Source organism: Anomalospiza imberbis, chromosome 5 (assembly GCF_031753505.1).
Source record: "Anomalospiza imberbis isolate Cuckoo-Finch-1a 21T00152 chromosome 5, ASM3175350v1, whole genome shotgun sequence".
NCBI lineage: Eukaryota > Metazoa > Chordata > Aves > Passeriformes > Viduidae > Anomalospiza > Anomalospiza imberbis.
The window spans coordinates 20916804-21060982 of NC_089685.1; the positions used below are offsets into that span (position 1 = coordinate 20916804).

At 37.5% G+C, this 144179-nt stretch overlaps 2 protein-coding genes across 4 annotated transcripts; both read left to right on the plus strand.

The window, feature by feature from the left end:
- The first annotated feature begins 857 nt into the window (after positions 1–857).
- POT1 (protection of telomeres 1) lies at positions 858–60694 on the plus strand. Of its 3 annotated transcripts, XM_068189835.1 has the most exons (21): positions 858–1260; positions 1896–1981; positions 5495–5628; positions 9799–9871; positions 11204–11295; positions 15083–15193; positions 17018–17065; positions 18229–18343; positions 25183–25313; positions 34083–34373; positions 38339–38494; positions 44166–44326; positions 46648–46736; positions 47905–47949; positions 48391–48547; positions 49840–50045; positions 51321–51456; positions 53973–54067; positions 55636–55727; positions 57829–57934; positions 58955–60694. In XM_068189835.1, the coding sequence occupies exons 3-21, from the start codon at positions 5506–5508 to the stop codon at positions 59065–59067; spliced, it is 2340 nt and encodes a 779-aa protein (XP_068045936.1). In that variant the 5' UTR covers positions 858–1260; positions 1896–1981; positions 5495–5505; the 3' UTR covers positions 59068–60694. The 3 variants fall into 3 exon arrangements, with proteins under 3 accessions (XP_068045936.1, XP_068045937.1, XP_068045938.1); XM_068189836.1 differs by lacking the exons at positions 858–1260; positions 1896–1981 and adding an exon at positions 3311–3330; XM_068189837.1 differs by lacking the exons at positions 858–1260; positions 1896–1981 and adding an exon at positions 7670–7944 and having other exon boundaries at positions 5530–5628.
- Positions 60695–96213: 35519 nt separating this feature from the next.
- Positions 96214–109220, plus strand: GPR37 (G protein-coupled receptor 37). Its single transcript, XM_068189838.1, has 2 exons — positions 96214–97050; positions 107415–109220. The coding sequence occupies exons 1-2, from the start codon at positions 96340–96342 to the stop codon at positions 108231–108233; spliced, it is 1530 nt and encodes a 509-aa protein (XP_068045939.1). The 5' UTR covers positions 96214–96339; the 3' UTR covers positions 108234–109220.
- The last annotated feature ends 34959 nt before the right edge of the window (positions 109221–144179 follow it).

Here is a 144179-nt window from a genome sequence, read left to right on the forward strand (position 1 = left end):
GGACACGGGGATACGGGGACACCGGGACACGGGGACACCGGGGACACAGGGACACGGGGACACCGGGACACGGGGATACGGGGACACCGGGGGCACCGGGACACGGGGACACCGGGGACACCGGGGACACCGGGACACGGGGACACGGCCAGCCCGCGCTTTGCCGGCACCGCCCGTCCCTGGCCCTGGCCCGGGCCATCCTCCTGGAAAGGAATGTGACTACCGTTAAAAAACAAAACCCGGTCCAATTAAAAATTAAACAAAAACAGGCTTGCGGCTAGATTTCTGCCACACCCAATTGTTTTGTTGACACATAAAACTGGGGCATTCTTTTATCAAAATTCTGCGCTTTTTTTTCCTCTTTTGATTTTATATAGGACAGGGCACAAGAATCTCCAATTCTTCTAGGCTTAAGATTACTTTATCTAAGAATCTAATAGTAAATTTTATGAAAAAGTAACTGGAAAAAGAAACAGCAAATAAGGAGAGAAGAGGAGAAGACCGTTTAAATTAATCTGCAGTGCAAACTGATGTTCCCAAATAATTTTAATTCACCTATAATGTATAAGCTTTCCATGATTTCACTTCACCGTAATTTTAACTGCTAAACAGATCTTTTACAGACATGAAAAAACAGAACCAGAAGAGAAACAGAACAGCACCCGTGGGTTCCAGCCCGTCCCTGCCCCCCTTCCCAGCCCTGTCCCTATCCCAGTCCCCGTCCCCATCCACGCAGGCCGGGTATGCCCACAGCGCCGGTGCGCATGCGCGCGCCGCCCCAACATGCGCAGTGCGCGGCCGGAGCGGGGGTCGGGCGGAAGTGGCGCAGGCGGCGAGGCGGGACAGGGACAAACGGGACAAACGGGACAAACGGGACAAACGGGACCGGGACAAACGGGACCGGCGGGTCTCTGGGCCCGGCTTTGCTTCCCTCGGGCCCGCAGCTGCCCTGCACACGGGCTCTGCTCCGGGAACTGAGTCCCCGCACAGTGCTCCACGGCTTTGGAAGTTTCTTTCCGGGCACTGAGCAAACCGAAAGGGGAGTTTAGTTGATAATTATGTTGATGGTCTTGGTTCTAAAGGTCTCGGCTTCTTGTAACTGGTGGATTGGCTTTTGAAGCGATTCGTTCATATCGTGTGAAGTGTGGGATCTGCAGGGTAGCCCTCTCCTGTGGCCGCTACTTTGCAGCGGATTGGTGCTTTCTGGAGCTGAAGTACTGTTGAGATAATAATGGCTGTGTAAGAATCCCTTTTCCACAGGTAATGATTGATTGTTGTCTCTTTTGCAGTAAAAGTAAAGTAAATTAAAAGTAAATTTTAATCTGAAATAAAGGAAATTCTGTTTGCTTAAGAAACCTTGTTGTATTCTAAGGAAACTAAGTATCACCTTGTTCTTAAGAGTAAGAGCAGCCGAGGACATAGCTCCCAAAAAAGTTAAGTGGTCTTCAGCAAGAGCAAGCTGAAGCCTTGCAGCTGAGGGAGTAAGATGTGTCATGCTACTTACTCGATTCCTCCTACTATTTTAGTTAATCTGACATGATGTTTTCACTTCTTGAGAATTCTCAAGGAACTAATATATTAGAAAATTAGACTTTTGAAAAAATTCTAGTCGACTACACACTTTGTTCACTGATGGTCTTCTTGATTTCATTAAGACTGCTGTATGACAAAAGCTTTGTCTTGTGATGGCAGATTGGGTTTGTGGTAGTTCTGTACTGTCTATTCTGTTCAAGCTGCAGATGTTCATTTTTATGACAAAGTATTGCATAAAATATACTAGGAATGTGTGTCTGGTCTACACAGGTGTGTGCTTTTATAATGAAGCATGACTTATTTCATAATCATTTTGACTTTTGCACAATTAGCCTGAATATTGATAGTATTTGTGTTTACAGGGGCTTCAGGTGTCTACTGCTGTGACTGATCACATCAATAAGATGCTGATGCTCTTGGCTATTCCTTCATTCTTCATGAGACTTTGGTGAGGTTTCCTTCAGACGTCCACTTAGTCACGTGTTTTATACTCTTCTGTTTCCCAAAATGACATTATTCTCTTCATGTAATTTTTGTGTGTGACTGAAGTATTTCTTGGTAGTAGGGAAAGGACTAAATTTTCTAGTTAGTAGGCAGAATGTCAAGGATAGGGCAGAGCAGCACATAAGAGTTAAGACCACAGCCATCGTCAGTGTTATATTTCACTTGACTGTTGCATATCACATTCTCTCTGGCGGTGTTAAATTGTAGGTTACATCCTATATACAGTATATAGTCTACTTTAAACAGTCTACATCCTTTCATATAATTCTTTGTTAAAGTTGTGAAGCTCTTTGTTTGCTCACTTTCCAAATTTTTGTCACTTTAATTACTGGAAGGCAAAAGGTATTTGTAGTTCACAGTCTTCTTCTTTCTGCTTTGTGTATGTGTTGTATCTCACTCCTCTTCAAGGAGTGTCCTATGCAGCCGTCTGCCTTTCTTGCAGTCTCTGTTGGTTTTGTTTGGGGATTTTTTTCAATATCCATTGTAGCATCCCATGAACCCAACCTGCTTTTCTACAGGAGAGTTTTGTTGGGAGCAGATATTAGGCAGCAGCACTCACCATCCATCTCCCGCATTTTCTATCCATCCTTCTTTATAGCTCTGTTGACACCATTTTCGGGCTTCTTAGGCTCAAGTTGGAATGATTCCTGTCAGTGTTAGTCAGGCTTTTGAGAGCAACAAAGGTGCTTGACAGACTTACTTACCTGCACTTAGTTGCTCTCCAGAAGAGTTGGGAACAGCAAGGACAGCACTAACAATATCTTCATGTGGATTTTGAAAGCCAACGCTCTTACCGGTTTGTTTTGTTATAACTCTTAGAACTTGATATTCATATCTTTGATTTTAATTGCTGGGAACAAGAATCTGAAAGGTTCAGAGATTAGCAGTCAGAACACATGTCCTTAGTTTTATATATATAGGAGTTTAAGATCTGTAGAAACATCCCACTTGTTTTCTGTTGGAATGTTATTTACAATGTTATGTGTTGTTAAGACATCTTCATGGGAAAATAGAAAAAAACCAAACAGAAAAATCTATTTTTAATTGCTCAAGTAGTGTAACAGAGAGAAACAGGATAAAAAATAGTTAATCTGTTATGTTGTATGTCTCCCTGGCTCATTATACAGTTGCTGGGTGAAGATCAATATTGCTGATTAACTTTGAAGTTGATTCTTTCTAGGTGGAATAGATCAGCTTCTCAATCTGCTAGAATAAAGTGGGAAGTAGATACTTTGAACTGAAAGACTGTGTAAATCTTCCAGCTGCTGTTTTCACTGGAGACTTGAAATCCTAGTAAGCTAATGACAGTGCTGTTGTGGTGTGTGTTTGAAAACATACGGATAAAGGCATTGTTTTTAGCCTCATTTAGTATCATCTTACAGAAACTTTAACTTATAATACCTCTCTAGTCAAAAGCAGGAACAGCATCTGCACCTTTGTAGCAGGCTTTTACTTCTGCTTCAGCTCAAGCAGAAATTTAAACCTGTCTGGTACTGCACCTCCCAGCTCTGTGCTGTTGACCGTGGCTGGAAGCCAGGTACCTGCCAAAGCCGCTCTTATTATTCCCCTCAGGAGGACAGGGAAGAGAAAATATGACTAAAAGCTTGCAGGTTAAGACAGGGAGATCACTCACCATTTACATGGACAAAAGAGACTCAAACCAAGTAATTTAACTTACTGGTCATCAAACCTAGGTGGGATAATGACAAATAAGAAAAAAATCTGAAGCCCTTTCCCTCACCTCTCCCATTTTCTGGGCTTAGCTCCACTCCAATTTCTCTGCCAGTTTCTCCCCCTGAGCAGTGCAAGGGACAGAGAATGGAGTTTGTGGTCAGTTCATAATGCTTCATTTCTGCCTCCTTCCTCCTCATGTAAATTGGAAGCTAGGAAAAAACAAAAGTTAGTCACCCTATATGTGCCATTGCATCTGAGACATCCTCATACCAAAGTATTTTACTGATATGTCATGAGTGACTGTGACTTCTTGCTTATATCTATTAGACGAGAATAACAGCAGTGGGGAGTTTCCTGGAAAATGGGGAAGGAGAAAGAAGGGTTGCTCACAACAAGAGAAATAGTCATGAGTTATTAGTGAAGTCTGATATCTTTGGTTATTAGAGTAATAATAAGGTGGAATTTTGATTTTTCTGAAGAATAAGTTACTGTTTAAAAGAATGTGTATAATTTTGCTCTCTGCATCTGTATGTGTTGACTTATGTTTGTAGCTTATGATTCACTGGTCATTCCATTTTGCAATGGTTTCCCAATTCCATTTAATTATAATTGAATATTTTGATGGAATTCAGTCTGCATAGCACTGCAAAAACTCTTTTGAACTGTAACTGAAATGTAGTGTAAGCTTTTACTGAGTAGATTACCAAGTTTTTTTTGTCCATTCAGAACTATAGGAAATACTTTCTTTCCTGTTCTTTACTATCATATAAAAACTGCTAAAACTGTTTGAAATTAGGGCTGTGGCTATAATACTGCCATTTGGATTTTCAGAAAACAGAATTAGTTTTTTGCTTATTTTATTGAAACATACTGCAAACAGAAGATTGATAATGTTGTGGCTTTTTTTAGATACCCACTTGAAATAAAAATTATACTGCAAAGATAAAGATACCCCCGGAAGAAATGAGATGACAATGTAATGAGAAAATACAGCAATAGCTCTCTATTGCTAGATCACTTTTTTCTATTTCTCTTATGTGTAACTTCACTGCAATAGACTACTCTTCCTCTCCCCTATTCTCAGCAATAGAACACTGTCACTAGTAATTTATTTCATAGACTTTTGTTACAGTGAGGGCCATAGATGACACAGTCATACATTTCTTACCTTGTTCCAAGTGCCTTCCATGCTTACCATCTGTAGATACTCATTTTCTTTCTTATTTTTTCCTTAATTAATTGATGAAGAATTTTCAATCTGTACATAAGCATGTGTTGTTGATTTTAAGTTAAAATGAAAAATGTTTTAATTTCTTGCAGTCAAATTTTCTTATAGAGAAAAAACTGAATATGGGCTGTTTGTCCATGACCTTGTGCTGGGAAAGGAGTCATTCAAAGTCTTTGTGTGGTTTTTATCTGTATTTCTGTACATAAAATATCTGTACATAAAATATTAACACTGTTTACATTACCGTTTGCATTTATATGTATTTCTGTTTATATGTAAAGTAATATTTTATTGCCATTTATGGTGTTTTGGAATGTTTGAAAAATCAAGTAATTTGGATGGTTGTCTCTTGCCAAGGAAATGTTACTTTCTAGTTGCTGTGTGTGATACTAAGAGATGAGGCTAATCCCTCTGAAAATTCTTAGTTTTAAAAAATTAAACTGTCTTGTTGAGAAATAGGTAAATATTCCCCTTCTGAGTAAGGTGCAAATTCTAGTAACTCTTAATTTGAACAAAATGAGGATCTTCAGGACTCTTTTCATGATTTTTGTTTAGATAAAGCAGCTATGCCTGTTCAGTTGCTGAAGATCATTGAAGGACAATCTGAGATTCCACTACCAAGCCATTTGCAGAAGGAGAATTTAAAACATTTGCAAGAAGGGTGTGATCATACCAACAAATACATTCAGGTAAACTGACCAGTAAAAAAATTTTGTCTTGCTTTGAAATAGCTCCTGCTGCATTAGCAAGGAACTTTCGTATTCCATCTCACTTGGTGACTTTCTGCAACTGTGTGTCTTTGTGTTCATCTGTTGCATATCTTTAAGCAGTGAAAAATTATGACCTTCTTGAACTTCATTGCATGTTGCTATTACCTTTATTGATTCACAGTCCTATCCCTCTCTCTTATCAGACTAAAATTTTGTTGGGGTTTCTCTTTTCAGAGATTGTAAGCTGTGGACCAATTTAAAAACACATTAATATGCAGAATGTTCTGAAAATGAAGGGATTGGGGGAGGTTAAGTGGTATTTTGTTTAAAAGAAATAGTAATAAGCACCCCAATCCTGTTAAAGATCAGATTTCAGAGTAACAAAAACTTCTAAAGTAGTTCTCCTTTTGTATCAAATTATGCAATATCCAGTTTTATGAAAAGTGTTGCTTGTAGCAACTACCAGCATCAAGATACAATTAATCTTTTTTATCATTATCAAGTGTGCACTTATGTTTGACAGTAATCCCAAATATATTTCAGATTTGAAGTACAATCTTGCTATACTAGTGAAATGCAGAAATAACTTTTTCATGCCAAAAACAAGTATTCTCTGTAAAATTCAGTGTCAATTCTTGAGTGTGTTCTTTTTCTGTCCTGTTTAACTTTTTTTGTCTGTGGGTCTGAGAATCATTTTAGGCATCCCTGATGCTTATGTATCAGGAAACCAGCATTAACCCAGGCTTTCTTTCAATCTGTTAAAGGGGGAAAAAATTAAGGAAATTTGGTTCTGTAGAAAACCTAAGTTGTCTTGAATCCTTAAAAAAAATGGCACAAACATTTTAAAAATACAAACTGAACGGATCTAATGTTCTTCTGTATCCGAAAGAAACATTTTTGCTACCACAGCTGTATATTCTCAGTTCCAAATGTAGTGCTTATATGACCCTGTGATTGAGTCCATTTATGGGAAGGAAACTGGCAGAAGACCATCCATATTGCTAGGGAGAGGATAATTTTCTGCTGCTGTCACTCTGCACTGGATCGTTGTGGTGTGAAATTGATGCCAGGAGTGGTGCACTTCGGTATACTGAAGGAACAGAACTGCCCTGTTTGGAAGCAGGCAGCAGTTGAGTGGTGTAGGAGGTGATTTGATTGAGAATGATTCAGCCTCCCTCAGGTCTTGTAAAGGAACAAATGGAAACGTCAATAGCCACTGCTGCTAGCAAACGAGGTTTATTCCTCAGGGGGTAGTTTCCTGCCCCTGTTCACCTGCACAAAACATAGACATTCCTGCTTTGAGAGCTATGTCTGCAAGCAGCCCTGACATGGAAGAACAGGGATTCTTGTTCAGAAGAAAGTGGTGAAAGAGACAAAAATGCATTGTAAATTAAAAAATGTTTCTGCTGAAATATATGTTTCCATTTGGAAAGCAGAGCAATTGCTACCAAACTATGATTTAAAGCTACATGCAGTGCTATAGCTGAATCTGAAAGGGAAAGTGTGTAGAAACTCTTTCTCAGACTTCTGCCTTATGTTAAGAGAACTTCATGCTGCTGCTGACATGAATTAGTAGGTGACTAAAACATCTTGGCATAAGCAGCCCAAGTGGAGAGCTGATAAAGCTGGTGCTAATGCACCATTAAATGTGAAGGAAAATCCTGTTCTGCAGGCTGAGCTTGAAGTGAACCTTAGAATGCACTGATGTTAAGGTTATCTTAGTGGTGGCACACTGTCACTCTAGACCTGCCAAAATAGGGATCAGGTCCTGCTTTGACAAGGAGGGAAGAGCAGAAGAGGATTTTTATGAAATGTGTTCTGGGAAAAGCAATAAAAAACATTTGGGATGCTTCTGTCTGACTTGTGTGTCTCAGTCCTTTCGTTCTTCTGCATGGTTTTATCTTCCTGGCACCTCTTTGAAAACTGCAAGTTTCAAATTTGTGGAGAAACAGCTCATGCAATGTTTGTACCTCCTCAGTCATGCTGTCTGTTAACTAAACATGATGACTTCTCCTATTAGTTCATAATTATCTGCATTTTGCTGTGGCAAATCTGAACCAAACCTTAAAATCAGCCGCCAAATCATCTATAGAACCAAACTGAGGGAGCAAGGCCTTATAAGGACAGAGACACATGCGGCCGAAAAATTGTCCATAGTGGGTTTGAGAGTGTGTCTGGTGGCATATGGAATGTCGAGGGTTTTGGAAAAACCCTTTAGGAAAACGTTTGCTTCTGAGCTTAATAAGCAGTGTAGGATTTGTGAGGGAAGAGCCAATTTGAGCAGGTTTTGCTAAGGTAGCTTCTTTTGAAGTTTGGAGCTCAGGAGTTTCAGGACTGTGGAGAAGGCAATGGGGCAGTATGAGGAAATGGGTAGTAGGTGGGGAAGAGAACTATACTAACACCTGCTATGGTGTAGGTATTTGGGATACAAAGGAAAGTGGAGGGGCCGGTACATTATAGCAAAGAACATGATCCCAGAATTTGAAAACTCTTTGGAAAATACTGGGATTTAAAGGGAAAAAATAAAAAATAAAGATGGTGAAAAAGCAGCCACTATCGCATCAATGAACTTCACTTTTAAATAATGTGCTGGTGCAGATCGAAATTTCTTACTAAGAAAGAAATATATCTGTGAATGTTGAGTGTTCCTGAGGTGACTGTTTCATTGCAAAGACTTTACTACAAGAAAAATTAAGTAGTCTTTTTTTTACCTGTGAGTACAATTCAAGACAATCTCAGTAAGAACAATTATTTATATAATGAGTATATGTGTGTGTATATATATAGTGACATTTTTTAAAAGGCTGTAATTTTGAAAACAAGTGAGAAACCTTTCTGTTTTTAACAGGTAAGTCCCTGCTTTTCACAGAGAAAACTAATGAGTTTTGTTAAAGAGATTAAATTATCGAATTATTTTGGAAATCAGCATTTGTAAATAATGTTGAGGTTTTGTGGAGTGGTATTATTTCTTTATAAAACAGATAGTAAAATCTTGTTGAATTTGTTTTGGATTACTCCTCCAATTACTACAATGTCCAAGTTAGGACATTGTAGGACAAATTTTACTCTGGAAGACCTCTGGAGTAGCAATTCCCTGCTGCATGTTTTATCCTGGTTTGGTTTAAGAAGCATTTGCTAGCATTTAAGTTAAGCTTCCCACTGAATATATGTACTGTAAAATCACTGTGATTTACCTGACTGTCCTCTTAATGTTGCATTTATAGACATATTACTATGCTCTCTTTTTACAAGAAAACTTTTAGTCTGTTTTTGTGCTGTTTGTGTAGTTTTTTAAGCATTTTACAGAGTCTGTTTTCAATAATTTTATTTTTCTTTATTGAACCAATTTTTGTGGTTTTATCCTTGAGAAGGTTACAGTGCTTTATCTGCCATACTGTGAAAGAATACACTTGACTGACATTTTTGGTACTGTTGATGGTACCATCTTTCTAACTAGATATGATGATTCCAAAGAGATGTTAACATCACTGAAGTTGCTGATTTTTGCTTCATTGTAATTTCAGCATCATAATAAAAAGAGTATTTTGAATAAATTTTTAAATAATAGGATCTTTTAGAACATTGGTATTATTGACAAATAATTAGGACATGACAGTTTCAAAACTTTGTAATGCTCTTCTTACAGCTGTATTTTTTTCACAGAAGATTATTTTATCTTCATATGTGTCTATTATATCTTGACTGTGATTTTGTTTTGATATTTAGGTAGTAATCCTTTGCCAATATTTTTGGAGGAGTTGTATCTCTTAAGATTTTGATCACTACCTCTTCAGATGCCTTTCAGCTTTTGTGCTAAAACTCTAGTCCTTTTTGCTAATTTTGTAACTTATAAAAGTTACATGTATAGTTCCATAGCTACTGTTTTATTGTTTATCATCTAGTTGGTGGTATCTAAATAGTATTGGCATGTAATACTTCCTTTGTTATATCTCAAGAATGTTGCTTTTTATTGCTTTCTATAGCAGCTGATTTTTCCTTTTTTGTTAAGAATGTAAATGGTAATTTGTGCTTCTTCCATAAATTCTGCCTTTTTTATCTTATAAATGTTTCAGCTGTTATCAGTACTGCAGTAACTTGGAGGCATACAGTCTTAGTTCACAACATTTTATTTTATTTTTTGCTTTGTAGGGAGTAGTTACTCTTTCCTACCCATTAACAAAACTCGGAGATGGAACAGACTTTTTCAAGATTGTTGTTCAAGGTAGTATATTATTTATGCATTTTAAATTTATGGTACTACAGTAAAATCAGTAGTTCCTGCTTTTGTAGAGTGTTCAGTAGAGTGTTAGATTTAGAATACTCTCTTAAACTGTTCATTTTCTAAAAAAAAATGTTTATCTTAAACTTATGCCAGGTAAGTTAATGGAAACAATGGAAACTAGTCTTTATATTTCAGTAGACTTTTTGTTGCATAACTTTTTAGAAGACTGTCCTTGGAAGATATTAGCTATATATATAGCTTTAATAGTATATTTTCAAACTGCTTATCGTAAGAAGGACCAAGAAAATTGCACACGTTACCACATGTTAATAGTTACCACGTAATATATATAGCATATACTATGTAAGAGCACCTTTAATGTCAGTTAGTATTTTGAATAGCAGCAAAATATTTATGTTTCATTCTGTTTTAATTTAAGCATTTAAGAAAAGGAAATTTCACCTGACTACTCAAGTATTTGAATACCAGTAGCTAGATTAGCAGTTTGAAAGACCCAAGTTGTTCATTATGATATTAAATTATATGAAAAATTAATATGTTCCTTTTAAGTCTTAAGTTTATCATCCCCTCCAGTCAGGAGGGTGGAGGAGGTAATTTGAACTTTCCATTTCCTTCCATTTCATTCTCAGCTTATTCCTTACAGTGGCTAGAGAATCACATGTGCTCCCTCTGAGCCTGCTGAGTCCTGAGCAGCAGGCCTGGAGTGTGCAGATGCTGCCTGGTGCCGCTGCCTGTGCCTGGTGTTAGCAGAGGTGAATGGAGTTGTTGGGACCTCAGTCAGTGTCGCTGCTGGCTCCAGGTTTCTCAAAGGGATGGTTAACTTCCCTGAGTCTTGCTGATTTCAGTGACTGTTCAGAAGAGAGTTCATGCATATTCTCCATAGAAACATAAGTTTGCACATCTAAATCATTGAAACAGTAAAAAGTAGAAAACTCTAAAAATAACAACATGATTTCTGCTTTAGTCTTCCTGGAAGGCTATTAATATTTCTATGACCTAGAATATATTCAGTTTATAATACAATAGGAGCTATGTAAATGTGACTGTTAATCTAACACTATACATTGAATTATCCAAGTGGAAATCTTTTTAATTTCTGTTTAATTGTACACTGGTGTACAACAGGCTTATTTTAATCCTCTTATGAAGAATATTCTAAGCAATATACCTGTAGTTAGCACATTTCCTGTTTGTACATTAATTGAAAAATGTTAGACTGTAGATCAACTTGTTTTGTAAATCTCATTCCACTGCTGTTTTGTTTTGGAGAAGGTACAGTGATTGGAATAACTTTCGCTTTTTTTCCTCTAGATTCGGATAACTTGTGTTCCCAGATCAACAGCATCAATGTTTTCATATATGGAAAAATGGCAGAGGATTGTGCAAAAATTATACACCATGGGGTAAGAAAACCACCAAAACATATGTACATATAAATTCTTGTTTTAGGAATTGTTTTTCACAGATGTTGTTGATTTCTTTTCTTGTCTTGGTCTACCTAGCCCTAAAATTGGAAATAGTCTGTTCAGTCCCTTCAAATCTATAATATTTGCGTATGTAAATTCTTTCTCACACTGATATTGAAATAAAGCAATTCTTTTTATCAGTGCTGTTTACCTAGCAAGCAAAGGATCATGAATATGGACAATAGAGAAGTCACCCATTTATAGTCATACTTTGAATGTTTTGCCATTTGATAAGATAATATTTTATAATTAAATTCACTTAAAAGACAGTTGCACTAAAAGATTTTTAAAAAAATTCAAAACTGTGCATACAGGGTTTTTTTATTAACTTGGTGCTGATGTCTTGCTTTGTCAGAGGTAGAAGTTTGTTTTGATTAGCTCCAGGTAAAAGACTTAGACAAGTCAGCCTGTGAGTTTGTGAGACAATGTGTTACCACTAAAGAAGGAAAACAAGATAGAAACAATTACCTCAGTGTGTTTATAAGACTGCTTATCAGTTTACTGACATTTCAATATTAGCCAAATATGAAATTAAAATTAGTATAAGATTCATTATGAGCTCATGTTAGTGCTTTTTCATTTGTGATATGAATTCACACTAAATCATAGAATAGTTTGGGCTGGAAGGCACCTTTAAAGATCAGCCAGTTACAACACTCCTGCCATGGGGAGGGACATATGGGCAGGGACATATTTCACCTCATTAGATTGCTCCAAAGCCCTGTCCAACCTTACTTTGAACACTTCCAAGGATGGGGCATCCACAACTTCTCTGGGCAAATTACAGTCTTTATACAGACATCTCAATTCCATGTAATTTTCAATTTTAATGGGGAAGCCAGTGTGCAAAGTTCTTGAACTAATTTGCTAAATATGCAAGCTGCAAAATCTTTTTAAATTCAATGAACAAGTCCGTTTTGTACTGATAAAAATACAAATGTTGAACAGGGCACTGTGCAGCAATTAAAACATAAAGAGATCATTATTAAACAGCTGGGTTGGAAACTACAACCCACAGGCAACAACCTTTAGACAGCCAAGGTGTACTAGAACCACAGTTTGTTCTTCTCCAGTGAACTGAACCTTCATGGTGCTTCCCTCATGTCTCAAGTGAGATTTTAATTTGGGAAGAATATGAATATGAGGAAACAGTGATTTCTGAAGCTAGCAGAGTTTGAAATAAAGCCCCTCTTTTTTAGCTGTTAAAGAATTAACTTCAGTATGGTCCAGAAAGTAGTGTTTATTTGCTGCATACCTGTTCAGATTTTAGTGTTTTTTAATTTCCATATCATTCTTGGGATACTGTAAGAACTTTAGCTAAGTAGCTAAGGGGAGGAGCTGGCGATTTCAAAAAATGTGAGTAACCATGTTGTCTCCGGAGAGTCTTCTCTATCTGTAACAGAATAACCATCAGGAAAAATATTCTATTTCCTGTATTTCACACTTCCTGAATGAGTGTAATAGAATTTGTTTTTACCATTTAAAATGTTGTTTGAATCTCATAATTTATTTATGCAATATACTTCTGTTGGCATCAAAATCCACCAATTTATGTAAATAGCTTTGATTCCTAAGGCAATTACAAGATCTTCTTAGCTAAACGTGAAATGGAAACTAATCTATTTTGAAAACTAATATAACATTTAATTTCAAAGCACCATGCAAATATTAGGAAATTTTTTTTTTCCTATTTAGAAACTGCAAGTCACAACCTGTCAAGGTTGACTGTGAATTTGTAAAAAAATCTGAGAATGTATCTGTTCTTTCTGCCTATTGAACTAGATTTTGAGGTTAGTGTTGTCTTTTTCTCATGGAAATTACACAGTCCTTTCACAGTTTGAGAGGTTTTTTTTTTTTTTTAATGTGGTGCTATGTATGGCTTATATATTACGAGAGAGTAATCACTAGTGACCTAATACTACTCCAAAATTTTTTCACTTATTATCAGCTTGTTAAAAGGCTGAGTCCATGTAATTCTGAAGTTCCTTCTGACACAGGAGAGCAAGAAAAGAGAAGTTACCTGAAGAAGTCCCAGCAGTCCTATCCCAGAATCTTGTGCAGTCTACATTCTAATAAAATGCTGAAATGGAAATAATGTTTAAGCAAGACATAGCTTTTTAGATAAAGGCTGATTTTACTGTTGAAGGAACATTCTGGGTAGCACCAGCTAACAGTGAAAGGAAACACACGTACTAACACCTGATTTTGGCAAAACTCATGGAGCTTCCTGAAGTTTGTATTTGTGTCTTTCTGTATCTGGAAAGAATGAAACAACTTTCATGTATGTTAGTAGGACAGCGTGTTAGAGGTGCAGAGAATACTGAGTGTTCTAATTGTTTTGACATGTTTTAACTTAGCTTTGAGTATGGCTTACTTCCAGGTTTATATATTACTTTTCAGTCAAAGTGTGCATTCTGTCACTACCTGAAAATCACCATGCCCTTAGTAGTTTCATTTTGAATTAAACTGTCTGATTAAATGTATATTTTCTGCAGAATTTTTTCCCCCAATATTTTAATAACTGCATATATCACTGTCACTTAATCTAGGAGCCTTTCTTTTTTCTTGTACAAAATATTAAGGTTTTGGATCTTAAATCATTTAGCGTAGCATTGTCAGATTGCTGAAATAGCAAAAAAAGCGCTGTCATAGTGCACTATTTGCTAAAACTGTCAACTTCAATCAGAAAACTCTTTTATTTGTTGTAATCAAATAAATACATGAAGAAAGGTTATTCAGTAAAAGTTTATGGAAGGGCTTTTGGTAGAAGCTTGAATAGAAATAGGATTCCAAGTCTAACATGTTTATTGGAATGGAGCACACTGGCACAGCGCTGCTAAGCAGTTCTGATAGCAAGGGAATTGACTGTAAAGGAGCTTTACATTGTATCAGATGGCTTTTTTAATCACCTCTCATTACCTAAAGATATTTAATGTATTCTCTATCTTCTCCTCCTTTTTAATTTTTACTTTTTTTTTCTTTTTGATTTGGTTGAGGTTGCTACTAAAAACATGTGCTGCTGCTGGAACTTGAATCATGTGCCCTTTAAATCTTCTTTTTCTTGTTCATTTTGATGTGTCTGAGGAGCTTTGTACCAAAGTGAAAATAGAGTTAAAATTGCTTTCTGTGCCAGAATCTCAGGAGTGATGCCAGAGACATTTTTAAGGTCTCTGTTGCCACCAGAAACTTACCTGTTGATTGACCTACCTATTTAACCCTTTAAGGAAGCTGTTGATCCAGCCAAAACAGAGTTTATAGGAGAGTTTCTTAAAAGTACAGCTGTAATTCAATGGGAAAGAAGCTCTAAGAAAAAATATTTTATCGCTGCAGGTCTGATGTGTGATTTCTTTTCTACCTTAGTTAAGCTAACCAGAAAGGAGGCAGTCTTTATTTCATTCAAAAAGGAATGATTCTTTTGCTTTATTCAGTGTGAATCTTCTTCCCTAGGCTTTGTCAAAAGTAGTACTCCATTACAGTAGCATCACGAGTGTGAAAATTTTAGCAGAATTAAAAAAAAAAAGTTTTCTGGCATTTGTTGTAAATATAAGTTTCATGGGTAGAAGGACTAAATTGGGAAACTTAAAGACAGTTTTTACAGTTTGTTCAGGATTTTTGTTTCTTCAGTGTCTTGAGACTTTAGGGTGAAATTTCACGTTATATAGTCTTAAAATAGAGCATGTGTTAGAGTCTGTGAAATTTTCTGTTTATTGCTCTGTCTCCATAGGAAACCTTCATAGTTGCAGGATTTAAGGTGATAAAATTGCCTGCAGCGAGAGAGGATGGTAGACATGATTGTCACCTGGAAGTGTCTGAAGAAGCTGGATCAGCCATTTATGTACGTGGTTGCCCGATTTTTTTTTTTCTTTTCTTTTACATTTCCAAAATGCTTACATTAACATTTGCTTTATAATAGAAAAAAAATCAGTAAAATCTATTAGAAACTGAAATGGTACAGGTTACTTTACCATGTTCATCAGTAAACATTACATGTATCCTCTGTCTGTGTGCGCACATGTAATTTTATAATAGCCCTAACCAAATTATTTTCCAGGTAAATTTCTACTTGTTGAGTGCAAGAATTTGACTATGGTTGGCTTTTGATAGATTCCTAGAGCTGATTAAACTACTGTTGTGCATAACACATTTCAGTAATTCAGACGAGGTAGAGTGCAAGAGTGATTTCAGGTCTATAATTTTTAGTTTTCTCTGGTCTATGGGTTTATACTGTTTTAACCCAAATCAGTAGTTTTTGCCTTTCAAATACATGGATTGCTATAATCTAATTTTATACAGAGAATTGTACCCTTTTGTCCTGAGTAAAATATTTGTTCTTTTGTAGTATTCTCACATCAGTTCTGCTTAGTTTTAGCTATATAGTTGTTGTCTAATTAAATCCTAAATTTAAGAAAAAAATACTTTTTCTTTTAAATTTCAGAAAGGCACTTTTGTTTTGGAATTGACCTCTATAGGTAATTAAAACTTGGCACACAGCTCAGTGAGAAACAAAACTGTTTAAAATGATAGTGCAGACTGTTTCATGACATTCATTATCTGTTGATGATGATGATGATACATAGGTAGAAAAAATATTTTTCATTGAAGATTATGGATAGCAAAACTGCCCTGAGTCTGAATAGGTGTGTGTAAAACTAAAAGTGTCTAAATTTTAGAAACTATACTAGGCCTTCAACTGAGTATTAGCAAGACCTCGTGACATACAGCCTAATCCCAAAGACACTGCAGCTCCCTGAGTGCCTGGGTTGTGCTGACGCATTTATCTCATCACTGAGCACAGAATGGAGCTTGTGGCACTTTGTTTGGTTACACACACATATTGGATGCTTAACATTAATTCAAATGAGCAGACTTTGTGTGTGCTTCACTTCCCCAGTCATAACTTTTCACTTGGCTGTTGAAAAGTGAGATCAGCTTCAGGAATGCAGCTGAAGTGGAGTGCAAAAGCAGATCCCTGGCAGGAGTGGGCAGTGCTGAGGCAGGGTACAGCTGGGGCTGTGTGTCTGGCAGCCAGGCTGGGCTGTGGCATCGGGATGGTGGCTGAGCCCTATGTTCCTCACGGAGAGTGGGGAGTGTTGGCTTTTCATCAAATCTCCATGATTAGTTCTTTAAAAGATCTTACATTGAAGGTAAGTCTGGCTTATGAGTAAGATTCAAAAAGCTGAGGAACTATCTTTAAATAAAATTTATCCCATTCTGGTGAACTTTTTCCCCCAAAGGAAAATAACAAGTCACTGAGAATAGATCTGCTCTAAGCATTGACATGTACATACGTCTTTATGTACAAAACCTTAAACCCATTTAAGGTATATGTTAAGCAAATGCAGTTTTAAATTTGCGGCTTCCAGCTTTCAAGTGCTACTCTGTTAATGTGACCTAACATATTCAACTGGATGACTTTAGAAAATGTGTGTATTTTTTTGAAGAACCTTTTGTATGAGTGTAAGTGCAGTAAATACTGCTTTCTTTTCTTCTGCAGCTCAAATTTTACTAGATTCGGATGTGATTCAGATACGGTAAAAATGTCTGTAGGGCTGGTTTATATTTCTATATAGTGTTGTATTTGCTTTAAAGTTATCAAATGTTGTTATATTTTCAGTACTTCAATTTTGTAATCAGAAAGTTTTTTATTTTTTCTCCACAGATTTACACTAAACCAAGAACAACTGCTGCTTCAGAAACTGCATCTGTGGTAAGTTTGTGTTTGGGATATTTTTAAATCACATGGGATTAACTGCATGTTAATAAGAAGGTGTGGAATTCATTTTTGTTCCTGTTTAATTTGCTTCCATACACTTATCCCAGCAGTAATTTAGCTTTTACTTTTCTGATAATATATCTGGAACACAAAATAAAATACAGAAAAAGTACTACATTTTCTATACTTGTACTATAGTTCCCATCTCAGTCTCCAAATGGATTTCTTGTTGGTTTAGGAAATTTGAATTAGAAAGGTAACTGTTGATCTAAATAAGATTGTATGCTTGTATTGTAAAAATTAAAAAGGAAATATGAAACTTCCTTTGATTTAAAATCAGACTTAGGATACTGGTCTTAATATTTGTTTTGGTTTCTGTTTGGAACAAGCCCTTATGTGTCTGACTTAAAATTCTACAAGAAATAGTATTTTAAAGGCAGAGGAACTGGTTTATGAAATTTTAATGCTCTTTATCATGGTGTTAAAGATTCAGTACCAATGGTGATAGAGCTTGTTTTCAATTTTTATTTACAATTTCATTTTTTCAGTATAGTACTTGAAAACCTAAGCTGTCAATTTCAGAGAACTCATATTCTTTAAAAGAGTCTAATCAGTAACCTTAAGATGAGAGGAGAATAGTCCTTAAACTGTAGAAAGTAGCCTTTAATTTCTTTAATCCTCCAGCAGCTGTGGTATTTTAATCAGAAGATGTGTGCAGTGGCTGTGAAAGGAACCCCCCCCCCCCCACCAGCCCAAGACAAGGATTCTGTGCAGTGACACTGCCAAGCAGAAATAAAAAGCTATTTATTTATGTGCTTTAAAAAGTCCTCTGGATGGACATGTAAAAATGAATCAGTAAAAAATTGTCTTTCACTGTTCTTTATTGTAATGACTTTTACTCACCTGGTTCATGTATTGAAACTTACTTCAATTAGCTGGTTGGTTTATTGTAAGAAAGGTGCAATCACAGAAAGAAATTAAAAGTCTTGTGTGCTTTCTGAGTCTCAAGTGAATAAGATACAATGAAATGGATAATCTTTATTTATTTTTTTAATAAATAAATATGTCTGAGGATAAATGATGTTAAAAGACAAAATTCCGTGTGAATGTTTGAATAATTTTTTCTTCTGTTCCCTCACTGTATCATGCCTTTTCAGTCTGTTGCTCCACAATATGTGTATACTCCTCTGAATCATCTTAAAGATGGAACTGTAGTGAATGTGTATGGTGTTGTGAAATTCTTCAAGCCTCCATATATTAGCAAAGGAACTGGTATGTACTATATTAATGAGATTTGAGATGTCCTCCAGCCAGAACTGTTCTTACTATGTTTGTTCAAAATCAACCAGAACAACAAATTTACATGATCCTTTGACCATAGCTTTGACCAGGTAATACCAAGGAAGCAGAAAAACAAATAGATAAGAGATATCAGTCAGTTTAGGCAGTCTGGTGGAGGTAGCAAATGAAGAAAGTTCTTAAAGGAGATTTATCATTTGTCCAGCAACTTGTAACAAGACTTCAGGGAATTGAGGACTTGAAACATTTTAATTGGACAAGCACTGATTGCTGGAAATCATTAGGGCAGCATTCTTTCCAGATACGTAAAAACGGGAAGTTAAATGCACCAACTTTTGAAGTAGCATGTCTCTGAAGCAGCTAGGAGACATTTTTTTCAGCTGAGTTATTTGTCAAGTTAATCACTTCAATTTCTGTAGTAGAAATTTAATAGGGAAAATGATTATTTGTTTAGCAACTAGTCCTTGCTAAAATGTCATTAATAACTTCCTGATACATCTTCCCTGTATATTTTCAGTTGAAATTATTAAAATAATGTTAGTATCAGTGAAGAACAGGGACATAATCTGATATTTCTTATTTATGAAGATAGTTGTAATTCACTTGCTACTTTATAATGAAAATCTCTAGTACAGTTCTAATTAGTCTGGGGTTTTTAGTAAAAATGTTCACTAGCCAGTCAAATATTTCAATGTTGGTTTTTGATTTTTTGTACGATTCAGAGTGTTGTTTGCTTGAGAGGGTACAAAATGGTCAGTGATTGTCCTGCATTGTCAGGGCATGAAGTGGCTCTTGTCAGAAAATTCTGTAGCTGCTTTAGATCTGGCCCAATTCTGCACCAGTACATTCTCTGTCTGACACTGTAATAATAGAATCATGTAGCTTCAAGCTGATGCCCCCTGGAAGCATGGAAAGTGAGGCCACTGTACTTTATACACATGGGTGTTTATTCACTATATAGATATGCCCTGAAGTATAAGATGCTGCTCTTTCTCACACATATTAAGGCATAAGGCTGAGGTTTTGCACTGTGTTCCCACTGAAGATGGGTGCCACTGGACTGGTACCTAATTTAGTCTTGTTGGTTTATAAAATCTATAATTAAAAGTTCATCATTTTCATTGCCATTATTGCATTAGGTGAGTGTTAAAACACTGATGAATTAAATGAGTTTTCAGTATGTTCATAAATCATTTATTGCAGAGAAAGTTGTTTTAGCTGAGCATGCTTTTGCTCGGGGCATATAGTTTGACACCTCTATATATGAGAACTTCATGAGTTCTGAAAACTGTCCAAGAAAGTGCTTTGGGTCTTGCTTCATACGAGAGACAGATGGGATTTTGTCTGCTAGAAGATCTGTTGGAAGTGTTCAAAACTATATTCTAACTTTCCTTCCCCAAGAGTTTAAGATATTTTAAATTTTTAACAAATATTATATTCTCCTCTCTCCCCTCCCTTAACCTTAAGGATATCTCAAGTACTTAACCTTGAGATTTAAAAGAAAAGAGAAGTAAATAGAAGAAAAAAGAGCCTCTGTCTTTGTAGTGTCTAATTACAGAGATTATGTGCTTGACTATGAAAGTTTTTGGACATTACAATGTGACACCTACTGCTTCCCCAGCCCTCTTTTTTTCCTGTAGATATTGGTGTGTGTTTTCCACACTGACTATTTCCACTTTTTTCCTGGGGAAACCTCCATCTAGCATTTTATCATAGATACATGAAGTATATTTGTATGTCACATGTTCAGTTTAAATCTCATTTTATCCTACCTAGAGATTCATTTAGATTGTAACTATTTTATTTTTATGAAATATTTCTTAGGATCAAAATTAATAAAGAATAGCAGTTTTGGAAAAGACACTTCTAAAAAGCTTGACCACTTCCAGGTCAACAGTTCTACATGTCCAAAATGCAGATTAAGAATCAAATCAGATTCTTAAAGAATTTTTGAAGCCCTAAGTTTTATTTTTATTCTCTATTTTTATTTGATCTTGAGCCAAGTTCATCAAACAGCCCAGAATTTGTTTAAGATTAAATAGCTAAAAGAACAAACTCCTAATTTAAACTATACCATTTGGTCAACTTGAATAACAATAGTCAATATTTAGCAAGTAATAGCAAACCAACTTTATAGTGCAAAGCAAACCCATCACAGAATGTTGTGGTATCCGTTTGTGAAGAAGCACTCAGTTATATCTGCAGTAGTTTTTCCTTCAAAGTATTGTGTTCCATTTTGGTTTTTCTGAATCAAAATGTTGAGGATTTATATAAGTTTTGGAGAACAGAATAAAAACTGTTGCAGAGGTAAAGACAGCAATTTAATTTCTGGACCCCTAGAGATTAGAATAATGTTTTCCCTTCTGTTCACAGTGGTTTATATGCATTTCTTTTTAAAATAACCATTCTTTCTTATCTTAAAATATAGAAGATAAATAAAAGATTTAAAAAATTAAATGAATTAATAATAATTAGTTGAATAAATAATTAATAGAAATGTCATGACAATTAGTTTGATCTACAGATTAGAAATGATGGCACTGAAACATCTGTTTAGCCAGATGCTTCTGGTAGTTTACCAAATTGTATCTCTAAAGTGTATCACCATGTTAGAAATAATAAGCTCTATCAAACAGTTTGATTCTTCAGAGGTTTTGTTTTGGACTTCTGCAATATATTTTTGTATGTGCATATATATACACACACATAGGAGTGTATTATTTGTATTATTTTTTCCTGTCTTGTTGAAATATAAATGGTAAATTAGCTGGGTCAGCTGTTTGGTGTTAGGGCAGACACTTGTGTATTGAATGACCTCAGTAATTTTTCAAAACAGTATTAAATGTTTCATTTAGTTTTGAAGAGAGAATAATTTGCTACAATAATCTGTCTTTTTTGTGTGTATTGAAATAAAAGAAACAGAAGGCAATCTTTAATTAGAGTCCCTGGCTGCTAACAACATTGCCCAAAACCTTTCTTATCTCTTGGAAGGGAGAAGTTATTAGTTCAGGGTAGTGGGTTCTCCCCTAAATGTTATTGAAGAATAAATATGTGATTGCCCAAAGGGGGATGTGTAATTAGATCGATGGTTTCCACCTTAACAATTTATACAAGCATATTTGTCAGGAGTTGCTGGAGTCCTCAGTAGAACTCCAATAAATTTTTAATCAGTAAATACTAAGCAACTTGTTGGTCCTGCAATATCAATAACTACTAATCTGGAAAGATTTTTTAGCAATTCTGGTTTTCTTAGGATGACTGAAAAATGAGTTTGTATGTGAAGCTGTGGTATATGGGGTTTTTGTGGGTTTTTTACCTATATGTACACACTGTGGAGAAATGCTGGCTTTCTGCTCATGCTAATAGCCAGTATAACAGAGATTTCATAAAAAGAGTGGAAACACTATGGCATTATGAAGGGAACGTTGTAACTTGAAGAATAAACCTAAGCTATCATGATAGTGGAGGCAACTTTAGATTTTCAGTAACTTTTACTGAGCTACAAGAGATTCCTATTTTAAACTATTTAAAGGACCTAAAAGCTTGACAATCAGCGTTTTCCATGCAGACAGTGCAACCTTCTACTGATTACCAAATAGTTGTGGATATTTTTGTGAAATGAAATTAAATAACTTGTTAACAAGTTATAGCAATTGTATTTTTAAAGAACAATAAAGACTTACCTGAAAGAGTATAAAAAGTGTGTAAGATGCATGCAGACTATCACTCTGTACTTTCATTTAAATTAAACATGAGCTATGTTTCCTTGTTTTCATAACACCAATTCTGGGGTGTCACCAGCATAGGTAGCTCTCCATGGCAGATGGTTCCTCACATGATGTTAAGCCTAAGTGAGAATACCTCTTCATAATAATTAAATATATTAAAAAAAAAAGGTAGGTACACTTTGAAGTTCTGTGTAGCACTGTGAAGCACTGGAATTCAGTGCTTTTACTGAGACAATCTAGTATGAAAGTAGAAAGCTTTCTTCTGTAGCATATAAATTTGCTGAACTGCACATCCATTGTATCATATTTTTAAGACAGGTTATTGCAAGTAAAATCTACCAGTGGTAAAAAATCTCTTTTAAAGAAAATCAGTGGATTTTTTTTAATCAGTTGAGTGAATTTCTCTAGTAAGGGAAAATTGACTCCTATATGTAAACTTCCATTATTTATTTATTTATTAGCTTCATAATGAAGGAATTTTGCTTTTTTGGGTTGTATATTGAGAAAAATCAAAAGTATGACCAATGACATTATATTGTTTTGTTTAAGACATTATGTAAATTCAGCAATTCTATGTAGAGTTTGACTCACTGTTTTTTCAGAAAAGTGAATTCATTGGCTGATCTATAATGCTACTGTGGAAAATAAGAAACAGTTTTCACATTTCAGCTGAAAAAGACAGGTGGCTTTTTATATTTAACCTTCAGAAAGGACATCGCTGAATGAGGATTTCATTAATGAAATCAGTATTTATGCTTTGTTCTCAGAGACCTCTATTGTAATTAGGTTTGTAGAAGTGATGTTTTGAGATGATAGTAAGGAATGGAAGACTAAAGTCACAGAGACAGAGAACTTATATTATGTAGAAAGTGTTCCCTGGCTATGTAAAGCAAGTGTACTATTTTATACTGCTTTGACTAGGATGATTATCAGTCTTATATGATTATGCTAATTACACAGAAAATTGAGGTAGTGTGTTTAACTTCTACCATTAAATAGGCAGCTGCACATGTATGAAGCTGACTAGGTTGCATAATCACAGCATCAAAGACTAACCACAATTTTAATGTGGAATGTTTTTGCTATTTCCCCTTGATTGTGATGTTGGATTATATGAGTGCACTGTAGCATGTTATTCTGTTTCCCCAAAGGATTGTAAATCTATGAACCATATGGGCTTTTCTTCTTAATTGCTCATTTTGCTCATATTTGCAACAGATCTTTTAAGTTAACCTCTAGAATTCATACCCAAAGAAGTACATCAGTCTTTGGATTACAATAGTAAATACTTGCAGTTTTGTCAGGCAGTGACTGGAATTTATCCTTGACATTCCTAGCATAGAATGTTAAAATAGACTATGTGGACCTTGGTATGTGGACTTTGTGCCTTTGGTGGGAGTAGAAAAGAGGGATCTCAGCAACTTCTGAATGCAATAGGTGATGATTTATCATTATTGAGTCTGTATAAAATCTTGGGAACGAAGAAGAGTACTAGTTTTGTAGAAATACAGAAGGTTTTTTTTATCTGTAGGAAAAGTTTTATCTTTTGGCAAGCCTTCATTGGCTTTCTTTCACACTTCACTCAAATCATTAGGTTTAGTTTAAATGATAGCAAAATTTAAGGGTATATGTGCTGGAAACGGAAGAATATTTCTTTTGAAGTGTTTTAATCCAGTCTTACATACCTGCCTTTGTGCTTAGGGAATGTATTCACAGAGTTTACATATAACAATCATCTTTTTATGACTGCCTTCCTGTAGCTTTTTTATATAAGGCAAATCTGTCAGTTTTATTAGACTGATAGCATTCTCTTTCAAAGCTGTCTAGCAGCAACTTCTGTGTCTGCATCTTTATAATGTGCATAATGGAGACTTTACTTTGTTTTAGACCTACGACACCTTTGTTCAGTTCCTAGCTGTATAAACTGGCATAGTGTCATTATCACTAGGTCCCTCATAGAATTACAGCTAAGAGAAATTGGGGCTTTGATAATTTAGGTCTTTTTCTCTTCTGTTCGGGTTTTTCTTTTTAAGAGATGAGAAAGTGTCTGTCAGGGCAAAACAGATTTGATTTTGGGAATTTAATTAATTGCCAGTTAACATAAGCATCTAATAACTTATTCAGATATTGAGAAACAAATAAATATTTGAACAATTAGGGAGAAGACCATTCCTACACCTTTCCCAAGTTCAACTTCACTGCAGGCATCCCTCCTTCCTCCTTCCTAGTCTCTGTTCCTCTGGCTATGGTTACAGGTGTCGCTTGGAGGGACAATAGGAGGTACATGAGATCAGGGCTAGGATGTAGCCTTTCTTTCTGCTGCTACTTGGTTTCTCAGGTAGGTTACCAGCTGCCATGTTGCAAAAGAGCAAATATACTTTTACTCTGTTTTACATTTATAAGGTATCAGAGCACACATGTTCTGTAAGCTGAAACGGAAAATACAGGTTTTGTTTATGTCATCCACAAATACTGCTCTGTTCTGGGCTGGTCTGCATTGTCATCTTTGTATCTTGTTTTGATTTTACTTTTTAGATCACTATTAGAAGTGACATTCTATGAAGTTTAACTTGAAAAAGGCATACTTCATATTTTTACTCTACTTTCTAGCTACCACTGTGTGACTCTATTCTTGTGGTTTATATATCTATCTTGCATATTTTGTTGAAATCAAGGAAATGTAATTTATGCTTTAATTTGCTTTTAGAACTAATTACCTTTTCAGAAAGCTGTGCAAAATAAATCTTAGAAAATGATTTTATTAAATAGTAGATATGCACCTAATTTTGTAGGAGTAATTGAAACGTGAAAGAATAGCATGCCTGTTGCAGACAGAAGAAAAAGGTTTGTGTATTCTTGGACACAGAGCTGTGCTTAATCACACATTTAATTTTCAGTTATTTAGGCCAGCTAGATAGGCCACAGTGCAGTTATTATGGTACTGTAAAAAAATTAACTTTTAAAAAGTTAAACAGATCATAGCAGAAAAAGATTTGCCATAGGGATTTCCTCCCAAGTTTACTATCTGTCTATTAATAATTCTATAATGCCCATTACTCGTCCAGACACTTTTATATTTTACAGATTATTGCTCAATTGTAACACTTGTGGACCCATCAAATGTGAAGTTAACATGCAGTCTTTTTAGTGGAAACCTAGATTCTCTACCAAAAATTTACAAAGTTGGAGATATTGTTCGATTTCATAGAATAAAGGTATGTACTAGGATGGGGGGGGGGGTTTATGTGCTTGCTTTTCTGCAGTGAGAAGACCATAGGAATAATTTCATTCTATATGTACAAAAATTAACTCTTGGAGACATTGGTTAAAGCAGCTGATTGTTAAAACAGCTATGGTTGTAGTGTGGACCAAAACTGAAAGTAAACTATGGCATTTTTTCAACAACAACAATATTTATTAAACTACTTGACAAAAAATCATGTCGTACTTCTAAATGGGTAGAATTTAACTGACATAAATCAGCACAATTTATTCCTCTTCCAGCTGACAGAACTGAGGAGTTTCTTTAGGACTTCTGTTGTGGAGCAGTTTAGGTCAGCTGGAGAATCACTCCAGTAGAGGGAATCTGTCTGGGTTTGTTAGTGTGCAGTGTGCTCCTGCTGCTGCTTCAGTGTTATCCTGCATTACTCCTTACTTATCTTTATCAAAGGGCATGCAGGAAACTGTTTAGAGCTTTGATACTGCTTCTGCTGGATATTTTTCTTATGCCTACTGCAACTGTATAGGGAAGAGGAACCACCGTACAGGAACTGACTGAATGGAAATCTTGTAATGCTGGACCATACTTAAAGAGGTGCATAATAGGACCAAAGATGCTACCATTAATTTGCAACATAGCCATACATAATTTTGTATTTGCTTTTTGTGTAAAATAATTATAGCAGTAATTGAATGTAATGAAAGAAGGCAGTAAAAAAATAAATAAAACCAAGAACAAAACAACAACAAAAAAACCCCTAGTTTGCATATCTGAACACTCTTGATTGTGTCCTAGGAAATTTGAGAGATCTAGGAAATTTAGGATTGTACGAAAGGATGATAAAAGGGATAAATATCTGTAGTAATAGGCATGTACGTTTTGATATGCTGTAGCAGGAGAACAAGGAAGAAAACTCCATGACAATAAATGTAAAAAGTGGTAAGATTTATCCAGTATTTGAGTTTCATACTACTGAGATTGTTAAGAAAGAACTTGTTAAGATTCACAAACAGTCTTAAGTTACTCCTCTATATTATAATTATTTATAGTTGAGAGAGAAATTAGCTAACCTATTCTGGATTAGTATAACGTTTCTCTAAGGTCATCTATAAAATGTAATAAGAGTGGAATTAAATTGTACTTACATTTTGAAGTTTGTGTGCTGATCAGTACTTGAGATGTATTATCAGTCTTGGAAGTTCATGAATTTGACTTCAGATGGGAAAGTCTTATGCTAAATTTTAATATTTTCTCTGAATCCATCAGGGTAAATGTTGTACAGATAAATTCATTTCAGAAATTCAGTGGAGATTACTTGTTTATTGCTTCTGAAAACAGAGTATGTATTTTGTCTGTGTGAGGAAGGAGAAAGTAGAAAGGGACTGGTAAAAATACTAGAATTGAAAAGTGAAAAGTTGTATGGTTGTGGTAGGTCAGTAGTGGATTTCCAAGTACACATTAAGAAAATAAACAAGACCACTGTCAGGAAATTTCTGTATTCACCCTCTTTTATGCAAACTCAGTATTGTCTAACTTCTACTATTTATTATTATCACAAACTTACTAAGGAAACCTACTGATGTAGCATAGGTGAGGGACCTCACTGTTCTGATTTGGCATCACTTTTTTGAGGAGATCTAGAATTCTAGAATCCTTGTCAGTTGGTACTTTATTTTTCTCCAAGATGATGTTCCAGTATTTAAAGAGAGGGTCTATCAATTTGCTTCTCATATACACTTTATTTTTTCATCACAGTTGAGCTGTTCTGTCGTTTCCAGTCCTAACACTCTTCCAGCTGCTCACAATCTGTGTCTCTTCAGATGCATGAGCTGAGAGCTTGTTTAATTACTTTCTAAGTGAAAATTATCTAGAGTGACTAAGATGTCTTTTTCTGGATGGGAATGTTCTGACTACACCAGACTAAGAAACAGGTACTTCGCAAGTTTTCATATCTCATCTGAGCAGGTAGGAATCTGATGCAAAAGCCTGGTGCCAGCTTCTGGGAATGAACTGGGAAGGGGAATGAACTGTCCCAGCTTCTGGGAATGAACTGTCTTCCTCTTTCAGACACGAGCAGCATAGTAGGTATGACTTCTAATTACACTTTCTGCAGTTCCTCCTTCATTTTTTCCTGCTTTTGTCTTCAGGCCTTAATCACCTTTTCTTAGCTTGCTGAATGGAAAGCAAGCCAGGGTAGGAGAGGCCACAGTCTGTCAAAGCTGTGCTTACCAATGACGACATTTAGATATATACAGCCTTTGGAGTGGATGCTCACGTTCTGTCTGCCCCAGATATGCTTTCAAGGGACTTCCAGGAAGTTGATATTGATAACAAACACATTTTAAAAATTACTCCTCCCACTTACACTATTGGCTTCTAATGGATAGCTTCTCCTCATAGTAACAGAGGTGTTGGCAAGATCTGATGGTCACAGCTAATAAGAATTTAATGAAGAGGATTTTGTTGAATTTACTTTGGATAGAGGGTAATTTAATTTGCTTAGTATTTGTTGCAGAGAAGGAAAATTTTAAGTGTGTTAGTAATAGAACTGGAAAATTGTCTAGTTTTAATTACATTTCTGTTAATATTTCTTGAAGTGCATCTTTATGAATGTCATCCTATGATGATTTCTCATGAATTATAGAATTTAGAGATTTACAATACTGTACCCGGGCTTTCAGCCACAATCAGTGCTCTGCAGAGATTGTAGAAGGCAAGCCCCCCATCTCCCAGTATAAAAGCCAGGCCTGTGATCTATTTGTCTAGTCTTCTCCTTCTATCTTCATGGCAAAGAAGGAGTTTTCTTAGGTGGATTTTTCTTGGACCTTCTGGTTTATTGTTCACCATGAATGCTCTTAATATCTTAGAAATAATGCCTAATGGTACGCTGTTGGAGAGTGGGAAGGGGCAATCTGCTGGTACTGGCTAAGCCTGCGGTATTTTATTCTCCCTTGACTTAAGAGTTTTGGCTGGTATTCTGCCTTTCTTAAAATGCCTCAAACCCTGCCATGATAATAGAATGGTTAATTTCCTCATTGCCTTTACTCTGGTATTGCTTATTGCCTCTGAGTGTTTCACAAACAAGAACTTATTTCCTCACTTCCAGTGAAGAGAATTGGTATTTGATTTCCATTCTAATGTTTGAGTATTGGAAAAAGTGAAGCACATTGTTATTTTGGCATTCAGTGTACTCTAGTTGTTTAATGCACTCAGAATGTCCAGGATGTCTTCTGGTGGGTCTTTCTCCTGAATGCACAGCATTGCAGAGCTGTGTGATTCATGTGCAACACTTGGAGAATGAAGACAAAGACACTGACCTCTGATTATAAACTTCACTTGTATGGCTTCCTTGGCATAATGCAAACTCTGTAGCAATTACAAAGCCTTAATTCTCTAGCTTTTTGTCATAGTAATCCTGAGGCTGTTCTTCTCTCTTACTTTCACTAACCTTAACTTCTTCTGTACATAGGTGCCAGTTGCTGTAACAAATGAATTAAGAATTGTAAAGTTGTCACCGTCTTTCTTAGACAGTACTATTGCATCACCACTGCACTTCTCAAGTCATGCACCATGTCAGAAAATGTTCTGTAGAAAAATAGGGTCATAGAGGTTATGGGACATGGTATCATAACATAAATGCACCATGAACTGAACTGAGTTTGCACAGACATCAGTAACTGTCATCTACTAACTTTGGGATAATTATGGATTATAATCCTATTGTTTTAGTTTTGTGGTTAGATGACAGAATCAGAGAATCATTAAGATTGGAAGTTACCTTCAAAATCATCAAATCCAATCTTTGACCAAATACCATTATGCCCAATGCAGCATCCTAGATCTCTAGAATAAATGGAGAAAAACACCAGGAAAATCAAATTCCTTGCATGCTATTAATTGCATATTCATCTGATTCAAACTCTTTAGATTTACAATTTAAAAGTACAGTCTCTTTGGGCAAAAGGATTTAATAGCCACGATATAGATGGTTATTCCTTTCATAGATCAGTAGATTGACAATTGTAAGATGTGTGTTTTGCTAGTGGGTTTCTAAGGTGTTTATCCACAGAGGAGGAGTAATCTGAATGTCAAATATATGGAGCATAGCTTCATAACAACATAGAAGTATCACACTCCCTGTTTTGTTATCCTTACTAGTTTTGTTCTGTCTCTCTTCTTGTGCATCACTCTCCTAAATCTAGTCATACTTAACATAGCATTCATTCCACTGTGTTACTTAGTTTGATCTTTAAACAATTTGCTGTAATTTCCAGGACCAGTCTTACTCTTGCACTTAGCTAGCAGTTTCCTTGTCTTTTTATATTCTCTCCTTTAGTTTAAACCAGTTTGTCCAATGAAAGTTGATTTCTTTCCTTCTTTCTACTTGATGCAATATGGAAGGTACTGAGAGAAAGACACAGCAGAAGTATCTGCTCACTTCTTATTCCTGGGCAGCTCTAGCCATAGCTGTCAGGTTGTTAAGGATGAGGGAGGAAAGTCTGGAGCTTGGATATGTAGCACACTGCATGAACATTAAACTTTGGCAGAATATAGCTCCTGGACTCTTAGTGTCTTCTGAGTAAATGTGGTCCAAATATATAAAGCTGGCCAAAATTAGGTTTGAGACTTTCTACTAAAAAAGATGTTGAAGAGCAGGTTGCACTGCTACGCAGTTTTCAAATTCTTTTTCTGAAGAGTGGAAGGAATTAATTTTTTTTTAGTAAGTAGTTAGGAGATTTTTTTTTAATACAGAAAAAAACAACTTTTTTTTTTTTCTCAGAAATGTCAGTATTACTATTGCTTTTGGTTCCCCTTCAAAAATTCTGTAAGGCATGCAACTCACTTTGAATGGAATTTAAATTAAAAACAAGTATGCTTCCTGTAGTAAATAATGTCTGGAAATAATGACTGTAGGCAGTGATAGAGTGTCTCTGTAATTTGAAGCCTTAGCAATTTGCAAATATAATTTTCATATCAGTACTTTTGGTCAAGTTACTGGATCAGGTTTTAAATATGTAGAAAATATTCCAAAATAGTAATTTTTTACTCTAATAGAATTTCTAAAGCAGTATCACAGTGCCTGTTGGCTTTTTAAATTACTAAACCAGAAATTAATTCAACTGGCTTAAGTATATAAACTTCTTGCATACAAATTTTTCCACAAAATACTTATATCTTCAGGTGAATTGAATTGGTAAATAAAATACAATGTAGTACTCATTTTTTACTTTAATTTGTGTTTCCATTGCTACAGATTTTTCAGACAATCTTATTTTGCAGGCAGCAATTCAGGAATGCTAGAGAATAAGCTATTATTTATGGTCCTAATACCTAAATGTGTTTATCATGTCTCCAAAAAAAAAAAATCATTTTACTTCCATGTGACTGTCTTTGTTAATTTTCTTTTAGAAGGTGCCTGCACATAGTTTTGGTAGTTCAGTTTTTTTCTTGTGATATTTAAACATATTCAAAATGGTTTAATTTATATTTCAAATGACTTCTCTATTTCATTAGTATCTCTGTTTATACAGCTAGAGATACAAGTAAACCAGGATTACATTATGAAAATATAAGAAAATATAATCAACATCATGTATTACCCAAATTTGTTTAGACTATTTGCTTAAGATGAGAAAACATTTACAAAATATAATGAAATATACCAGATGCATTCTGGTGGGGTTTTTTCTGACAGGTTACTTTCCTTCATACAAATATCATCAGTGACAATCGTAAAAAAAAATGAAATCTTCCTTCTTAGTATAAAAACATATACATTAGTTTGGTATATGTTGTTTCCCTAGGCATTTTTTGATATTCTAAGATGATCTGCATTGGTTTCATAATATTCTTTTGCTTTTATAATTTAACAATCAGTTTTGATGGAAAGCTACCGTGGAGATGCCAGTTTTCCAGCTTTATACACTACTTACTATCACATTTTTCCATTTAGTGAAACGAATAACACCGTCTTCAGTAAAAAAAAAAAAAAGGATGTATTTTACTTTGCTGTAAATCTATTTATAAATATTTCAAGATGACCTTCTTTTCAATAATCATATTCAAGATAGGGTTGTACCCCATAGAAATCACTAGAGTTTATTGTCCATGCAGTTTGTTAAGGTGACATTTCACCTATTGTTCCTTAGTTTACAAAAACTATGCCAACGACTCCTGCAATGTGTATTGGAATTTACTTGCTTGCTTAGAACAAGCCAAATGTATTTTATCTGCTCCGTTTTTGTCCCAGAGGATATTTTTATTTAGCAACCACTATTTATTGAAATGAGTTTAAATTCTCAGGGTATTTTTAAAGAGATAGCAGTCTGCCCCGCTTCCCTGTTAACCCCCTGTATTACCCTCCCCCACCAATTTTTTAAAAAATATGTCCATGTCCTCTAGAAATGATACAAAATCTACTGAGGGGAAATTGTTGACATATGCAAAAGTCCCAGATTGCCTCTTTTATAGGTTTAATTCAATTTCAAAATGGTTTGGAAAATACAACATGTTTACAGTATCAGTGCTTAACTTGATCTGAGATCTGCTTAAGAGTGCCATAATGAAACAACATTTGTCCATAGATTTTGTTCATTTTACACTCCAGTGATTCCTCATGACCTTAGCAATGATTTTTTTTAAAGGGCAAGCCCAGAGAATTTCTGTTGGCCATCATATGTTTTGTGGGTCCAACATAAGGAATTTTCCAGCTATGAAATATTTTGTTCTATAACCCATTTTATGTTTTCTTCTCTTGTTTCTTCTGTTCACTAAATAATATTGTTGAATTCTGTTTACATTTGAGAGGACTCAGTGGCTTCTCCATCTGCCTGTGCCTGAGTACATCTGGTTTTGCTAAGGATCATTGGTCATTTTCTCATCATGACAGTAGAGATTTACCTTCTTACATATTTTATTTCCTTTTTTTTAATTATTATTTTATAATTCCCTCTTCCAACATTAGGGCTGATTTCAAATTTACTAAATGAGGGTATGGGAGATGTCAGAAGTACAGTATGTCAGCCTCTTGAATGCTCAGGGCATGACATAAAGGATTTGGTAAAAGAGGAAAGTAACTGATGGTGGAAGCCCAGGGAGTACTTTCTTTCTGGTTTTGTGAAAGGCTTAGAGCCTTCGCAGAACACTAGGACAGAATTTTTACTAAGAAAGAAATCAAGATTTTTTTTATGATGATTTCAAAGAAGTAATGAAGAAATAAATGAATAGGTAAATTAGAAATTAAAACACTTCAAGAAACATTTGACATGTTAGACAAGATACAAAAAGTACTCTTGAAGTATATTTTGATACAGGATGAATAGGTAAAAGTGATGAGAGTTTTCATCCCCTCTGGATGTTACCTGCTTAAAGAAGCTATGGAATATAATGCCAGTGATAGCAATTAAAGTAAATCTGTGTGTTTATATTACATAAGATCTTAGAGGGGAACATGTTTTTCCAGATGGTAGATAATGGGGGGCAGATTGATTATGAAACCATGTATTTTCCTTATTTGTGCTTTGACTTTTCTTGTATTTTCAATATTTAAATGTAAAGGTTAAAAGGTTGAAGTTTTTCAGTGTTTCTCTGAAGAAAAACTTCATCCTGAATTGATGTGCTCCATTGGTCAGGTCTGAAGAATGCTTAAGTAAATCAAAGTTTATCTTAGAAATGACCCTTAATGCATTTATGCATTATGTTAGAGTAGCAGGGATTAAAGGAGTTCCTGTCACCAAGATTGAACTGCTTTGCTTATGAAATTCCAAGGTCAATGAGAGCCTCATTTGTGTGCTTTTTAAATTTCATCATGTTTATAAAATATAGACCTAAAATAATTGGCAATATTTTGCTGTTTATAACTTCTGACACACGTTGCATGTTCTGCACTTTCAAATCAGTGGGATTTTCAGCCTTTTGGAAATTGAGTGCTGGGAATCCCATACTAGACTGTCTCACAAATGCCATGTTCATGTGTGTTACTGCTTACTTGGTAACCCCACATTAATTAGAATGGGATGGATCAAAACAGACTGTTTCAGATTTCTGGATAATGAGTCATGCAGTGCTTTCATATAGATAAATCTATAATTGCAGGGAGCTAGACCCTTGAAGGAATGCTTCAGACTTTAAATATTATGTTTCACATGGCAGCAGATACATAGTGAAATCAGCAGGATTCAGGAGACCTGCCACAAGCAGGGCAATAGACATTGAATAGTTCTGATAGCTGTATTCATAATTCAAGGAATGAAAGTTCATCACTGCTTGCTTTATGGAAAAAAAAAATCTCCTTGAACTGATATATTTTTTTCAGTTCAGTAATATAAGGAAATGGCTAATAGTGAGGGGCCAAAAACAGGAAACCATAATAACTCTGCTGTGTAACCCCTAAAAATTAATTTCTCTTGTGCCTTAGTTTCCCCATTTATAAGAGCAATCCTGATATGTTCCCCACACAAATATTTTGATGTGTGCAAATAAAATACTCTGCAAAGATGCTGTAGGTATAAGTGTTACAGGTAGTTGTTAGACTGCCTCTTCAGAAATTTCTCGTGTAAGATTATGTTTCTGCTTATACATTTTGTTTTCTTATTAATACTAATTTTACCTTTTTGTTTTGTCTTTATTTTGACTCTGTTCTCTCAGTAGAACCAGGGACAGAAATGATCAGTGTTACATTTTCCATGCACATGATGAAGCAGAAATATATTTGTTTATCCACGCTGTGCAAACTTTATTTTTTCTCATTCATATTTTATTACAGATCAGGGAATACAATGGACAGATGCAGGGAATTACCAGTGGGGGATTTGCATCCTTAACATTTGATGGAACCATAGGAGCTCCGGTAGTTCCTCGAACTTCTAGCAGAGTGTACACTTTCGTGGACGAAGAACAGAAAAGAATAGAAGAATTACGTATTTGGGCAGCCAGTAATATTTCCATCTCTGGAACAGCAACAAAATTGTCTGGTGTTCAGCCAATGCTGTTCTTTGATCTCACTTGCCAGCTGGTAGGAAAAGCAAAAGTGGATGGATCTTCTTTTCTTCTAAAGGTAGACTTCCTTTTTTAAAATAATTTTTTAGTTTTTTTTAAGACATTGTGATACGTTTTTCAATAAAACAGACATATTCATTTAAATAATATTATGTAGATAAATATTTTTAGTGTAAACAAATCTGTGATCCTTGGCTATTTTGTTTTTATGAAAACAAAATAGGAAGTCTAGTTATCTCTGAAGTTGATCGCCTAATTTGGTTTTTTAGAGAGGTTTATTAAGATTTATATAGATCATCATTTCACAAAGATTTGTAGTTTAATATCACAAGATTTCTTTTCTGTGAAAAATATTGTTAGTTTTCAACTGTATCCTTGCTTTCTAGTTGTTAGCATTTACTGCTTGTTTTTCTAGCTTTAATGGATATGATTAGTACAGTAAGTAGCACTGCCTAAAAAAGAATGAATGGATTATGTTATCATGATGGATTTCAGGTAGCTTCTTTTAGTTATACATAAGCACTCTGGGCATCAGTGCTCACTGAAAATGCAAAATGCAAAATGCCACAAAACAGGAGAGCAGATTCTAAAGGTGATCCTTAACATTAACTAAATGAAAAGGAGGTCTTCATAATATTCCTTGTTTTAGTTCAGATGTATCATTCTGGTGTTATTCCAAGACTCTATTTGTTTTTGTACTTCACTGTTAAAACATGAGTACTGATCAAGCTGTTATTTTCCACTTTGTGACTTCATAAAATTATTTATTGGTTCTACTGTGTTAAATTGTATTGTTACAATATTTTTAGAAATAGGCCTTGGCATTATTCCTTCATTGAAGCATCAAAGATTTTTCTCCTACAGGACAATGCATTACTACAGAGAAACAAACCTTAAATGCATGCTATAACATATTCTGCAACTGCTAAAAACATTTCCTTTTGATTATGCCTCGTGAAATAGATGTCACATAAGACCCAGTAAATTTTCATGACTTTGTGGACTGTAATTGAGTTGTTCATTAATAAGTGTATCTTCAGCATTGAAGGACCTTTTGCAAGGACAGACACAAGTGCTTTCTTAAATTATTATATCTTTACACAGTTTTCTGTGTTGTAAGACCTGAAGTCAGTTTTGTCACTTTTGTATAGTAAAGTGATGACTTGGGGAAATTGTAGGGTAGATTTAGGAAGGTAGAAGTCTGAGGCCAAATAATGGTTGATCAGTTTTTTAGCGTAAAATATGAAATACTTAAATATCTATTAGATAGATAGAGATAGTAATGTAGATAAAGATCTATTAGAATACATTGGACAAGCTTAAAGATGCTATGTTCATATTCTGTTGCTAATTTTCTCCATTTTTCAACAATGGCAAAGTCCATTTCTGATATTAAATACTGGTTGCGATAGAAAAGAAGCCTTTCTAAAAACTTGTCGACAGATTTCTGATTTTTTCTTGATTTGCTCAATTAAAAAAATTAAAACAACTAATTCAATACCAGCTCAAATGGAGTGATAATTAAATATTATTTATTGTATTATTTTGGTTATCTATTTTATAATAGTGTTTTACATTTATTTTATTCCAAGTATATCAGTGAAATAAATGGCTGATTATACTATGAAAAATTATTATTATTATTAGAAGCATTGATCTCATGTACCTAGTGGAGAGTGCTTCAAAGACAACTAAAATGAATTTCAGCAATTTTGTGTATCTCCTGCAGCATAAGTTTTAAATTACATTTAATAAATTATTTCCTATTTGCACAGCAGCAGAGTTGGACATGGCATAAAGGTGGTATGATTGAGCTGTCAGTGTTTACTATTTTCTGAGAATTTTGTTAGTCATATTGGTGGAGACTAAAGAATACACACTAGAAATTATTCTGTCATTTGTGCCTCAGTTTTATTATTAATCTTTTCTTCCTTTCTGTCTGTCAGTTAAATTGTGTACATTAAGGTAAGTCATGCAGTGAGCATATTCTGCTGAAGATAGAAACAGGTATTTTGTCTCTCCCATTTCAGTGTTTTCCAGTCATGGTGATCTAATGCTGTCACTAACTTTTCTTTAGCTCCAATCTCTTCATGACTAGTAATAGAACAATTTGTTGTTTCTTATTTAGAATTCATTTTACCAGTTTTGGGTTTTATTCCAGTATTCATTTTTGAAAGCAGGATGTTTTTGTGTTTTGTGTAAAGTAGAGCTTTCCAAGCTCCTGAGGTAGAGAGGTTTATCTGTTTTCCTATTTGTGCTAGAAAAAACCAAAACCCAGCTACTTTTGAAAGACTTTTTTTTTAAAGAAACTTCACTAGCTTATAAATTCATCTAAAAGGTGCCCTGATGCCAGCCCCGTTAGTTCCTCTGGCGAAGGACATTTTAAAACTAAGTCACCATCCTTTTTATATGAACAGGGAGCATACAGGTTATTTTAATCCATTTGTCAGATCATCACTGCAAAGTAGAATTACCAAAGTGTACCAAGTAAAGCCAGAAAGCCAGTAGAAAAATAATGGAAAACTTCACAAATTTAAGATTGTTTACTTTGTCAGTGACTAAATTTGTAGTATATACGCACTAAATCTGTTGCAAGCTGAGTTCTGGGAAAGATGTGATAATTCAAGCAATAGACAACCTCTCTTTCAAAGGTGGTTTTAAGTATTTCATGGTGCAGGATCAGAAGATAACAGGCTTTTTTTAATCTGTGGCAGCATATACTACCTCATTATCTGGGTCCTTCAGAATATACTCTTATTTGGCAACATAATTTGATGTCATGGGTCATTTTTGCTGTGAACAGTTTTCCCTTTTATCTCTTGGTTCTGGATGCATATTCCATGAGTTATTCTTAGTGCATTTATACATGGCTCTGCTGATTCTTAGATCTTTTCCTGTGGGTCTGTTGATCTAAAGCAGTTAAGCATCATAAGGGGTAGAAATCCTTTAAAAATTAGACTTTATTATCTTTTTTTCTTGCCCTCTGCAGTGCCTAACTCATAGGATAAAGCACCATGGAATCACAAACTGTCTGGAAAATAGGTTCTTCTGTTGAACCTATATGTATGAAATCCTATGAAAAGCAGCATTTCAGAAGTCCAAACGCTTCTAGATTTTTGTTTTACTATGCCAGCATATCAAACCATTATTTTTGAGTCCTTGAGAAGAGTATATCTTCAGAAACTCAAGAAACCAAAGTTTACAGAAAAATGTTTGGGTTAAGAAGTAAGACTTTGGTTTCAAGTATTAAGCCTGTCAGTAAACTTATCTTTTCAGAACACTTTGATAGCTGAAAAATAACTACTGATATTTCAGTACCTGAAGTGTATCAAGCACTTAGCTTTAGGCAAACAAGTTTTAAAATCCTTGTTAATAAATATAGGTTAAGTACTGATGTTTTTCTAGTATATTCTAGGTAACTAGCAGTGTACACTGCTATAGGAGATCATCAATAATTAAGTCAATATATGTGGCGCACTCAGTATTCACATACTGTAGCTGGAGTGGTTAAAAAACTCTTATAGCAGGATTAAAATATTAAGTTCTGCATATGATGAATTCTAATAGTTGTAACAGGTGACCCTGAGATTGTCTCAGCTGGTCAGAGCATGGTGCTGAGAGCACCAAGGCTAAGGGTTCAATCCCCATGTGGACCGTTCACTTAAGAGTTAGACTTGATGACCTTTGTGGGTCCCTTCCAGTTCAGAATATTGTGTCATTCTGTGCTGGATAAGCAGCTGAGGTTTTGCTGGAGCTGTTCTTTTTCTATCTAAATATTATCAAATTCCAGGTCTTAGGACTTGATTATGTTCTCTGTAGAGGTTATTTGACACTCTGTAAGGAGTAATAAGTTAAAAAATCCTGTAAGGTCTAATTCAAGTATTTTAAGGACTTTTAGACTGATACTTCAAGTAAGATCTCTTATTCTTAATAATTTTTAATCAAACAAAGTAATTTAAAAGTTATTTAAAGTCTGAATCTAAAGTATTCTGAGCACATTGAAATAGTTCATTTGCATTGCAGGTTTGGGATGGCACTAAATGTCCCTACCCCACATGGAAGGTGCCTGTGGAAGCAAAAGACCTGGAAGGAGAAAAAGTTCTTCTTCATCAGCTGAGAAATCTGGCGGTGGACATTCTGGTCTATGATAATCATGTACAACTGGCAGAATCACTTAAGGTAATGCACAGTTTGGTATTTCACTCTCTTTTTGTGGCCTGTTTTCTGCTTAGAAATCACTTCAGAGAATATATCAATTCAGTTCTGCTGTAATTAGTTTCATGTACCTCTTTATCTTTCACTGTATTTCCCATACCTTTTACTTGAATGCAAAACTTCTTCAACATGTGTTAAACAGGCTCATTACCCAAAAATTGTCATGAAAAAATTCTTCAAATTAAACACTTTCCAGACACTACAATATAATAGATAATACAATGAAAATAATGCACTCAGAAAATGTATTCTGTGCTTTAGAATTATTTTTAAATTATACAATGCAGTGTTAAACCTGTAGTCCTGTTAAAGACCCTTAATTCTTAAGTCAATAGAAGATTTTCTGTTTTATAAGCTTCTGCAGTTTGCACTGCAGTCTTCATTTAGTAGGTCAGTAATGTTGTTATGCTTAGATAGAGAAAACAACAACATAATTAAACATCAGATCTTAGCAATACTGCCATCTTGCTTCTGAATACAAGAACTTGGCGAAGTTTCATGCCTTGCCCTCTATACTCAAGATCATTTTTAAGAAAACATTTTACCAGAAAATAAAGATAAGTGATAGCCCTTTTTTATGCTGGGCCTATCAGCAAACATGAAATAATTTTGATAAATTAACACCTATTCATAAGTAAATTACAGATAGCAAAATAAGTGTAAGAATATGTGTAAGAATTCATAACAAAACTGACAGAATATTTCATTACTTTCAAGTTCTCTTCCAGAATTTTTCTCTTGCTAACTGGTGTAAAAAGAATGATGTTCTAGTGAAATGGTACATTTGAGTATGAAGGAAAAAAGTATTTTAATATTAATAAAACATATTTTCTTGATTAGCTGATCAAGCTCCCTTTATTATTTTTCTCCTTCTTCGTATTCGCTCTCAGTTTTTTACTTCCTATCCACTTGCTCTTTTGTATTTCTGAAGCATTTTTATCTTTGCTGGATACTGCACTGTGTAGTAGAAGCTTTAATAATTTCAAAGGAAGTTGTTAAGAAACCCTCCCTTGACCTCTTGTGGGTGTTTTTGTCATCCTGGCTATGTCCAAAGTTGCAGTAGTTTCAGTCATGCAAGCTGTAGAAGTTTCAAATTAGATAATTTTTGTACACCACTTTCTAGTTGCTTGTCTTAGTGGAGTTATCAAAGAAAAAGGACTGATACGCTGACAACTAAATTTCAGAAATATGTACTGATTTCAGATTGCAACATACAGGATTAATTGTATTTCACAGAATAATTTTTATCTCAATATATGTTACAAAATTTGGCAGGAATTCTCCCTAAAATAGAGGGGTTTTTTTTAAAGGATTTTAAATACTAGTGGAAATCATGTCATATCATAAAAAAATATAATATAATGTATGATATTTTATTGAGTTCAGGATCTTGTTATGCAAAGTTGTTTGGTTTTTTTTTTTAATTCATTTTTGTAGCAGTATGGAGCTGGCAAGTGTTTAGTGTATCCACATACACCTTCCCAAGTGTGATTAGATATTTTGCCAGTTTGTGGTTTCAGAAACAATAAAAAGTGCACTATTTTTCAATCTTCTTTTCTATACTTACCGCTAGCTTAGAGTGGCCTTTTTTAATGCAAATTGTTACAGAATTGTTAGGTTACACTCTCGCCTGTTGTTGTTTACCATTTGCAATGACAGTTGCAGCTTGGAAATGATGTTTTATGTAGGAGCAATCTGTTTTACACAACCTTGATAACAAGAAGGGCAGATTTAGAAAAACCTTGAAATACATGTTCTTATTTTAAAATTGTATCTGCAAGCACATGTTCAGACAAGGAAGCTCTGAGTAACTACTATATGCCAGAGAAAGTGGGTAATATATTGCAGGGAATTTTTGGCAAATCCTGGAGCATGGTGTCAGGGATATTGCTGCAAGAGTTTGTTAAAAACTTTAGATCATCTATCCAGAGAACACTGAAGATATGAGCACTTTATCTTATTTTCTAAGACAAATAATATTTAAAATGTTCAATGGAGAGAACTTTAGTTAAAGGTATGTTGAAAGTATGTTGCAGCTGATACTGTAAGTAGACTTCTTCCCTCTATATTTATTGGCCTCCCTTTCCTGCTGGGCAAGACTGTGGCTTTTCAGCAACAAAAAGAATTTTCAGAAATCTCATCTCTGAAGCAGATTATTTATTACCTGGGGCATAAAGACATGGCAAGACCTACTGTTAAGCAAAGAAAATGGTGTTCACTGCTTTTGCTTGAATTTCCCTCTTCCTCTGGCAATGTACCTGGAGTAGATGAGGCTTTCTCATTACTGGAGGAACCCCGGCCTACAACTGTCTGGAATACAGTTGCTCCACATTCTTTAGCCTTATGCCAGTTTTCCAGAACTTCTTAGGGTTCACTGACTTTGCCATGCAATTTGGGAGTAGGTCTGTGACATGAGTTTTTCCTTCTGGGGCATTTTGCTTAGGTGGTAAGCATCAAGGTAAGTGAGTGTCAGTGGTCAGCAGGGGTCCAGCTGCCTGCAGGTGGTCAGAGATATCCTTATTTCTGTCTTTCACTGAATATGTGATCAGTGCATTCCTCTTCTGGCTTGATGCCATCAATTCTGTATTGCCACCCATTTTATGGATAGTGCAACTAAAACAATTAACCTTGAGCATACATACGAGTCCTAGTCCGTAGTTTCACAGTATTTGCTCTGTGTTACATATCTTCAGATGTAGAATTTGTATGTTTTCAGCTGTTCCTCCCACAATATCATGCCATATCTTTCATGATAGTAGTTTGGACTAAGAAGTTTGCTTCCCTAGTGGCAGAGTTACATTTTCAACATACAACTCAAATGAGTTACTACATGGCTGCAATATATAGCTTCATATTTTTCAGACCTAGGTAACATTCCTTTGACATGTGAGTTGTATTCTCCCCACTTCTGTCTTTATACTCATTGAAAAGGGAAAAACCCCAAGACCCACTCTTCAATCCTTCAAACTCTTAAATGGATTTAAGTTGGTATTTCTTACTGCCCAAGATGGTGCCCAAATGCCATGTATATGCTTTATCTCATTTGCAGAAAATTGTGCACTATTTACTCACTAAAATTAGACTGTTGATTCAATAAAAAGGATGACAAAGAAATACCACTGAATATAATCAACCATAAATATAGGCAAAAAAAAAAAAGTACAGGTGAATTTGTTAGGTGATTCCTGTAGATAAAGATAGCTTCTTGTGTGCCTTTTTGGACAAACATGAATATTTACCTGCAATGACACATGCTGTTGTGAATTCAATGAATTCCAGAGTGATTGTGAACACATTATATGTTTTGAAATAATAATGAGAATTTCCTGTGCTAAAAAGTTGTTCGAGTTAACTAGCTACAGGGAGCTACATATATGACTTCTGCATTTCAATTCTCTCTAGCCTTAATGTGTATTCTTTAAATTTGAATTAGACTGAAAATAGGATATTAGTATATTTTATATTACTACAATAAATGTCTTTATTCACTTTAATTTCACTTTTAAATGAACTTCCTGTAAGCGAGGTAGGTCATAAACAGAACTGCTGTAAAGTCAAGTAAGGAGCTGGGTTTGTAGATTTTAGTGATGGCTCTGGTGTTTTTTTTTTAATGTAGATTACAATTTCTTCTGAATCAGAATGCAAAGAGCTGTATATGTATATAAAGAGCTTGGTCTGCATGCATTCTGTAAACAACAGAAATACAGTAACATTTTTATCCATAGCATCCACGTTTGCTCTGTGCTGTTAACAGTAAGCAAGGCTGCCTCCCAAAGGAATCCACGGAAACAGCATGCTGTCCACCCAGGCATCTCTGGGCTGACATTCAGAACCTTATAGACCTTTTTTATCTGGCAATTCTGAAAAGAAATTTATCAATTAAAATCATCTTTTCCCTGTTTATATGCAAATTACACTTGGCAGTAGGGAAGTAGTTTGACACTGTTTTATTTGCATAAAGTTATTCCATAAGCAGAACGTAGGTAAGAACTTTTTAAAAAACTTTCTCCAAAAGCATTTGTCATTGTCATTAGATTAGTCTTATAAAGTGAGTGTCCTTTGCTTTTTTGAATAGTCATAATTAAGTGAAATCAGCATCTGGAAAGGAAAAAAAAACAGTTGTCTTTGAATAAGCCTCTTAACTGCCATCTAAATGCACAACCTGTCCTGGTGGTGCTTTGAATGAAGAAAATGAGCAGCCTACTAACAGAGCAGATCAATTAAAAGTATGGTAAGAGCTCCATGCCAGAAGCAAAATAGGTGCAGGCTGAAGTGCACTTTTTATGTCCCTGCTGCCTCAATAGGAAAATATGCTGCTTTTTTCATGTGTGATTATTGTTTAAAAGAGCAGTTTGATACCAGCATTATGTTGTCATAGTTTGTTCCTTGATAGAGAGGAGGATTCTAGACACAGGTTGCTGCTCCATCTGCTTTTATGCATATATATACATCTGTTTAAAAGTGTTGTAGTATGACATGACCAGTCCAGTCAAATAGGAATACTTTTTCAGTTTTCACTGGTTAAAGTTGGATCTCAAGCTGAAATATGACTTAATAAATTGACCGCTGTAATATTAATTTTAATTGAAATAAATTTAAAATAATTTGTCATTTCTATCAGGCTATTTAAAAGATGATTAGAATTAATATAAAACCAGGTCATTGAGCGTGTGTAGCTTCCCAGCTGTTATCTGGATCTCAGATTATATAAAAATATATTTGGTAGCTGTGTAATTGAGTCTTCATTTTATCTGCCTGTAGAACATTGGGCTTGGTTTTGGTTGTTTGGTGGGGTGTGTGGGTTTTCTTTGGGGGATAATGGGAGTGGTATTTTGAAATAAAACCAAACTTACAAAGATGTGTTCAGTATTCACCACTCCATAACTTTCTTTTTAATAGATGCTTGTATAAGTTAGCTTAAGTCCATTTGTGTAACTTGACAAAACTCTTTCAGAAAACACAAAATCATTCTAAGCAAAACAAGAAGCATATTCTCCATGTACCTGAGGAAATCTAACAGAGATAGTAAAAATGCCAAGATCTTTCAGTTTCCAACAGATACTGTCTTTTTTTCCTGGTGCTATGTTACCTGTAATGGAAGATATGATGGAGAAATCTGAGTAAGCAGATATGTTGGTATGTACATGTAAACATAGTAAGTCATGTACAGTGATGAACAGGAGGTCAATTGCTAAATGTGATCATTCCCAGGACAAATCACAGAATGTCAGTCTCTGTCAGGCTATGTTGGGAGTACAGAAGGCAAATTGTGCCCTTGGGAAAGGAATGTATTGACTTGTTTGGTGTGTCTTCTGAAGTGTGTTTGAGAATTAGATTTACTAAGAAGGCTTATTCTGCCAGTAATGTTTCCTGATAAAGCAACAGATCACACAGAGAGGTTTTGCAGTTTCCATACCTGAACATATTTAAAACCCAGCTGGAAACAACCCTAAGAGGTCTGCTCTAGTTGACTCTGCTTTGGGCACAAGAGTTGAACAAGGTAATCGCCAGAGGTCCCTGCCAGCTTCAGCTGTTCTGTGATTCAGTTAAAACAGGGAAGCTTCATGAGCACTAGAATTTGCCATGTAAATAACTAACTTTGTGTAATCAAAATGGGTTTTTCTTTTCCTTTCAGATTGGAAGCTTTGTGAGAATTTACAGTATTCATGCGAAACAAGCAAGCGCTGACAATGAAGATGTCTCACACATGGAATTTCATCTTCATGGTGGCACCTGTTATGGTCGAGGAATAGGACTCTTGCCAGAAAGTAACCCAGATGTTAAGGAACTAAAAGAGTAAGTAGTATGTGTAGATGTTCAGTTTTCTCTAGATCATTCTTGAAAATTCTAGGCTAATGTAATAGCTGTGCAGTTTAGAATTGTAAATGTTTCTAAGAATCAGAAACTCGAAAACAGAATATGTCTTTAGCACCACTAAGATGAGAAGTATTTGGAGGGATACTTAAAAAAGGCAATTTTTTTCAAATTTAAAATACAGTAGGGATCAAGATTTCAATATTAATTAGCTTAATTCTAATTATGCACATTTTAAACCTGTGCATATGTGCTGCTTGAAAGTGGTGAGATTTAAAGATGTTCACAATGAAGCAGATAATTTACATTCTTTACTAAAATGTCTTATAAGGAATCAGAATCATTTAGGTTGAAAAAGACCTTTAAGATCATCAAGTCCAAGTGCCCCACTAAACCATGTCTCTAAATGCCACATCTGCATGACTTCAAAACACCCCCAGGGATGATGACTCTTGCCTGAGCTGCTTTTTCCAATGCTTGACAACCCTTTATGTGAAGAAATTTTTCTTGTTATCTAAAGTAAGCTTCCCCAGACACAACTTGAAGCCATTTTCTCTCCTTCTGACACTTGTTACCTGGGAGAAGAGGCTGACCCCACCTCAATACAACTTCCTGTCCCCTTGTTGTAGAGATAAGTGTTAAGGTCCCCCCTGAGCTTCCTCTCCTCCAAGTTAAACCATGCCAGCTCCTCACAGTATTTGTGCTCCAGCCCCTTCACCAGGTCCTTTTCAGCTGAGCCTCTTTACAGCCGCTCTGCCCCAGCCTGTTGCGCTGCATGGGGTTGTTGTGACCCAAGTGCATTTTCACCTTGTTGAACCTCATACACTTGGCCTTGGCCATCAGTCCAGCCTGTCCAGAGTGCTCTGCAGAGCCTACCTACCCTCCAACAGATCAACACTCCTGTTCAACTTGGGGTCATCTGCAAACTTACTGAGGGTGCCATGCCCTCAGTCACCTTGTCCTCATCATTAGTATAGATACTAAACAGAGCTGGCCCCAGTACTGAGCCCTGGGGAACACCATTTGTGAGTTGCCACCAGCTGGAGGTAACTCCATTCTCCACCACACTCTGGGTCTAGCCATCCAGCTAGTTTTTTACCCAGCAAATATGCACCTGTCCCAACCATGACAGCCAGTTTCTGCGGGAGAATGCTGTGGGAAACGGTGTCAGAGGCTTTATTAAGGTCCAGGTAAACTACATCCACAGCTGTTTCCTCATCCATTAAGCAGGTCAGTTTGTCATAAAAGGAGATGAAGTCGGTCAAGCAGGACACGTCTCATAAACCCTTGCAGGCTGTGTCTGATCCCCTGGGTATCCTTCATGTGCTACATGGTGGCACACAGGGTGATGTGCTCCATGACCTCCAGCACTGAGCTCAGGCTGACAGACCTGTAGTTCCCTGGATCACCCCTCTGACCTTTCTTGTAGATAACCATCTGCATTCAACTGGGACCTCCTCACTTACCCAGGACTGCTGATAAATAATAGAAAGTGGCTTTGTGAGCACTTTCTGCCAGCTCCCTCAGTATCCATGGACAGTTCCCAGCCAGCCCCTTAAAGCTGTGTAAGTGGTGTAGTGGGTCAGTGACCATTTCCTCTTAGATGATGAAGACTTCATTCTGCTCCCCATCCCTGTCTCCCAGCTCAGGAGTCTGGATGCTTAGAGAATAATTGGTCTTATTATTAAGACAGAGGTAAGGAAGGTGTGAAGTACACTGGCCTTTTCTTTTGTCACTGTTTCCTCCCACATCCAATAAAGGATGGAGATTCTCCTTAGCCCTCCTTTTGTTGATGATATATTTGGAGAAGCTATTTTTGTTGTCTCATACAGCAGTAGCCATATAAAGTTCTACTCAGATTTTGGCACTTCTAATTTTCTGACTGCATAAAATCCTTGTAGTCCTGCTGAGTGATCTGCCCCTTCTTCCAAATGTTATATTTTTTTCTTCCTTAGGAAAGGCTAAGTAACCAAAGTCCAAATTCCATTATCAGGAATTCTGTTTCTAGTAGTACATATTTCTTTTGGCACTATTTTGTGTTTAATGTTCCAGAAGTGATTTGGAAAGTGTCTCATCTGCATCATTAATATAATCTTCTGAAAATTATGGTTCATTTGAGTTTTATGTCCCTGCTGGAACATTTATGTCTTAACATTATACCTATGTATTGATAATAAATAGGTTTTGTGTAAGTGGCTATATAATCCTGTATATATATATATATATATATATATATATGTGTGTGTATGATGATATATAAAAGATTTGTCTAGATTATAAAATATTTTGCCATTTACCTTTAGATTCTTAGAATCTGTGAATGTGACAGACAGTCAGAATATGGAAAGCATGTGTTCAATGGACATCGACAGCACTTTTGGCAATGTTACAGGTAAGAGCAACTGAAAGCTGATTTGCTCTTTCTTCTAATATCTATATATATGGTCAAGATAAGGTCACAGTTACTGCTTCTCTATGTGTGTAATGGTACTTTCACATTCCAAGTCCTAGAGAATTCTTTCAGTTTATTAGACTGGAAATTTGCATTACTCTTTCTTGTCTTGCAGCACAAGCATTTCATATTACATGGAAAGATACTTTTGTAGGAGTTAGTGAATAAATTCTTAAACATAGATGGTGTTCTTAATCATACTATATTAGATCACAAAACAGAGTTTTGTAAGTGCCACCCTCTAAAGGGCAATTCTGCAGGGACAGGCAATGAAAATGCTACTAAACAGCTGCCTGTTGAGGAGCCCTTCTTAAGCTGTTGGATGGAAAGTTGTGTCAGTGGCAGAGGTGTATGGAATAGTGATATCTTATAGACAGTTCTACAGACTCCATATTATTTTCTGAATGGTATTTTTAGCCCAGGATAAGAATAACTAAAAGGGAATTAAACTCTAAAGCTGGTTGGACATCGTCTGTATCTTTGCTTCTAGCTTTTAAAAATCTGTGTTACTCAGCCATTATTAACATAAAAACATAGGATATTTCTAAAAGGATGCAAAAGTCAAGAATAAATAAATGCTTTGTGTCCAGTCCATAAATGAAAATTTAGAAAAAATTTTGCACCTATTTACTGTGCTGTCTGTGTGTAGTAGAGGTTGTTCAGAGCGAGGACCAGTCTGTATTGGTTTTAGAATAATGTATTTATGCTTTTGTCCAGAAGGATTACAGGGGATGAATACAATTTATGTCAGCAGATCATTCAGAGTTTACTTCTGAAAAGTGTTCACTTTGATAAGAATTCCTATTTAATATATATGCTAACTTCCCCTCTAATATATTAACTCTTGATATGCAATGTACGTCTCCTGCTTACTTTTGCTGCTTTTTTTTTGGTTTTGTATTGCATTTTTTTTGTTGTTGTTGTATTGTTTTCATACATTACTGGGATTTTCGTTTTCATTTGTTCAGCTTTTGGTTTTGTGTGTATCTACCTGTCTTATCTACATACCTGTTGATATGTTTCCATATGTATGTCTATATGTCCATTTTTGTATGATAAAAAAGAAAAGAAGGAAGGAAAATAATTAGGAAATTCTTCTTTATTTTAGATTTTGAATTGCACTTACAGAGATGTCAGCAGTTATCTGTTACAGGTAGGTAACATTTTGCTTAAGGTGAATTCTAATTTTGCTGAAGAACAACAGTAGTTTTTAAACATTATCTTAAAGGTTATTATAGGAAGAGCTATTCTAAGAGTATAAATTCCAAGAGTATAAATGCATGTATGTTGTACTGGGTTTATTTGTTGTTAAACTGAATAGAGCATTTTTGTATATTCTACTTTCATTTAGTTTTTGTACATGTTGTGTTTCTGTATCCTGAAGTACACCATGCTCCCACAGCCTGATGTGATTTATCTTACTGACTGTAATAACAAGTTCTATTGATAAAACTAAGCCTGCAGCTGGGAAGGAAAGAAAAGCTGGAAATCAGAAGAAATGCATACCTGCGATCGCCATTTCCCGTATTACAAATATGATGGTGATTAATAGTATGGATGGTGCTTTTTCATCTCTCTGTGTATTGTTTTGCAGTATTAACAGATCATCAGAATTTGAGTACTACAGAACTGAAAACCATAACAAACAGCACAGCTCCTCAACAGTATCGCATTAGAGCAAAGCTGAGAACTTACAAACCCCAAAAGCTCCATCAGTCTGTTAAACTTCATTGTTCCAAATGCAACTCTTTGTAAGTGTTTTGCACAATACAAATAATTAGGAATTGCTATGTATGTTTTGGGATGCCTAGATTTTCAGTGTGTTTCCAACATTTTTTTTTGTGTAAGATAAGCTGAATGTAAATGTATATCATTATGTGCAAAGATTTGAAACTCACTGATAATAAGTAGGAGATTTTCAAATCATCAGATGAGTTCTATTTACAGAACTCTTTGAGTGCTTTCAAAACAATAATTTTTCTTTATTTGCAAATGCAGCAGTACAGTTTTTTTCCATACCATAGTTTTATAGAAGTATCTCAAGTGTTTCATTACAGTTTTAAAATAGGATATGCAAAGAGGTATGCAATAGTCTCCAAATGAATTAATAAAGTATCTTCGATGAAAGTGCATCTTCCAGATAAGGCATCTTTTCTAGATCCAAAAATATCAGGGAAATCATACAACTTCAGGCCATTCCCTTGGGTCCTGTCACTGGTCAACACAGAGAAGAGATCAGTGCCTGCCTCTCCTCTCCCCTCAGGAGGATGTTGTAACTGCAGTGAGGTCTCTCCCCAGTCTCCTCCAGGCTGAAGAGACCAAGTGACCTCAGCTGCTCCGTATACAGCTTCCCCTCAAGGCCCTTCAGTGTCTTTGTTGCTCTGGTTTGGACACTCTCAGAGACCTTTTACAACCTAATTGATTCTATAATATTTGTGTAATTTGGATGGCCTGCATTATTGCTTCTCTGTGTATGACAAGTGGAAATGCACGAATGGTGCACTCCAGCAGGGCAGGATAGAAACTGTGTGGTGCAGAGTTGCAGATTTTCCCTTGACAGTACTTATGTGAAGCTATCCTAATCCTGTCCTTTTTTTCTTTTTGCTACCTCAGTTTATGCAAAGTCAAACAGACTAAAACATAAAACTTGAAATTACATAAGTTTATATAGTCTTTTCACTCTAATGATGTGGTATGCAGTTTGTGACCCTTTTAAGACCCAACTGAAATGACATAAAGCTGATAGATTTGGTTTTCCATGGATTTTCTTTTGTGTGGGATGTAGCCACTAGGCTGCCTCTGCTGCTAGATAAGTTAGCATACTACTTATCATATTTATTAACATGGAAGGTCGTAATATACTATACAACTCTTAATGTTTAAACTGATAAAACAATGAGGATATTTTTCCTGTATGTCCTTTGACTCTCATGACTATATTATAATATTTATTTGGAGTATATATATACTGTCATCCTTGTTGGTAGGTTGCCTAAGGAGAAGCTGTTAGAACATACTTAACTCAATTTGGAAATGGTTTTAGGCAAGAAGTTCCAGATAGAGATGACTTTGACTTCATTTTACACGGCTCTGCCAGTACTGCCCCAAACCCAGAATTACACAATACATCCTGGTATGAATCTGTAACATGGACTACACAAGAGCAGAAACAGAGGGAAATAGCCATCCATTTTGTGAAGCATGATGAAATGCTTCAACATCCTGAAGACACCTTGATTATGATAGAAGGTAAGGTGAATTGTGAATATACCATTTTTTACAGCACTGTGTCCACTCTGTGTATGTACAAAGTAAAGATGTGTTGAAGTTGTATTCAGTGTAAGTAGTGATGATCATAAAGATGTCTTCAAAGAAAAGAAAAACTGAGCTGGAACTATAAGTTACTGTTATGCAAACAGGAGATTGTAGTCTGTAAAGGTCTTGTAAGCTGCTTCTGTCTATTTTAAAATTGTGCCAGTATTGTTTATTGTCGATTATGCTACAATTAACATCTGAATATGGGGGTTTTTTTGCTATCTGTGCATACTTGTTTTTCAGTTCTGATTTTAAAATTTGCCAAGTCTTCTAAGCAAGCCTATTTTTAGTATTGATACAGAAAGTTTTCAAAGGCTTCTGGTAATACAAGCCTCGAATTAAATTTGTCAGCCTCTGGATGTCACTGTTGTTTCAGATTAATACAGTTTCTCTCAGTGGTGTTTTTTTTTTTTTTTTTTTTTTTGTTTGGTGTGGTTTTTATCAGATTTCCTCAGGAAAGAGAAATAGCCACTGACCTTTAAACAAAGCAATTTAGCAAGAATACTATTGAGGAATTTTTATATAATAAAAATAATAAATTGCATATAGCACCATTCAGAGTTCAAAACAAAGCTTTCAATTGTGCTCAAGTAGTGATGTGAATAAGCAAATGTAAGTCAGGTGGTCTTTTGTGTGAGGGTCAGTGACAAACCCCCTTCTGTTTTCTGCTTTCTTTTATAAGAAATTAGTTCTGATAGCTGCTTTATTTCTGACGTGTTCCCAACTGATTTCAATCTAACCTTTTCTTTCTGAAAAAAAAAAAATCTATTTCTTCTCTGTTTTCCTAGAACAGTGTGAGCAATACAACTCGGTAAATCTATTTTCAGATATTAAAGTATCAGTAACTAAGTATGTCTGTGTGTGGATATGTGCATATAAAACATCAGTTTGGTTGCTTTGATTTTTTTCTAAGAAAATGGCTAGTAAAATCATAGGACTAATTATATGAAAGTGGTGTTAACTAAGTACAACCTCTTCGTTACAGTGTTAGCTGTGAGGAAGATATTAAGGCATCTGCTTTGATAAATGTCCATCTTTGTTTCTTAGTTGAGTCTGTTGTTGAGTAAAAGTGAGAAGGTATTGGACTCTTTTTTGAGTTTTTGTTAGTGGATATCAATTATTATTGAAGGCCCTGAAATCAGCTGACTAAGTTGTTCAATTTATTTCTGACTACTGTTTAAGAAACCATGTTTTTTTGGTTTTTAATAGGTGGAACACTAAAAGAAATTGGGAAGCTTACAAAAAGATTCAAGTGTGTTATTCCTGTGAGATCCACAGAAGATGATCTTGAATTACTAGATCTTTCAGCTCCTTTTCTTCTAAAAGGGAATGTAAAATATTATGGGTAGGTTAAAAGTATTTGTTGATATTTCAATAGTTGCAGTTATTGCTAGCATTTTCTTCAGTAATTCAGACTGCTGTGCTCGAAGGGATAACTTACCCAAAGATTCTCTGTAAAACACATAGCATGATCCACAGTACTGACATCAGGGATGAAATGCCATATCATCTGATACCTGGTATCAAATGACTGACTGCAGTTTGTGCTGTAGAAATGGAAACACACATGGAGTGCAAAGTACCTAAATACCTCTATACCTCATCTTGTCCAGATCTTCCATTTTCTGGTCTCACTTAGACTAAATTCAAAACATATGTTGTTTTTAAAACTGTATGCTGAGGAGTTTTATATATATATATATATATATATATATATATATATATATATATATATACAACAGATAATATTTAAATAGCCTGTCAATCTACAACTCATTCTCTCTCTTAGTGTTGGGCAAGCTTGAGGTTTGGAAGCAGTAAGGGATTTTGGACAGCCTTTCCTTACCATTTGTAACTTGCTGTGATCCACAGCACTGCAAAGTGCCTTACCTGTTTGTGGATGTCATTCACTGTAGAGATGACTTCAACAGGTTTCTGAATTCCACAGTTCCAAAGCTGTAGAACACAGCACCCACACCGAGGTCTGGTATGTGTGATCTGCCATGCAATGCCATGTTCCTGCTCAGTGAGAGCTGTCAGCAGTGTGTTTGCCCAGTGCCCAGCAGCGTGCAGCTGCTGAGCTCAGAAATGCCAATCTCCTCCATGCAAGCTACTGAGTCCTCTCTCTCTGCTGTTCGGGCAGAGCACAGTGCAAATGGGGTGCTATGCTAGGTCTGCAGGCAGTAAAAAAATTTCTACGCAGAAATATTCCGTGTTTCATGTGAACCCTAAAGTTTCCCATAGGGGGCCATCCATAAAATGAATTCAGATAATTGTTTCTCTGTCATATATAGTTTTGACCTTTACAGATATTGCTGTCTGCAGCTTTTTTTAAATAGAGGCAGTATATGGGTACTCCTACTGGGACAGGATCTTCACCAATACAAAGTATTTCTGCTTGTACTTTCATAATCCATATCCATATATTTCCCCAGCTACACACAAGTCACCTTCAGATGTTGTTCTCTTTGCAAATGGTTGGACTATAAAAGTAAATGGTTTGTAAGATATTTAGGAAGGAACCTCACAAATATGTAAGCTACAGCTCACTAAATTTCAGAGCTATGTTTCATGCATGTTTTTATCAGTGGCATATACTTAGCAAAGTCTAGATGATTCTGTATGGTAGAATGAATTATATGTGTGTGTATTTGCATGTATATTCATTTATATATAAAAATAAACATAGACACACTGAATATAAAAAGCAAAAGTCACGGTTAAGTTTGTTTATTGGAGTTTGAGTAGGTTTTTTAAAGGAAAAAAGTGACTTGACTATATCACTTAAGCAGAAGCAGTTTTATGGATTTTTATGACATTCTTTGCATATAATTCTAAAGATAATAAATGTTTATTTTAAGTTCTAACTATAATATACTAATACGGAAACTTAATTTGGAGCAGATAGTTTTGTTCTGTAATTTCATTCCATGAGGTAAATGGGAGCAACTTTGAAAACAGTTCTTCAATATCCACTTGCAACATTAGCTTACTAGGTCACGTGTTAAATTCATAATAATTGGTGTAAATACACCAGGAATAAAATAGATTGTTTTAACAACCCTTAGTTAATATTCTCAACATAGGCAAAGCCAAATTTCTCCTGTAACTCTGGAATGGGTTTAGAGTGTTGAGATTCATTACTACTTTTACAAAGTCAGAAGTAGTGGCATATGAACATATGTTTAGCAATGTAGTGATCTTAGAATCATAGAATGGTTTGGGTTGAAAGACCCTCTCATGATCATCTAATCCAACCCCCTGCCTTTGGCACAGACACCTTGCACTACACCACATTGCTCAGCTCCATCCAGTCTCGTCTTGGATACTTCCAGGTATAAGGAATCCACAGTGTTTCTGGACAGCCTGTTCCAGTGCCTCAGTTCCTTCTTTGTGGAGTGTTTCTTCATTCTGCACAGTCTACATCTACCCTCTTTCAGTTTAAAAATGTTGCTCCTTCACTACAGGCCCTGGTTAAAAGTCTCTGTCTGTCTGTCTTTCTTATAAGCTCCTTTTATATATGGAGAGGCCCAGTAGGGTCTGCTTGGAGCCCTCTGTTTTCCAGGCTGAACAATCCTAGCTCTCTCAGCCTTGATGTACAGTTTTATTCCTGTCTAATCACTGAAGTAGTCTTCCAGATTTATTTCTCCTCATGGATAGTTGAAAAACAGCAGTAAGGGGTTTGTTGTGCTCTAAAGCTGGTGTGTCTGGTAAAAGAGTTATTTCAAGCAGCAGTAGAAATACTTCTGCAATTCCACTGTGTTAGAAAATCAGAGTTTTGGGTTTTTTTTCTGTGCAGAACACTTCTAGGAAAAATACATCAGTGTTTGGTTAGTCTCAATATCTTGTTTTAAATGCTAGGTGCAAGCAGTGTTCAGCTCCAAAGCCTATGAAGAATTTAAGTTCCATTGCAGCAGAACAGCAACCATCATGGGAACCAACTGAAATAGCACAAGGTTTGCTGACATGATACTGTCCTGAAATACTTTGTCCTTTGATTTTGAAGTGTTGATGTGAAATGGTTTGATTTGCAGTTTTGGGTTGCAGTTTTGTACAGAAAGCATGTAATTATGGTCGTGTTGAATACGGTGCTGTAACATTTGTTCACCTTTTACCAGGTGAAGTAACATAGTTACACCAATTGTATATGGTGCTGTAACATTTCTTCACCTTTTACCAGGTGAAGTAACATAGTTACTTTTGGAACAATTGTAGTATGAATTAAAAGATTTTAAATGTTGACTAGTTTTTTCTAGCATTGGTATCAGCAATAACACGGTAGTGCAGATGTCAATAATTTTAGATTGTAGATGTTACCTTTAAACTGTATGTACTTGCAGTCCTTGAAGTTAATCTTGCTTTTCCTTTTGTAGATACCGTTTTTCTGACCTGAACTAAAGACAGTCTTATTTAATGACTCATACAAGTTAGACTTCTCTTCTGTAAACTTCATGTTCCAGAGAGTCTGCAAGAAATAATACTCAAATGAAAGGAATTATTCCACAACAATTACGTGTATTCTTGTGCTTGAACACATGTGCTTCATGTGTTCCTTGTGTTACTATTTGCAGTCAATATGTTAAAACAATGGAAATGGAGTTTAAAACTTTACAAGGCATTAAGGAAAAAGAATATTTGCATGTGTTATTAATTCATGTTCTAACATATTAAGTTGGTATATCTAGCAGTATATAAGTTTGGTAAACACTTTCTAAAAGAAGAAAACTATTTGAGCAATAGAACTGTGTGGTGCAGAGTTGCAGATTTTCTTAAATAAACTTTCATAATTGTATCCTGTTAAATAATTGTAAAGTAATATTTAACTGGCAATGATTGAGATTTAATTCTCAAAATGAAAACAATATTAATTCATGCTTCCTGACAGTTACACTATTTTATGTATATTTTTCTTCCATCAGCTGTATTTTGAGGCTAAATTATAAACCTGCAAGTCTATTAGATCGGTTGAACATAAAATGACTACCAGTTTAAGTAGGTGTACCCAGAAAAGAGTGATGCAGAGCAAGAATACTTTCAGAACTGCCAGCAAAGTTTTTTTCTGAACAAGCCTGGTGGAATTTTTTACATCATATCAAATAAACTGTTTTCCTCAGAAGATAGTTTTCAGGTGGAATTCTCATTACCACTGAATTAAGAGCACCTCTCCTTTAATCTTCCCTGGAGAAAAGAACACAGGAGTAGGACGATCCTACTAAGGTTGGATGTAAGAAATAAGCAAATACTAGCTTTTTTGTTCACTAGCATGGGAATAAGTACTTAAAAATCTTTGTGTTTTTATAGGCTCATCTATTAAAGTGTTTCTAGGAAAATCCCAGTGTTGTCTCAAGAGATAAATGACATTTTGCTGTCAGACAGCAGACCCTCTGTTTTGGTCTGTTATTCTATACTTCTAATGACAGTATTCAAAGTCAGTTACTATTAAAAAAGGGATATTGTCAGGTCAAGTTGTTATAGTTTGCCTTGCATATTTTCTCAGATAAATATCAAATTTTTTTTTCTTCAGCTTTAGGTATTGAACTGCTCCAGTATGTTTTTATTATGAAGTTTACACTGGTTGATGAAACAGCATCACTAAATGCGTACCTTTTTGATTATGTAAGTAAACCTAGGTAAAGATAGACTCTATAGATGATGAGAGTTTGGATTTTGTTTTTAAAATGGTAAATGTATGTGCACAAATGCTCATTCTATGTTACCTGCACTGTTTTGTGGGAATAATTACAATATAAGTTAATACTGTATAGAGTATAGACCATTAAAGCATAAAGACAAAAATTAAGCTTGAAGATAGATTATTTTGTATTTCCATAAACTTTTTTATATTCCTGTGGCTGAATTTCTTTTTTACTGGCAATGTTAAATTATGCAGCCTGAATGCTATGTGAATTATAGGAATGTCTCAGGATTTATGCAGCTAACTTCTGTGTCAGTTTAAAATCTCATTGTCTCTTTTTTTAACTCTGAATGGAATCTCTCCATTCAGTAATGATCACGAGGTAAAGAGGCTCTCTTTCCCTAGGCAGCTATATCTGTACAGATATTTATCTTAGATTTCAGAAGCAATTTATTAAATTACTTTACTAACCTTAGAATTAACCTATCTTCAGTTTTCTCTGAAGCAACTTAAGACCATTGCTTCTTCCTGAGACACTGAAGACTGGATGGTTTCTCTGTCACAGCAATGTGGGTGTGACAAAATGGGAAAGAAAAAGAATTTAGTGGGACTTTTTTCTGCACAGTAGTGTTGTTTAATGTGTATATATTCACACATTTTCTACCATTATATTAGATAACTTTGAGTGGGACGTAAAGAGAATACTCTTCCTTATTTAATTTTAATACTGTAAGTAAAAATAGTGTCAGGAAAAATGTGTTCCTTCTTAAAATACATGGTGTTTTAACAGCAAAGGAGATCAAAGACTACAATCCCCATTTCAGTCAGTCATCTTTTCCTTCTACTGTCCTTTTTTGTTTTTATATCAAGAAAAATAAAACTGCAAAATGAAGTTGGGGAAAAAGATTTAAGCCATCTCTTGATGCAGAATTCCAAAAATTTTTACTTCAGGGTGGCTCACTTTCTTAGCAGATACTGCTCAGTACTACAGTTTAGCTGCAGGAAAATACCCGCAGTTTCTCCTGAAGTGCCAGCTGCTCACATTCCTGCTGGTGGTACTTCAAAGACAAGCCAAGAGTTTCCAAGCCTAAACTCCAGTCCTTCAGCACCACCTGAGAAGGAACTGGGCTGCTTTGAAGTGCAGCTTTACATTAGCTTCCAGTTGCACTTCTGTAAGAACACCATGCTTTTCTTTCCTCCCCTCCTTACAGGAAAAGTCAGTCAAGGGAAAAAATGAAAAAGATCTATAGTCAGAAGAAGACTGAAGAGAGAGAAGAGAAAGTTATCTCTGTCATTTTTGCTTCTGGATTATCCTCTAACTTCTGATCATTACCATTAAACATGTTTAAAATTATACAGAGGCAGATTATACTGTATTTGTATCTTTTAACAGTAATGAGAAATTACTACCAAAAATCTTAGCTCACTGTGAGAAGTCATAAGATGATGAGCCTTTAGGGATCCAAAATCAGGTAACAAACTTGGAAAGAGTAAACTTGGAGTTTTTTCAGTCATGATTAATGTATGTAGTTTAATAATACAGAGAAAATGTTATTTAACATTTTAATGTTCTTTTTATTATTTTCTGTCTCCATTCACAAGTGTACCCCACAGTATAAGCCTTTTTTCCATAGTTTCTAAAACTGCTAGCAAATGAAACTCACACTAAAAGAATTCCATAAGTATAAGGCCAGGTTGCAGTGCCCCTTGTTTTCAAATGATTTTTTTTCCTCTCAAAATATGAGGGACTGTTGAGGGGGACTGCCCATCCTCTCTGTCCCAACATTGTCTGATGTTGTCTGTTTATGGAGGTTCCTGAGGAATGTCTGCCAGTTATGTATAGAGGCTGACATGTTTGCTTTCTGGGTGGCTATAGTCCATAAATACTAAAGGGTACTGAAAAACAGTCTAATTTTTTCAGACAGCTTGGGGTTTTTTTGTATCCAGACAGTTTTTTGAAATAATACTATTCTTCTGTTGTGTTACCTGATTTTTATTTCCTAAAAGAACGTGCAGTCAAGGTTCTGGCTAATTATTTTTTACACCTCTTTCAACACCTCATATTCTTCTGTTCTCTTTCAGGAGAAGTTTTTCCAAATTCCTGCCTCTGAAATCTTAACTAATAATTTTCTTCAGCAAAAGATGCAGATGACCATGAATACACTCTGTCCTCCAGGAAGAAAATTAGGTCAGTTTGCTGTTATTTTAAAAGGGGGGTGGGAAGGGAAGCGGTCTTTCAATCTGCTATTGCATATGAAAAGTCTTAGAATTCAACTTAGGCACAGGCAAAACTCAATATAGAAAAATGCTGGAGCCTGAAAGCAGGGTTCATGTTAATTTGTTCTGAAGCATGTCTTTCACAGTAATTCTGCTTTTGAGAAAGAAAATAAATGGTTCATTAAATTCTCATGTAGCATGCAGTGGTGTGTGAATACAGTCATGCCTGTGCAGCCACTAATATGCCATCTGTATTCATATGGATGTTAACCAGAACACCCTCATACTGAATGTCACAGCACAGTAGGGAAAACGGAAAGGAAATTCCGTTTCCCAAAGCACATGCCTTGAGTGATATCCTGCTTTTGATTCTGACTTAGAGCATCCCTTGCTATAGGAAATATCCATGGAAATGGAGCAATGCTTAATCCAAATCCATTTACAGAGATTTTTGTGCAGTGTATGTGTTGTGGCAGAAAGTAGCTCTGCCTAAGCTACACATGTCCAGGGTTGATGGACGTTTGATGCAGCTCCAACCTCCAGAGCATACTCCAAGTACATGGCTGTCAGTGACCCCTGCAATCACCCTGGAGTCTTTGCCATACTTGAAAGTTGTCCTGTAATAAAGATTGTAAAGGATTTTCCTTTTGAGACCAGTGAAATTGTCTCATTGAGACATGTGGAGATGAAGTTTTATTATTGGAAAGTCTTTACATATATGTATTTTTTTCTGTGGCATGACTACTGGGTCCAAGTATTTTGTGGAGTGCTGGTGCAGGGAGTACAAGTATTGGAAGACTGTCACTGAACACCAATTCAGATCTTGTGGGAAACTTAAAAGATACCAATTGGAATTTCAAAGTTAACAATTTTTCTCTGTATTAACTATTGTATACATTTAGATATCGTAGTTAAGATCTTGCTCAAGTTATACTTTCCTCCTATAAAAATTAGAATGAATATTGAACAGTAATTTGGATTTTGTTGGTAGGTGAATTGCCATGGCTGGAATGCTTCATCAAGTCCTATAATGTCAGAGATGCAATGAAAAATCAAGTTTGTTACCAAATTTTTGACACCACAGTTGCTGAAGATGTTGTATAGTAATGTGTTGCTAATTGGAAGTAATCCAGTAAGAATCAGTTTGTGTGGGGGGCTGGGATCAGAGACTGGATTAGAAGAAAATTATCTTTGTTCCATTCTTAGGAATTCAACTTGTTTTTATGAATTTTTAGTTTATGTATGAATGGGAATGGGAATTATAATTTGATATGTTTGCTATTTTCCTGGCACATGACTTTGTGATGTAAGGGCAAGTGGAGGTACTAAGCTTTTCACTGGAAGCTGCTTGGCTGACGTTGATGGAAGCAATCTACTTTCCATCTTTCAAAAAGGAAGTGGTGAGGTTACTCTAAATTTGTGAATTTTACTCAGAAAAAATAGTCAAGATGATGCTGTGCGTTCATTTTTGTATTAAATTATGTCAACAGAGGCAGAGATACAGAGCTCTTTAGTAAACTCAGACTACTTAGTGCAAGCCAATATTACTGTTCTCAGTTTGACAGGGAGGCTGGTCTTTAGAGACTTCTTTGATTTTGTACTGATATGTACATTTAGACAAACTCCTCCTGTTAGTAACACTCAGGTAACTGCTACATGTACCAGTTACTGTAGATTCTGGTGGGATTGTGAAAATGACCATGAAGTGATTATCACTAAAATTAAAGTCAATCATGAAAGTAAGGTAAAATTGTAAAATGAATACTGATATTTGGTAGATGGCAATGATTATGGGGTGGCCTTGTTAGGTACCAGTTATTAGCATGTTTGTTAGCTGGGTCTATATTTTCAAAGGCTTGATCTGCCTTTTCCATCTTACATAATCAGATTGTGTGCCTAAATTTGGAGATACAGAACTGATCTAGTGCTATCATGGACTGAAAATTCTGCTATACTAGAAAACTATGTGGTGGTTTTACTTTGCATTCTGAAGTCTCTAGGACAAGTTCAGGACATGTCTCTTTAAGGATAATTAATGTAGAAATCCCTGTCAAATCAAATGCTTTCCATCAGAGCAAAATGACTTAGTATTTATAGCAGCTGTTTTTAAAGAATTTCAGAAGCAAGATGCAATATTTGTAAGTAGATTATTACTTTGATAGTAGATGACTTTTCTTTTCATTTTTGAGGGCCATTTAATAGATTATGCAATTTGTCTTAAAATTTCATCAAATATCCTCTGGTAATTTTTTTGTACTGTAAAAATTACACTGGGTTTATATGTCATAAGCCAGGATATTGTTCTTTATTGATCTGTGTATAGGGACAACCAATATTAAAAGTGGTTAGTGCATATTTCCTTTAAAAATTTCTAAAAAATAAAAATATTTTGGAATTGAACCAGCAGTTTATCAGAGTCTGCTGACTTAAGAATGTTTTCTTGAATTTTTGCATAAATGCATCAACAGAAAATAATTAAAACAAATTAATATTAAAAAACTTTAGACACTGGCCATACCCAAACGTTTTCACAAGTTAGAAGTTAAATTGAAGGGAATCTTCTTTGCTTTTATTTTATATAGAGTGTGGAAACATGAATTTCTGTTTTTATATTTTTGTTAACAACTGTGAAAGATATTGATATTGTACATTTTTTCTAAACATGTCTTCATAAAGTAATAAATAAAAAGATGTTTTGAACTTCAGTGTAAAATAAATCAATTTCACCACATGCCTTGTCTGAGATCCCTGCCTAAAACTTCTACCTATGCATTACATTATTTTTTTACTATAGAATATTGTATTAAGATGTTTAATAAAGTTTTCTCCAAATAATGAGGTTTTTCATGTATTTGACTTTTATTTCAATTTCATAACTGTGAAAACTTTGTCATCAGTAGCCTTCATCCAGCATAATGCTCCAGATGAATGGTTTGTTGCATTAAAATGTAAATGTTTCTGTTTCTAAATATAATGCATAGAAATAAATTAATAACTATATATTTGTTCATGCTAAGGATCACTGTTTAGAAAGGAATTGCTGGACAGACATTTAAAAATGGCTCTCATTGGTAGCCTTTTCATGGAGCAGTGGAAGTCAGTGAGGTGGGACTTGGACCTTGGTTACCTGTCCTGGTCAGTGCTGAGAGCTGTGAGTGTCTGACTGGTGGGTGAAATCCTGAGATTGATGTGTCCTGAACCTGCAGCACCTGCAGGCTCTGGTTTCTGAAAAATAAGCATCTTGAGCAGCAGTGACTTCTAGCCATTATTTACAATTTTCTTAATTACAAATAAAAGTCTTATTTCCTTTCATGAGTTTCTTGACCAGGTGTGTGATTTCAGTTTCTAAAGCATGAATAAAAGTTCAAATGTCTACTCTAATATTTTTAAATTGCTGAAATATGTATTTTAATACACTCAAAATCTGAACCAATAGGAGATTGGGTTAATACTGGTACACTAAGATCCAGTGAAAACTCCAGGCATTTCTTGCTGGTTTCACATCTTTCTTCCTCCCCAGCATATAGGAAAACTGAATCGAAACATCACCTTCCTACTAGAAGGGGAAAATAGGCATGGAATGTGAAGTACATTACACACAGCAACATCATCAAGGGGAAGAATAGTGTTTTTAGGGGTGCCTGTGTAATTTGGTTCCTTGAAGTCTGTGTTTTCAGGGAATTAAAAAAACTTAAGGACTTCGGAAGTCTTTCCAAACTGAGTTGAGTTTAGGCTCTTGGACATGTCATACTCTGGGAACTCCAGCTAGAAAGACAGAATGTAAATAAATAACATATTGCAGAAACAAGGAGGCATTCCTGGTAGGTGACCTGCTGTTCAGTAGTGATTGAACTTTCTCATCAGCTTTTGCAGTTATGGGATCTAGAGATTTACAGACAAGGCTTTGAAATGCTTAGCTTAATGCTAATCCTTTGCCTACTGAGCAGCAGGAAGTGGGACTGTAAGAAGGGCAGTGGAGCTCAGAGGATACAAGCTGAGGCTTGCAACAGAAGAAGTTTACTGTCTTAACAGGCATGAGTGCTTAGCTTTTCAATACCAGTCTTTTAGATCACAAGAATTTATGCATGTTAGGTCACTTTTTGGCCAAGCCATTGCATTAAGATGTAAAACTAGCAGGAGCTGGGATACTACCATATAGGGCAAGGCCTAATATTTAAATGGAGTTGTGAAAAACATTAAGTAAATATATGTTCAAGTTCTTCAGGTGCAATGGGACCACTGCAAAAAAAAATTATTCAGTGGAGAAGAGAAAAAAAATACAAATAAGAATTTACTTCAAATGTTATTTAAAGAATACAGTGAATGTTAAGAATTGGAAACAATAAATCAGCATAAAATGGAGACAGAAGGAAAGAACAATTCCAAAGGATATTAATAAAAACAAGAAGTGATAGTCTTTATGAGACAGTTTGCTGCAGCTCCTGTTCACAGCATTTCTTATACATTCAAATTCCCAATAAGAACTATGGCTTGGGAAAACATTAATCTGATGATGGAATACCAGCTCCAAAGTGCTTAAAAAATGTAGAGCAGCATTGTACTACAATTAATGAACTGATATTTGTGATAAAGCTATGGGTGGACTTCACCCCAGAACAATGTGCTGCAATGTGTTTTTCCTTGTTTTCTGCTGCAACTCTGATAGATGCCTACAGAGGTACCTCCATAAAACTGCTGGTTTGGGACCATTTGTCTATGTAAGCAGAGTAGACTGAAAGTCTAGAAACAAATTTACATTTAATAGATACTTGTTTGAATTTTTCACAAGGATATATGCTGAATGGTGAAATATTTGCCAGTAAAGAAAAGATTTTGGGTTTTTTATATCAACTGGTCTATTACACAAAACTTCAAGCATAACTTTGTTCTGCACCTTCTACTCTGTGTGCACAGCCTGTGACACTGCTAAACTGATGCTGACAAAAAAGTACAGGTTTGTACAAGCTACACCTTTAGAATTGAGTCCCTATTCAGCTGTAATTTCGAAGGCCAGCTATCAGATAGTTTTGAATTATGGAGATGGTACTTCACTGAAAGGAATTCTCTGGATAATGGCAGTTTATAAATGCTGCTTAAATTTTTTGGTTAAAAGAGCAGCAAAACTGAAACTGAAATTTGCTGCTGGAACAGATTTAATTACAGATTTTATTTTTTATTTCTTCTGTCTACAAATGATGCCTTAAGCAACTCAAAGCCCCTCTGAAGCAGTGTTTGAAGTGACAAATATGATCAGTTGTTGAAAGGGTGTGTATTAACCAAAGGGGCTCTTTATTGTTTTTAACGGGGTGGGTATGGGGCTTTCACCAGCCAGCTGTCTAAAATGCTGTCACTCTGACATACATTCATTTGCTACTCCATCTTGGAGGATACACTTTTCCTAATATACTTACTATGCTAAAGGAGTAAAACCCCATTAATAAGAATGGAAGCATAGGAGTGATTGCCTTTGACATAAGCCCAGGATACAGAGCTGTCAAAGGCCATCAGGGCATGCTGCCCTGTGCCTGGTACCTGTAGTGTTGTGAGGTCCTGGCTCTGGTCAGGACAGGGGTAATTTTTTGCTGTAGCCAGGAGTGCGAATGGCTGGGATGCAGAGTTTATTCTGTACCACTTCACATCACTGCCAGGGCTGGGGGAAAGGGACTCTCTTCTGAGGAGAGCTTCCTTGCAGTGAGTAAGCATGGCAGAGCAGGCCCTCTGGTCTACTATTGGGGATTTTTTTCCGTGTGCATAATTTACTTTCTTGTACCCTCTGTCATTAGTATTGTTGCTGTTACTGTTCATTTTCTTGTTCCATTGCTTTTTCCAGTAAATTGTTCTTATCTCAAGTTGTGACCTTTGCCTTTTGTGTCTCCAGTTCTCTTCCCCTCTCTGCTACAAGGGACGGAGAGGGGAAAATGGGGGAGTGAGAGAGACCAGAACATGCTTTGGAGAGTTTTGGTGGGGGCACTGAGCTGGGAACTGCTATTCCTAAACCACGACTAGTGTGTAAGGTCTCACTGCCCAGAAAACTGCATTTGACTTAAAGGAAAACAGCTGCTTCCATTGCTTGCTGTTTTGTTGAGAGTAAACCAAAGAGCTTTAAGAGTAAGGAGAAAGGTGAAGAATTGCTTTTTCCCTACAGGTCAGTCAATGCATTTGTTTAGCAACGTGCTGTGGCTTGGGTCCTTCTTGCAGGAAATAGAAGCAGAAAAGAAAACTTCAAAAGCTTTGTTTGAAGGGTTGGGAAAGGTCAGAAGTTACACATGAAGGAACAATGAGGAATGAGGAGTGAACCTTAAATATCTAACATAGCAGTTCTATAAATCAGATATTGTACCTTGCAAATCCTAATGCAGATCTGTTGACTGCAGTGCTCTATATGATTTGATAATAAATAACATTTTGAATATTATTCCAATCTGTTGGAAGTGATTAACTAGACTAATTCACAATTATATTTCTAAATGAGTTTAATTCCTCTGGGTCCAGTTACTGGAAATTGTTTTTATCCTTTAAAAACTGTATGGAAAAAAATGGCAAAATTACAATATTTGTCATTCACCAAGTGCCAGGACCTACTCAGACCACTTTTTCTGGCAAAGATGATATTCCACAATGATACATTCTAAGTGTACCTTTTTACAGCAATCTTTTCAAGGCAGTTTAAAAATAGCAATAATTTTCAAAACTCATTTAGCTCTGCTGTAAGGCCTAGAAAGATGTGAATGTCTGGCCTACTTTTCAGTCTGGGTAAAGAGGTAGCTTATGTGATGTGATGGAGCAGGGAATCCTGAACTCTTTTCTTAGGGGCTCTGGCAAAGGTACTCAAGCCTCATGTTAAATATTGAGGTCAGTGGCTAATATGTGTCAGGAAAGCACAAAGCTGTACCAAATTCTCCTGTCAAGAGCACGTGCAACAAAGCAAATCAGAATTGGAAATTAATCATAATTGAAACTGACACATGGAAAAATGGGACAGTGATATATTCTGCTTCTGGTAATTCAGCTTTTGTAAAGAATTTAATCTGAAACTTAAACCAAATAGTAAATAAAAGCTGAAATTGATGAAAAGCACAAGACTACTTGCTCAAATAGAGCAGAGGCCCCAGAGGAGGCACTGTATTGAAAAGGGATTTTTTTCTTATAGATACCATACAACTGCTTTATACCATAGGATAACTGATCAAGGTATACATAACAAATTCACAGGTAACCAATTTTCATGTATTCAATATGTATTCAACCATAGTTATATGTATGCACATCTTTGGGAACCGTACCTTTATTGAGCTAGGAGTATTGGAGCGTGTTGGAAATGCAAGCACAGAGAGCTCCCAAGGCCTCGAATGCACAAGCTCAGAGATGGATACAGCGTTTGAACTAAGACCTTGGAGAAGGCGTGAAGCTTTAGAACAGAAAAGTGAAACAGACATGAAGTAAGACTAAAGATTTGTAGTTTAAGCAGAAATATGTTTTAATTCAGTAGATATATGCCTCATATAAGTGAATAAATATGTTAAGCAAGATAGTAGAAAACAAAGTCTAACGATAGAACTTGTGATAGAATTGGTAAAAAGAAGATATAGCAATAAGTCTGTAGAGTTATATGATTGGATAAAAAAATGCATTGCAGCAGAATCATGTAAAACGTAGCAATTAGCAATTGATTATAAAGATGCAGGTGACCTTTGTGGAAATAGCTGACTGGATAAGAAATTTATAAAATGCATTGTAACTAGAATTAAAATGGCTTCTGATGTACAGCTTCTGATGTGATAGCTTTGGATGTTACAGCCTTACGGTCTCGCCCTTTCATGAGACTGATTTTCAGTAAAACATCTTTTAATCACCTCATCAGCCGACCCCATCTATTCTGTATCCCGAACAGGAGTGCACTATCCCTGGGACTCTTCAAAGCTGAGTCCAGATTCCAAACCTGCCAGCTGTCAGTGGTGGATGAGTTGGATCCTGGGAATGCCAGAGAACACCAAGCTGGTAAACCCCAGCCCCAGCAGAACGTCATGTGGTGGGCTGTGACCCACAAGGAGGGGCTCCTCTGACTCTGCAACAGCTGCACCTCTCAGCTGCAAAAAGGACTCAGATTGCTGTCACCCCTCTACAATTTCCATGCTTAATACATCATCTAACCAGCTCTGAGTGTCCGTGCCTTTCTTACTTGGATCCCAAAAGAGCTGGCACCTCCTCAGTATAAAACACGGTCAATTTTCAAAGAAAAATCAGTACTTTCCTGTTGGTCCTCAAATTAATTTTCAAAGGTTAGATATTAAAAAATGCAACAGTTGGTCTAGATCTAAAAGAGAGCACTGACAAGTTCAAAATAGAAGCAGCAGATTAAATCATAGTTTACAATAGTTGTGTCTGAACAGTTTCAAATCACATATGGACAGCTGTGCATCTGTGCCCAGTACAGCCTCTAACTTTGTAGGGTCAGGAGCAGATGCTTGCACTAAAACACTGATGTCTGGCCATTGCTGCCTGAGATGTCAGTCTTAAAGACAAGAGTGTGAGAATTGAAAACATAATAAATCACTTGGAAAGTTGTATCCTTCCCTGTACACACATCTTAACTGATAGTTGGTAATAGAGGTCTTGGGCATTTTAATCAAGAGGAGAAATTAACAATTAAAGGAGAAATTAACAATTAAGGCCTAATTGTACAAACAACCCATCTGTTTTGTATAGTGCAGAACCATGACCATATTTTTAAGGTTAAATCAACCCCTTAGAAATTAGACAATCTGTTGCAACTTCTGCCCAGCTGTGCTTCAGGCAGTGGCACTATTATCTATTAATTCATCTAGTACTAAGAGACAAGTAGATGGAAAGGGCTTCAAAAAATGAGCAAATGAGTATCACATCTCCTTTTTTTAATTGTACTAGAAATACTGCAGCCCAAAGATTTATGTGCTCATTGAAAGAAAATGTTGTTTTCTTTATCAATGTGTAAAAGGAACTGAGAGATTCTTCACAGATTTCTCTTATTCTAGATATTATTATTATCTGCAGGTACTGGAAAATAAGTGCTTTCCTTGTAAATAAGAAATAAGAGGGTCTGTCATTCATGGCAGACCCTCTAGCCCAAGCGTTTTACTCATCCTCTGTTTTGTAATTCAAATCTCTTTGGCATATATCTGAAGGATGTTTAAGCTTTTCATGTTTACCCTTATTGTTCTGGCAGCATCAGGATGCTTTTAAAGAGGAATGCACTTAAGTATACACAAATTGAGGATGATGACCAAAAATTTGCTCTAGAGAAGAGACAAGCATAGATGCAAGCACAGTAAATATTCCCTGAGTCCTGGACTGCTGTCCAAGAAAATGATGACATTTATTTTTTTGCGTAAAGTTTGCCATAGGCTCATTCATTTGGCTAGCCATGTGTCCACTTTGGCAAAATCCAAAGTTCAGCCTGAGCTAACAGATTATCTTATTAGAAGTACATCTGAAGAATTTCCTTTCTCTTCTCCATGGACAGAAAATATCTGACTAATACATAATTTTTAAGCCAGTCTAGGCAGGAAGCACAGCCAGACTTGGGAATCATATGTGCTATGTCCCTCCCAGACAGGCATATGGAGACAGTCTCTGTTGTAAATTGTGTGTGTTCATGATGAGATGCAACTCATAGATGAAACAGATGAATGGAGGCCATCTGAATAGAAAAACCTGACTTTTTTTCCTCTTACTTACTCTTATTTAGGCAGGGTTGCCCTGAGAACATTCAGAGAAAGAGATTTCATCTTAAATAAAGCTTGGGTTCATTCTGCTCCAAAACATGTTGGATTATTTCTTGCTTCCAGAAGTCATTAAAGGCCTGGCAGCTGTTCCTGACTGTCCTGTTCTGGAAATCCTTTCTGAATGTTGAGAATTTCACCATCAATAAATGCTAAAACAGCTTAACTGAAAATTTTCAATTTTTAAATGATAGTGAGTTAGAGGGAAGCAGCTCTCTCTCCACACAAGTTGCTATTGTACTGGCAGCAAGTCCACTTCCAGATTTACATTTGTACCCAGCTATGTTCTCCTACACCCGCTCTCCAAAAGTTTATCATCTCTGGATTTGAGCATGGCAACTCTCCAAATGAATTTTAAATGTTCTGGCCTGAAATAAATTATTTCCTTAAAAAGAAATGTTAGAAAGTGATCACTTGGTCTGCATTATTCCACAAGTGCAGCTGTGAAAAGAGTCACATGAAAAGTTGGGTTATCAGAGCTAAGAAGGAGTGGTGATAAGTGACAGAAATGGTGGATGTAACTATTTAAACTGGATTTGCTGATGAGTATTTAGTGACATGTAGCCACAGCTAAAAAGACCAAGTGGACAGGGCAATCCTTGGGTAGTGTATCACAAAGTATTTGTACTTAATTTTTTAAAAGCTGTTGTATTGGAGCACATCTGGAGATCTGTTGAAGTTTCAGAAATGTCTCTGTTGATTTCAGACTTTTTAATATCCTTAGATAATATCAGCCCTTCTTTTCAGACTGAAAAAAAGAGAGTATTGTACAGAGGTGCACAAGCTATACACCACCCTTACTCTGAGCCGCAGGAATATGAAAGATCAGACCTAGCTTAGGACTGTACTAACCATGCCAACATAGATTTGAGCACTGGCAGGACAAGTTTGCATTTTCCTATGAAATACCCCAAGTGAAAGACTCAGTCCTCTGCTGAATAATCACAGCACTTGGTGCAGAGATTATAATTTTTATAAGATGTGGTTAGCCTTGCCTTAGGAAAAGGCCCATGTTACATTTAACTCTGGAGTAGACAGAGTAAGATTTTGCCCAGATGAGTCCCCATAAGTGAGACTTCACCCAGGCAAGTACCTCTGTGGAGAACTTAACTAAGGAAAGAAAAGGGACTTTCTTAAGAAAGATGTGTATCCTAGCATAATTCAGTAGCATTGTACTGGCTAAACATCTCGGAAGTTTAAACTATGCAGAACAGAGAAAACATGAGTTGGAGGAAAAGAGAATAGCATATTTTACATGATTGCAATTCACCTTCCAAAAGAACTTGTAATTGCAGATGATGACCATAGCCACAGATATGAGGAGAATGATACACATTTTTGAAATCACTGGTTTTGTTGCTCTTTATTTTGTTGCATTTTTTAACTATTCAGAAGAGTTTCTAGCAAATATCTTGGTTGTCAAGTAAGTTTAGCTTGGATATGTTTTCAAGCTTCCAAATTAAAATTTTAAAAATCTATCTTTTCTCCCAAAGCAACTTAAAACTTTTTCCATCTCACAAGTTTTAGCCATGTCTGAACAATGAAGTCCTTACTTTCCAATATTGCTATTAGTACATTGATAAGTAAATGAGCATACCTACTTCCTAACACAGACAGAGGACTTCCGTATGTGGAGAAGCACAAATGGGGTGAGTTCAAATACAAAATGTTAACAGCCAGTTAAAAAGACACAACAGTTGCAGTGACCTCAAAACACATGTGGCAAAACTCTTACTCAAAGAGTACCTTTGGCTATTTTCTGAAACACAGGGACACATTTAAGAATTAGAGGGTAGAGCAGTGCTTTGCAGGTAGCCCCATATTCCTACAAGAGAAGAAATGGGCATAAGTTCTACTGCGGGTTGTTGACACTGCAAAAATCTAGGCTGGGGTGTGGCAAAAGCAGTCTTAAAATTGTTTTATAAAATGAAAAATTAAAAGTCTAAATGCAAGGATTTCACAGAAATGCATCCTGTTCAAAGCCTTCTGCTGGAACATAGACTATGCTCAGCTGGAGGCTTGCCAGCTGCCTGGCGGCAGCAGATGCTGAAGAGCCTTGTTTCTCAGGCTCTACTGCTCTAGGGCTGTGTCACCATGTGGATGGCTCTGGGCCTCCAGGGCTCCCAGGTCATCTGCTTCCCATCATGGAGTCTGGAAATCAGATCCCAGATCTGAGATCAATGTGTGAAGGACAGGCTTCTCTTCCCACTCCTTTGCAGGAAGCTGTCCATCCAGAGCATCTGCATTAAGATTCACTTCAGGATTTCTTCTTGGGTTTAAGTAATTGTTTCAGAATTACCAACACATCTGAAAAACTCAATTTGCTTATAAGAAACTGGCACCAGATCTAGTCTAAAAAACAGATGTTTAAAAGGACATTCTAGCCCTTCTCCCACTCCCATGCAGCACTAAACATTTCTTACCAGTGTTTGCTTTGGGCAGGTGCAGCTGACCTTGCTGCCCACGGCAAAGCCAAGGAAAGGACTTGGGCAGTGACTTCTGTGCGGAGAGGTTTTTCAGCACGGCAGCAGCTGGCACGTACACGTGGCTGTGGGAAGCACAGCACCTCTAGAACTCTATCCCGCCACTGCAGAGCCAGGATGAGCCACACCTCATCCACACAACTTCATATTTCTGTTAGGAAAGACTGAAATAGCCACCTCATAATGCCATGAAAGCTCTGTGGCAGGAAGTCTGCAACAGGGATTTAACTTTGTAACAAATATCATCCGAACTTAATTTTTTTAAGTAATAAGTACCAAGCAACAATTAGCTGATTTAAAAAGTCACAAGGATGAGGGAAACAAGGAAGAGGGAAGCACATTGTAAAATATGAAGTGATGAACAATATTTTAATAATCAGTGAATATAGCATGTCTATTTCTTAATAAACCAGGATGAACTTATATATGGATTTCATTAACGTGCTGTAAAGCTTGGCATATTATAAGACATTGTTTACAGAGAAAAAGCAGCCTTAATATCTCTCGCAGTCTGTCACTAACAAAAGAGGCTAAATCACTAAACTAAGATCTTGCTTGGGGAGCTTTGCTGGCTATCTAACCAACAACATTCACAACTGCCTCACATTTGAATAATTTGGGATATTTTTTGTGAGAAAAATACTACACATCTGGAAGTGAGAGTAAGAAAAATATGTCTGTTACCAATTTTCATAAGCTCTTATTTCAGACCACACAATGCAAATTTATCATATATCATTAGAAAAAAAAACAGATTGACATAGATATTTTGGGAAAGTAGCAAAATGTAGAAACATGACAAGATACAGTCATACCAGCCATTTGTATTTATTTTAACTGTGTCAAACCTTCCATCAAGTTAGTAATAAGCATGCAGGTCATTAAACAGCTTAATTGAATTTGAGTGACATCTGCTTTTGAACAATTAGATGGCACAGCATATTTTCATAATGAAAGAATTTCCTTAATTTTCATCCTCTTTCACTGAAGGGTTATTAAGTAGTTCAGCCATTAAAGTGCTTATTTATTAGTGAAGCCCAGATGGCCAACCACTATAAGTGTAAATAATAGCTGAGCCATGTCAGACCTTAATTAAGAGATTGCAAATTAGAGGAACATCATTCAGATCACAGGGACTAACATTACACTCAGCTGCTATTAAAATTCCATAATGGTTTGTGCAAAGAAAAATACCCCACACCCTAAATACGACTCATTCAGAATGCAATCTGAGGTAAGGCAAGGTAAGGAAAATGTGTGATATCCCTGGTGTGACCCCTGTACCAGAGCTCTGTCATTGATTCTGTTGAACTTGCAACCCCTGAACAGTCTTTCCTTCATGTACTTGCAAGGTGCTATTACTCCTGTATTCCACATGACTTTGATGGGAGCTGAGAGTACTTAGAAGCTGAAGGATTAGGTGAGATGTCTGTCATACACATTTAGTTATAAATCTGTCTTGCTTTCTCAAAAAAAAAAATTTGTCTAAATGTAACAAGTAGCTAAGGATTGCAGCACAGTGTGAGGCAGATATCTCTTCTATGATTAAATTTAACATACACCTGCTCCTGTGGGACTGTTTTCTTGGGTGAACATTAAAGTAGAGACCCAGAGTCCTGCCATTTTAGCAGTTGTTCTGTCCCAAAATACCTTCTTTACACAAGATAAAGAAAGGAGTTCTGATTTAGACTGTAATGGATTTGAATTTTCTGATGATCCACAGGTACCACTCTGGCCAGTTTTCTGCCTGCTTTGTACAAAGCTGGTGGAAAAGACCTCAAAAGACCAAATATATTGACAAAGGATCATGGCAAATTTAAGCTCTTTATAAACACAGATTTATGGTTCCCACGAGATGTGCTTTACAGAAGCTGAGTTTTTTCTGTGGCTCAGCTTCTGTTTTCATTATTTCTAAGCTGAGTACTTGGGCAAAACTATCACAGCTTAAACAGAAAAGGCAATTTTTTTTTTAATATTTACAGTTCCCAATTAAATTCACTTCAGAACCACAAGAAGAGTTTCCTTAACAAAACATAATTCTATACCAAGAAGAGAACTGTTGCAACCCAGGCATTAAATTCTGCTATTTAAATAACTGTAGATACTAATTAGATCCATTGTCCAGGCCAGTGCTTAAACACTGAAAATCAATTTAAGCTTAATGTTGCACATAACTCTTCCCAGTGTAAAGACTGTGAAAAATCCATAACATACTTCAATTCTCCTTTAAGCATTTAGAAATTTTCTGGATGCTGCCATCAACAAAACTAGAAGACACCAACTTTTAGCTGAATGCAGTCATGGTGCAAGCCCACCGTTCCTTGTACTCCCCCCACTGGGTCCTTAGTCTAGGCAGTGACACAGGGAATTATTTATTTGGCAATACACAAGGGGTGGCATCATTCCAAAGTTCACCTCATTCCTTCTGGCTTTAACTCTTTTCAGTCCAAAAGGCCACAAGAAATGAAGGTTGCTTTGCTGACAAGGTTGGTGTTGCCCACTGAACCACTCCACCTCACTGGGGAGTCACTAATCAATTGTGGCATGATTTTAGGCCATCAGTTGAAACTCTCAACATTTTGTTCTTGTGAATTGAAAAAGCTGCTGGTTACACAGCCTTTCTAGCATGAAATAGGAGGTGATAGTCACACTGGATGCATCAGGGATGAGAAAAGCAAACAGATCAAGGACAAACTGGCTGGTGAACTGGTAAGTGATGCAGTCAATACATTGCCAATGCTGCTGAAACCAATAGGTGCATTTTGCTTTCAATTTCAGGAGGAGTGGGATTTCACCAAAAGCTTCCCTGGGCTTAATTCCTGATGGGTTCTACACTCACAGTTAATTGCTTAGCAGTTCCTACTTCCAGGCTATTCCTGACTAATTAGAAATATGAACTCTCTGGCACAGCATACCCCTAAACCACTAAACCACATCAAAGGACATTATTCATCAGTGCTGTTTCTTATACTCTTCCTCAGCTTTTGTCAGATGAAAGACATTTTCCTAATGTTAAATCTGAACTTCCTTTTATTTCCTCACATCCTGTTGCTGGTCCCCAAAGAGAGGAGATCAACAGCTTTGCCCCTCTGAGGGAGTTGTAGACTGTGATTAGGCACCCTCAGCCTTCTCTTCTCAAATTGAACCAACTAAGCGACCACAGCCACTCCTTTTATGCCTCAGCATATTTCAATACAGTTTGAAATTGAGCCTTATCATGAAAAAGATGATAACAATCTTTATGAGATTTTTCTTCTGACTATAGTGTATTAATTCTATAGTTAAATGAAATGGATATCCATCTATTCAATCTTACTTTAAAAGTCTTGCTTTGTATTATAATATGGGTCTAGCTTCTTATACCAATAACTATTCTCAATATTTTGTCTTTGCTAATGGGTTATTTTTGAAAGACCAGCACTGCAAGCTATGTGTATATTTATATGTTTGCACGTTGTCTTCAACTGTGGGCCAGGGTGTGATTTGAAAGAATCTAGAGCATCATAATCAGTCTCAGTAAGATTATTCCCTTTATTGTGGCTGAAAAATTAGACTCCAGAGTATGAAGGGAAACCCAACAAAAGAGTGCCAACAACAACCAAAATGTAATTGCAAGTTTTAAAATATTTGCTGAATGAAAAAAGGAAAAGGAAACACAGGACAGTTCATCCAGAATCCCATGTTACTAATTCTGACAGGTTTATTTCTCATATTCCAGGAATAGTTTGGTAATGACTGTGATCTGAATTCCTATCCCATCTTTATAAAAATTCATCAGGAAGCAAAGGAAAGACTAGGAATGGTAGATGTCAGCAGTGACAGGTGGAGACCTGAAGTGCTCTGTACCCTGTACCCTGCCTGGCAGCCAGTTCTCATGGAAATGAGAATAGACATGTAACCTGTGAATGGCTCTGGCTGGGATGGAGGGAATTTCCTCCCAAAGCCCCCATGGTGCTGTGCTTTATATTGGAACCTAGAAAGGTGTCTATAACACCCCAGTTTCTGGCTGCTGCTGAGCAGTGCTGGCACAGCATCCGTGCTCTCACCCCAAAATTCCAGCACTTCACAGGGAGGCTGGGGGTGGGCAAGATCTTGAGAGGGGACAAAATCAGGACTGCTGACCCAAACTGACTGAAGGGATATTTCATACCTTATAATATATATAAAATCTAAGAGAAAGGAGAAGGAAAGAAGGGCATTTGTTATTTACAATGTTTGCCTTCTGGAGTAACTACTATGGGTGCTAAAACCTTTCTTCCCAGGAAGAGGCCAAACATTGTCAGCTGATGGGAAGTAGAGAAGAAAATCTTTTGGTTTTCCTTTTGTGTACACATGTGCAATCTTCACTTTTTCTTTAGTAAATTACCTTTTTATCAAACCACAATTTTTTTTCCATCTTATTTTCTCCCTCTGTCCTGCTGAGAAGGGGATTTATAGAGCAGCTTAGTGGGCACCTGGTGTCCAGGTAGGATAAAACCCACCACAAACTGTTAGTGCAGCATCATTTTTTTAATGTTCTTATAATAGCCAGTTTCCTTCTGACAACTTTACTTACATGTATATGTTTTACCAGTTGTTAGGATGAGTATTTCTAAAGGTAAAGACATGCTTCTTAATAATCATACTTTCAGAAACAGAGGAAACATATTAGGGGAAGTAAAAATTCTGGACTCTTCAGTAGGTTCTATAAAGCAAGGTTAATAACTTGTTCTACAACTGTGGGCCTGCAAAATACACTGGATGTGAAAAACTTATAATATATTGTTGTCTAACCAAGGTCAACATAACTTCTTCATCCAGTTTTAACATCCAAGGGCCTTACTCCTGCTCACACTGTTCCAGAAGGGGACTGAGATGAGCAGGCTTTCATGACAACACAGCTGGTCCTTCCCATTAAAAAACTTTTACATATTTACTGGATAACAACAGAGAAGTTTATGATTGCAAATATTATTTCTATTTTTTAAAAAATCTATTCTAATATTTCTTATAATTTCATACTTCTAATCCTAGGACAAGGGAAGAAGGGGACTTTGATCTATGTTCACAATACATTTATTATTTTTATTACTGTTGTACTCAGGGGCCTCAATTAGTATGGATATTCCTGAATACCAGTTAAGCAAATGCAAGCAGAAAATATTATCTAAATCACTTTTCATCTTTGGTAAATCACTAATTTACTTCTTAGGCCATACCTCTTCTGGAGGATGGGTAATCTGTTACGGTACTTCACACATTTTCTTGCAAACCCCTGACATATTATATTTCATGAAAATTAACTCTAAAGCTTTATCCTGCAGGAAAGTGGTGGTTTGAGGGCTTTGGGGTGTTTTTTTTTGTAAGGAAAAGATTGCTCTCTGTGTATACTAATCTTACACTGTTCTCAAAGACTTGGATATCAAATCCTTTTTGAGGACTGACCCAGCATCTGCAGTTCTTGTAGTGTTTGCATTCTGACACTATTATGCTGTCTAAATTATGATTATGAAGCAGATGCTTCTTTTATCTTCTTTTTATTGAAAGACTGTATAAGCCCTCCAATCAGAGAAGTCTTTAAGACTTTGTTTGTTTTTTTCTAGGGAAAAATTTCCTTAATGAGCTTTTTCTCTTGTGTTTCTTAAAGACTCTTATTATATTTGTAAATGAATTTACAACCTAGATGTCTGAGTACAATTCACAAATTACATGCTAAACAAAGAAAATATTGTACAAATGTATCAGCAAGTGCAATTTGCCACTGCAATCCAGCGAAATCGGCTGATTTTCCTTTTAACACTTAAGGAATTGGTACAAGACTGGTCCTCTATGACTTGCAGCAATACCTTATCTTTTGCAGGGGAGGGAGCTATTCCCTACAAATTTTAAGATGTAGATCTGTAAAATCAGTGTGCTAAGGAGAAATATGCAGTAGGTACAGCTATGCTGGGTAGGTTAGGGGTGCCTGGGAAATATTTGTGCTGTCTCCAAGATTAAAACAGATAAATAAGATGATAATAATGTAGGAAACTGTCTTTCCTACAGACCTTCAACTTAACAACATGTTCCAACTGCTTGCTTTGCCCTATATCCCTACCTCATCTAGGGAGGAAGGAATACCTAGCTGAGGGTTCAGATTTGTTTATATGTAAAGATGTCTGCATAAATTTGATGACATTAATACCAAACTCTTTTTCTGTCTATATAAACAAAATATAATGTTAAAACACAATATAATTCTTCTACCAAATCTTGGCTATTTGTTGACATCTGGTAGATTTCCATCCCATCTTTATGTCCTCTCATCTGGTATGGCCCTGAAGGGAAACTGCACTAAGAGGTCCTTAAACTATGAGTTGGAAAGTCACAAAGGGCTGAAGGAGAATCTGCTTGTGTATTTGTAATGTCTTCATCTGCAGTATCAGTAGCACACAACTCTTTGGGCACACACCAGGTGTGTTCTGCAGGGCAGGCAGCCAATGCCTTCTGTGCAAGTCAGAACATGGCACCCCTGGTTATGCTTTGTGGGAACATCAGCTTATTGGTACCTGGGTGAACAATATCTGAGTAAAAATTGATTCCTGTTTTATCCATACATAGCCCCAAACCTGTATTTAAAATTGGAGAAGTATGCGTTAAAAAAAAAAAGGAAATATTAATAGTGACAGCTGGAATTATCTCTGCATCTGCTCATTTAGTTCCAATTCAGATTTTCATGCAGGCTCTATTTATGCTGCATAACAGTTAACACTGTAAATTGATGCAATTTCAACACAGCCTAAACCACACAGATAAACATATTCACTACATATTCACTACATTAATAAGAAACATCAGTCAAGCACTTGCACTGTAAATTGAAAATCACAATAGGATAGATTGTATCAGCCAAACACTTTCTGCAAAGCCCTGATCACCCTCTGGATGGGAGGCAGGGAAATGGAAAATAACTTCTTGGTGTTTGTAACATCGCCCCAACCTTGCCTTGCCTTCCTAAGGTTGTGTTCATTTGTATAACATGTACACAGGGAACTGACTATTCCCTCACATCTGCTTCTTTCTACAAAAGGTCAGGAAGAAACTCAAATGTGACTCAAGCTCATAGAACCACTGCAATTTCAAATTAGGGAAAAAGTGTTGAAACTGGCAGGCCTGAAAAGTAACATCCTCTGAAAAGTAACTTCCTTGTAATGTTAAAGCAATTTTACAGATTTTTTTTGTTGTTTTGGTTTTGGGTTTTTTTGTTGGTTTCCTTTGGGGGGTTTTGGGGCTTTTTGATTTTTGGTTTTTTTGTTTAGGGTTTTTTGTATGTTTTTGTTTGATTGGTTGGCTTGGGTTTTTTATAAATTAATCTTTCTTTATTTTCTCTTTAGGTTCCAAAGGAAAAATGAGTGCCAGAAGCCCACCAGTTTACCTCAACAAGCCAACTTGGACACAAATTAGAGGAAACTAATTGTGGTAAAGAACAGATTCACTTTCACACCGACTGATGGTTGTTATGGAACACACAGAAAGAACAAGTTCTATAGTAATAGTCGTAATTTTGAATGGCATCCTCCTCCTCTCTGTTGTTTTTCTCTCTTGGGCAATTGTACTTATAGATGTTAAAAGGCTGTTTATTTCTGTGCAAATTCTCCACCTGCAAAAACAGCTACAAACACCTGTATAAATTGCCTACAGAATCCTCTTTAAAGCTCTGTTTGTATCAATATAGAACAACATTGTTGAAAAGAAACATGAAAATTATGCTTGTTATTAAACAGGGTACAGAAATAGCCATCCCTTGCTTCTGTCTTGGATTCTAATATTTTTCGCCACCTAATGATACTCATTACCTAGATACAATTATTTTTGATGTAACCTTACATTTTAAGGCCATTATTGAGAAAAAAAAAGTGCTATACTATTGTAAGACAGATTAATGATCAACATTTTCATTTTAAAACTTATGTACCATTTTTGGTACAGTATTTTTCTGCAAGTATTGTTGTAATTCACTCTATTTCATGATTAATATACTTCAACAAATTCTTCTGCATTTCACTTTTGTACTGGAGTTTCTCTCGGGTCAGAAAAAGGAACTTCAGGTCTTTGAAGACATGGATCCTTTTTGCTTGATATTCATATGAAGCTCTATTTGTTCCCTTCTGTCAATTGAAGCAATAACAGCAATAGAATGAATAATCATTGTATATGTCAGGTTCAGAGTTCCACAAGATTGATTAATAACGAACTATCATTGCATAGAACCATCCTTTTGACTAAACTTGAACATCTTGGCTGAGATTTCACTCACAATTATTCGCCTCAGAAAAAAAACAGAAAAATCGCCTGGAGGCAGCGGTACAAACAAGTGTCTGATCAAGTGTCTGATCAGTCAAATCCTTTTATTTTTTGTATGGTTTTTCTGGGTCTGGGAAATGCCTATTTAGAGTGACAGGGTGAGTCCTGAGTTCAAGCTAGAAACAAATACCTGAATCTTTGAAGGACCCTCAGGAGAGCTCAGCAGACCACCATCAATCCCAGGGTTTCAGGACTGCCAGGACTGCAGCTCTCCAGTTGAGAGCACAGCTGACAAGGTTTCTCATATGCTCCATCCCAAATAATTTCTCTTTCCCATCCATATTAAGACTTAAATTGTCAGTACTGCTCAAAAAGAGCTTCCTCCTCCCAGTGGATGGATAGGCAGCGAACTGCTCAGCCACTGCTCAGTCACCAGCAGGTGCAGGTTTTTCTCTTGATGCTCGAGATCACTTCTCAGTAAGGAATGGAATGTGCAGGAATGCCTTGGGGAGCAGAGATGGGGGCTATGTTCACTTGCTTCCCAGGAAAATCCTAGCCCTAGGATGCCAAGCAGGCAGGAGTCAGGTGTCTGAATGACTCCAAGCAGGGAACTGAAGGTAGGTTGTTATTTCCCCATGGAAGCTACTAGTCTCTAACCTGTAATTCAAAAGATGAGTGTCTAAGCCCTCATTTCTGGAGCCACTCTTTCTTCCTTTGTGTTCCTGAAATTCTCACATTCCTGACTACACAAAGGAAGAAAAAAGCTGCACTGCTCTGGAAATGGTCATCTTCTGGCCAAAAACCTTAACCATTAGAATATAATTGAAAAATTGTCTGGTACTACTACAGTATCATCAACTCCCATCAGTTTGGATGAGTCATTTAATGCACTGCTACCTGTCAACTTCAGAGCTACTAAACTGTCTTGTCCCTTCAATAATTATTTCTCTTTGCTGCATCATTTCTTCAGCCATCCATTATAGCTACCTCAGCATTCACACTGCATGCTTCTCGCTCATTTCTCAAATACCTGTTGTTGCCTTCTGTTAGTTACAGCTATGAATTGCTATGCTGCAGCAAATTTGAATAGTTCACTTGATATCTCATTGTTGAACACTTAAGTTGCAGCTCATCAGTTTAATTTTTATGCTGCTACAGCAGGATTGCTGAGTTTTCAATGGCAGTAACAGTAGTATCCTTAGAAGATTTTCAGAGATGGTTATTGCTAATGGTACTCAAACTTCATCAGTTTTGCAATGAAGTGAGTATATTTCTTTTGAACTGACAAAGCATATGAAACATTTTTCTTGTTAAAACACATGTCAGCAGACATGGTTTAAACCTCTCACTCTAATTCTGACTAAGGTGCTGTGGTATTCAAAAAGCCTTTGTGGATTAATTTTTCTGATCCCAGGGAAAGAGAACACATTACTCCTCCCTTCACATTTTACTAATATTTTTATGTCAGACCTTTTTTCCTTAGTTCTTTTTCCAATCAAAACATTTCAGGCAAAAAATTCAACAGCTTAATCACTGCAAGTAGGAGCATCTTCCAGAAGCCCTCGAACATCCTTGATTGCTTACTAAGAGAGAGGTTCTCTCTTTTCAAATTATTGTAGCCTCAGAAAATAAAACCACAGGTAGGACAGAAAGAAAGACTTTTCTGCAGGTGTATTCTGTTCTCCCACAATTGTTCTCTGTGATGATCTGAGAAGTCAATCATACGGAATTTATTTAACAATAAAATATGATGGGGAGAGAGAAAGAAATAGAAAGGGGCCGGGGGGGGGGGAGGGGAGGGATGGGGGAAAGAGAGATATCAAGCAGAGGATAGTCAGGACCTGTGTCTCACTGGTCTTCCTTCACTCTGAGCTTGGTGGTGGGGCTCCTGAGGACATTCAACACTTTTTGCTATTTAAGATTTCAGCAAACAAAGGAATTAATGCTTGTTGGTTACACAGTTCTCTTATTATATTGACTAAATTATTCCCTCACTTCTAATGCTAAACAGTCCCATGTTCAGTGTTTCTCTTCTTTTGAATTGGTGGGTTGTGAGTCAGTGGGTTTCTGGAGTCAGTGTGTTGTGAGTTGGTGGTCACAATCTCCACTCACCAGAATTACTTTTTACCTGGTCTGGGCTAATTTCAGCACAGTTGCTGAGCTGGGTTTCCTTGTATCCCATAAATTCTGCCATTATTAGTAATATATTCCTCTCCCCCAGCTTTGTTAACCTCCCCCTTGGTCTGAGATAACACCTGGGCAACAGTACCACCTTTACCTTCCCTCAAGCTCCTGTTATGATGGCTTAACTTACAGTCCATGTTTCAGGTATGCATGGAAGCATACTCAGGGGGGCTTCAATAGTCTTTGGTATTCACAGGTGCCATCTGTCCCATAAATTGGGGTGATCTTGGTTTAACCAGTTATATCTGTAGCAGCAGCTACTTCTTTACAGGGCTTGCCACAGTGGGAATTTTTGTCTGGATGTGTTATCCAGGATGAGCTAGGTAGCTCCCACCAGACCAGAGTCAGCAGCATCCTGCCACTCCATTCTGTGCTTATCCCATGGCAAAGCCTTTCTGCATCCTAAACAGTGTTTAAGGCAGGTCGCCGTGGTCTTTAAGTGCTTACACTCTCCTGTCTCAGTCATTACCTTTAAGCAAATGAGAAGAGGCTCCCTTAACATCTCAATCTAATGCAAAAAATCCTGTTTTCTGAGGCTGTTCCCATTGAGGCTGGGAGATCTTTGCTGGAGAATTTTATAAACATGCCTCACATGTATCTGCTGGAGACAATTGTTACTTAACCCAGAAAATTGATGGAGAATGAGGTTTGTTTGAAGATCTTTCTCCAGTCCCCAGATCTAGAGACGAGGATAAGACAGTGATATCCCACCATGGCAGTTTAAGACAAAAGTGCTGTGTCTAGTCTTCTCTTACACTGTCTAGATATTAAGATGTCAGATATAGCAATATGCTGGTAACAGGAGACAAAAAAAGAGCTGCTCCTTCACTTGTTATGATTATATGTGGCAGGGGAAATCAGCAAGAAAAACTAGGAATTTGGGTGTCTCAATTATACAGAAACATATACCACCACCCATGAGTGACATAACATGTCACAGCAGAAATATGATAGACATATTTCTGCAAAGGCAATGCAGCATTCATAATTTTGCATGTGTTTGTGTGGGGTAAGCAGCTTCCTTAAAAAAGAAAGCACTAGGGAACACGCTAATGAAATGACATTACCATTCCTAAAAGTCCTGCCTCTCTGAGCTGGGCTGTCCGACTTGACAGTGACTCTCTAGGATAACAAATTACTGCAGACTCTGCACAGCTGGTACCAAGATTTATCACCAAATATAATTTTAGAAATTTGCTGTGAAGCACATAAGTAAAAGGCACAAGTGTTCTGAAAAATATGAATTCAAATATAATCAGTAATAGCTTCTGCTGAAACACTGTTACATGAAGGTACAACATATTTGCCCTCTGGCTCTTCTGTGAATACATAATTAACATAATAGGAATCTTGTATTAAGTGGCATAGATAATTTTCTCAATTGTTGTCTACTTGCCCTGATAATCTACCAAGCTATTAGTCCATGTCAGTCTGATATAATAGGCATTCCAGAACAAGTGGATAGAAATACATCAAAAAGTAATCAAAAACAATAACATGTTAGATTGAAAGTGTAGTCACTTATTTAACAGGCTGGTCCATAAAATATTAGCAAGGCTCCCCTTATTTTATCCAGGATGCTGTTTCAACGTGCTGTAGGAGATGTTAGCATTCAAACACCTCTCGCTGCAGCCAAGGTCCTGCTGCTTCTCCTTCGTGCTGACAGCCATGGCCCCTCCCCTCTCCTTCACTTTGTGAATACCAATCATTTAGATCCAAGAAAAAGATCTTTAGCAGCATACATGGCTGAGATCAAGAGGCATTTTGCTCAGAAGGGGCAAGACCTTCTATCTGACAGCCCACAAGCCATTTCAGTGTGTATTCACTGTACGAAGCAGGTAGAGGCTTAGAGGAATTACTGCTAATGGAGCCTTTGCAGTTCCAGCATTCCAGCAGGGCCCGTGGAACAGCCCACACATGTGCTGCAGCGCTCACCAGCATCACCTCCTCTGGCTTCCCCTGCATTCCTTCCTCCCCTGCCTCTGGTGACTAGCAGTTACCAGCACACAGAGAAATTTACTGACAGGGTATCTCAAGGGCAGGACACCCCAGACAACACGTGTGTGTGTGTGTGTGTGTGTGTGTGTCTATGTGTGTGTGAGGAGAGGACTCCAAATATCCAAATACAGCCCTGTCATGAGCCTACACTGCATCGAGGTCCTGCCCTTACACCATCAGAAGAGAAGGGCAGAGCTTGTCTCTTGCAGAGAGAAAAAACAGCCTTGGGGGAATATGATTTCAGGGAAACAATAAAAGGGAACCTCCTCTTTCTTTGCCCTGTTGCAATACATTTCAAGTTTCTGCTTGAGAGCTTCCAAGGGAAACAGGTGTCAACATTTCATAGTGATCAAAATAATAGATCATTTCCTCAATGCTCTACCCAGAAGCCTTTCAAGAAAATTATCTAAAAATTCAGCAAATAATCCTACTCTATTTTGCTAGTTTCTAGAAAATGGAAAAAGTCTGGAATTAAATTTGAGGAAAGCATCAATTACAATTGTGATTACCTGTTCAGTCCCTCAAGAAGTTCAGTATTGTTTAGTTTTTCCCAGAATTCTTAAATAAATAAAGTATCTAATCCATATAATTTTCTTTTAGCAGACAGAGGAAATGGCTGGTGTTTCTAAAGCAGTTCTCCAGCAGTCTTGTTCACTGTTCATCTGAAACAACTGCATGCAGTGCAAGAATTGTGTGCTTGGAAGTGCATGCAGGTCCAAACAGCATTGGAACTTTTTGTGTTTGATACTTTGTAGGTGTTTGGTGTCAACCTATGGGCCTAGAAATATTGAGAAAATTAGAAGACCAGAAATAGTGATCCTCTTGTAAATAAGGAGAAAATAGTAGGCAGTTGAAGAACTTACTCAAGGGCACACTAAACAAGCTCTCAGAGCCAGCTACTGAGCTTGGTCTGAGCCTAAGGTCTTACATGTAAGAGCATCCTTCCTCTTCCGGCTGTCTGAAAAATGGGAGGTAACTGGCTCTGCTGGGTAACTATGTGTCAGAGTAAAGGAATTTGAAATGCGACACCCTTCAAGGCTCTTTTCCTTTCCCGTTTCCCATGCTGTAAATACAAAATCTCGGTGAGATCATTACTGAACACAGGACAGAGCATTACCATTATGCTGATGATGCACGATCTTTTCCTGGCCTTGTAGCTGCAGGGCCTGATCCATGGGAAATTTTGAAGGACTGGTAACTGAATGCATCAGAAGTTATTAGTGCCCAGACCTGAGAAGATGGATCTGTGTTCTTGGTGGAGGTCACACACCTCAAGAGGGTACTCAGAAGTCTCCAGCCTATTGCCACACTGCACACACTGACAGAGCCTTTGTTATTATTTTATTCAGTTGCATCATTCCAAGACCCCATCACAGGGCTCTCAACAGGGCAGCTGACATCATTGCAGCTGTACATTATCTCAATGTGATGGGCTATTGTGACACAATTTGCCTACTAGCAATTTTTTTTTTTTTTTTTTTTTGCATCACATGCTGTTTATTATTCCTAAATTTTTCATCAGGCTGTACTTTAGCTATATTTGAGAGATATTCACTGAGCTTTAAACTGGTGTGACTCTGCTCATACACCACCCACTGCTGAAAGTTTCTACCACTGAAATGAAGTCAGCTGGATAGCTTAATTCTGTTATGACAGCTCTCCAGAATAAAATTCCTTCTACATCACATCTGTTCCCATTACCCATTCCCAGCGTTATGAATTTAGACTGAAAGTATGCCTCTACTTTCTTGGTTTTAACATTAACATACGCCACAAAATAGAAAATGTGACATATACTTTATTAAGTGTATGACAGAACACGTGTTTGTGTGAAACAGTGCATGTGTATATGTGCACTTACAACATACAGGTTATAAAAATATAATTAATATTAAATTTGAATGCACAATGTGTAAAGAAATCTATTTCAGAATATCAGTGTTTGCATTTTTATATTCCCATGACAATTTTATAAGCACACTATGAAATACTGTATAACTTTTCTATTTGCCTCCTCTGTGTGCACAATTGCATTCTAAATGCCATTCAAGACTATAGACTCTTGCACTCTACAGATGTCACAGAACATGCAAATATTTTATTATTTATTATTTTATTGTACAATACACATACTGTAACTTGTGCTTCATGGGGTATTCCCTCATTTATAAGGGCTTAATGAAGACGTTTAGATTTCATTTGATTTCATTTATTTTTGATGGCATAGCAGAAAGGCTAGTGTGCAGGGGATAATCTTGATGGATTTGCTATGACAGATTTGGTGCTTATAAAATCTTCAACCCCACCGAATTTGGTTTTCCTGCAATGATGGCTCATGGGAAACTCGGATCACTTCCATTAGCAATGATGCATTGGTAACATTACTGTATTCAGATATGGAGAACTCAGCTTAAGATTTTTACAGCAAACACAGAGAAAGGAGGGTGTTTTCTTGGATGGACTCAGGACAGCTGCTGTGCATTACTTTCCAGCACAAAGATACCTGCAATATTTATATTTTTCCTTCCATATTGCCAGCCTTCCTTCAGAGTTGCTCAGTCAACACCCTGTATTTTTCAGGGAATAAAGCCTCTCTCATCACCAAGAACACTCCAGGGCCCTCTAACAAGAAACCCCTTCCCCCATACATGGCCTCTGAGTCTCACATCTGTCTGTCTGAAGTCATTAATCCAAAGACTTCTATGGAGGCGGGATTCTCACACTAACAAGCTGGCAGCTTGGGTCGTGCTCTGTTTTCTGGCTCTGGTTAAAGCCTTCCTTGCGAGAGGTTAGAAAGAGCAGCCCTTCATTTTAAGCAATGTTCCAGCGAGTGACTTGAGCTGAATGATGGGTGCTTTTCAGACAGGCTCAGCTTGAAAACAGAAGGATCTTCACAAACATAACAGCCCAGCCCTTTCCTATTTAAAATATTAATTAAATACATTTTGAAAATTCTTCACATAAATCACTGCTGCTGCTCCTTACCTTTATAATGCGGGAGGGGATGTGGCAGAAGCCTTAGCTCACAACAACATACAGTTCAACCAGGCTCATCTATGACACACGTGTTCCACATGAAATGCATATGTGTTTCACTCTACAAGAAGCTAACGTTTTGCCAGCACACAAATGAAATACAGTTTCACAGTGGATGCTAAGAAAGAAAAAAAAAAACATTTCAAAAGAGATAATATTCATTTCACAATTAGACTTTAATAATCCTTAACTTTCATTCTGGAAGTAAAGGTAGGGAGAAAAACAATTGCCATTACCTTTCTTTCAAACCATAGTAATTTGAAAGTGGATTCAAGATTATATTATTTGGAAATTTGAAATACTATTTTTTAAAACAATTGCAAACACATCTTCAGGCCAATAATATATTTTTCTTCCAGAAAACATATGGCTTTCTCTGCTGTTCAGACTTCCATGGAATTAAGTTCTTTGGGAGGTCAATAACATATTTCTAAAGCTCTTTACAGAGATCAGACTGCAGCCTTGACCTTTCCTTTCTGGTCTCCTTGTGCTATGAACTACACATATTAAAAAGCAGCTAAAACAAGACAAGTGAGTTTTCCCTGATAAAAGAAAGTTGCTTATTGCCAAACACCATCTAGCATGGCTCTGTGACACCCCTCAGGAGGAAAGACAGCTGCAGATGAGAGTCCGGAGCACTATTTTAGTGAGCATCCCTGAACCTCAAAGCAGTTTTCAGATTCAAAGTACCTAAAAGAAAATTTACTTTAACTCTGTGTTTTTGCTGGCTTGTTTAACAAAGAACAGCCACAGCCAAAAATGTGTCCCACTGTACAAGTAATTTACTTACTACTCAAGTGAAGAGATTTCTGCTAGGGAAATGACCATGCTCTCAGTGTCAAGATATTTTTAGTCTTGTAAAAAGTATCCTAGAATTTATTACTGGGCACAGATAGCAAGTGCCTCCTAATGATATTTTATTTGACAGACATATTCTGGTACCAAAGGGCATTGCTTAAATCAGGGTATCACTGATGATTTTAAGAGAAAAATATACTAACTCATGCAGCAAACTGAGGTTTACACCTATACAGAAATATGTGCTGAAGCTATTTATGTAGAAAAAGCACAGCCTAATTTAACATCACCACAGACAGCTTTTACCAACACCCTCAGATGCCTTCTGTGGTCCTGCACATCTGTGATTCATAAGACCAGCGACAGAAGAGCTGGCATCCCTGACTGCTTCTTCTCCTTAATGACCTGCTGACATTACCTATGACTTTATACCATGCCCTCATTAACAGATGCTGGCAAATTGGAACAATGCTATAGAAGGCTGCTATTTCAGCCTTTGAAACAAATACAGACATTTTTCTAAAACAGACCATCTACATAACATAAAAATGCACAAAAAGTAACCTGCCAGCTGCTGAGATGCGGTTAGCGGATCTCCTTATTCCCTGTCATTCTTCACAAGCTATCAATTCATCATGCGATACAGAAGTGGGAGAGAGGAAAAAGAAAAAAAAAAAGAAAAAAAAAGAAAAAAAAAAAAAACCAAAGCAAACTAAAACAGAAAAGAGAACCCTAAGCCAAAATATGACATTTGACAAGTAAGGGTGTGATAAAAATTAATTGTCTACAACTTTAACAAGTTGATCTGTTCTTAACAGAGAACAAATAAGTCATGAAAGGGAGAATGTGGATGACCTTTATCATAGTTTTAAATAACTCTTCTCCCTAGGGTGTTGTGTTTACTTCTGACGACAATACATACAGTGGGCTACTCTTCAGGGAAAAGATGAACTTGTATGAGCAACAGCAGAGCATAAAATCTTGCGCTTAAGCTGAATGTATAAATATTCCCAACACCAGGGAATAACCAAATTCCTGCAGGACGTCTTGAGCAATGAAAAGGAAATATACTCTTACAATTTCGATAGACTTCTGTCAAAGTGTTCAATAGCTGTCATGATAAAGCCAAGAACAACTTAATGATACCAAAGGGATATATTAAAATATATAAAATAAATGCAAACATGGTTCAAATCTAGGGCTTCTTTGGTGGGAGAGAAGTGGGCAAAACTCACATTCTCCACATACATGTATTTATTATTTGTTCCCATTGAAAGCAGGTTTGACTTAAAGCAAAGTATCATGGTTTTACCACAGCCGGCAACTTAGTACCACATAGCCCTACACTCACTCCCCAGCCCTCCTTCCCTGGTGGGATGGGAAAGAGGATCATGAAAAGGTACAGCCTGTGGGTTGAGATAAGAGCATTTTATTAATTAAAATAAAGAAAAATATTATAATAGTAACAACAGTAATAACAGTGATATAAAACCAAGAGTGGACTAAAACCCAAGCAAAACAACTGATGCATGAGACAACCACTCATCATCCACTGACCAGTGCCAGCCCATCCTCAAGCAGCTCCCAGGCAACTTCTCCCATTTTCTATACAGGGATGATGTTCTATGGTATGGAACATCCTTTTCACCCGTTCAGGTCACCTGTCCTGGCCATGTTCCCTCCCATCTTCCTGTGCAGCTCCTCACGAAAAGTCCTTGACTTAAGGTAAGCAGTAATACACAACAATTAAAACATCAATGTGTTAAAACATTCTTCTTGTACTGAATCCAAAACACAACACTCCACCAGCTGCTAGGAAGAAAATTAACTCCATTCTAGCCAAAATCAGGACAAGAAAATTAACTCTATCCTAGCCAAAAACAGGACAAGAAAGAAAAAATTGCTATAGATACCACAAAAGTAAGAAAAACAGTTGTATCCAGTCAATTAGCTCACATTAAAGACATCCTTGAGTGCACACTGAAAAAAGTAAGCCCTCAAAAACTATTTCTGAAAAGTCATATAGCATAGGAAATATAGCCTCAAACATCAATAAAGGGAAGAAGTGTGGTTTATTAAACAATGAGTTTAATTTCAAGCATATTTTGTAATGAGAAAGAGCACTTGCTGAGGGAAAAAAGAAAATAAACAGAAAAAAGAAACAGAACTCATAACTCCAAAACACTTCTCTAAACATTCAAAGGATAATGGTACAATGAGCAATAAGCAGCATGGGTTCATAAGGAACATGTCGTGCCAAGGAAATGTGATTGCTTTTTTGATAGAACTGCAAAAATCCTGGATGAGAGATACACAGCATGATTTTAATAAAGGATTTAATACAGTGTCTTACTAAATCTCTCAAAATGAATCCAAATTGCTTTGGACATAAGCACTGTCACGTAAATTGAAAACAGGTTGAAGGATCACAAACACTGGCTGATGGAAATGGCAGCAGATTGTACTAAGTTGTGGGGAAGTAGGCAGTGAGTCTACTGCAAGGTATGAAGTGGTTTCTTATTTTAATAACTTCATTATAAGCTCTAAAGAAAGGTAAACAATATGTAAATTACCTTGGCAGATGAAACTACTGACAGTAATGTTAAAGTGACAGAAAATAAAAAACTAAGGTCTAAATTGAAAAAAAAAAAAAAAAAAAAAAAAGTGAAGTACCAAGCTACTGCATTGGAGAAGGGAGACCCCACAGGAGAAAAAAACAAGCATCTTCTACAATCAAGGCAATGGCCTACACTTAGCTTAGCAATGAAAGGGTAATTAATATATGTTATTTATGATACATATGACTGTTTGGAGTGCACCTCATTGGACACAAAAGTTAATGCATGTCCAAGGCACATATTTAGTAGTTTAAAGTGGAATAGGAAAGGAGAAAATAACCTGCCTGTAAAATCATTAGGTTTTGTTAACTATTAAATACATTTTATCATACTAAAATACAGAAAAAATTTGAAATGCACACGTAAGGGAGAGACAGGGACCATAACACCAGGAGATAACAACAGGGGCTAGGGACAAATAATCTAAAGATGTCTGCTCCATGATTTCAATGGATGAGGCAGTGTCTATGCTACAGACTCTCCCGTCTCTATTCTATTCATTAAGGTCTTCTTCTTTTCCTCATATTCTCTCAAGTGAATCCCTTCTTCCTCACTTATGACTTTTCTTTTTCTGCCAGCCTTCTTGATTTCTCTCCCTCTTTGTCTTTTGGAGTCTTTCTCAGCTCCTGTCCTCTCATTTTCTTAATTTATATTTAAAGCTGCAAAAGGCTGCTTAAAACCAGCTACTGAGGTGCCACTCAACTACTTCTGCCACTCTGAGATACATGTGATCACCCACTCTTGGCTGGACTTCAGGCTGGGTGAGAGCAAGTGCTGCTGTGCTGGGCAATCTTGGCCAAACAAAGGACAGCAGAGCTGCCAAAAACTTTTGAAATTCTCTGGAATTTCTCAGTATGGTTGCAACTGGAAATAGTGGAGCTCCCATTCTTCCATCAGTTTCTCCACAACAGCTGTGAAACCTTTGTTATGGTCTCAAAAATCTTCCACAGTTCATGGAGCATAACTAAGAAGTCACCACAGTTCACATCTTAATTTCCTTTGAACTTCAGGATTGCATTAGATAACAAACTAGGGCAAGTAGTGACTCACAGGAGCAATGTTCACGCTGAGTATCTATATCACAATGGCAGACTTGAAACTGTGTGGGGCTGCATTCTTTCCCCAGGTCCCGTGCAGCTCCAGAGAGCCTGGAATGGGGCTGCTTCTCTCGGGACCCGGGTCTGCCACTTGCTTCCGGGCGCTTCTGCTTCTGCGCATCGGGGTGGGCTGGCTGCGTTCTGCTGCCGCGCGCGAAGGGCAAGGTAAACAGGGAAGGAATTGTCCATTCTATCTGCGTGGTTGGCTGGAGGGCTTTATTGACGCGTGGAGCTGCAACGGAGAAGCGCAATTCGCTCCCGAGCGCCGTGTGGGCAAAATGGCACCGAACAAAGGAAGGAATGGAATTTTATAGGGGGCGGGCCGAGGGAGGCGGAAGCCCCCCTCGCCCAATGCGGGCAGGCTACGAGGGAGTGATGTGGACTGGGGTAACCAATGGGGACGCAACAGGGGTGGACACGGGGCTCCGGGGCGAATGGGGTTGTGGGGATGGGGTAACCGACAGGGAGGTTTCAGGAAGGAACGGGAGGTGGTTACTGGAGTGACAAGGGGAAGCTCCAATAGTAATTGACCCGTAGCGAGTGGACCACCACTGGAGGAACAGGGGTGTACAAAGGGGTACACAGAACCGGTTAACTAACATATATCAGAACCCCTAATCTGAACCCAACCCCGGGATGCAACACTTTGAATATCAGTTTATGCTTTTTAGGGTTTATGGCTCCGATTCAAATGAGTTGAAATAGTCAAACTCATAAATATAGAAAAGAATATTGTGTATAAAGCAGCTATCAAAATCAAACAAAACCCCACACAAACAAACAAACCACCAAATTAACAAATATCTAAAAATTCTCTGAAATGCAATGATCAGAAGAATTTCACCATTGTGGATGCTTAAAGAAAAATCTCTAAGGCTGAACATGACCTAACACTTTCAAAGTCTGTAAAGGTTTAAACTGTGTCTATATGACTCTTATTGCCTTTCAACACTTCTTACCAATTACAGAGTGAAAAACTCAGATAAGATTTTAAGAAGGAAAGATTTTATTATTTTTGCACTGATCTAAATTTCATAGCCAGTCAAAGAAAAAAAAAAAAGCAGTCTTTGCATCGCAACTTTAGTATTGAGACCTTTACTGTTTGAGTACTTTCTGTACAGAAAATTGCAAAGATGATCATAAGGGTAAAACTGATGATGCTAACAGGAGACTAAAATAAATTGAATTTTTGTGGATGGACATCACACATTGGCTTTACCTCATTGTCTTAAACTATATTCTATCAAGGATATCTACTAATAATAGATACTATTTCCCACAGTTCTACATCATATAGAGATAACTTATCCCTCAAGTCATTCACCTTAAAAAAAGAATTCATGCCTTCTCAATCTAATGAGCACTGTTGGTAAAAAGTCAATACCTCATTCTGCCTTTTGGATAAAAAAAAACAGAAAATCAGCAATGCAAGTATCAACCACATCGCAGTTTTCCATGTTACATATATACTTGGTTTTTTATTACTAATTGTATTGAAGAGTTGCTGAAACTTCTCTTTTAAAACAAGGATAACTTATCTAACAAATCTATTTTGACTGTGACATGAGCACTGACATTTATCCTTTAAAACGGAATTCAAACTTTAGCAAATGAGAAAGGTTAAAGGGAAAAGCATTATAATTTAAAATGTGAAACTAGACAGGAAGAGCAATCTATACTCAGGAGCCATCAGAAGGTTTCCTAATGATGTCAATAAATGCAGAATCAAAATACTAATTACAAGAAACTTACAATATTATCATTAAACTTCAAATTCTTTTTGAAATTAAATTTCAAAATTTTCAGCATTTGTTTATTGTTATAGAGCCTGGCCCAACCATATAAGAAACTGAATTCAAAACCAAAATTCCTCCTGTTAATTAGAGCGTGTTTATCTGCCTGAAATAAAAAGCCCACTGATACCACATCATAGTATTATGCTCTCTCCAAACTCAGATTTTTATAACAGAATACACAACAAAATCCAATGAGATGTAAGAAGACAGCATAAACAAATCTACTTTTTTTTATAGACAAAAAAGTTGTCCTATTAAATCTACCTAAATGAGAAAGAAGAAACAAGTGTAAAGTAGCTGAGCAGACCGTAGTTCAAAACCAAAAAGACAGAAGTTGTTTTGGGAAATATACTCTTTCTTCTTCAGTGGTGAACTGTTGAACATTGCTAACAGTATTCTGGGCTGCAACCAAAGTGTGGCCAGCAGGTTGAGGGAGGGGATTCTGCTCCTCTGCTCTGGTGAGACCCCACCTGGAGTGCTGTGTTCAGCTCTGGGGACATCAACATAACAAGAACACGGGCCTGTTGGGGCTAGTCCAGAAGACGGACACAAAGATAATTAGAGGGCTGGAGGACCAAGACAGGCTGGAGAAGGAAAGGCTCTGGGAAGACCTTAAAGCACCTTCCAGTATCCAAAGAGAGCTGGAGACATTTCACAAGGACAATGGGGAATGGATTCAAAATGAAAGAGAGTAGCTCTAGATTAGATATTAGGAAGAAATTCTTTACTGTGAGGGCAGTGAGGAACCAGTTCCCCAGGGAAGTTGTTGATGCCCTGTTTCTGGAAGTGTTCAAGGCCAAGGTTGCATAGGGCTCTGAGCATCCTGGTCTATGGAACGTACATGGCAGGAGGGCTGGAACCAGATGATCTTGAAGGCCCCTTCCCACACAAACCATTCTGTGATTCTATGAACCCTGAGGAGCAGTAAAGAGAACAGCAGCTTCTTGCTGTTTCAGCTTCTTGCTGAAACACAGTAACATGTTCAGTATTACTTATTCAGGTAATAAACACTGGAGATGTCAAAAAACCCAGCAGTGCAGGCATTGAAAGCCTATTGATTTTTTTATCATAGATGAAATATCATAGAACACCAACAGAACAGAATGAATGTATTTGGAAACCTTTCAATTTTATGGTTCTTTTTTTTTTTTCATGTAGGAACATGCTTATTGGCGTTCCTTTTATAGATTTTGGCTGCAAAAACATCTATGAATTTTAGTTCCCCCATCTAACAGAGAAAAATGTTTTGGGTGTTTCTGTTTTTTTTTCTTTCAATATGTTATAAATATAAAAGTCTGCTTGTGGCTTTCAAGATCATTTCTAGGCTGATGCATGAATTGGTAGAAAGACTGCTAACTTCCTTAGCAGATCTGTGAAAGCCTGAATGAACTGTAGGCTGTATCAGAAAATAATGGAGTAGAAGCTTTATTCAAGAGAAATATCTTGTCATAAAAAGTAACAGAACTATTTGAAAGACATGAGACAAATGCACCATCAGCCCCAAAAAAACCCACAATGAACTCGTTCTCTAAAAAAACCCAAACACATAAAAACTCAGAAATTGTATGAACTGCAGCAAAATTTCAAAAAATATTTGGGACTAAAGATATTTGAAAAATGCAATTTTCAGACACTAACTTTCAGTATTTAACAGCAGCAATAGTAAACAGAAGAGTATCATAATGGCAAATTAACTGTTTCTAAAGCCAGCAAAAGACCTTTTTAGCTTGGCTGAATGCAATCCAAAATAAAAATCTTCTGTATGTGCTGTTCTTTGCAACAAACAAAATATTTAATGAACCACAAGAAATGCGACAAAGACAACAGTTTGTAAGACTTTTCTTTGTGTTCAGAAATAATTTTTCTCCATTACAAAGCAGGTGAAATGCCGACACTGGAAAATCTATGCACAACTCAGTTCTTATCTCACCATTACAGGATCAGTGATGTCAACCAAACACTGCTTAACCTTCTTCTTGATGATCCATATTTCTTGCATGAGTATATAGAAGGGCAGTATGTCTGCTAGCTCCTGTCTGCTCCTTTCATATAAAAGCCAGCAGCAATAATCCCCAGTAGCCTTTAAGAACAAGCAGGGAATTTATCATATCTGGTAGTAATGCCCTTTGGGACTCTTCAGGAAGAAAGGCACTGTAAATGTAAGCTCATTATCATCATTAACTCCTTTTATACACCAGCTGAGCTCAGAAGGAACAAATAGGAGAAAAATGTATGGGGAAAAAGGTTAAATACATTTGCCATTCTCTTCTTCTCCTGATACGTTTTAACATTTCCTAGTTAGTTTTTAATGTTCATTGATACCTTTATTAGATTAAACTTATTGTTTATTAGGAATTCTTAAAATTAATTTGGTAATTTTTTTCCAGGAGATTATATTTACATTGCTAAGGAGGAAGAAGAAAATGGCTTGACTCATATTTAGGGATATGCAACACAGCAGTGCCTAACTTACTACACACTCCCGTAAGCTCAGAAACACGTTATGGTTTCCACAGTTACACCTCACCTACATGTGTGAGAATGGTTTGAGAGAAGGAAAAACTCTCAGTTTGTCTTGTTTGTGTTTTCTGGGTGGCTGTCACAGACATTTTTCAAAGGAAAAATAGCACAACACCGTCTCAAGTTGCTTTATGGGAAAAATATTAAACTTTTAAACTAGTTGGGCATACTTTACAAAAAAGCTCTACAAAATGGCAACTGGCAGGGGCGATGGAGAATCCTTAAGGGTACTTATAATTTTACAGAGTTACTGCATCCAAATTCGGCAAGCTGTCACCTGAATGAAATAAAAATCAGAGAAACAAGAAGAAAGAACTGTGAAGTTTAACCAACTGTACAAATGAAAGGAAGAAAACCATACACAAATGTCCATAGCAGGAAAGAAATTTGTGGAGACGCTTCTGATGCTATTCCACTGCGGGATGATGTGTGAACACCATCTCCTTCGTTCAGCCCGCTGCTTCGTTTTGCGCTCTCCCGGGGGAACACGCGCCCCTTTCTCCCCGGCCGTGGCCTCTGCCCCTGCAGCAAGGTGCCCCCGCCGCTCCTCTGCCGTCCCGGTGCCGACAGCTCCCCCCTCCGCCTGCCAGCCACCTTCCGCTCCCACCGCCCGGTTCGTGCCGGGGCGAGACTCCCGGTTCCAGAGCAGGGCACTTTGCGCGCCTGTCGCTTCGCTCGGTCCCGCTGGCACCCGCGGCCCGAGGAGGGCAGCCAGACGCTGACACCAGGGCGTGCCTGTGAGCTGCAGAGAACCGGCGGCGGGGACGCATCCCCGCCCGGGGCCGTATCCCCGCAAGGAGAGCTCCGGGTCCGGTGGGGAGCGCAGGGCCCGGCCCGGCCCCGCACCGCCCCTCGCCCCGGCGGGCGGTGCCTCGGCCCCGCGGCGCCGCCGGGCGGCGCTTGCGCACTGCGGCCGCCGTGCCGCTCGCCCGCCTCCCCGGCGCGCCCCGAGAGCCGCGGCGGAGCCGGTCCGAGCCCGGCGAGCCGCACCGGGCTGAGCGGGGCCGCAGCCGCGAGGAGCCGGCAGCAGGAGCAGAGCCCGCCGTACACCAGCCCCTGCCTGCGCGGGGGCCGTGGCTGCCGCCCCGCTTCACTTGGTGCCCGCACGACTCGGGAGGCAAGAGCTGCCCCGAGGGGTCCGTCCCGGGGCTTGCCCGCCCGGCGCCGGCAGCATCTTTGGCGCCCTGGCCGTGCTCGCCGTCTTCTGCCCGCGTGCGAGTGCTCGGGGGTGCAGTGATCGATCCCGGCAGGAGTTTTGCAAAGCTCTGAAACACCTTAAGCTGCGCGCAACAGCCTGTGTTCTCCGAGGTGCTGGAGATGAGGAGTTAGTGTTCGCGACAGCCCGGCGAGGGGAGGTGTCTTCCTAAAGGGACCTTTCCTGAGCCCTAGAGCCACAGGGTGCCCGCGGCGGCGAGAAGACGCAAATGGGCAGCACGAGACCGGTGCGGCTGCTGGCGAGGAGGCAGCGGTCCCGGGAAAGGGCGGAGCGCCGAGGGGGGGTTCTCCCGGCGCTGCACTTGCTACATTAACTCGGCGCGTCGTAGACGGTGACACAACTTTCCGGGTCTGCCCCGGGCGTCGGCGACAAGAGGCTGCTCGCCGCTCCGCTCGTCGCGTCCCCAGCGCCGGCCGCTGCCCGCGGCGGACCCCGGCGGCAGCGGGAGTCGCGCTCCGGCGGCAGCGGCGTCGTGGCTGCTCCTGACCCGGCCCCGGCCGGGCAGGCTGTCCCCGGGAGCCGGGTGGGCATGTCTCCCCTTCCCAGCCCCGCCAAGCGAGGCGACCGCCGGGTCTGAAGGAGAGCGGGTGAGCCCCGCTGCCTCCCGGCCATGCGGCCCCTCCGCGCTCCGCTGGCCCTGCTCTGCCAGGTGCTGGGCGCTTGGGCTGCCTGCGCCCTGGCCCCGGACCCCGTCGCAGCCTCTGGGCCGCCGGCGGCCCCGCAGCGTTCACGCTCGCCGCTGGCCACGCCGCCCCTCGCCTCGGGCCGGCGGGCGGCCGCGACGCTCTCCGGGCGCGGAGCCCTCCCTCGCGGGGCCGACGCCGCGCCCGGCGGAGCGGCGGGGCCGGGCGGCAGCTGCGCGCCACGCGGGGCGGCGGGGACCGGGCGACGGCGGGCGCGGAGCAGCGAGCCCGGAACCGGCGCGGCGGCGGGGAGGGGCGGGGCGGGCGGCCCCCGCTGGCTGCCTCTGAACGGCTCGGCCGGCGGCGAGGGCAGCCCCGGGGGCCGCGGGAACGCAACGGGGCGCCGCGCCCGGCTGCGCAACCCCTTCTACCCGCTGACCGAGGAGTCGTACGGCGCCTACGCCGTCATGTGCCTCTCCGTGGTGATCTTCGGCATCGGCATCATGGGCAACATGGCAGTGATGTGCATCGTCTGCCACAACTACTACATGCGGAGCATCTCCAATTCCCTGCTGGCCAACCTGGCCTTCTGGGACTTCCTCATCGTTTTCTTCTGCCTGCCGCTGGTTATCTTCCAGGAGCTCACCAAGAAGTGGCTTCTAGAAGACTTCTCTTGCAAAATCGTCCCGTACATTGAGGTAACGTCCGTGGGTGGGGATACGCGCACCCCGAGCTCCTCTCCCCGCCGCTTCCCCTCCGCAAGCCTGAGCCGTCTGCGGGGCCGGCGCTGCTCGCCGTCATTGCTGCCGGCCCGGGGACGTCCCGGTGCGCCTTGGTTCGGGTTTCCTGGGTACTCTTTCGACGGAGCGGGGCCCCGTCCCGGCCCCGCAGTGACCGGAGTCGGCAGTGGTCGCACCGGGTCCAGCGGCACCGGGATTTCTGTGGCTCCCGCTGAGTGCGTCCGGCGCTTCCTGCCACTCGCACGACTTCTGCCAAACTTTCCTTGCTTCCTGTGACCCTGAAAAACAAGTGATCCTGTCAGAATTAGATAATAAGTTTTTTGCTTTGTTTATTTTAGTAAAGTGAAGATGAGTCAGGAAAACAGATGAAGGGCTTGAGGTGATCGCTTGTAAGGAGGTGATTCTAAAAAGTACCATCAATGGGATGTCTGGGCTCTTAACTTATATTTCAGTGTTCAAATCTCACGTTTATTTAGCTGCTGGTTTGTTTGGGGTTTTTTTTGGTTTTTTGATTCTGTTATTGTTTTTTTTTTTTTTTTTTTAAGACACCAGCTCCGTTTAAACTGCAGCTTCTTGGCAGTTGTTCAGCGGCTCTGTCAAAGAAGCTCTCAGACAGCTGGCCACAGTCCTGCCGGCAGTGCTCAGGTTGTCCGCTTTATTTATTTACTGGAACTGAACACTGAGGCTTTTGCTACGGTGGTAGCCTGGAGTTCTGGCTGGCTCTCCTGTATTCCCAAAACCTTACGTGCAACATTATTCTGTATCTGAGAACTGAGGAAACAACTGGTGGTTCTCTTGTCCTAAGAACGAGCTATTAGAAAAGAAACCCAAACAAACAAAAAAGCAACCCCCTATCCGCCTCCCAAAAAATCCTCAAATACCCAAGCTGTTATTAATACAGAGAGTATCAGTTTCAGCAGCTCATTAGTACACAGTAACACAGAATTAACTGTCAAATGATCCTGTGATATTTTAAAATGTTAAAAACGATGTGTGACCTGTGTAGCCATAATATTGACGCTGCTTCTTTCATCTGTTTAGTTTCTTATTGGTGGGATTGGACAAAGGGTGGAGCTGTGCTACGCTTAGTTGAATTCTAGGCCAGTACAATACCACTGCATTTAAAAAACTCAGAGTACACCTAAGTGATTTGTCCCTCCTGGGGCTACTGTGTTAACCAATAAAATAAAAGGGACCATTTTAAAAGTGACCATCTTATAAGTAACCATTTCATTTAAAATATATAGTGTAGTTTGTGTTTCAAGGACTTTCATGTGACATTTCATGCTTCCTAACCCTTTTTTGGTGCGTCCACATGCAAAGTTGAAATAGATCAGTTTAAATGATTTGTGTGGCCACACTGCTCATCAGAATTAGTTGCTTATGCTTTGCAGCTTTGGGCACTAAAGAGTTTTTCAAACTGAAAGTCGTTTAGCTGAAATGTAGTTGCTGAAATTCAAAACTGTAATCCCGAAAAATATTCAGCTGCTGCTATATGCCATTATAATTTAATGTTACCTTATTTTTTTCACTTTAAAGTTCTGTGGATGTCTAGAGTTGGTCTTATTCAAGAACTAGTACCAGTCCAGTCAGGATAAACTGGTAGCTTGGTCCCTGTGATAGGCTAAATTAATACTGGTGTCTAAAAGTAAAGCATTTTCCTTGTCCTTGAGGAAGTACAATTAACTTAGTTCTTAGTTCTTAGTTACAAATATAAAGAGGCCTAGCCTTAGGGTTCTGTGTTGCTCCCAGAATTGTATATTTTTTGCTCAGTGGTCATTAAATATAATACTCATGCATGTAAAGTATGTTCATCACCTTAAGAGGAGTAAGTAAAAGGCTGGATTTCCCTCTCTGTAAACTGTGGCAATGAGTGGCAGATACTGAACACTAGTGGATCATGAGTCTCCCTCTACAGTTCACCTGGAGCCTGGTACAAAGGACACTGTCCTATAAATCAGGATTTGACCCTGCTGAGGCAGAGAAGGCAGTTAGAGCAAAGGTTCACCGCTTTCCAAGTGTTGATCTAACCTCCCAGGCATTACACAGTGACACTGACACCACCAGGAGCAATGCAGATGTGTAGCATGTCATGAAATCTATCCCATGCGCAGCTGGTGCTCCTTGCTCTGTCAAGGATTGTTTACAGCAGTACATTCATCTGACAGCTGAACAACACTATCTTTTCCTTTCTAACTCACTTGGGCAGGCCCATCATCTTCTCACACAGAGGGAAAGGGTGAAGTCTTCTTAGCTCCTTGAGAGGAAACCTCAGGAGAGGTTTCCAGACCGTTGTGGAATACAAATAGAATCATCTTCCTGAAGATGGACACATTTTAACCTCTTGTCTGTATATTCTATAAGTTTGCACAGCGTTTAGTTCTTTTAAGAGTCTCTTGGTTCCATCTTTTCATCTTTTTTTTTTTTTTTTTTTTTTTGCATATGCTGTTTGGAGAGAGAGCTACACGTCTCATCTGGGCTTCTAGATGCACAAATATCTCAAGCATCAAAACCCCTTATTGACCTGAGTCTTCTGTCATACCAGCTTTTACTCTCAGAACTAGAGGAGATGGCTGATTATCCACAGCAAGTGATGCAGCAATCACAGCATTTTAACATAATTCAAGCATGCTTTGTGTTGTTTGAAGGTTTCAAGTGGTCCCAGGGAAATACCTTGCGTTTTCTTAGTTCAGCCTCTTGTGGCCAATTGGTTTTTATTTGTGCTGTTTTATGGATATTGTGTAGAATTCCAACAAAGCATCTGTTGCTAGTGATAACACATATGCATACACAGTCTGGGAAAAATGTTTTATGGTATCTTCCTGCACATTTGTATAGGTAAAGACTGAGCTTCCAGCAGTGGAATGTCTTCACAAATTTAATTTAAAGGGCAGTTTTCCCATACCTAATAAAGATTTCCTATGACAAATACATTAAGTAGTAATTTTACCTATATATTGTATTACCACTTTAACTTGTAACTACTAGTTTTGAGTGTACTGAAAAGGAGTTGAGAAGGGAATTTAAACAACTGATGCAGCTACTCTGCCTGTAAGAATGTGTGAAGATACGGTTCTCCTTTGCCATTTTAATAGTCTGCCACTTTTCTGTATGGTTCAGAAGTCTAGGTTTTGGCATGCATGTCTGAAGTGTTTACCTGCACACTGTTTTGTTTTTCATATACTTTTGTCATTATTACTTAGAATCAGGAGACATGAGGTAAATGACAATAGAAAGACAATGAATTTGGCTAATTCCTGCTGATGTGGAATCCTTTTGGTTTTGTTGAAAGCAGTCAGTCTTTTGAACTTTTGAATATAGTTCCAGTTTCCCTACTTACAGATTTATTCTAGGCTTTAATAGAAAGAAATATAAATGTAGACAAAATCTGTACTGTTACTGTGCTTTTAAATATTTTATAACTGTTAGTCATGTGAAGTTGCATTTTTTTCTTTATTTTATTTTAATGCTGAAAGCCAGTAATGAAGAGATTAAGTAAGTTGTTTAAGGCCCAAAGCAACTTGCACAAGATGACAAATGGATTCTGTCAGGTAGGACTAGAAACCTTCTTTCAGGCTTAAGAAGGAACTTTGCTTGAGTTGTGTGTATTTTGCTCTTGGAGGTTACACAAGAAGCTTTATTTGAGGGGGTTGCATTCTATGCCAGAAGATTGAATCAAGCTGCTTATACCCAAGTAAGGGTTTAGAATTGAGGAATGGTCTAGCATGAGGTTTTGCAGAGGCTGATTTACCATCCTGTGCAGTCCAGCACAGAGCAAGAAGTTGTTGAGGCCAGTGTATGGTACATAGCCCTGAATTCTGTGCTAGCAAACATGAGGCCCTCTGCCTCTGCCATACACCTCAGAAGGAACAGAAGGACAAAGTTTGTGGTGTCCCCATCTGGACCATATCATGCATACAAGACTGGTGTGATTCTAGAGCAGGCTGACAGTAAAAGGCTTTGAAATCTGATGCCCAAACTCTGCATTTGCTTTTGGCAATGAATTTGTGGCATCACTCCTGTTTTTTGTGGGCAAGTTCCAGCTCAGGAAAGCTATCACAATTAGTATTCTTAGTGGAAAGCATAAGGATTGATTTGGACTGAAATACGAATTACTCTCTTTCCCTGGAGCTGATCCTCCAGGGCAATTTGAGGTGAGGCTTTTTCCCACTTCTCTTTTACTTGACAGAGGTAAGCAAGAAGCGCAGAGAAAGTGGCCATTCTCTGCCTGTTCCAAAGCTGTGAGAAGAGATCCCTATTTTAAGTTTCACTTTAGGGAAGCAAATAGATTTTTAATGGGAGTTTATAAAAGCTGTGTATGATCTGTCTTTTCTGTGTCTTTTGATGTGCAGCATTTTCTTTATGTCTCTTCTTTGACTCTAGTCAGAGCTGTGCTCCTGAACCTCCAGTGAGTCCTCTGGGTCACAGACAAAGACAGAAATGTTTGTAGTTTCAAGGCTTCATCCTGAGAGTTTTCTAGGGCAATGGCTTGATGCATCTTTAACTGAGCAGAATATCTTCAGTGCATATCACACAATAAATAATTATTTAAAACTGAAGTATTAATATATCTCTGCCCTTTAGGTATTAATAGCATGATGATGATAGCTGCCATGTTGGTTGCTCTCTCAGTCTTTCTTTCCTCTGCAAATCCTGTCCTTAGGATGTTCTAAATTTTTGCTTTTGGCTAAACTTTGCCTGTGGCATTTCAGCATGGAAATGAATTTGTGTCAGAGTAGGTTTAAAATTGGGTCAGTAATATTTAAGTTACATATGTGTGGAGAGGAAAAGGCAGCATCTGTGATCCCAGCTCTATTGACTCTGCTCTGAACACTAGCATGTAATTTCTCCATATGACAGGATTTTTCCTGCAAAAAGAGGAAGAGGTAGATTTCTATCTGTAGCTCCATATTGCTACTATTAGGAACTAGTGCAGGAGTCCCTTGTGTAGTGTGATGAGAACTTGATCCTCAGTGGAGAGTGACACACAAAAAAGAAAAAAAATTAAATTTACCTATTTGGTAGTGTGATAGATTGCAAACAGGAAAATGAACAAAAATTAAATTCTTTTGTGTTTTGTGATATTTCCAAGCTTCTGGATAAGCATGTGATGTACTAGTGAGCATTTTCAGTGCCCTGTTAGTCTGTTGGCTTTTGCTTCCAGCAGAACTCAAGAGTGGCACATGGAAGTGGATTCTGATTCTAAACAGCATATCTTATGATATACAGAAGTGTAAGATATTAAGGGTAAATATCACATAAAGCATGTATGCTTTGTATCTCCTTTGTGTGAATGTTGATAGGACTTCAAAGGAAACAACAGTATTGTACCTGTTATTCCATGTGTGTACGATCATCTCTGTGATAGTAGATTTCAGAATTATCATCTCATCTTTCAGATAGGTGATGTAGATTTTTATTTGGAATGCATAAAGTAGTTGCTGATGTCAGAGCTATACCCTGGCCCCAGATCTTAGCCACTGAATTATTCTTGCCACACCACAGTAGTGTTTTCACGGCATGACTCTTCCCTGTTTTAATGCATAAAGCCATAAATGTTTAATAGCACTTCTTTTGAGAAATATAGATATATTTTTTCTTCTTTTAAAATAATGACTGTTTTTCTTGGTTTTGTTTTGTTTTTTTTTGGGGGGGGGGGTTTGGGGGGGGAGTGGAGTGGGACTTTTTTATTAAAATAACAGAAATCTAGATAAATAATACATAACTGTTTGCAATGGGTTGATCTTTTATTTTGCAGTAGTCTGTTCTTATTACTGGAGTCTGTACTGTAAGTGTAGAGTAGCACAAAAAAAGTATTGCAGTCTGTGCTAAATTTATTTATTTATCTTAGGGAAAACTGACAAATCTACAGGAGTCCCCCTGGTATGTTGCATTAACATGTTCAAAAGCTATGAAATTTAATGTGGATGTGGAACAGCCATAAGAAAATGATAAACTATAATGGCTTGATGAATAAAAAGTCATTTATATGATACAACAGGAATGGATATACAGAGTTCACAGGGTGTCACTGATAGCTCAGAGGTGGCTTTGATAGTAGTCACCAACCTCTTCTGTAGCTCAGCTTTGCCATTACAATGGGAAAATATTTTTCATACCCATCTCGTCTTGTAACAAAGGAAGAGTGCCATGTAGTTTTAAGAAATTCTTTGCTATCAGCATAAAATATATTCTGTCTTAGAAACTTCAGCTTCAGCTGATAGAAGGGTCTACTTCTTATAACACCTTTATTTTAACTTGTTCAATAAAAGCTTAGTCTACATTGTTTCCACTCACTTCTTCATCAGAATGGTCACTCTTATTTCCAGCCTGGAGTTGCTCAGAGCTGGTTGATTTCCATTCTGTTATGCTCACTGTCTTTTGGCTAAAGTACCTTTTGTATCTCATCATAGATTTTTTTTTGTGATAGCAGCAATATCACTTCTTGCTCTTAGTCTTACTGTATGGAATGACCCAACCTCTCTTTTTATATTCACTTACAGAATTTGATCTTTGTTGGTTTTTTCCCCCAAGTCAGCTTTTCTGAATTTGTTTCTGGCTTTCATTACTTTTGACCAGAAATTAGTGGGATAAAATTGAGTCTTATTTCCACAGCCATAACTCATTGTAATACGTCTACATCACTCTGCTGATTAGCCAGTCTCTGCTCCTGGAAGCCAGGGCCAAGAGCTGTGGGACCACAGCCAGGAGAAGAAGTAGGGCAGACCAGGAAAGGCCTGGGAACATTTTGGTATTTGTTAAAGTTTGTGAAAGGGGAACCAGTATGTTGGAAGAGTGGACAGGAGAAGCAATTATGCTGAGCATTTCATGAGCTCACTATTGTTCTCTGTGGCCTCAGTTCCCCAAACCAGTTTTGACACAGTTGACTAACATCTGGTGAGCTAATGACCAAAGGTTTATGCAATGTCTTGAAGGGGCATCACAGTGCCCACTAACTCTGTTAAGGCTTTTTAAAGAGCAACAGTGTTTAAAGAGATTATTTTGTACCAATAATGTCTTCCTCTGTGTGTGTGCTGTAGCTAGCAATCCCTTCAACAGCAGTTCTCTGCCCAAATGGTGCGGGTATCTCATCAAAGCAGGAGTTCCTTCACCACTTCCTCAGAGCAGATTGATGGTCATTCATTTGGAAATTTGGGGACTTTTCTGATTTCATGTAGTAAGAGAAAGTTGTAAAATTATGTCATCCTGAATGTCTAGAGACTGCAGGAGGCTCTTCAGTGGACAATAGGGAAATAAACCAGACAACTAAGTGATGATCAAAAACTACTGAGCCTGGTTTGCCCTTACCTTGCCTCATTTCCTGCCAGGTTGGTGGAATTAAGATTGGAACAGCATATCAGACACTCAGCTGTTACAAAAAGAACTCCATTAAAATCCATGTGGCCTTGCACCACTTCACAATTTGTTAATTTTTGCTTTACCTTCTCCCTGTCAAATTATTGATCTTAATTCTGAAGTTATTTCAAGGCAACACCAGAAAAGAAAACTTCTCTGATTTTTTTCACACTTTCAGTTTTACTCTAATTATTAGTATGACTGGTATGAAGAAATACACCTAAACTGAAATTGTGTGAACATACAGAATGCATGTCCCAGTTCTCACACATAGGTTTTGAGCAGTACCCGTTGATTTTGCTGGCTGTTACTCATAGTCTGCTGTGTGGAGTAAGTAATGCAGCCCTTGAATTGCTCTACTGCATTTAAGCAACTCAGCTAGAGTGAATCCATGATCATCTGCTTGAGTGTTTCTGTGTGGTTTATGTGAGTTTTCCATGGCATCACTATCTCTAGTAATCTACAGAAAATATTAAACTCTTGCTTGTTCCAGGGAAACACTGGCTTTGTTTAGCTTGTTTCATCAGTAAATCCATGGGAGGGTTTTCAAAGCCTCTTTCCAGTATTCTTAGTTGGTTCTTCTTGCTGTATATCCCTGTTTTAAGCCTCCAAGTTGCTGGTCAGTTAATGTGACAGGAACCCCGTAGGTTATGTTTCTTCATGGCAGACGTGTCTTCTTTCATTAGCCCAGCCCTAACAGCTGCAGAGTTTAATGTCTCGGGCGCTGTGTAACAGTCTGTTTGCAATGAAATGCTGAAGCAATACAAGTGTCTGCCTTGGGGTGGGGGGAGGCTCACGCCAGAGCTGAAAGGAAACATCTTCATGTACAGAGACTCAGGTTTTCTTCTGTTTTGCTGATTTTTATTTCAATCCCTGTTCATTTCCAGATCTCTGTTATTTCTCTGTTTCTTATAATTGTAGAAAGCTGAGTCCCGACCCTTTTGTTATTCATGTTGCATGTTAAGGCTAAAGGTTTTGCTGTCACTAAGAGATTTGAAGACTCCACGCACATTTAAATATTTTGAAAACAAAGTTGCTAATCTTGAATTAAAAAATCTGACTCTGAGCTGTGATACAGGAAAATCATATTTCATTAGCGATGTTTATCACTGTTCATTAAGATTTCCCTGTAACTATTTTTCTTTAAATGTTTTTATTTTTTGCTGTCTTCACCAAGCTTTCTTTGAATCTTGTCAGACAATTAAACTTCTAAATCAATGGTTGCATATTAAAAATCTTTACAGTAGTGCCTTGTCATTATTAAATATGTCTGGAAGCTAATTAGTAAGAGATTGCATATTACTTATTCCATCTTTGAGGAAGCTGGTTTAAAGAATTCTCCAACCAAGCCAACATCTTGCAGTTGTAATTCCAAGTGCCTTATATTTTTCAGTGATAGTCAATTTTAGCAATTTGATATGGCCATTAAATACTGAAGGTTGAAATTAATGATACATTTATATAATTGTGCATAATTGTGCTGTATATCTTTGAAGAACTTTTTTCAGAGATGCGTAAACAGTATTATTTCAATATTATGGTGGAAATCAGAAAGCATTTCTTCAAGTCTCCCTATATGAAATTTAAATATAGCATTGCACATCAAATTTTGATAAGCAAAATTATAGTGAACTGCCTAATATTACTTTAGATTTCCCAGTTAATTGCAGAGATATGGTTCATTCATTATAAAAGTAAGCATTCTTTACATGTATTAGCGCTATTATTTTACTTTTTTTTTCTTCACAACACATCAACACATTTTCAGCATACCACGTGTATGCAAGAAAATAAGTGAATTAAAATTCAACAGGGCACTTAGTCTTTCTCCAATTGAAGTTAATGGGAGTTCTGCTTTAAATTTGAACTGAAGTAAATTTATTGCTAATAGAATTAGGCCAAAATGTATATAGCCTTCTTGCAAATCTATTTTAGGAAATTAAATTATAAACAGGATAAAATGATAGGAAATGATGTTTCATGACAGCACAAATTTCTGTCCATGCATAGAATAATGATTATTAAAGCTAGAGAACATAAGCATTGCTCTGTACTTGTTCCTCACAGTATATAATTGACAGCTCTCTCCAATCAATCTTTTAATCATTTAAATAATGACATGTCTTCCATTTCTCCTAGCCTACAGTACACTCTCCCACAGAATGCTTCCTATGAAATTAAGCCTGGGTTTTCCTTGAATTTTTTCTAAATGAAATATTGCCTATTGGTTATATAGAGCCTAACCACTGTAGTGAAGATTGGTTTTGCACAGGCTCTGGAAGTCTGAGGATTTCAAACAGTTTCTTTGAACTCATGGTGGGGGATGACTTTATGCACCTACATCCTATCAAAATTTTGCTTAAAAGCCTAAGTCCACAAAAATATTTGGATCTTACTCAATTCAGTAGATACCTCATCCCCAGGGTTTCAAAGTTTTGTAGATATGGAAGGTTTAATGTTTTGATCCCCTGCATGCATAATGAACTTGTTATGTGGTCATAACTTCTGCTGAAGGAAGACTTTCCTGTCTCCCATTTTGACTTAAAATTCCAAACTCTGTGGTGGAACCTATCTTTCTGAAAAACATCCCTTAGAAAAAAGTGGGAGAGGAAACAGTTTTAAATTTTAGTCAATTCCTCTGTCTTTTTTTTCCCACTCAGTGTTGCACAGATGCTTGCTTGGATCTCCAGGAGAGGTTGACACCAAGCTGGAATAAGAATTTGTAGGCGAAAAAATAGAAGCATGTACTCTTTTTGGAATGCATGCTGGATGGTAGCTCAGCAAACACTGGAAGCTAAGTGCTGTCTGTGATGCTTCTTTTGATGGTGCTCAGCACCACAGTGTTCAACTGCTTCTCTTCCTCCCCTTTTTTTTCTCATTTTCTTTTCCCTTTTCTCCCCCACACTTTTTTTAACCTCCCTTAGACGGCACCTGTATTAACCTGTGCTGCCTTTCCTCCTTCCCAGGTGGCCTCTCTGGGAGTCACCACATTCACGCTGTGTGCTCTCTGCATTGACCGGTTCCGTGCGGCCACCAACGTGCAGATGTATTACGAGATGATCGAGAACTGCACCTCGACCACGGCCAAGCTGGCGGTCATCTGGGTGGGCGCGCTGCTGCTGGCCCTGCCGGAGGTGGTGCTGCGCCAGCTGGCCAGGGAGGACCCCGAGTACAGCGGCAGCCCCCCAGGCGAGCGCTGCGTGGTGAAGATCTCCACGGCCCTGCCCGACACCATCTACGTGCTGGCTCTCACCTACGATGGGGCGCGGCTCTGGTGGTACTTTGGCTGCTATTTCTGTTTGCCTACCCTGTTCACTATTACCTGCTCCCTGGTGACAGCGAGGAAAATCAGGAGGGCAGAAAAAGCCTGCACAAGGGGCAACAAGCGACAAATTCAGCTGGAAAGTCAGATGAACTGCACAGTGGTGGCTTTGACCATTTTATATGGATTTTGCATTATTCCTGAAAACATTTGCAACATTGTGACTGCCTACATGTCCACAGGGGTCTCTCGACAGACTATGGACCTCCTCCATCTCATTAGTCAGTTCCTTTTGTTCTTTAAGTCCTGTGTTACCCCAGTTCTCCTGTTCTGTCTCTGTAAACCTTTCAGCCGGGCCTTTATGGAGTGTTGCTGTTGCTGCTGTGATGAGTGCATCCAGAAGTCTTCCACAGTGACGAGTGATGACAATGACAACGAGTACACCACAGAACTGGAGCTCTCCCCATTCAGTACCATTCGTCGCGAAATGTCGACATTTGCTTCCGTGGGGACTCACTGTTAATTGACCTTAGGACTTTATTTCCTGCATCTTTTTCCTTTTTCTTTTTTTCACTTCATATTTTTCTTCTTGAAGCAAAATGCAGGAAAACAAAATCACTGTTAAAAAGTACTCTTGAAACCAATCTGTATTAACAGTCAGGCTTTGGAAAATAATTTCTTTGGTTATTAAAAGGAAAGAAAGAGAGAGAGAAGGAGAGCCAGCACTCAGTTTTAAATCATGAGATTTTGTATGGTGCTAGGATTTCATTGGTTGAGGAGAAGAATCCATATCAATCTGTTTTTATTTAATTCTGTAGTATTTTTTTTATAATCACTGTAAAATGATTATATAGACATTGTGGGCTTTGCAAGGTGTTTTCATGTAAAAGACGTGGTGGAAAGTATTTGAAGGTAGTTTTAATCCAATTACTGTACACTATTTTGAGAGGACTTGGGCTTCAGAGAATTTATAAAGTAGCGTAAAAATAAATGAGGTTTTATTCTTTAACTTGATTGTCAATCTACATTTAACAAAGACACCTATGAGTAGTATTTTATTCCTTTAATAAGTAAAAAAAATCTTTGCATATCATAATTTAGGTGGCAATATTTAATTAACAACTGAGTACTTACACTTGGAGGATATAATTAGAGTGTTTAAGGAAGATGGTTATAATGATACTAGATTTATAGGAGTGGGCTTTTTTAACGTTATATTATGAAGGTTCAATGTGCCTCATTGAAAATTTTCTTCTTAACCTGCAGGTATGCAAAATACTGAGTTATTTTATACTTCTTACCAAGAAACACTCACTTTATCACTGAATTTTGTGTTGTGTGATTTCAAAATCAAGATTCTTTCCAGTATGCTATTGGTTTTACATTGAGTTTATGTCCTCCATCTCTGTATATATAGCTCTTACTGGCTTCAGTGAGAGTCTCATTGCAGAGAAAGGCATTTTTTTTTTTTTGCCAGAGGTTTGCTGACAATAAATGTGAGGGACTGAAACATGTGGAGAGTGAATTCCTTCTATTTCAAAAGGTATAAACACACTTGGAGACCTGGGGCTTGACCTAGAGCCTATGGCAGTCAATGGAGAGGTTTCCATCAATTTCAGAGAGCTTTGAATCAGACTGGCATCTCCTATTTGTTCTGGGATGTGTATCATGAATATTAATCACAGGGGCTCTGTGTGCTGGTTCAGAACCATGCTGTTCTCACAGAGGCTGCTATTCACTAGCAGCCACAGCTCTGAAGCTGGTTTTGAGAGCCACTGTGTGTTTTGCCAATGGCTTCTTGCTGTCCACAGAGTTGTTAAAATGAGGATATGTCAACACTGTCAGCAACAGTGTGATATAGTAAAATCCAAAGTTATTATAAGCAAGCCAGGCTTATAACAGTCTCCAGGAGACTGCAAAATGCCTCTCCTTACCAGCAGAGCTTATATCCCCACTCTTGGCTGAAGCAGACATTCTGTTCTTGGCAGGCAAGCTGGCTTATATTTACACTGGGCAGCAGGCTGAAGTGTAGACACAGGCTGAGAAACTGAATTTTTTATAGATAGCTTGTATTTTAATACTAATTAAATAAATAATGCAGCTGTATTGAGCAGAAGGAAAATCTCATGCATTCATGCTTTGAAATTAACAGTGAGTATATCTGATGCAGTCTTACCGCCCTGTTGATACCTGCCTCGATATATGTTAAAGAGCTTGCTGTAACTTCTGGAAAGGACTCTATTTTTTTTTTGTAGATTCCAGACTTAATGTGTCTAATCTTGGTGATATTCTTGGGCAAGCAGTATTTCTTCTTTTTCTTTACCATTTTAACCTATAATAATTTCAACTGAAATTCAGTTGAATTAATTTCAGTTGAAATTAATTAATATGAATATGAATCTTAACACATATCCATGTGAGTTCTTCTTCTGACTTTTGAATCAGATACTGGGCCCTAGCAAGTCAGTCTGCTTTAACCACAGGCATTTGTTGCTGCTTAGAACTTGAGAAATTACCCAAGTTTTTAAAGTCCTATTTAACCTGCTCAATCACTTCTGAAGATGGGAACTGCCCCTTCCTTACAAAACCTTTCATTGACTTGGCTTTGCCTGATTACATTCAATAAAGTATGAAAGGGATTAAAGAGAAAAGATGGAAGCAAAATCTTCCTCACTTTGCTGCCTGTGTTTCCTCAAATACATATTGCCAGCTCTGCATTATGATTTTTACCATTCTCTTTTATGTGCCAATATTTATAATGAATGGGAATAAGACTCCCTTTTTTTCCTTGCTTCCTCAGCTGCCTTTTCTGTTACAACAGGGGCTCAACGATCTTGGAAAAGAACAGCAGAATGGGAGGAAGCACTTTAAAAGAAACAAATAAAACCAGAGAATTTACTTGGAAATATTAAATGATCACATTTTGCTATTTTAGGTTCAAGAATGCAACAGGACATGAAATGTCCCCATTGCTTTGGATATAAGGTGCTTCTGGCTTTCCACTTAGCACTGGGCATGTGTGACCTCTGCTAAGGACTGTCTCTAGCTCACAGGTTACATGTTCTGTGTCCCAGAGAGGTGCATTTGTTTCTGCATTTAAACATTTCCACAATACATGTATGATAATCTTGGAAAAATCCCCAACCAACCAACCAAACGACCAAGCCAAACAAAAAAACCAACAAAACCAGACCAAACCAACAAAAACTCCAAATCCATACCCAGCAAAAAAACCAACCCCTACACGAAATGATGTAAGAAGTCATTGGAGACGATAGGATCTGAAGATCAGTAATGCTGAGTTTGTAAATGCATCTTTCTCCTTGTGTGGCGGAGCATTCTCCAGCTAATGGGGCTTCTTTGTATCCTGTGTAACCTTGCCTTTTCTGCTGCTGAAAGAGCATTTTCACAACTATTTCTCTGCCTTGCCATGGATTACTGTAGCAATTTGACACCCTTTTATTCTAATTTGTTCTCTAAATTGGTTAAACTAATACCTCATTAGCAATTTGTATTGTCACAGCCATTCAAGTGTCATGATAAATGATTCCTTATGTTAAAGATGCAGTACTGCATTGCATTTCTTCCATCCAATTTTTGGGGCTGATGTTCTGAACTCTTGAAATTTTCTTGTGTTTGCTTTTCTTACTTTCTTTAATATTCTTCAATATTAAATAATAATTATTTATTATTATAATAATTAATAAGCTGCTTGTGTCTGGTTTGAATCCACTTCTGTCAGACAATTCTGTCAGAGGGAATTCGATGACTGAAGATTTGCTTATTGCAAAGATTTAATTTTTTACCTAAACTAAAGAAACTTGCAGAACATGGTGATCAACATAGAAGAGTGATGAAATGGAAAATCAGATTGTAAGGTAGGAAAACCTTATACCTTTCAGGTATGTAAGCCTTTAATACATTAGCACTAATTGTGCCAGCCCTGGTTCCATTGAGAAATTCAAAACCATGAAACTCTATTATTTCAGTATCAACAATGAAAACATTTCATGACCTGTATCAAAAGATAATTGTGTAGGCCAAAGTACAAATGGTAAATTACTGAATAATATCTCTCAGAAGAGATCTCTTATTTTACCACTTCCAAGATAAACTCCTACATTCAACCTTAAATAAATTCTGTGTTTAAATTATGTCAGTGACTTGCTCAGCTCCTGTTCTGTCACTGAGACCGTGATGTAAGCTTCCACAGCTGCTGCTCCAGTAGCTCTGGGAACGGTTCCTAAAGACACTACAGAGGTTTCCAAGCATGTTGTCCTGCATCTCTTTGTAAGAATTTGTGCGATGTTAGGCTCCATGGTGAGACTGTTCTATTGTGCTCTTGGCACTCAGAAGCAAACTAGATTCTATGAAATGTGAATTGCTATTGAAATTCTGAGTAACTTACCCAAATTCATTAAACAACAAGAGTATTCAAAACCTCTCCTAGTATCTGTGAGCCATTGTCTTAGACACAGTGTAAATACATGCAACTTCCCCTGTGGGTGCCTGACTGCCGTTGATGTGCTCAGATACATTGCTGAGCTGCTTCTGGACTTTTTTTGCCAGGTGGCATTAACAGAACTCCCAAACCACTTAAATCATCCCCTTGTTATTGTGCTGGAACTAAGACTAAAGGCAAAACCTGCTCAAAATTAGTCTGTCTCCTTAGCAGGGCTCTCTCTTTTCTGTGCTTGGAGAGCACGTCTGAGGTTACAGGCTGTCAGTGGATACAGGCTTAGCACAGCAGCATCAGCGTGTATATGTTTGTGCATGTTCTGATGAATCAAAAATTTAGGTTCTGTTATTTCTAGGATGGAAGAGCAAGATTCAAACCCCATGCTCTGCTTTATTTATAGGTGAGATTTGAAATTTGATGGTTCAACATGCCATCAGAAAGACATAACTGCTGTAGTAATAGACACACTGGTGTTATTACAGAGGGGAGAACCTATAAGAAGTAAACTGCCTGCAGAAAGCTGATTCATCTTACTTCTTTAAGAACCTAGACTTAATGATTTGCCGAAATTGCAAAGGCAAACAGGGAACTTGAAGTGGATCTGCTATGTCCTGACTTCTTATGTCTACATGCTGAAACGATCCTTATTTCCTCGTATCACTGAGAAATGTGATTAGGAGGAGTTATGACTTTCTTCCTTCTTTCTTTTTCTATGAAAAGCTCAGCCAAAGTCAATGTAAGCAGATTATATGAATCACTAAAACTTAATGGTATTCTACATGTACTGTCTCAGTCTTCAGGAACTGTATTTTTTTACTACTGTTTTGTATTTGATTGAGTCATTTAACACCTGTCCTTGGTAGATGTCAAATTTTCAAAAGCTGGGTATGTTTTGTAAAGAATAAGAAACAATGAAAAAGTCACAGACTGAGATACTCCAGGGCACCCAGGCATCTCTGCTACAGAAACACTGACTCATGTTGAGAGCTAAAGGTTCACCAGGCCAGGAAAGCTGTATTTAATCATGCACTGCATTTAACCCCTAAAACCAGGCTACTTGCTTTCCCTGATATAATTTGCCTTCTTCAGTTTTTGGGCTTCAGTCAGGAAAAGCTGTGACAAAGACTCCCTGGCATTTTCAAAATGACAACACAGAAAGCCAGGGCTCTGTGTCTAGTGGTGACACATTCCCTGTGTAGTGTTACCTGGAGTGCCAGGATCCATATGCCTGGATGTCCCAGCCTCTTTCAAGGACGAGGTCAAAGATTTCTGTCCTTGTGCTCATGTTGTGCATCACAGCTTCTTATTACTGAAAAGCAGAAGATATTATTCTGACTAACATATTTGTGGGATTTTTCTTCAAGTAGAAAGCAGGCCTGTCAAAGTTACAGGATTCTCAGTTTAATGTATTGAATATAAGTGCTAGTGGCAGCATTATTACTCAATTCGTAGGTAATTTTTAGCTAAAGGGGAAGCTTTTCTTTTTCTTTTTTAATATGCGTTTTATACTTTCTATTTTTTCCTTTATTTTTCTGTGATCACAAAGGGGTTTTTTTCCCTAAACAAAATGCAGGAATTCCACAAGCATTCATTCTTTTGTCTAGTTAAATTCCATCATTAGCTTATGTCAGACATCTTTATTTGTATCCACAGTGAATTTAACCCATTGTTCTTTGAGAAAGGAAACCAAAATACTCAATTAGAAACATGGTCATGACTAACTTGATCTTGAGGAAAGAAGATTTGAATAAACTTTGCAGGCTGGGATGATAACATTTTTTAAAAATAATTTTGGTCTTACCACCCAAAACTTTTTAGGAGATGGGAGATACATACAATGTAACATACATAAAACAGTACATACAACATATACGCACAGATACACACATACATACAACAATAGCTTGTGGTTGAATTTCATAGTTGTCCCTAGAGACTCCAGAATACATATAATCTGGAATAAAATGATCTAATAGTAGCTGGATATGCATGTGATAGTCCCTGCTGAAGACAATACAAATATTTAAGTAAACAAATAGATTTTAGCCTCTTCACTTTTATACCACAGAACTAATTCCTCCCTAAAATGTGTTTCCAATTTGATTTAATATACAAGTGTGTGCTAGATGAATCTATTTAGTGGTTTTAGTGTTGAATAGGGAACACAAAAGCTTTAGAAAGAAGGTAACATATTGGTAATTGTAGCCAGCAGTTATACTTCACAATTTTTCTTAAATTCTTTCATCCGTCTATTTTGAAGCAATTTCTACTGACTGTTCTTATCAGTTTTTCAGTGTCTTATTCCATTTGCTTACTCTCTCCTGAGCAAAGGAAAATGCTCTTGTTTTTCTGAAGATCAATTCTTTTAAATTGAGCATGTAAGTAAGTCTCATTCATTTTGCACAATCTATCCACTGGAAGACTTAAAGGTGAACAGTCCTTCTCCCTGTGGAAAGTATTGACAAATAAGGAAGCTGCAGTCTATCTTTCTCTAACCTAGCAGAAATGAAAATATTTCATCAATCTGTACAAGACCTGTGGCCAGAGTATCCGCACTACAGCATGTATTTCTGACTTAAAACTGGCTTACCTATCTGCAAATCATTATACAAGAGAAAACAATGGTCTCTCCTTGCCAAGACATGGGAGGTTTCTACAAGAAACTGGCTCAGGTATCTTCATTTCATATAGCAATTCTCTATGGAGTCTCTTGTTATCTATAAAAAGTCTAGATTGTCAGATGCCTGTGTGACCTCTGAGCAAACTACTTCTCATTTAGGGCTTCTTTGAGCAGGTATCATTCACGAGCCTTAAGTTCAGGCTTGTATGATTAAGCTGGGGGTTGACATTAGTTGTTGACCTGTCTATGCAAGATACAAGACACGCCTGTGCGTGGCCAGCACTGCTGGAAGTTGCATCTGGAAGGTGGAAGGACAGGGATCCCCCATAGGCAATGCAGTGCATCTGCATCCAGCCTCCTAGTGGTCCATGACAATTTGGTGACAAGTCTGTCAAAAGCTGGGACTAGTTTTGAGAGGTTTGCATAGCACTGCTTTTGCAAAGCTTTACGGGATAGTCAGTCTCTTAAACTATTAACTTCTCCTTAAGACATCTTTGTTTCATATGGCAGACGACTTGCCTTTGGCTTTTGACAAGAGAAGAGGAAGAAAGAAGGTGTAAGACAAGGAGCGGATCCTGCTCAGATGTGGATAAGCTTGATTTCTGTCTTTGGGGATAGATTTCTGTAATTCTAGTGGTTTCTTAGCTTCTCCAGGTTAAAACAGATTGGACACTGAATACTCCACTCTAATATAGACCCTGCTGCTGCTGCTGAGGATGGAGCCAGTGACCCAGGCAAAACAAAGACCCCTGAGAGAACACCTGACATTTTTTTCTTCAAACACACAGGCCTGTTGGAGTGATAAGTCCATTCAGATAAGAGAGCATGTAGGTCAGCCTGCTTTTCCTGATGTCTCCCCTTAGTGATGAAAGGGTTAACAGTGCTAGCATTTAGTCTAGCAGAGCCTGGTTTCAGATGAATGGGGGCAGTTTGTGCCTTCTCAGTGCCTGTTTCTGGCTGTCCTCATCTTGCACAAGGCAGCACTGTATGTTGAGATCTTGAAGGTCCTACTGCCTGTAAGGCTTGACTTTTTTTTAACCTTTCTTTGGTAAATAAAAGGAAAGAAAATTATTCTTAACTGTTTGAGGATTTTGCTTTGTTTCCTCCTGGAGACCCACTGCAGTAAAAATCGGAATTTGCAAATATATCCATGCCTAGCAACTATACTCAGAAGAAACTGTAGAGACTTGAACTCTACAAATCATATTAAAAAAACCTGTAGAATTGTTGGTTTACATTGAATTTGATAGAAGGTAGTCCATCAATTGAAAATACACCAAAAATTTACCTTTTTCTGCTTTCAATGTACCATTCCCCGACAATAGAGTAATATTTATTTTACTGTCAGTCATGCTTAAGAATTCATAAAATGTCTTGTTCTTCCTTTCTGTTTATTTTCTTTTCCTTTGTCATCTTTCATTCTGTTCTCCAACTCTGTTGTTCTTTTCAGCTGGAGAATTTAAATTGTTTGTGCTGTCCTCTATACATCTCAAAGTGACCTCTGTTTAATCAGGGCATGAGTTCAGTGAGTAAAAAGTGAGTTAAAGAGAGTAAGCACTTCTAGCTCACTGTGTGAGCATGTACCCATGTGGTTTGGGCCTTAACTCAGTATAAAAGCCAAAAAATGAAAAAGCCTGCCAGTTAACAAAAGCTATCAGAACATGGAGGCTGGTAAAATGATCATTACTGTGGGCTTTTCTGCTACCACTCAGCAGTCAGCTGCAGAAGTCTGCCTTGGGATGGACCTGCCAAATCAGAGATGGGCATCCCTTGGAACTAACCTTAAATAGAATGAAAATTAAAATATGAGATATTTTAAATGAAATATGCTGTGTTCAGCAGAGTAGCATTTCAAGCACCAAGGTCTATTCCGTCAGAGCATACCTGACCTGCTTTACTCCCAAGCCACTGGCAGGCTGTCAAGCTTTTGGCCCATCTGAAGGAGAAAATCTATTTTGTTGATTCTGGAATCTAACTCAAATATTAGTGTCAACCTAAAAGTATTAAAAGATGAGATTCCTTATGTGCAAAAGTGAATTCTTATGGGCAAAAGTAATACATTTCTAATAATCACTTGCTCAGGAAGGACATTGTGAGGAAGGTTTATGTTTGCCTCTAGAGAAACTTCTTTAATCAAATTAAGATGAATTTGAATCAAGGTTTAAGCTTATATGTGTAATATGCTAACTGATTTATTGTATGTTATATAGGAAACAGAAATATCTCTCGCTTTACATTAGAGCTAATTATTAATATACTAATATAAAAATGTAAGGACAACAAAGACATAAACTAGGCTAATTGCTTAACAAACCCTCACAATTTCATCCAGTTACTTCAGTGCAAAAATTCTGGTTCAGTTTTGGATACCAGAAGCAGACCTAATTGTTCAGTCATGATGGAGACTGCATTTCCATTTGCTTATAGTGCTAATTACGCTCATTAAGAAAACAGCAACCCTATGACTTCAACAAATCTTTCATAATTTTGATAGTACATGTTCAAATAGATCTAGTTATTCAAATGGAATTGGTTTTGGAATAGCTAAATACAAGATTAGATCTCTCTTACACTCAATTTCTCAAGCTGAACGGTTTTCTAACCTCAGCATCTATAAGCTCGTTACTAGATATTTACATATGGGTTTTGGTGACAATACAAGATAATTACCAGTAGTTCCTTTCTCAGCTGAAGGTCTCTTAGTGTTTCCTCCTCCTCCCACATAGTCAATCCTCTTAAAAAAACATGAAAAATACACACAATGCTCCATTTAGCATGTGCTTTTTATGTCCTCTCAGGACAGCACATTATTGTTATTTAGGCAAAGTATTCAATATGACTTTCAAACTATCAACTAAAGATAGCTTTTCCTCACCCATTTTCTGTGTATAGGGTTTTTTTCTACTTCCAATGTTTACTTTTTAGATTAAGTTCCAGAAGTTTGTTACAGTAAACTGTTTGGTGAAGAGACACACTGTTAATTAGCAAAAAAGATCTAATTGTCAATGAGCAAGTAAATATGAATTCATCAGGGGCATTTGGGTTTTTTAGAACATTATACAGTCTATTGTCTGCTTTCTTAAAGATAAAATTTACTATATTTCAGCTACCATTTATGCTAATACCAGAGATTAGTGCCAGGGGCTGATCTCAGTTGTACGCATGTCCACTGTGCGAGTATTTCTCTAAGAACGTTATGTAAAAATATGGTGTAGTTTTATTATTCCAAGATTCTTCTGATGTAAAAAAAGCTTCATTTACTGGGGGATCACCACCAAAAAGCCCTTTGCAGACTGGCAAAACCTCTGCTGCATGACCTGCTGGTACTGGGTGTTGTATTGCATAGCCTTCCCAGGCAACACAGCGTTGTGGCCCCTGCTGATGGCAATGCTTCTTGCAGATACAACAAAGCACTTTTGTCAAAACCAGAAAATACTGTGATTCTATGGGATGAATATGATAAACCACAGCAAGGGTAAAAACTTAAATTATGCCCTTCAATCTGCATTATTGTTAGGGTTTTCTGCTTAGGGCCAATTCCAGCCCCCAAGCACATGGAGATTTATTTTGGGGAAAGAAAAGAGAACACTCCTGACTCAACAAGCTGAGTTATTCTGCAGTTGCTATACTTCAGCAATGCGGGGGCCTTGGTGGAAATATGCATTCAATCCTCTTTTTCTTTGACTCCTGTAATCTCCTTGGGCTATACTGCTTCAGGCAGGAGCTGTCTACAGAAAAGCAAATGCCTTGTCAAGGTCACAAGGAGCAGCCATAGAAAAAGTCTCCTTTTCCCTCAAGGAGACCCTGGGTCTCAGAGGAGAAAAAGTGATGCAGGTGATCAGGAGGAGATTGGTGCAGTGGTTTTCTGTCAACATTCATTTGCATCATAAACCCATCATCTTCCCAAGCAGAAAGGAGCAGCAGGGCTGGCAGCCCGCTCAGCCCCACGGTGACAGGGTTGGGAGCGCTGACTGCGCTGCGAGGGCGCGATGGTTTGCACATTGCCGCCATCTCTGCAACACCTGGCTCTAGACAGTGCTGTTTGTCTCTCACTTGGAAGACTGCTAAAAGGTTTTCTCTCGTCTCTGCGGGGGGAAGCAAATGCAGTGGAAGTACGTGCTCTGCTGAAGCAGCAATATTCTTTGGTAGCCGTTTGTTGTTCTCATTACAAAGAACGATCTTTCTGTTAACCTAATCTAAGTGATCACTTGAACACTGCAAGACTCTAAGTCATTTTGAAGCTACTGTACAGCGATGGCCTAAGGGAAAGTCTACAGATGCCTTGCCACAATCCATTTCTTCCCCATGAGGAACTACCGACTAGTTGCTTGGATTAATTTGCCACAGCTGTTTGCTTTTTTGACCTCAAAACTACAAAGGTGTGGTGCCAGTGGAATAAAGAAGAGGCTGCCTTTTAAATTACTGATAATAAGAATTATTTTCTAAAGTAAAAACAGGAAACATTCTTACAGCCAAATGGAACTACTCCTGTGAGTAGTTTGCCTTCACCTTTTAATATTCTTTTTTCCTTTCCTTTTTCTGTTTACCTGTAGACATAGATAAACAAGCAACACAATAGTAATTGTTTATTAGTCTGAAATAATTTAAGACAAACTAATATCTCCCTGACATAAAATTGTCAGCTCTGTTCTGTCATGGCATCAGTCATTGCAAGGTACTAAATTTCTTAAGAAGAGCTACTAGGTATGTTCCTAATTTAATTTATTTATTCAGTACACATGTATCCCATTTCCATTTCGAAAAGTTAGTTCTATCTAGTTGTGCTTATTTATTTAAAGTTATTTATAGGTGGTACTGTCCAAAGCTAAGAACTCAGCATGTAAGAGATGATGAATATTAAAAAATAATTTGTTTTAAAACCAAAGGCAACAAATCTAGGTCAAAGATATTGCCTTGGGCAAAGACCACACAAATTCTTTTGCATTACTGAGTATAACAGCTTCTGTCTTCCTCTTTGAAAAATGCTCATACCTCATCAGGCAGGTGCTTTTCTATGCAAGGGACAGACCATTTAAAAGCATCTCAAGAACTAAGTGTGCAAATCCAGGGCTATGTGTTGTAGAGAAAAACAAAATGCTACCCCATAATGCACATCAATCTAATGACTGGGCTTTGAGATTTGGGTTTGTATTTGCTGTTTTTCCCCTTTTGAGGAAAAGACTTGCCCCTAAACATAAAGTGATTTGTATAAAAAAAGAATTAGGGAATTTGAGGAGCTCCTCACATTCTTACTTGTTGAAGGTGTTCATTCATGCAAAAATCCACTAAATGGCTCTACTCTGTCATTTCACTTTTACAGATGACAGATGAAGTAGAATAAACACCTGGTCCTCTTTCATGTGCTGAAGGAGCAGCAGAGGCTCTCTGACCTGCATCAGAGGATCTTTGTGCACATTCTCATCTCCTCAATGAACCAGATTTATAATGAGGCTTGTTTTTCACAGTGAAGGGACTGTGGCTATTGGCTGGTACAGAGGTGAGATGTTCTTCTGTGCCTCACTGAAACACCATCGGGCAATGAGACCTCTGCTTCAGACATGATTCAGCGATGAGGCCTTGATCAAGCCAAGGGCAAGACAAGCAAGAAGCCCAGGTCATATTTTTCTCAACCAGCCTCACCAATTCTTCACTGTCTTAAAGCAACACTGCAAAATGATGACACTGTAAAATATTTAGCACAGAGAGCTGCAGCAGGAAAGACTGTCCACTGCCTGCTTTCCTCTCCCTTTTCATTACCAAAAGCACCCAGTAGATGTGGTTCTGGCATTCATTTAAATGGAGAAGAAACCTGCATCCATGCAATGCATTACTCCATTGGAAGAGATGATGTTTGCTTCACATAGGTATGATGAAAAATTAATGCTTCTAAGAGAAAATTTTTCTGTTCCCAGCATCCTCCTAAGTTGTAAGAATATGTCCATACCCTCATATTTTATTATGGAGTTGTAACTTTTCTTGGTTGCATGCCTTCTGTAGCAATTCACAATACAAGTAATTCCCTATTTTGAATTGATAATGGCTAAAATAGAAAAAGTAGACAAAAGAGATCCAGAAAGTATAGTTTAGTATTTTTTTACCAATGTAGTGATATCTTTATATTATGGAGTATTACAGTGTTGAATTTTTCACTCTTTGCTGAAAGGTAGTGAGAGACAATAATTTTCTTGTGCCTGAATTATGTGTTGCTGCCTAGTTAAATAAGCAGTAGTGAAGTTCTGCAGATGAATATCATGACTTCATCTTGACAATGAAAATAAAAGAATTGCAGGGCTTACAAATCTCAACAAACATTTTTAAGCATCAGTTTCAACACGTGTCTTACAAAGTGTCATGTTGTGTGTCACCAGATGGCACACATTCCCATGCGTTTCATTTTCATCCCTTGAAGAGTTATTGATTGCCAGTGGCTGAAAATGCTTTTGAGTGCTTATAAAGAAATGTTTATAAAAACATAGAATAATTTAGTTTGGAAAAGACCTTTGAGTTCATTGAGTCCTATGGTAAACCTAACATCACCAAGTGCATCACTAAATATATAGATTTATAATACATTTATATAAAAATAAAACATGTTTATATTTATTTGGTATTTATTATGCATGTACTGCAAAAGTGGCCTAAACAAATGCAACTTTCATTTCTGTGTTTAATTTCTTCTGCTTCACTTCACATACAAGAATTCTAGCTCTGAGCTTAACAAGAGCTAAGAATTCATTCTGCTGTTCCCATGGCTTTCAACTTACACCTTCTAACTTTTTGGCATTTTTGATGCTACTTTTGCATGACATTTTCATACTTGGACACTAATTTAGCCTCTTTAAATTTAGCCTCACATGTGCCAAGCTAATGCACATTAACACCACACAAAGTGCTACAATCAGATATATCTCAGCACAGATATGGAAGATACTTACACTACCTGATTTTTAAACACAGACATACATATATGGCAAATACATACTTAGGTTAGAGCAAAATATACCAAATCTAGTCAAGACTTATCCTTGAAGTAGATTATGTGAAGATGAAAGGAATTTTAAGTTTCTTTGTGGGGAAGCTGAAGTCATGGGGTGTAAAGAAGATGACTGGAGTAGGTAGCTGAACAATCCTCATGTCTAAACAGAACCACTATTGTCTGCCCATATGACTTCTGATTTAAGGTAGGCAGAGGAGAGAAGATGCAGAAAACAAATCAGGATGTCTCAAAAGTAAGAGCTGTGTGACCTAATGCATGAATCAAAGGCACAGTGCTGGTAGTGACAAATACTAGAATGAATGAATTTGCAAAAGCAATAGGTTAGTTCAACAATAATAGATACAATGGAAAAAACATCTATTATGATGTCTAAAGAACCAAAAGTGTATAAGGGTCATGAGTATGTCACTGGCTATTGAATGGCTTGATCCCATTCTGTGGTCCCCTCTTTATGATGGCCCCTGGTTTATCATAAATTGGGTGTTGCACATGTTGTGTGGCAGAGAACTGCTCTCACTTGCTTTTTGACAGCGTTTGGCTGGCTATTGTGCTACAGAGAATATTTTCCTTTTAAATAGCATGTTTAAATAGTTATTCAGAGTGACATAAAGCCATCCATAAAATGTTTAGTACTGCAGATATTGATCTCCAACAGATGAAGGGCATGTTTTAAGATATTTGAATACTGCTTATGAATGCTTGAACTTGACTATGCATTTCTTAATTTAAAGTTACTTTTGTTATTCTACATCTCTGCTGAAAACAAAATTGCATCTGTTTCTTTATAAGCACATTTGCTAATACACCTGTCAAGCCTTCTTTCTTCTCATGTATTATTATGTTTTTTTCTTCATTAAAACTGAAGTAAGCAGCAATAATTATGTTAATATACTTATTTTGATACATTAAAAGCTGTAGTTTGGATAGTATATATGACTTTCTAGCATATGCATGCTTTCCAAGCTGCAACCACTCTACATCTACACCCATTACCATTATTTACTAAAGCATATATTAAATTTACCATCCCAAAGAACTCATATTTTAATAAATGAAACATCATTGTGAAACAGACTAAGGTACATATGATAGTGATTTATTATATTAGAACTTTTGTGCAGAGGAGAAACATGCACTTCAGATGTTGATTCAACCATGCAGGAGTGAAATGAAAAACACTCTTCCTTAAATCCTTGCCTGAATAAAATTAATGTTTTTTATGTGATAAAAAGCAAACCACACTTAGATAAGCAGTGTTGATAATATATTAGAAGAATATAAATAATACAATACAAGGATACAAATGCAATAGAAGGCTATAAATGCAAATCAGAGAGCTATTTCCTTTTACCTCATACAAGTGTAGCAATTTATTTATTTTTATATGCTCACCTAATTTTGCATGTATAATTCCTGTTATAGATTGTCATTACCAAATTAAGTGCCTGTTTGATTACCATTAAAAATTAGTTAAATCTTTTTAAGTGCTTTTCTCCAGTAAAGTCAGGTAAAAAAAATCCTTTGATAGAAAATCAAAACATTAACATCTTAGTGGTTAGAGTGTTTGTTCCTCTCCTGATTGTTGATTGCACGGTTCCCTTTCTCCCACAACTGCAGCAGAACTTCTGCTCACCTTAATGAGGCAAGATCAAGGCCATATTTTTTACCAGGATGAGCATATTCCTTAGGAATTTATCTGTTTTGCCCACCACACACAAAATTATAGCAGTTTAAGTTATTAAACCTATTGATATTTGGCTATTGTTAATGTCAAGCAGGAAGTTGCAAATGGAAGATTTCTTCCATTCCATAAGAGCAGCCAGAAATCCATGTGCTCTGCCGGATTTCCAGAGCAGGGAGCTGCCCACCCAGGCCAACAAGTCACACATTACAGCAGTTAGCTGTGACACAAATGGATCGTGTATAAGCATATGTTTTCTTAGCAGAGTTTGTTTGTACTTATCCTCTACTCCCAAAATTCTGAATATAGAAGACTTTACTACCTCAATTCATTCAACCAAATTTCCTGATATCTTCAGACAAAAATTACTCTAGATGCATGGACATCAACAACAACAGCAGCAAAAGATCAGTACACAAATTTTTTGAATTAATAATTTAAAAAAATATTCATAGACCACAAAACAATGCAATTTCCCTGAGAAAACCTTTGAATCAGAAAATAATTGAAAATATATAATTTTGTTTCATGGATGCTTTCATTATAAATGGAAAAAAAAAATTACACAATCATGCAGAACACACCTTGCTTTAAAAAATGCTGACTTTGAAAATAGGTCTAAAGAAAAAATGTCCAAGAACTGATCACATAGACTAATGTTTTTCCCAACAGTAATTTGTAGGTGACATCTGTACATTATCTGCTATAATATGCCAGATAAAATTATTTCAATTTGAGTTTTGTATACTTAAAATTGTATTTCTCAAAAAGTGGCTTGAAGTTCATCAGCATTAGAAATCTTGTGACTCTGATTCACCCCTCTGGTACATAAAGCATTTTCTTATTGATGATACTATGATTTTTGTTTCATCTTTGGAGCATATTATTAATGTTAATGAATGTTGGTGTTAATTTGTCCATATTATTACTATTTAATATTGTTAAAACTTATGCTATAAAGATACTATAATATACAATAATGTGTGGAGATATGCTGAAATATGATAAACAAACAGCTGTAGTAACAATGATAACTGATAAATAACTTAAAGAATTTTTATAATAATTAAAGTCTTTAATCAAAAGTGAAATCTTATCAGATTCTAGAAGCTCTTAGAAAGCTACAGTCTTTCTCCCACAAAACATATACATCAAATTCTTCTAAGACAGGGAAAAACATGCCAATCTACAGAATTCCTAATCAATGTAAAATGTAAATTCTTTCAACTCTAGGCTTGTTAGGGGAAAAAAATAACTCCAATGTGATTAATTTTGTTACTTTTCTTAGCTCTACCTGTTTTGGTTTTCCTAAATGACATTAATCCTGCTCTGAGGATGAGGCAGCACATCACAGGGGAATTGCTTCTCAGAGCTTTTCTGGAGAATTAGTTTCTCCCAGGCAGCCATGGCTGATAGTGTCATACAGTCTCTCTTTCCCAGGTAGCCTGTTGGGCTTACTGAAAAATTCTGGTTGCTTTCCTACTATCTCTTCCTGCCAAAGAAAACTGCAAACAACACTATTACATAGGTGTCACCTTATGAGTAAATATAAAAGGCTTTAATTGGAATTATTGGGAATTTTTAAAAGCCTCACAAGGTATTCCATGTCTCCAGGCACCTAAGAAACAAAAAGCTTACAGCTTTCCTAATTGGAATACTAGAATTATTTAAAGTGAATAAAGCTCCTGGGTTTGTCCTGCCTCAGAATATATTCCTTTGAAAACTTCAGTCAAGAGTGTTAATAATTTAAATACTGTGCTCCTTATCTCTTTTAATTCTTTGGAATAAAATATATCAAATATCAAAACCAGTGACAAAGGCCGTGTGCATGATGAACACAGGGGCCTGCTTGACTTTTGACCTTGCAATTTAACATTTCCTATATGCACAGCACATGAGGAGGATCTCTTTTCCCTGCTATAGCTGATTACAACGGCTGAATGAGGAGAGGCAGGAGAAAGGGGTGGTGTACCTGTCTCAGGTCTTTAGCTGCTCTCTACTTCACCTCAATCAGAGCTCAACTTTTAAAGGAATTGTCTTTACAGTGAGCTGCTGTGGGAGCACTGGGGATAAGCAATGTGCACAGGTATTGTAATGAGCAGGATGTCCTGAAGAGCACTGCACATCAGGGAGCGGAAAAGCCAATGTGCACGCCTCGTGGGCTAGGACCTTGCGTTATGCTGATGACTTGCAGAGGGCCTCCAAGAGAACAAGGTTAAAATTCAATTGTCTCACTTCTCTAACAACTCAGGCCAATAGAGAATCCTAAGCCACAGCTTCAAATTTTGACTGTACAAAAATCTTGGAAAACTTCATCCCTGGATGACAAGACTTAGGGCTGCAGGTTTCCCCAGCCCAGAGTACTGATGTGAATAAGAAACATCAGTTTTGATTTGTATGTCAGCCTGGGGAGTCAGCTCTAAGTCAGGCAAGAATTTTCTTTGTTACATCCCAGCTCCTGTCCTTGGAAAGAAAATGTGCTCCTATGATCCTCATGATCTCTCTCCCCGCACCCCACCTTGTCCCTGGCCCATCTCTTTTTTCTGTGCCTGTACCAGCTGATTAGGACAGGCATAAGGTACAGTTTAGAAATGTTGGCTCAGATGAAGCAAAGTAAACATTTTCATACCTATGGGAATACTGTTTGCCTTCTGCAGGAGCTCTCTAGGCACTAGTAACCATATGTTATGCTGTTATGTTTTCAGAACAATCCTAGTCACAATTATCTTCCAAATGTCTCCTGGAGATGACTAGGGAACACCATTCACTGATCAATCCTAGATGCCTTGCACAGGTTTCTGCTCTGAAAATTAAAATAGTTAATAGCACTGGATAGAGGCTGCCCTGCGTCAGCTGGTGTCATTGCCAGGGTGTGGCCATCTTTGGTGTCTAGGCTTGCTAGTTGAACTGTTCAGGAAGCAGCTACATCAATAAAACCAAAGCTCTTGGTTGGCAATATTTAGCTTTGTGGTCACAGGTCATGATTTATGGAACTGTAACTGAATAAGGAACATATATTACTCCAGTTTTTGAAGCTTTTACAAAAGTACAGATGAAAATCAATAAATATATGTAGGATCCTCTATGGCTTTTCCTTTTCTTATGACTCATTTGATCTTGCATGTACAAGCAATGTCTGGCAGCCTAATATGGGATTATGGGATGTAATTGTATTTTCTCCTCCTAGCTATTTGTAAAGAATCTAGAGGGAAGGTCATTAGATAAAAGAGAACTGGCAGTTTTATGGTAGAAACAAGAGAGATTGTATTTGTAAAAGTGGGAGAGAATGAGAATTCCTCCACCACTGGGAATGTGAATGTCTCTCAGCCTTGAGCATACATAATCCAAGAGCAGAGGACAGAAGGTTCCTCAGAGCCCTTACACAGCTGGTTGTTCTTCCACACTAAAGCCCTCTGGAGATTTCAATTCAGAGCCAATTCCACAACATCTGGATTAGTTTGAAGTTCAGTTGGATTCATTTTATCAGCCTTAACAGATTGCCTGGGGAGGATTAGGAGTCTTCGTCATTGGAGATCTTCACCACAGCTTATAGAAAATACGTGTTCAGGACTGATCAAGGTGTAGCAGAGTCGGTCTTGGTCCAACCACTGGACATCTGATAATTTGCGATCTATTTCAGCCCCATTTTTCTAATTTTCTATGAATATAAGAATATGAAAAGAAGAAGTCTCTGACTATAGTCTGAAGAGAAATCCCTTTCTTATTCATTCTAGAATCCAAACAGAATCTAATGGATTTTTATATACAATCACACAGTATATTAATAGCAGACCATTTTTAGAACACATTGACATTTTGTGGTATCGAGTCACAGAGATCTGAATTGCTGGAAGACAAATACTTCAGCATGTTTTTCTCTTTCCCTCACTTGTCTAGTAAAGAGCATACATGTGCAAAAGATAATCGCACACATTTTAAAAGCACAGTAAAAATAGTTTTTCACGAAGGTTCAAAATACTACCAAATTATTTGGACACTCTCTTGCTTGCTTGTTTTATATATGGACTTAATTTACTTCTATTAGATTACTCTCTCCTAGCAAGTGAGATAAACTAAGTGAGATAGATAAACATGAATTATCTAAGCACCAGGTGATGTGCTTAGCACCTGCCTTACAAGACACTGAACTGAAAATATCAGTGTTGTCACCCTAAAGCATGTGGGCTAGAGATTGTGTTGAGGATCACAGAAATTTATTGTAATAGTAAGGAGTTAAAAAAGTTTCTGAATGAAAAGATTCTGAACAGAGTTGCAGATTCTCCCTGTTGTGAAAATTAACAACCACTTTTGGCAAAGCTCTGCATCTTGGAATAGACTTAAATCTTTGAAAGCCAAGTAGACATGTCACAAAGTCAACAGTCACATTATGGTTAAATAATAGGAAATCATGCATATGTCTGTGTTTTCTTATCAGTCTTGTGTGCAAATATTCTGTATTAAGAATTATCAGCACTAGAATTTGAATGTGTGATAAAAATGTTTGAGGATAGAACAATAAATAAAAAGTTTTGCATATCTCATTTGGTGTGAAGCAGTAGTTTCTGTAACAAGTTTTGCCCTTTCAGGAAGAAAATTGAATTTTAGAGCCAGGGTTTTAAAATAACATTCACTCAGTGTACTACAATAATTAAAAAGAGAACAGTGTATACTTTTATTTGGTACAACTAGCAGGATCACACTGAGTTCAGCAATTTCAGCGTATGTCCATTAAAGTCTCTGGAAAGACACCCTGGGAGTCTGCCTCCTAGAAAGACATATATTATTAACAGTTTTGGGAAAAACTTATGGAGAACATATAGGTTCTGACATCTCTGAACTGTATGAGCGTGCTTCTTGCTATTCACCATAATGACAAACATATCCTGTTGTGGAATCCAAACCATGGTAGGTATAGGATAAGAGGCACTGATGTGGTATATACTTACTTTGCTGACTCGTGTTTATTTTAAAATATTAGTAAACTAACTCCATATTGGCAGGCTACCTGCCAGGTCAAGTATTATCGTTCTGCGTCTCTAATTTAATGCCAGATCAGGCTTTTTCTCTGCTTTTCTAATTGGCATAGAACCAATGCAAAAGAGCACAGTTAGCACAAATGTTATACACAAAGAACATCTACCCATCCGCGATCCAAAACAAAGGTGTGTTGCTATAGTAGACAGCAAAGGTGTGGTAGACCCAGTTCTAGATCACACAGGACCATGACCTCACAAATGCCATCTGGTAATCTCCACAAGTTACAGCCATTATTACCGAAGGACTTCAGGAATGACCAGGGAGCCAGGAAAGCCCCAAAGAACCTGTGGAAAGGGCCCAAGCTATATATAGCATCCTTTTACTCCAGTTTTGAGACTCTTTGTGTCCTGATAACTTATTATATTATTTCTGTCCACTCTGGTGTGTGTTCTAGGCCCATAATATATTTTCTGCCGTCTGAAGTTGTATAACTACCTGTGACTGAGTGGGCTGGTATAGAGAAAACTTGGCATGCCTGCATGAAATCCACTTGGATTTCAGTGAAGTACTCAATCAAGCATAGCAGAGTTGCATGACTCACTAAAGTGAGTGTAAGACAAAAACTTGAAAGCCCCAGTTGCCCATTACTCCTATTTTTATTGTATGGTTTGAAGCCCATTTGCACAAAAGCAGAATCTATCAAAAGTAAAATGCTTGGAGGAAAATTCTTAATGCTGAACTCTAAAATTTGACATGCTAAAAGTTACAAACCACAAAAACATTTAATTCGCAGATACAGTACTTGATGTTAAGAAGATGGATGCTAATATATGTGGACATACATAATACAGACTCATACATATAATATATGAATGTATTACAATGAGATTAGCTAGTAGTGCCAAGATTCAAGGCCAGCATGCTAAATAGCCCTATATTTAGATTTATTTTATGTTATAGTGGTTTGCATCACTGATGACGCAAAGATCGTATATAGCATTTAAATATTTTAATAACTTTTATATATATTTTTACTCTAATAATAAAAGAATATTTGTCTCCAGAAACAAGCCAGATTTCTGTTTTGTTTCTCCATTCTTTGCTTCATTACAATGATGTTGCCAGTTAGATTAAGGGGAAACATAACTTATGCATTCCAGGCCAGAATTGTTTTAAATTATGACTACAAAAGCATTGGTTAATGTACTTGGAGACAGATAACTTGAATTATGGATAAAAAAAATCTAAATAGTGTTAGAATGATTTAAAAAAAAATGTTTCCTTATGAGGTAGCAAGAGGTAAATTCCCTGCTGTTTTGCTTACCTGTTAAAACAAATGTGACTGTGTATCTTCAAAGACAAACATTCAGGTGGAAATGAAAACTCATAAGTTTAGAAAAAAGATTAAACAATGTGCATCAACACTGGAATAAATGTTGCCCTCTGGGTCTATTACAGAAACACAGCATTGCTGGAGGGGTAATTATTGAAGTTAAAAAGTTCTCCTTTATGCACCAGTCCTGTGAAAGAGAAGTGTGAAAATGGGATCCTTTTAAAATTAAAAGTCCTGATGAAATACTCAAGTATGTGGAAGGTGGCATAGGAATAACTTTTTAGGAGTAGACAAGGCAACTCCATTTTAGCAAGGAATCAAATATCATATCAGAACACCATAGCACCGAGGAGTTAAGCTCCCAATGCTGCTAACATCTTAATATATTCAGGGCTGTGTAACCGGCTTTTCTTTGCTGTGTGTCGTGGCCGAGAATACAACATCGGCATTAAGCAAATAATGGGAGTGCTGCTTTGGGCTTCTGTGAGAGCAGGCCTTCGTTCAATGTGTTAAGACATCATCCCAGCAATTTTCCTCTTGCCATCTTCAATTTGGTGTAATACATTATCATAATAAAGAGAGCTGGGAGCAGCAAGACTTAATCAAGTGTCAAAATGCTCTTAGAAACTCAAAAAAATTAGTTTCAATGACAATTCTTTGGTTTTCAAAGCAGAATGTATTCTTACAGGACAAAGTAAAGACGGACAAGGAACAAATTGGGATCCTGAAATTTAAGAATAAAAATACACAATAAGGTCCTTGAATTCCTGGTAAGCACCTCAGGAGTGGGAGGAATTGATATTCCCATTTGTACTGTTGGGTCTCTGGTCAAGTCTCTCAAAAGTGCACAGGGGCTGGGTGTCAGGCTCCTGTTTATTTCAGTGCTTCATTAGCTGAATGCAAGAGCTGAGGCCTTCACAAGTTCATGCCTTTACTCAAAGATATTTAAAAATATTCTTTTGCTCTAAAATTATTCAGGCTTCTCTTAGAGAAAATAATTATTCATAACAACATTTTTTGAAAACTTCTTTATTATTTTATCTCCATTTTTTCTTTTGAAAAAATAAAGCTGTATAGCAACAGTGACTTTCTGAAAGTTACATTATTTTTTTTTCCTTTTTTTACCATTGCATCTCCTGGGGAATAGTAATATCCCCTATCTTCAAGTACCACTGGAAGGATAAATTAATTAATATTTGCAAAGAGCTTTGGAATCTTAAGCTGAAAGGTGCTAGATAAGTGTAAAGAATTATACTGTAAATTATGCATAAGCATTGTGATTGTTGCTTTTTCAGATGTGTCTGCTACAAAGATCACTCAGTAGTTCAGACATCTAAAACATGGATGAAGTAGGACTGTTTAAGAATTGATTAGTATTCCTTTGGGGCTAAAAGAATGGCAGTCTGCAGCAATGCAGGAGACAACTGCTCCTATATCATGAGGAAAATGACATTTTGATACCATAAGAAGTTCCTTACACCTTTGAAGTTGCGTCTTAATTCAAAGTCAGTCAGTATTCTTTATTTTTCATATAATTATGAAAGCTGTTTCATGTCAATGAGTGGTTTTTTTTTAAAGTGAAAACAACCTAGATGGAGCAGATAAAAATTCAAGGAAAACAGTCTCACTTCTCTGTTGCTATCAGCCACAATTTGGGCTGATTTTCCCAGCCTTCCTGAAAGAGGCTTAGGAAGCTTCTTAAGCAACTGTTCACAGTTGTGTTGCTTTAAAGTTAGGGCTGAATGTGAGTCATAAAATATTCTATTCTTCAAAGGCACAGAGAAACGAGGCTGCTAATGAGACAGAAATGACAAAAGAGGGAGCAAAATGTGCATCTGGCAATTCATACTGGAGATTTGTACTATGGAAGTGGTCAAATAGCTCTGGGTAGGAGGGACAGGTTTTGCCTAAGCCCAGGTCTATGCAATTAGCAAACTGTTTCTAGAGACCCACTGACTACATTGACTACTGATGAGACCAGACAGCCCCATCAGGCTGACTAGGCTGACTTCAGTGTCTCTGTTGGTACTGGCTGGTGCTAAAATAGGAATAAAGGGTCCTGGTGTGGGGTTTTCATGCCATAGCAGGAAGCAAGGAACCACAGGTCTATTGATTATTCCAGTAGCAAAACACATTTCAGTAAATATCATCAAAAACTGAAAATGCAACACAAATTAAGAACAAGGAAGATGACGAAGTTTGCCAGTATTCTCTTTTCCAGGGCACTGGATGGGAGAAAATGCCAAGTTGATTATTGAAATACATCTTTCTTATTGAAATATCTATAATATATGGTAAAAATTAAATTGTAAAGCATTGGCCACCAAAACAAGAAAAAAGAAAATTCTTCAGTTTAAAAGAATGCACAGCAGAGCTGTCTTGTTCCCTTGACAACCTCAGTCTTTCCTCTACTGGCCATGAACTTTCTTCACCTCCCCAATTACCACATCAGCTCCTGTGCCTTCAGGGCTTCCATCTCCTGCCAGCTGAGTGGCACGAATTTGGTGCTTCTAGCACAGTCCTAATGACTTTATTCTAGCTAATAACAAAAGGTGACCTACCACAAAAGTAGCAGAATGTATGCAGTCTTGAAGGCTTGTGGTGGTCTGAGCTGCAGCTAAAGCCTAGGTTTAAGTAGGAAAATTAAATTTGTGAAGTTAAACTTCAAAGTGGGGAAGAAATATGACAGTCAGAAATCCAAAGCAAAAGACAGTAGAACATTATAGCAAGCGTGTCAGGGTGAAACAAAATCTTTGCACAGGAGTAATAGTTAGATGGAAAGAAAAGAAAATAATTCCACTGAGAATGCTGAAAAGAAAAAGCCCTAAAAAGAGTGGTGAGGAAGCTGGAAGAACCGCAGGAGTAAAAAGTCTTGTGCTTTCCTTTTTAATGTTATATTCTTCATGTAATAATGTGTCCCCTTACAATTTGAAAAAGTGCATGTGTCTTGTCAGCTCTTTGATTTAAAAAGCAAAGAGAGAAAGTCTCAGAAATGTGACCCTGTCTGAGAGGTTGCAGCAGCTCTGTGGCCTGCATGGAAGAGATCCCGGAGCTGAGGGTGAATTTCTCGTTATGCCCTGCTGTGCCCAATAGTTTTCCACCAGCCTTACATCAACATTGGCAGTGTGTAACAACCCTTCAAATTTCTCATCTCCTACCTGTGGTGAGGTTACCTCTTCAAGGGATTCTAAAGCCAGCCTAGAAAATGAGAAGCAGCCTGAATCCCAGGTCAGCCTTTCATGCAAACCTTGCATGATCTATCTCCTTGGCAGAGGTGAGTACAGGTTATAAAACCGTCTTGTAAGGGAATTTTGAACACAGCAGCACTTCCAACTCGGGAGACTCAAATTAGTGCCTAAAGAAGAAGTTAGGTTCTTTCTTTCAGAGATGACAAAAAAAGACAAGGTGGTGGAGCATTATATTCCTAACAACAAGGTCAGTGGTATTTAGTTTGTTAAAGGGATGATGTCCGCTACTTTGAGTTAAATTCAAAGCATAAAACTTTAGCAAATAATTAAATGTTTTCACTGTAAATATTTTAAAAAGTAAAAAAAGAAAAAAATTGCAATATTTTTTGCCTTGGCCTTTCCAAAAGAGAAAATTACTTCTCCTGGAATCAAGTGGGCATATTATGCTAAAAATTTTCATAATGAGAGTGACTTGAAGAACTTTAAAAGAGAAACAATGACTATGCAGGAAGTTATTTCAAAAGTCTTTGGAAAGCAATTGGGACAGAAAGAAGTAATCCCTCTTATTTTTATTTCCCTTCATTAATGGGATATTTTGGATAAAATCTAGCTGGACTAGATAGACCACAAAGTAGGTAGAAATTATTATTTCACACAGCAACCGTATAATCTACAAATAAAAATTCGTTGAAAAAATTACGGTTATTACTAGCAGGCTTTACTATGATGCCAGAGGTTTTTTTTTTTTTTAAATTGTACATAGAAAATTATCTACATTAGTGAACTTGTTAAGAATTTACCAGCAGATGCAGACAGAGTGAGAAAGATAGTTTTTTCTGTTGTGGAAGATACTTTGTTGGCCTTTAACAGCAATTTGTTATTGGAGATATGCATGTGAACTGGAAAATCACATCCCCTTGCCACTAATTTACACAGGAATTCAAAATTAATTTTTCATTCAATGCCAAATTCCTTTTTGTGCTCATAAGCTATTAAGCCATATGCCACACATTATTTTGCCAGGTGTTAATATGGTACAAATTACACATCCCCTAAAAGATCTGAGGGATTTTGAGAGAGAAAAGTGAAGGAAAAATGCAAGATGAGAAAAAAAAAGACCTTTTCAAATTACTTATAAAGACTTGACTAGACTTTAAAAAATGCTCTTATGTCTTCAGTGAGAACCTCCATACTTATGTTAATCCACAGACTGAAGAAGATACAGCAGATGTGTAGTGTTGATGAAAGATCTAATTTGACCTTACTTGTCCAACAAAGTTCTCAACTTACCAGCTTTGTTTAAGAAATCCATCTTTAAATACAGTTCAGAAGCCTATGTCCAGTCCTAAAGAGTGACTATCAGATCTCCAGTTCTTATATAACTTCTAAATGGCAATGTCAAGAAAATTATTGTTTCAATTCCTCTCTGCCTGTATGTCAAATAAAACTGTGCATATAAATGCTATAAAAGTGCCACACCTCTATTATCTCCTCTTTACCATTTGATCGTTTGGAACAAATGCATATTTACATGAGGCCTTTTGAAGATGAGCACAATCGAATATCCTTAAAATAGGAAAACAGAAAAACATATCCTTCATGTATACAACTGGTGGCAGAAACAGAGCCCATCAGCAGAGGTGTTAAGCAATTTGACCATTTGAACAGATTTTCATCCTGCTTTAGTACCATTCTCCAGCCCTTGCCTAATCTGAAATTATTGTAGTCATCAGCGTATAGTAATTTAGTTGTAGCATGCTGTGTTTGTCTGCCACTAAAAAGCCAGAGAACTACTCCAGGAGCAAATAATTATTAGGACACTGATTCCCTGTTCACTTAGTAATGTCTGCTGTCAGGTTTGAATCACTTTGTCTCCAGGCAAATATTAGCAGTTAAAAGCAATATTCACAGCACTGTCTGAGGTGCAAGCAATAAATGTTTAACAGTGGGGACTCTCTTCAGCTCAGACCTCTGCTAATTATCCTGTGCATGTGCCTGCCCAGTCTCACCAGGTTCCCCCTTCTTTCCTCACTATTAGTTCAGCAGGGTTACTTTCAGTGCCATTATGAAGGCTAAAGGACACTAAATATCTCCTTTATATTACTGACCATACTGGTATATTATCAGCAGCTTCAATGCTCTGCTTCAGGCTGTGATGCTGGGTGAAATGCTGGGCAAATTGCTTCAGCTCAAGCAGAGGTTATGCCTGTGATGCTGTTTTTTCTGTATGAAATTCTGTACTCGACATCATTCTAGGGCCTTCTTGATTTGCTTCCCAGAAGGAGCAAACCCATACAAAAGGAGTTTCACAGTCTGTGAACCTGACTGTTTTTTATCCATGTGAGCTCTGCTTCACAAAAGCTCCTCTGTGGGGTCCAAATGAGTACTGCTATAAATGACTAACAAGTTGCACTGCCAGACCCTACAAATTAGAGGAGTAGTACAGAAAAGTGCTTTACAAAATACTTGTTACATGATGTGTTTTGCTCTTGCACAGAAATTGCAGGTGAAGGTTGATGCAGCAGATGGTATTAAACAATAGTTATCAGATAACAGAGAAATCAGCAATGGGATTTATTTACTAGGAGTCACAGAGGAGAGGATCCATTAAAATCTGGGCGTGAGTTCAAGCCAATTTTTACATGGAATTTGGCAGTGTTTTACATGGTAAGAAGCTGCCACTGCAAGTGAGCCCAAGAAGACAGTTCTTTCCACAGGAATGGCTTGGGCAGTGGCATGGCTCAGCCCCTTTACCAGTCCTGCCCTCTTGCTCTGCCTTCCCACGTGGGAAGTCCAGTTCAGACCTGGGGGCAGATGGCATCACAGGCACCTTCACTACATCTGTACCACAGAAACTCTGTGAAATTGGATAAGGACACCACCAGGTAGACAGGGACAGAATAAATATACAACCTGGCCAAGACCATATCTGTTAAGTTAGCAGATTATGATCAATCAGTGGGAGTGAATTTCCTGAGAATTCAAGAAAAGCATGAAAGGACAACTCACTTCAAATCCTCTTTTCTTTTTCTGGCACTGACAGTAGCAGCAGAAGTGCTATTTTTTTGGTGTGAGGTTCAAATCTTTCTACAGCTGGCAACTTAGAGAAGAAAAATATGTCAGGATTCACAATCACTTCTTACTCAAACCTGAATACCTATTGCCCATCATTGTTTCAACCTTTAATCTCTCAATCTAATTAAAAATTCTATTAAATGATAGATGGTTTTAGATAAACAATAATTTACCACAGAGAATCCCATTGCTTTCAAAGAAGACTCGGTACTTTTCTTTGCAGTGTAGCTTTGATCTCAAATATGCATTTCATAAATCATGAGCATACTATTTATTGGGCAAAAGGATAATTGATTTTGAATAAGATTTCAAGAGGATCACTGGAAAAAAGAGGACTAGATCATGTTAAAGTTCTCTGCAAAGAATGTAAAGTGGTTTTCCTATATTTCATGTTTCAAATGATGATAAAAATAGCCATATGTCACATTATATAGCCTTTATTCACAAGGCCTAACTTTTCTGGGAAACCTCTGTGCTCTGACATTGGTAAGGTCACTACAGGTATATGTCAAAGTACAATTTGTGCTGTAGTATTTACCACTGAATTTTTCCACTGCATTTAATAAAATTAGGTTTATTTTTGCAATAGCCTAATGTCAGTAAAACGTCACAGGGACCTAGATCCCCATGCCCTTATGTACTGCAAACAGAACAGATACATTGGCACTTGTTTTAAAAGTAAGGTACAATCAGCTGTGGCAAATACAAACGCCTGAGTTGAGCCTTAGAACCATGCATTAGCATGATTAGTCTGAACATGAAATTCATGAAGCTCAATAAAATTCTTTAGTAAAAAATACTTTCAGGCATTATTGTTGTAACAAAAAGCCCATGATTTAATAAATACTGCTGTTGAATTATTGGCATCTAGAATTCAACTCAAAAAATTTAGTGATCGGTCAATGCCAATGCCTGAATTGAATTTGAAGTTGCATTTTTTGTTGTTCAATACCTTCGATTCTCAGAGAACATTCAACAAGTAGGTTACCCATTGCTGATTTTATCCCATTTCTATCACAACAAAAAATTATGTATGAACTACAAACCATATCATCTAAGCAACAGCTGGTTCCACAACTAAGAGAACATATTTCCTGAAGCTGATGAGGCAGAAATTCTAAAATATAAAATTCTGTGCTTCAGAGATAAGACAGCCATCAGATGGCATTCTGTTAGCTGATTTTTATGTGTGTGGTTTCTTGTTATTCTCTGGTATTGCCTGTACTGCTGACAGCCAGGTTGACTATATGGACTGGAGCAAAGAATTGCTCTGTTCTGTTTCAAGAATTCCTTTGCTCTTTGGAGAATCTTATGCTTGTCTTAGATGTCCCATGTCTGACACTGCACCTATCACCAAACTGCCTTGTTACCTCTGAGACTCCCTTGAGGATTTTACTTGTGATGGTCATGTTAGGTATCTTTCTGAAAGGATATGCTCTAAACAGTACAAAATAGTCCAATTTGTTTCATGTAAAGCAATACTGTGGGGGCTGGTCAGTGACCAAACTGAGATTTAGTTTCCATCTTGCTTTTTGAAACGAGTACTTTAGTCCTTCATTGGACAAATTACTCAGCCATGTGTGCCTACTCGTTGTCTCTCATTCCTCAAGGAGGAAAGCTACTTTTGCCATTCTCTAGATTATTAAAATAACTTTTATTCTTTTTCTTTTGTTCCCTATTTTTTTTTTTTTTTTTTTTTTTTTTTGTGGGGGAAGGGCAGGGGCAGTAGTAGAGGTGTTGGGTTTTGGTTTGTTTGTGTTTGGGATTTTTTTTGTTTTATTTTATTTTGCTTTGTCGTAACTGGTGTCCAGAGTAGGGAAGGACATTTCATCTCTGTGCCTTAATAGATTCAGTAGCACTCGACAAAAAACTTTGCTCAGGTGACCTGCAGAGGCCAAGAACAAATCAACATTCATTGCCAAAAGGGCCTGCTCCTGCAACCTGAATATTTCTGACTTCAGAAATACTTAGCATTTAAGCAATACTCCCTAAGAAGACTCTTGTTAAAACTAGAAGTGGAAAGGCAATGGAATAAGGCATGATTTCTGAAAGTTTGTCATTCAGTCTGTATGTTAGCATAGATAAGAGGGAAGAGATATCCATAAAATGAACATGCAGCTGAGAAATCCTTTGTGTGAACCCAGTTGCTAAGTGTGTTTCAGAAGTAATTTTTGCGAAGCTGAAAAATAAGAATCTAGCAAAGGGCAGTTTTCTTTTGTATGGGTTGACTATTCAATAAGGCAGAAGCAGTGTGAGGAACAAGAACTGTTTTTAGGCAGGGAAAATTTTCAGAGGCAGAGATAATTTTGTGTACGAGTAGGGAGAAAATAGAGAACAGCAGGGAACAAGAAACTGGATGTGATCTTTGGTGCACTATGAGGAAAGAATAAGTAATACTGCCAATGTACTATGATAGGGACATTTTTTACAAGCAAAATCAAGATTTTGGGAGGGACAAATATTTGTTAGTTTTGCACTGACATTTGAAAAAGCCTCAGGTAGAGAGTTTGGCTGAACAGGAGGATGCTACTGATTGCTCCTTGCATGTTATTCAGAATATCTCTTTCTTCCTTAAATGTTTGACTGTAATTTTGAGGGGAAGGAAATATTACATTTTGACTTCATTCTATTGTACTACTTCACTCCTGAACACATCTGCTTGGGAAAATCTGAAAATTTTATAAGGTTGTGGGCCATACAGAAATTAGTTTGAAATTCTATAATGTAAGCATTGTAAGTAATCAAATAAAGTAATTCTGTTATTCAAATTATAAATTTGATGTAGGGTCCTGTAAAATACTATATTTACCACCATGAAGCAAACTTTCACTGAAGACTGTAGGGTCCTGTATAATACTATATTTTACCACCATGTAGCAAACATTCATTGTAAAATATTCATTACTTTTATATGCAAAAGTTGACATTGAAAAGTATCTAAATTACTTTGGAAGTTAGGACTAAAACTTGGAATATTCTTAAAATGGTTCAAGTTTCTAAAATCAATGAGGAGAATCAGTAAGGAGATATGGAAATAAATTCATACAACTGGGTAATCAAATTCAAGAACACACTTAAACTGGGCTCATCAGGGTGTCTGTAAAGATTAAAGTACATATAAACCAGGGATGATTTAGCAATCATAAAAAAATCAGCTCCAGTATTGGGTTGTATCAATTGGATTATCACAGTAAGTCAAGTTTGCTGGAAATGCCTGTATAATAGTGCTGCTTTGGCTTAACGTGAAATAACACCCACATTTTGGGATGCTGCATTTCAAAGAGAATAGAAATCTGCAGAAAATCAGAAGAGCAGAAAGCTTCTTAAGATACTTAAAATCTTGATCCGTGAGGATGGGATAAGAGAAGAAAGCTATATGAAAATGTGAATACCCTAAAAAATTAATTGCAAACCCTCCAAAATACAAATATTACCATTTTAGAAGAAGGACGACTTATGTCACAAAACAATATCACTCGTTAGGAGAGATTAAAGGGAGTTGTACACCAGCATGGAAGAATTTTATTAAGTAATAGAGGATGCCTAATCATAATTTCCGGCAGAAGAATCAATCACAAGGAAGCTGACAAAAGCATCCGGAGTAAGGAAGTACATTACAACTCTGTGCCTTAATAGATTCAGCAACATTCTGCAAAAAACTTTGCTCAAGTGACCCACAGAGGCCAAGAGAGATAAGCATGCCTCCAGGACCATGGTCTTATAAGAATACACAGGCTGTCTTTTTTCTTTCAAAACTTCCTTGGAAGAGTATGCATCTTCTTCACTGCATTATAAAAATCAGTTTTACTAAAAATTTGGAGAATGATTCCTCTGAGAATTGTTTCATGTTCCTTCCAGAAGGCAGCTGTCATGGAATTGAACGGAAAGAACTAGTGATAAGGATGATTTAGTATTCAGATGGTTAAAGCTTGTGACTAAGAGAGAGAATATGTGTTTCTGTTGCTCTTTACTGGGGTAAACCATTATTGGGGTAAAACATTTTTTGGAAAAAAAACTTAATCACCATTAGGAGAATGCTTAAAAAATATCAATCAGCCAAAATTAACCAAACCCGTGGAGAAAGTGGGTACCCCCAAAGAGAAAGTCAGAGTTATGCATTCCAAATATGCAGAGATATCTTTCTGTACCTCTTTAGACTCACCTCTGAGTTTTCATATTCTTTAACTGAAGGTGACAGTACAGCAGCACTGTCAGGCAGGTATATATAAATCATGCAGGTCCTTGTCCAGTGTTTCTTGTTTTGACTTCCCTTGGAGATGCTGCTGGCCAAGCCTAAATGTGGGAGAATGTTCAGGAATATTCTCCTCCTCAGGAGGAGGCTGGGGTGTGCCTGCACATACTGTCTTTTCTGTCCTTACAAAAGGATCACAAAAGTACTTACACAAAAGGAAGTTTGTCACACATATCCCTGAATCCAGACCATGCTATGATCTGCCCATTTTCCCGGAATACTGTCTCTGCTCCATGCAGAAAGACTCAGCTTAAAGGCCCACTTTCAACAAAGCCTTCAGATTTTTATTTCCTAACTCCTCTTTAGCTCCTCTATTCAACAGTATGTGAAATTAGGAATTTAAATGTGAGTTCAGGAACCATGCATCTTCAATTTGTATCTGAATGGCAATGTAGTTCTCAGCTTTCAGGTGCACAAGGTTCTCATTGCACTGATCTGTTTGAGTTTTTCTTAATAACTATCAGGCATCCTTTCTGATTTAATTCTGGAATATTCTGAAAATGAAAATATTTCTTCAAAGACCCTGCAAGAAGCAACTCTTTTATGCTACATGTTGATAGACTGCAGTTCATTTTCTTTTTGGATTTTCAAAGTATTTTCATATCACTGAGTAGGGATCCTATAAGAATTTTAATTAAAAGTATAATATTTTACAGCTTTTTATACTGTTAAGGATTCTTCTCTAGGAGAGATCAGTTATCTTTTCATTTACAGTATGTATGAGAAAATGAGTGAAATAGTTGCCTATTTAATACTTGCCTAATAAATAAACTTTTTATAGAAATTCCATCCTAAATTTAAAAATAAAAATAGAAGTTCAGAATTCATAAAAATTGGTGTTAATATTAAAGAATAACAAAATTCCTTTCCAATAAAGGGTGTCAATGAGTTATTTAGAAAGAGTAACACAGTAAAATATTTCAAGCCAAAAATATTTATTACCTTTAGTGTCTGACTGAGATACAGAAAGGTTGATGTGTATTTGAATGTAAGAGTCAAGATGTGAGAAGAAATGAGTTCAAATATCAAAGCTATTCCATAGGCAAAAAAACAAATGTATTGTTTTCTTCAAAATATTTGTTTCATTAAGGTAGCACAAAAGTAGTATCTTCTTTTACATTGATGACTGTTTTTATAGTCTTTGAAAGAATTTTTAGTAGTCAGACTTGTGAACATCAACTCTGTCACCGAGTTGATAATAATGTAATTCTTGTTTAGTCAGCCTCCCAAATCCCAGTGTTTCATTATTTTTACTAAATTATTGGTTTGGAGATAGAGACAAAGTTATCTCCCAGATGCAATTTCCTTCTGAACTAATAGAAAACTAAGGACTTAGTAATTTGTATGATAACATCCAAATTTTCAAATCCCTAATCATTACTAATGGCATTTTGCTCCACAGCTTCCCTGTGGACAGGAAAATAATATCCTTAGCAAGTAAGGAATCAGGCAAAGTATGTGACATACCCAAATTTATGAAGGAAGCCAGATGCCTTGGAATAATAAAACATACCAACAACCTTTCTTCTGGCTGCTCTTTCTTCCTTGAAGTTTTGTGGTGTTCCTATGAACACGCTGTATAAAAGGGTATTTAAATTCTTGATTTTTAATTGCACAGTAAGTATTGTTCCTGTTTTGCCTTTCACCCTACCCCATCTTTGGCTAAAAATGCTTCCAATTTCTTCTTATTCAATATTTCTCAGCTATTAAGATTCCCTTTTCAAACTTGTTGATCTAAGAATCACAGACTTATCCCTCAAATATTAACTGCACCTCAAATATTGCATTCAGTTCTGGGCCCGTCACTACAAGAAAGACATTGAGGTTCTGGAGAGTGTCCAGAGAAGGAAGAGGAAGTTGGTGAAGGGTCTACAGAACAAGTCCAAAGAAAATCAGCTGAGAAAGTTGTAGATGTTTAGACTGAAGAACAGGAGGCTCAGGGGAGACCTTATCACTCCCTAAATGTACCTGAAAGGAGGTTGTGGTGAGGTGGAGGTCAGTCCCTTTTCTCAAGTTACAAGAGACAAGTTGAGAGGAAACAGCCTCAAATTGCTCCAGAGAAGCGTTAGATTAATTATTAGAAAATATTTCTTAATAGAAAGAGTTGTCAAACATTGGAACAGGCTGCCCAGAGAAGTGGTAGAGTCACCATCCCTGGAGGTATTTTAAAAGATGTATAGACATGGTGTTAGGGGACGTGGCTCACTGGTGGACTTGGCAATGCCAGGTTAACAGTTGGACTCAATGAGATTTAGAGTTTCTTTCTAGCCCAAATGATTGTATAATTCTATAATTTTCTTGGTCCACTAATTTATTTTTAAAAATTGTATCCTAGTCATTTAGTTGGTATAGTTTTGATGCCAAAAATTACATAGTGCCATTTTCTCTACGGCATTTTGAAAAAATTGTGTTAGGTGATAGTATTAATACCTTTTCTTGCTGCAATATCTATCAGCAAGAAATACATATAAGTGACAGGAATAACCAGACAGTCAAGGCATGGCTGAATGCCTCATGCTGAAAAGTTACTTTTATAAATACTGCCACCTGGAAAATAAGTCAGTTGAAACTATCACAGCTGATCTCCCAGTCCAAATAATCCATCATTTTTCTGGTCTATTATATTCTTACATTCTGAAAAGGTGTCAATTGGTTATTGTGCAGATGCACCTGCTTGGAGTGATGTCTTGTTTGGAGATGAAATAAGCCACATTACCATGGGGTGAAATCTGATTAAAAAGTGACTTTACACAACTTTCCAGTACTCTCTATTCACTACATTACTCTTACCTCAGTGTGCTATAGCAATTTAGTGTAGTTTTCTTTGGCTAAGGACACCAGAGAACAATGCCAGACTCCAAAACCTTCGCACCAAATTTTCACCTACCACCTAGTGTAGTTGCTCCATTCTCCTTTGAAAGACATACAAGAAACCAGAGCTGTCTCTCAGTCATGAAATATTTTATGTCTGAGAGGTAAAGTCTCATTGTAGGCTGGAATTAACAAAGCTGAAGAGGTGAAATCCCAAGATCTATGAGAAAAAATAACCAACTGTCTTTGCTATGTACTATAATTTTCTACACTCACTTCTGTATTCCTAAAATAAGACAATAGAAATAAAAGAGCAAGTGAGTTTTGTGACAGAAGCAGAAGCATAGGTTTTAAAAGTAATTTATAAATAAGAAACTGCATTACATCTACTTTGTAAAATCTCATTAACTCTTTGATAACCGCGGCTGCTCTTTACTTTGTCTGCCCCGATCAGCTCCCGAATGCCCGGCTTGGGCGTCTCAGCTTTTCGTCAGGGCCGGGGCTCGCCGCAGTTTCCGGGCGCTTTTGCTGTCGCGCTCCGGGGTGGGCTGTTGGCCGCGCTTTGCCGTCGGCGCGAGGAAAGAAACAAAGAGGCAGGGAATTCGTCCAAATCCGTCCGCGTGGCGGCTGGATGCTTTATTGGCTGCGAGAGCTGCGATGGAAAGGCTACAGCCGCTCCCAGCTTCGCACGGACGCAAATGGCCTCGAGCATGCCGAGGAGTGGGATCAAATAGGGAAGGGACAGGGCGGACGGGGAGTCCTCCCGCCCAATGGGTACAGACATCGCGGTGATGACGTGTACTACAGCGACCAATGGGAACACGGCAGGGGCGGACACGAGACTTTGGGGTGAGTGGGACCGCGAGAACGGGGAGACGGGCACGGAAACCACAGGAGTAGGGGAAAACCCGGGGGATGCACGAGGGTACAGAGAACTGGAAAACTAACAAAGGAAAAACCCATAATGTGAACCCAAACCTGGGATGCAACAGATAACAATTTTCAGTTGCTATTTCTACTTCCTATGCTGTCACATTTTCGATCTGAAACAGAAGTGCTGAAGAAAGAATCATAAT

Coding starts and splice junctions, on each gene's coding strand:
- POT1 (XM_068189835.1), top strand. CDS start 5,506: ATGCCTGTTCAGTTGCTGAAGATCATTGAAGGACAATCTGAGATTCCA. Junction 11,296..15,082: donor CAAAAATTATACACCATGGG/GTAAGAAAACCA, acceptor CTGTCTCCATAG/GAAACCTTCATAGTTGCAGG. Junction 55,728..57,828: donor ATGCGTACCTTTTTGATTAT/GTAAGTAAACCT, acceptor GTTCTCTTTCAG/GAGAAGTTTTTCCAAATTCC.
- GPR37 (XM_068189838.1), top strand. CDS start 96,340: ATGCGGCCCCTCCGCGCTCCGCTGGCCCTGCTCTGCCAGGTGCTGGGC. Junction 97,051..107,414: donor AAATCGTCCCGTACATTGAG/GTAACGTCCGTG, acceptor CCTCCTTCCCAG/GTGGCCTCTCTGGGAGTCAC.